The sequence below is a fragment of the Stegodyphus dumicola genome, chromosome 8 (assembly GCF_044657685.1).
Source record: "Stegodyphus dumicola isolate Sdum_Otavi_A_Nest chromosome 8, ASM4465768v1".
Lineage (NCBI taxonomy): Eukaryota > Metazoa > Arthropoda > Arachnida > Araneae > Eresidae > Stegodyphus > Stegodyphus dumicola.
The window spans coordinates 1344349-1488527 of NC_140775.1; the positions used below are offsets into that span (position 1 = coordinate 1344349).

Genomic DNA, 144179 nt, shown 5'->3' on the forward strand with positions numbered 1-144179 from the left:
ATCTATCGCTTTGCTTCATCATTTTATCAAGGACTACATTTAGGCTTGCAGTGCTCACTTAGAGTTATTCGTTAGAGTAGGTTCCTCTAATGTCAAACATGAAAAGTTCTTAGCAATAACTCGTACTCGGTAGCTGAAGAACCTATAAATAACTTTCTAGCTTTCAGTGGTAGTTAGAACTTGGAAATTATGCTTTTATGAAATGATTATTAGAGACGAGTAATTAAAAGACAATAGTTATTTAATAATCAGAAAAGATTGCTTATCTGATCATTTTACCTTATTTTACCAATTACAGGCACTTCAAATAAAAGACCAAAATAACATAAAAATTATTTTATGCCTTAACTAAAATTATATGATAGTCAAGTTTTTTTGACTATTTATAATAACACTTATATATTTAAATTTTTAGTTTTCAATTCGAAGCCTGGTGCATACATTTATCTGCCATATCTTTAAAAAATAACCTGAGAATCACAGTATCAGATACAAAGCGGTTGCAGAGTTATTGTGTAATAGTACTGGGGAAGAACTTATTTAATAGTTGCACTCGGGGTTAATAATATGAGGGAAATATTCGAGGGTACTCGATAAATACAGAATGAAGAGTTTAGATTACTTTATAAGCTCTATACCACATTTTTTTCTGAATTATTCATAAATTTTATTTTCTCATTTTCTTTGTCAGTTTCTATGAAAAGAAAAAATACAAAGCAAAGCTTAATGCAAGCACTAGTATTTTTTTATGCTAAAAATTTACTACATGCAAAATATTCATCTCAAAATGCACTCGTTTTATTTACTGTAAGGCGTTCAGAAGGTGATTTATAGTCTTTGTTTTCAGAAGACAAAAATCGAAAACAATTAAATGATTAAGTGACAACAATGATTGCAATTTAACTGCCAACAAGAATTATCTATTTTATAGAATAATTACATAAAATATTACAATGAATAAATAAAAATAGACTGTGCTGCGGCGGCCGAATCTGCTACAAAGAAGTCCTGCTGTAATGAAAGGGTTCAATGAATTTCCAACTCGAATTATGCACAATAACATGAACTATAATTAAAAAAAAAAAACTTTAAACAGGTGCCATTAATAACGATGTGGGGTTTAGATTCAGTAATTCCATTCTTTCAGAAGATTGTTACACAGGAATGTGCTCCATCAACAGGACATATGAGAAGTCATATTTCCGGCGGGCAAAAATGCCCATAGCCCCAGCAGGAAGGTCCTAATAACCGATGCTCTCCTGAAACATCCCCTTCCTCTCTCGCGGCAAAAACTTTACTATGCTACTGTATCATTATCTCTGCTTAATCCGGGGGGGGGGAGAGAATTCCTCCACTGGTAAATAACAAAGGGCGCCCACATTTCCCCTCTGTAAGGCTTCTTTATCCATAAATCCACTGGAGTTACCTAGCGAGGGAATCGGAATAGTTAAAAATGGGAACTCGTTGAACAAGATTTCTCCTCTGGTGTGCAAGAGGGGCAGTTAGATCAGTTTTATTGGCTGGGCCAGTTAAATATTAACCGAGCTAGATCTCACACACGTTAATATTAGTTGGAATTATGGCAGAAAATCACAAGAAGCAAATTACATGGAAAAGATGGAAAGCTAACAATTTACCTTGTTCTAATTAACTAACAGAATATTTGAAGTACTTTATTATTAAGATAAATATTTCTTGTGTGTAACGTAAAACCTCAGGGTGATACCCTCAACAAAAAGTTGGAAAAATATGCGTCTTCTCATTAGAATAACGAACATTACGTCTGTATTAATGTCGAATTTCCTTATATCACATCGTAAAGTGTTAAATATCATAGCAATAATGTGATATTCATTTACAGAAATAGTTCCCTATTGTTTTATTATTGAATAATTTAAACTGTTGTTTAATTCAATACTACTTTCTACTGTGATATTTTAATTGCGCTTGATTATTATATATTATCACTGTACACAGGTCAAATGCTTTTATTACGATTTTGTCGCAAGGCACGTATTGATATGTGTTTTAGTTACAATGCCAGAGTCATTAAGTCTTCACCTCCTAGCAATAAACTTTAAAGATGGTTAAACCCAAATTACATCACAAAGACAGACCATAAGAAAGGAGAAAACATTTTAACTACTGTCTGAACCCTAGATAACATTAGAAAGCCAAGTGATGTAATGACGTATGCACATCAAAATTTATATGCAGGTACAGACTTTACATGTACAGACAGGGAACCTGTAAAGTCTATAGACTGCTACAGGGAGTACAGACTTTCGACGAGAAGTTTTTTAATGGAAATAGTGCTAGTCGCTTGAAACCAAACCTTATGACTTCAGTTTCTAATTAGTAATGTATCAGTTTTTAGTTGTGTAAAATTAAAATTAAACAAAATCAAATGCATACGCCCCTTTTTTCTGTTGTTGTTGAAGTAAGTACTATTCTTATTATTTGCAGTCTGAATGATCTTCAAAAATGACCTTTCGTTTCAAAAGAAACAAGCAAACGTATACGCAGAGCTATTCTTTGAAAAAAGTGTAAGTCTAAAAATCTCATATCTCAGCCCTTAAGAACAATAAAGCAATTGTTTAAGACAATAGTTCTCGATAAAATTTATCTCATATCTCCTTTTTATTATTAAACAAGAATATTTATTGAAATTATCTTCACCAGTGTCGTAAATCATTTTAGGTTTCTTCAGAATAAAAATACCACTTAACTCTTTGATTTCAAGATAAATTTTAGGAGTATTTACCTCAGAAGTGCGGTATAAGAATAAAGAAATACCCCGGTTCGCGTTACAGCAAAAATCCGGTTTCGAGGAAGGAGACATTCAGAAAATGCTGCCTCTTTATTTTTGTATTTTTGTTGCCTTATGTTTTCAATCAGGTGAGTGTCTTATTTCATTTATAACTTAAAAATACCTTGTTTTAATTTTCAATTCCAAATGTTTGCTCATTTTCATGTTCATTAGAATTACATTTAGCTATACCCTGAAATATTCAAAAAACAAATATATCAGTTTAGTGCTTTGTGATTACAACACGGGAGAATAGACCTGCAGTAAAAATTAAAACTCAACGAGTAAGCCGTATTATTATATAGGCAATGAACTATGTTTATTTGGAGATGTAGTATTTCTGTGCTGCGCAGTGTGATTTAATGCCATCTCAATAACGACATCTCGTAGTTTAGGTAACCATGGCCAGAAATCCAAACACAGATGAATATTCATCGAATATCAATTTGAAGTCTACAGGCTAGGTTACTTGAATATGATAAAACAAACGATGGCTATCTGTCTAAAGAGAGGATTACCTTTGTGAGGACTTAATAAAGATTGAGTTCATCCATCTGCTGGCATTGAACCCGGGGTGGAGCTCCCAATATTCAGCAAGCTTAGCAAATACAGATTTTTGCGGAAGCACATTACTCTGTCAGAAAATCTTAATTCATCGGAATAAAGACAGGGTATAACTCATCATAAATGATATGTGCATAAAATAACCTATCAATAAGGTATATCAAGAAGGGGGTCCGTGACACTTAGCCGAAAACCACTTAGCCGACGGGACACTTAACCGACACCAGTTAGCCGACAGGGCATTTAGCCGACAAGGACACTTAACCGACAGGTCATTTACCCGACACCGACAGTTAGCCGACAGGACATTTAGCCAACACGGACAGTTAGCCGACAGGACATTTAGCCGACATGGACATTTAGCCAACAAGGACACTTAGCCAACAGGACATTTAGCCGAAAAGGACACTTAGCCGACAGGTCATTTAGCCGACGCACAGAATTCGCCGTCAGGGCATTTAGCTACGGGACAGTTAACTGTCAAGACATTTTGTCAACAGGACAATAAGCCGACAGTAATGTTTAGCTGACGCGTACCCAATAATTATTTAAATTTACGACTTCTCCATAAGTTCAATATCTAAGTTATTTTTTCACCTATCAGTAATATTCAATTTTCGATTCTTGAAGATCTCATACGTGCTTTTAATTTTTATTGTGTTAATTTAGCAGTGTGTGATATGTATCGTGCTGCTTGGTGTGTATTGGCCAAAGTGAAAAAGCGCTGAAATTTCTCGTCAAGGAATATGAATTAAATTTCGAAAGGAAAAAGAATTTTTTTTAGATAAGTACAGCGGTCGCTTAATTACATTTTAATATGGAATCTTCAAAAATTATCCGTAAAGCTTCTGTTATTTAATCAACTTTCACTCATTAATTTCATTTTCTTGTTTACTTAATGATATTAGTTTTCCAATCTCGCTCTTTCAAATTTCTAATATCTTTACGTTGCATTACTATTTTACTCATCACATCGTGTTACATTCCTTCCCTTAAAAAATCGTTTGGCTCCTCCCACTAATGAAATTTCTATTCCCTGTCATGAAATGTCTGAATAATGCAATAAAATTACTGTCATTCTTGAATTATACTTTTTTATGGAAACATATGGCAGTGAGAGTTAGTTTAGCAAATATATTTCATTTTGTTATTAAAAACAATTAAAAAAAAGTAAATTTTAAGACCAGCAAAGGTATAAATTATTTGCGACCTCTATAATTAGCAGTTCATGCCACCATCCTCAAAACTGAGATTTATTTTTTAAAATTTAGCATATTTATCAAGCATAATTAGCTTTCCAAATAATTATAGAGCTATTGCATGCTTTCAGGGCTGGATAATTTTTTGCTTTTCCTATGCTGTAAGGAAATTTGTAACTACTTCTTTTAGAAAATAATATTTTTAATCTGAACTACTAGAAAATTTCAAACAGGCAATTTTTATGCTTTTTATTTGTGTAAATAAGTAAAAAATACTAAAATATTTAAACACGAATTTTTGAAAATTTTGTTTAAAATTCCAAATTGTGTTGCTTTTTTATAGATGAGTATTATAGCACAATTTCTATAAATGAATTTTATTTCAATTATATTTCATAATACATCATAGTGATAAACACTTTTGACTCCTTAATTTTTATACATTTAATTCTAATATTAAAATTGTATTTAACCGTAATAATTAATTTTGATTGTATTTTACAGTGATTAATTTTTTAATTTATTTTTAGTTCTACGTTAGATTTTTTTATTTACGGTTAAGTTAATTTGTTAGCTCGAAGCGGCATTTTGCGCTATTTCACTATAACTGTCCATGTCTCCTTGGAAATTGTTGTTACCAAATATTATCGCCCTGTATTATATTTAAAGAAATTAAATAATGAAGAATCTGCATGCATACAGTATGTATATGTATGTTTCTCGCACTGTGACAAAAACGACGGTATCTAGAGCCATCAAATTTTGAATAATGTAATCCTCCACCTGAACATGGGCATCTGGATGGCCGAATTTCGAATTCGTTTTATTATCTGTTTCATATTTTATAAAACTTGAACGGATTTTTTTATTAACAAATTCAACGATTTTAAAGCGAGCAATGGCAACACTGTACGGAAAATAACAGTTTTATCTCCATTGCGGAAATTCTAAGGATATGCTGTTTTCAAATGTTACGGGTGATGTTTCAAATGTGGTTTACGGGCGAAGAACATGATATTCAATAAATATAGGTAACACACAAAACGTTAAAAAAATGTTCCTTCTGGGCGTAATATAAAATCTGTGTGCTTCTAGATTTTATTTTGTCTTTTTTTTTTCCTTCTTTACACTCAGAAAATTTTATGGTCCGAATTTTATAAATTACTAAAATAAGTAATCCACTTTAATGTTAATAATTTAATGATGATATAAACAAGTAAATAATCAAGTAAATAAATCAAGTAAATAATAAACAAGTAAATAATCGTTTTGTAATGTTATTATACTGTTGAAAACCACTGCCTGAAAATGTTCATTAAATTTTGAAAAAATCATCAGATCTTGTTTAATTTTACCTTATTTATTTCAAAGCATCACGTACTATCAGTCTTATTTAATTTTACTTTAATTTTACACAAAATTAAGTTCATAGATTTTGTGCTTAGAGTTCTTACCGCTTAACCAAAGTAAAGATGTTTGTACAAGAATTACGCGTGAAAAAAATGAACGAAATGCAGTAAAACGTGCTTTAATGAGATATATTAAATCCTATTTGAAAAAAACTGTGACTTTCATAATCTCATTACTATACAGCGTATCACATTTAACAATTAAAAAGAGTTATCTGATACAAACGCCATAGGTTTCCGTGTTAAAGTAAACCAGGTAGTCCCTAATCTTCCTTGCGGACATATCGGTGACGCGCGCCCGCCCACTGGATTAGTCTATCTCTTATAAGGTCCATGTTCGTAACGCGAAATGAATGATCCCACCTCACTGCGGATTCTCACACGATATTCCTACAAGCAAGTTATGCCTATACAATATCCGTAAAATCACTATAATTGCTCCTTACGAATATAATTGCTCATCACCTCCTACTTCGATAAAATGGTATCTGAATGCTTCGCATTCAAATCTCCTGAACGTTGTGCTAGCACAGGAAAAGGTTATGCTCAGTAATTTCACTTGCTATGTACAGGGTAAGGCAATGTCTGGATACCTACATGTGCGACTGAATCGCTTCATAGGACAGGGAAAGGAAATTTCATTAGTGGGAGGAGCTAAACGATTTTGTAAGGGAAAGAATGTAACATGATGTGATGAATAAAATATTAATGAAATGTAAAGATATTAGAAATTTGAAAGCATTTGGAAGAGCAAGATTGGAAACTTATTATCATTAAGTAAACAAGGGAAATTATTAATCATGTGAAAGTGTTGAAAAGAACCCATTTGATTAAATGAAGAAGCATTACGGATAATTTTTGAAGATCCCATGTTAAAATGTAATTAAGTGACTGTCGTACTTAGCTAAAAAAATTCTTTTTCCTTTCGAAATTTAATTCATATTCCCTGACGAGAAATTTCAGCGCTTTTTCAATTTGAACAATATAAACCAAACAGCACGATACATATCAAACAATACTAAATTAACGGAATAAATTAAAAGCACGTATGAGATCTTCAAGAATCGAAAACTGAGTTTTACTGATAAGGGAAAAAAATAACTTAGATATTGAACTTACGGAGAAGTCGAGAAATTTTGTAATTGATGTAAATTTAAATAATTATTGGATACGCGTCAGCTAAACATCACTGTCGGCTTATTGTCCTGTTGACAAAATGTCTTGACAGTTAACTGTCCCGTAGCTAAATGCCCTGACGGCGAATTCTGTGTGTCGGCTAAATGTCCTGTCGGCTAAATGTCCTGTCGGCTAACTGTCAGTGTCGGCTAAATGTCCTGTCGGCTAACTGTCAGTGTCGGCTAAGGGTCCGTGTCGGCTAAATGACCTGTCAGCTAAATGTCCTCTCGGCTAAGTGTCCGTGTCGGCTAAATGTCCTGTCGGCTAATGGTCCGTGTCGGCTAAATGACCTGTCGGCTAAATGTCCTGTCGGCTAAGGGTCCGTGTCGGCTAAATGACCTGTCGGCTAAGTGTCCGTGTCGGCTAAATGACCTGTCGGCTAAGTGTCCTTGTCGGCTAAGTGTCCTGTCGGCTAAGTGTCCGTGTCGGCTAAGTGTCCGTTTCGGCTAAATGTCCTGTCGGCTAACTGGTGTCGGTTAAGTGTCCCGTCGGCTAAGTGTCCGCGACCGATCAAAAAGCCCGCAGTGATCAGGATAACATCGTTTACATTTCAGCAAACCTTAAATAGAAACCGAAGAAACCTCGAGAACGAGTAATAACACTTTATTTTGATCAAAAGTTAAAGGTATAGATGTTTCAGAAATTCCCAAATCAGGCAACGATATCAAAATCATAGAAATTCGCAGATTCTTAATACTAGCAGAAATTTTGTTAACATCGCAGCAGACAAAACGCCGTGTTAAAGTACAAAACCAGACAAAGGGCCTAAGGTAAGTAGGTGACGGAGAACAAGAACGCCTCATGTATAACATAGGTAAGCAGGCATGTGTCTCGCGTCCTTGCGGTTATTCTACGCTCCGAGAGTCGACAGCAAGTTGTGGGCCGCCAGATGTACTAAGTAGACAACGGCTTTGTATATGTTTTCGCCGCTGATTTTTTTCGTATTTAAACGAAGAATACGGTCGTAGATCTCTAAATCGGTTGCGAATTTATAGAAAATATGTTGATGCTTTTGCTCTGCCAGAAGATGTTATCATTCCGTATTTCAAATTGCCAAAATTTACAGTTATTTTAATTTGCGATGAACTGATAGAGTATTTGAAGCCACATTCAGAAAACAAAAACGCAGTTTCTACTGAAAGAAAGATTATTTATACTATTTCTGAAATTAAATTGTAATTATATGCTTTAAAAATGTAGAAGATAATAAGTTTATTAAGCACATATAGATATCCGATAAGCTTCTACTCGATTTATGTACAGCAAGAATTACGTTTATTTTACAATCTAACAGTTGAATACCTTACGAACAATACTGTACACAAAAAGGAATGTCTTTCATTATTACGCGAAATTCACACTACTGTAAAATAGAAATTTAAAAAACAATTATAAAACTATAAAATAGCTTTATAATATTTTTTCAGTAGCAGTACTACTACTAGTGTGATACTTTTAAAAATAAGTTTTAGCTCAGAAGGGCTATTAACTTCGTTTTGCCATTTTGTAGCGTTTCACTTTTCAAATCGTTGCCACTAAATATCATCGCACTGTATTATATTTAAAGAAATTAAATAATGAGAAATCTGCATAAATGTATGAAATTTTGTAAAGCATTTATGAGTGTTTGATTAAGAAACTGAATGATTTCAAAGCGAGCAATGGCAACATTGTACGGAAAAAAAAAAACATTTTCATCTCTAGCGCGCGAAACTATGTATCGGAAATTCTAAAGATATGCTCTTTTTAAATTATATGATTTTGATGTTGAATTGAATTTTATGGTTTAAATGCGAAGAACATGATATTTAATAAAGGTAACACGCAAAAAATTAAAAATACCGGCCTTTTGGAAGTAATATAAAATCTGAAAGCTTGCAGATTTTTTTTTTTTTTTTGTGTGTGTGTGTGTGTAATTTTATTACGCTTTAAAATTGGTTTCTAAGGGAAGACTTTCTGAGGGAAACTGGCTTGTATACACATTACACATGGGGAAAGCCACGAAAACGCCGATGCGGGCAGCTCGTTCGTGGGATTCGAACCTCGGATCAAACTACCTGCGTTCAGCGACTCTACCGCTCGGCCACTGGTGTGCTTATTAGCAGAATTATACTGTATTATATTGTATTATGCTATAAAGTAACAATGCTAAAAGACTGAGACGTACCTTTAGAATTTCCGATACATAGTTTCGCGCGCTAGAGACGAAAATGTTTTTTTTTTTCCTCTTTTTTGTTCATGGAATAGTACTTTTGTAATCCATTAGTATTTAAAATTGTTTCTTTGCAAACTTAAAAAAAAAAAAAAGATACTGTTCATAGTAGAGTTCTCATTTTATATTGTAAAAGAGATATTGATTATTATTAGTTTTCTATTTAATGTGTCGAAACGCTGGTTTGACAAGGACTTCAACTGCAGAAAAATATTTAAAGAAACAGTGTGAATCTGGAAAAAAATCCCCTTCAGTATATTTAAAAAACACTGATAAATTTATAAAATAATCTGAATTAATATAAAAGATTTTCTTATATGAAATTATCTAAGTGCATTTAGTTACAATATTATTAACGCGAATATCGTTTTGTGTAAAGGTAAAGAAAATATTTTTTCCCGCTAAATGAATTAATGGATTATTTATTATGAGGAAAAAAAAAAAAAAAAAGCACGAAAATCCGAGTTTAAATTATCGCGAAAAGTCAAAGAAACGTTTTGTCAACGATTCATCTTAACCCGTGTTCTTCAATTTCCTATATACGTCGTACATTGATTATTTTTACTTTGGTACTTGCATTGTGAAAATAATATTACTATCTTTTAATTATTTTCACAGAATAAAATCTTTTGAGAAGGAAGAATATTTTAAATAAGCAGTTTTTATATATATAAGAAATTAAAATAACAGCAATGTAATGTTAAAAAAAAATATTAGTAATTGTGTGACAAAAATTACAATACGAATTAATCACACATACAGGATACATTAGTATAATTTTGGTATATATTTTATATTGAAAAAATATTTTCTTTCATGTTAATTATAGAATAAATTATTTAAAATAAAACATTTTTATGCGTGTGTGATAGCTGAATGCAGCAGCAATCGGCCGTATTGTAATAGCGAATGAATTTTAGTCCTCTTCCTGAAAGAAATAATTTTCATAGAAAAAGAAAATAAAAAAAGAGAAAGAAATAATTATCATAGAAAAAGAAAATAAAAAAAGAGAAAGAAATAATTATCATAGAAAAAGAAAATAAAAAAAGAGGAAGAAATATTTTCTTTCTAATTTCTTACTTAAAGAAATATTTTTCTAATATTAACTGTAAAATAAAATGCGTGAAAACAGCTTAATGTAAGCATATTAAAAAAAAAAAAAAAAAAAAAAAAAAAAAAAGAACTTAGTTTGCAATTAGATTGTAATGCAAGTTAATCATATTATAAATTTAAATGAATAAAATTGTTTATTTCTAAAAAGATTTGAAGTAAGCTTAATTCATTTACTCTTATCTATTTACCGTTGCTTTCATGGTATCCCATATCACTCTATATTTCTTAGGCCTAAATTCCTGCGTTAACTTTCCCCTCAAAAACCGGGATCCTTAGAAAACGGATAACATAACAGCATATTCTGCTGCGTGTTGGTCATAATACTGTTTTGTGCCATTTTTTTCAAATTACAAATGCAGCGTGCGAGTTAGTGAAATAATAGGAGAATATTCCTAGAACTTTGATACAGAAGTAATTATACAGGGGGTCTATGCATTCGCAGTACTTCCCTGTAAACCTGATGTAATTCCAAAATGGGCATGGTGATGAAAAATGCCAGAATAAATCCATCCAAATCAATACCAGATTGTGGGCGTGGTCTTCTGTTACGTTACGCGATGGTCCATTTTGGTCCAATTTAACTATTGAGTATCTATCTGATAATTCTATGTTTTGGTAGTGATTGAATGCGTATGGCATGTCTTCGGAAGAGTGTGTCCTTTGCATGTACTGCGAAAAATGTTTTAAAAATAGAGTGCAACTACGGAGTATACTTTTGTTAATCCGCACCGTACATTTATTTGAGTACGCAGTAGAAGTATTACTTTATTTTTTTTCTCTCATTTTAAGGAAAATAAAATTACTGAAAAAGTGCTATTTTCTTCTTTGCTATATGCTTGAATTAATCGTTGTTAAACTTTTTCGGATCTTAACGATGTGAGAAGTGTTATAAATCTTTCTCTTTATCTTTTATTATCTGTAATACCAGAAGACTTAATCAACATTCCACTTGCAAATTACAAAATTATTGAAACATTAACGTACCAGTTAGTCTTTTTGCATCTCTTGCATATTTAGGCTTCTTTAAATTTATGTATTGAGTGATGAATTTATGGTATAAATTCATCACTTAATACATAAATTTTAATAACACTGTATATTTTTCAGTTTCATTGTCTTAGTTTTTAAAAATTGGATACTCCTCTATAATTGGAATCAGATTCAGAAATGCACATACGTACATTTCTGAATCTGATCCCAATTATAGAGGAGTACCCAATTTTTAAAAACTAAGACAATGAAACTGAAAAATATACTGCTAAATATACATACTTTATATACAATATATACAGTCATTAAAATTTATGTATTGAGTGATGAATTTATACCACACACATACATCTGTACATGCATGCATACATACATACATTTCTGAATCTGGTCCCAATAACCGAAGAGCACCAGAAACTGGTATCGATACATTAAATTCCCCTGCTAGACATGATGCAGGGAGATTTAATTGTATTAATTCTTTTTTTGCTTTCATTCACTAAAATGTACATACCATTTTACATTGCTTCACAATTTTCTTATCTCATATATGTTGCTTTCTTTTAGATTGTTTACTTATATTGAATACCTAAAGCTGATCATACTTGGATTTTTGTCATCTGCATTAACTTTTTTTTCAGTATATTTACCTTTCAGTTTACATAACATGTTTTGTGGATTTTAAAAAATCAAACTGAATAGATATGTTCATAAACCATTTATTGGAAATTGGAAAAATGGTCCTTTTATAATACATGCATTTTTCCTTTTAGTATTACAAATGTGAAGTTAGTGGACTAAAGAACTTACTGTCTAACAAACTTTTCCCCCTTCATATTTGTAATTAAAAACTGAGTTTTAAGTAATCTTAATCTTTAGCATATTTCCAAAATAATCTTTAATGAAAGAAAAATGAATACTTAAGTTTTCTTTCAAAGCATTCTTCCCATTTCCTTGTTATTATATTAAACACACTGAGAACACAAATTTTCTTATATATATTATCTTAATTGTATCAATTTAATTTGTCCAATGTGAGAATTCCAATTACATGCAGCATGTTGTGGAATAATGGCAGCTTTGCAATAGTTTTCTTTAATGACTGGTTTGAAAATTCATTCAGTAATAAAGTCAGATATTACATAGAATAACAAAACCTGAACTGTAATGTTCTCCTCTCCTATCTTCACCAAACTCCCTTAATCCAAACAATGTATCAAGGAATTATAACAACATTCAATGTGTGTTACATCAGGCATGTTTACATCTTTGCAAATAAAGTACTAGACGAAAGAAAGCACACTAATGGCATTTTTGGAAGGAATTCAACAGAAGTCAACATGTGTGTGTGATTATGACAAAGCCTCGAGGGCTATATGCCTAAGGGGAGGGATGCCTTCATGGAGGGTTTTCTAAGGGAAACTCGCTCATATACACGTTACACAAGACCGATACACGTTACATTGACCGAAGTGAAGAAAGAAAAAAAAAAAAAAAAAAAAAAAAAAAACACTTTGAGATGAATTCAAAAACTGCACTCCTTACCACAATATGTTTAATAAGTTGCATCAAGTATTGTCCCAAACAAAAATCAGCAGCTATTTAAAAAAATAGTTGTATCATGCACCTACTTATTAAGCAGTGATATAAATTATTTCAATTACCATTTGTTTCATCTTTGCCTTTTAATTACAATAATATTAAGGTTTGTATTAAGTATTCATGCTTTCTTAATCTGAAATATACCTAACAGTTTTTTTTCCATTAAAAGTTGGTCTTTGCGGAATGTAATTTTGCTGTATGTGCAGTGTGTTAATGACATAACCCCTGTCTTTGGCAAAGCTTTAAAGTATACATATACAATGAACTCTCTGGAAAATTACCACCCATGGCCCCAGATAATTTTCTTCTGTGTAGGTAGTTAGTTGTCTGAAAGAAACAATGTTCAATATAGATATTGACCTCAGAAATATTCAAAAATCATTTTTCAGGATTAATTTGGATTGATCAGATAATGATAAAGCACATTAGGACTGTCTGATAAAGGACAGAGATATAATCATGAGGCCTCTTAAGGGAAGCTGGTTGTATTCATATTACACATTTAGAAAATTACATGAACAACTGTGCAGTTAGCAATTTTGCAGGGATTTGAACTGGATCAAACTACCAGTGGCTGCTTGGATTTATAAATAGAGAAAAGTTCTTACTGTTGAGTGATAACTACCACCGACGTGCCTCTTGAAATGTATAACAAAAAATCAGGATAATTGTTTTGCATGCTCTAGTTCATCTGCCTTACATCTTATAGACACAATAACATTGCTTTAAAATATTTCAGTATTTCTAACATTTCTTAACTGTGAAATATTTTGAAATATGTTAAACAGTATATTGAACAATATTTGGCTTCTAAGTCACCTATAAGCTGATTTCCAGATGAGAAAATGTGAGAATGATGGTGATAGTTGTTGGTGCTTTCTGTATGAAGTAATTTTAAATTCAGCCACTAAATGACAGAATTTTTTTAAATGACCCACTATGTTAAAAACAACTATAGACTTTCTATTCTTTTTTAACATATACAGGTTAAAACTAGTTTTCATAATACTATATATATTTAACAAGATGCTGATTCAAAATTGCAATATATGTTTATTACATATTATGAAATTAACATATTGTTATTAGATAATGGATTATTAATTCCTTTTAATTTTTTACAGAGCTTTTTATGAATGGTTACATGATGAGGAAAGAAATACCAGAACATCCTTTGCATTAAATAGCTCATGGGGGGAAAAATTCAAAATCCCTTCTTCTCTAACTATGACAGGTAGCCAAAGTGGATTTTATAAATCTGAAGGGAAAAGAATATGGCAACTAAAAGCTCAAGGTTTGTGTAGACAAAGCTCAAAGTGTAAACAGACATGTACAGCTAGCATAAATATTAAAATTTATGAAAATAAAATTTCAATACAGTACTACAACACATACTACAAGCACAATTTTAATTTAGGTCAAAAAGAAAAAAAAAAAAAGAAAAAAAAAAAAAATGGTACGGAGGTAATGATTTAATCTTTTTTAAAGATTAATTAATGGTAATGATTTTAATCTTTTTTATTCTATATAATGTAATAGTTATTCATTTTTTGTAGTTATCATAGTTTATTTCAAAAATCCCTCCTTAAAATATATTAAAGTTTTTTCCGTGATAATACGCATCTGTTTCCCTTTCTCACTTTCTATGCTGCTGGTATTCAAAATGCAGTACTATGAATGAAGGATCTAATAATCTTAAAATCTTCCTGTTAGATGACTTAGAATAGACTTTGATGGAATATGCAGATAATTAATATTGCAGTGTATACGCATGTCACGTACTCCAGTAATGCTATGTAGAAAGACTAAAGAAAGAACTATAGGTTGTTTCAATTTCTGGAATTGTATGTTTTGCCAATGCTCCTTTATGTGGGAAGTTTCAGCATTACACAACATTCTTTTCAGACAAATCTCATTTTTGCCTTACCATTACGATGGTCTTATCTTAGTCTGGTGACATTTTAATACCAGATATCATGACCCTTGCATTATGACTTATCCTATCAGTCTATCACTAATGGTTATAGTTTAGGGTACCATTAGCACTGTTACTTATGTCTAATATACTACATTACAGGCACTCTCAGCAGCAATCACACATTACAGGCACCTTCAGCAGCAATCACTACATCTTAAAATTTTGCGCCCTGTTGTCTTCCCTCCCTTTCAAGATAGCCTGCTGCTGAGTTTCAATATGATCGCAATATTCAACAGTTTTTCATTGCCTATTAGGTCATTATGCTACCTTGGCAAAAAAAAAAAAAAAAAAAAAAGGCAAAATTACAACAAAAATCTCAAATACTTATAAGGCCACACAAAGATGCAAAATGTTTACAGTCTGAGAAGATTGATGACAGAATATTTAAATTTAAAAGTAGCTCATCAAGAAGAATTTATTAGGTCAAAAAAAATTCAGAGCATGATTGTAACAAACCACTGTTTGAAAATGTATACACAGTGTAGTATTAGCATGCAAGCATATACTTGTGAATGTATTGACCTTAGTATTCAAAATAATTTGTGCAAACACATTCTTTCAGCAGTAATGTACAACAGACATGAAACAAGTTATTCTGGAGCAATCATTAACTTCTGAAAAGAAGGAGTACAAAATTTAGAAAAACCACACATAAACTTCACTTCTTGGAAATCAACTATCATAATTTTTTTTAATCACTAGTAAATGAAAATAAAAATTTGCAGACTACATTAACAGACAAAATATTTCAGCAAATCATGCAACATTTAAATGCCGTTCAAAAATTATTACAGTTGTCAGAAAATTACAACACAATAAATCAAAAAATATATATGCACTAAATTTGAATCTACAAGTAAAAAGATTATTCTACAAAAAATATTTTTCTCAACAAAAATTTGTCAAAAAATGAAAACTGAACAAACCTACAGCAAATGAAACTGAAAGGTTCACAGATATTTTATTAGGACAGCCTGTCATTAGCAGAGGAAATGATTATAACAATTCAATACAGAAACATCACTAATAAGTGAACTTTATTTTGTTTGATAAAGAAATTTAATCATACAAGCTGATCATTACTTTTACTGTTAACTGCTCCTGTAAGTTTCTTTCTTTCTATATTATTAATTTAGGACAAACTATGAGAGATTAAATGATTATTTCAAGTGGCTTTAGAACTTTTAAGATGTTTCATCCAGGAAATCTATTTGCTAAATGAAAGTGTGCTATGATTAAAGAAAACATTTGTAAATAATCAAACTTTTGAAAATAACATCTGACTAATGTAATATGTTTTGTCAATTACATCATAACTATGATTTTACTTTTTTTAAAAAAAATTTTTGCTGTAAATATTATTTGTTGAATATTTTAAAGATAATAAAAATTTTGTGCATGCGCTTAATGTTGTAGGTAATTTCGAATGCTTCATCCCAAAACTTTAATTCTTTATTCAGATTTGTGAGAAAAGAAAAGAAAAAGAAACTTAACATTTATTAATAATAATGTGTATCCAACTTTTTATTAATTTCATAGAAGAATTTTATCTAGAATGTTGAATACTTGAAAATGCATTCACAGTCATCTACTTCCTTTTCTTATTAACGAAAAAGCTCATTAAGCTGTTCATTCATAGAATGCTCCAAAAACGTCATCCTTATTACAAACAATGCATATTTTCCTATAGCTTTAAAATTAGTTAAATTATTTCCTTATACAAAATAGTTCCTTATGTTATCTCAAGAACGAAAACAGCAACTTCATACGGCACTGAACTGTAGTTCAGAATTAATCACTTATAAAATTTCATTATGCAATAAATCTTTGTTTTTTATTGTATTTTGATAGTCATTCTGTATAAATTGCATTCATAAACTGATAGAGCTATTGCTGAAGAAATAATAACTAATTGTACAGATATTTTTTTATATAGCACAGATGCTTAAACAGTGTGATGTTCTATAAATTATTTCATGTATGTTAATATAAAAATTGACATGTAAAAATATTATTTTTGAGACAACTGGCAAAAAGCCTGCGAATTCACGCAGGCTAGGCCCAGCATAATAACGGTAAATGGAATGAAATATTATTTTTGAAACTCGAATTAAATAATCAATGATTCAGCAACCGCCAAAATACAAAAACAAGCAGCATCAGGAGTTACTTTCAGAAGGCATAATAATCTAATGTAGTATGGAAAACTTGAGATTATAAAAGAAAATAAGATTAGACTATAAAACTATATGACCACATTCATGTTTACAACGTCAGCCATTCACGATTACTCCGCCTATAAATGACGTCATTTTCAAGTCAGACATAATTGGCCAACATCAGAAGGGTACGGCGCGGAGTCTAGCTTCTCGTGCAGTGAACGGGAGGAAAAAGAAGAAAATAAACAGCAGTCAGGTGTGTCGCCCTCTGGTGGCGGTGATGGGGGCTAAAAGAAATTCAAAGTCCGGAGGTGGAAAGCCGGGATCAGGAGCTGGCGAATCAGGAGGCAGCGCTGGTCTAGTCTAGTCTGTGCAACTATAGCCGAAATGTCGCGCGGCTGCGCAACTTGTCCGGCACTTGAAAATAAGCCCTAAGGGCACATGACGTTGCCGTTTCTTGACAATTTTAGAGAGGTCAAAGGTAAAAACAGGGGGCGACCATGCGTCGCAAGTCCGTAAAGGCGCGCACAATGAGAAAATCACAAAGGAGCCGTGAGGTTCTGTGTGAAATGTTTGTGTTGTACAACAAGGAAACACAGACAAAATCCAACAGTTTCAATCATGACGTTTGAAAATGACATATCATAAAAGTAAACATATCATACTTTAATACATATATACTACAGAAACGTATAAAGGAAATACATAAAATACAATTGAAAAATAATATGAAGATAAGAATAATTACATTATATACAATATGTACAAGAGCGTTGCGTACCCATCATGAAAAATTCTTACGTTGGGAAATTTAAGTCCCTGGCGAGGTGGGCCGCAAGTGGTCTTAACGAAGCGTCTTCATCCAGAATCATGTAATCCAATACATTGAGATCAGTCATGTGCACAATCCTGAGCCTTATTAAAGAAATTGTTGTTAGCATTATGCAAATACATCTCAACGGAGTCAATTTTCAAGTCACGGTGTAGAGTGTGATTTGACACGTAATAGTGTGCATTAGCTATCATTCGAAGAGCTTTATTTTGTAAAATTTGTAGCTTCTCTATCTCCTTCTTCTGAACAGTTGCCCAGGCGGGAGAGGCATATGAGAAGATAGGACGTATGATAGAAATATAAATGTGTCTTTTCCTTTTTAAGTCTAATCTGGAAGTCGCAGATAGAAGCGGCGTGAGACTTCGTAAGACTCCGATAGTTTTTCCTCTAATGCTGTTAATATGTTCTTTCCAGAGGAAATTTGAACAATATTTTAGTCCAAGGTAAGTAGCACTTTTGACAATAGGCACTACAGTGTCAAATAGTATCAGTTGCGTTGTCAAGGGATGATTCATCTTATTTTTCTTAAAGATTAGCAGTTTGGATTTATCAGCATTGATTGCTATTTTCCATTTGGCGCACCAATGTTCCAGCTTAGGCATAAATCTTTGCAGTTTCTTTAGTGCAAAATTCGGTGTCCCAGACTTTACAGCGAACGCTGTATCATCTGCGTAGCACCCCATGAAAACGTTCTGATCAATGTGTTCAGCAGGTAGGTCTGCTACGTAAAAAAGATAGAGTACGGGCCCTAAAATTGATCCCTGTGGGACCCCGGCCTTTACTTCTTTTAAAATCGATTTACTTTCTCCAATTTGAATGTGGAAAGTTCTATTTGTCAGGAAAGAATAAATGATTTTAATCAGCGCATCACTGAACTTTAAGCTGATTAATTTATAAATAAGCCCCTCATGCCAGACGCGGTCGAATGCCTTCGCCACGTCCAGCATGAGTAAGGCAACATATCTCTTGTTGTGCAGTGCACTGCCTATGAATTCGTTGAGCCGAACTAGTTGTTTTGTCGTGGAAAGTGCTTTTCTAAAACCAAATTGTTCTAGAGGTAGCTTATCCATGTGAGGCTGAATACGGCTAAGGATGATTCTTTCTAGAATTTTACCCATGCTGGGTAACAGGCTAATGGGTCTATACCCTTCTGATTTAGTCAGATTTTTTCCCGGTTTAGGGAGTACAATCATCTTAGCAGCTTTCCAGATTTGTGGAAAATAACTGTTATAAAGGCAAGCGTTTAGAATGCCTGTGAACCTGTTGACCATGTTAATCGGCAGCCACTTAAGCGCCACATTATTTATATTGTCCTGCCCAGGGGCCTTCCTATTCCTGAGTTTTTTGATGATGTTAAGTATTTCTTGAGGTGAAGTGAGCTCAAGATGACTCTGTAAATTAAGGTTATCCATCCAGTTAGAAACTGTGGAGTTTACTAAGGTAGAAAAGTCCTGATTAGATGGTGATGGGTTCTGGGTAAACTGCTTTTCAAAATGTTCAGCAAGCGTGTTACATTTTTCGCTATTAGTAAGTGCAATTCCATGCTCATGATAAATTGGCCTGTTTACCGTATTCTTATTTTTTAGTCGTCTTACAAAAGACCAAAAGGAATTACTTGGCTCATTTTCTTTTCAAGCTTTCAATCTTTTCATCCCATAGTTCCTTACGGTAAATACTTATCTGCTTTTTGATTTCTCTACTGAGCCTATTCATGTCTTTCTTAGTGTTCGGGTCATATGTAAGGTGAAACCTCTTTCTGAATTTGTTCCTGTCTCTGATGAGATTTTTAATTATAGTTGGTAGTTTATTAGTGATATGCTTTCTTGGAATCTTTCTGGTGGCAGCGTCATAAGCGTTTTGTATATCTGTCGTTAGCTGCCTCGCAGCATGCTCTATGTCATCTGGAGTGCGTAATATAAGATTTGTGCGACTTTCAGAGAGAATTTCATTATATTCCCTCCAGTTCGTCGTATTGATAAGCTCTTCCATGACCTCCTTTGTCGTGCCAAGAGTCGCAATGACTGGGCAGTGATCCGAATCCAGATCCTGTAAGACCTCTAGGCTAAAAGATAGTGAGATGGTAGAAAGGAAGATATCAAGAATAGCACCCGAATTACCGTTGTTGGGCAAATAAGTGTGCTCACTCGGCACATGTAAATAAACCGGTAATTATTAATGAACTCCGACAATTTAATACCGTTATTATTAGTCCTCCTGCAGTTCCATTCTTGGTTCTTTGCATTAAGGTCACCCGCCAAAATAACCTGTTTGTTAATATCCAATATCTTAGCTAAGTAATTGACGTCGAGAATATTCCTCGGAGGATTATACAAGGAGTTAAAATACACATTTCCATAGTGCGGGAGATGGACAGATACCGTGACCAGCTCGTGTCCATTAAATCGCTCGTCATTGATAAGACAGGACTGTAGGGAGCTGCGGACAAAGATTGCGACCCCCCCACCTCGGTGACTTAGTCGATCGCACCTATAACAAACATAATTCGGGATTTTCATCTGGGTACTGTTACGTAGGAAAAAAAAAATAATATTTTTCATTTAACTTTTATCTCTTTACAACTGACTGCTTGGTGCCGCGACAAAAAAAAAAAAAAAAAAAAAAAAAAAAAAAAAAAAAAAAAAAAAAAATCAAAAAAAACCTAATTACTACTAAAAACTAAACTTTGTACTTAGTAATCAAAACTTTTAAATCTAAAAGACATCAAAGAAAGATATCCTCCCTGGTGTTTTGGTAGAATCACGATTAATTATGTACATCCACAACAAAATCTTTAACAGGCTATCTCTCACTAAATGAAAACTAATTTATATCTCCAACCTGAAAACACATAAATTTGAATCTTAAATCTAGAGATAAGCTTAAACCTTGAACATTTCAAATATCACACAGAACTCTTCAAAACACCGGGGAAAGATACAATCTCACAATTAAGAAGTTTACTCAACATAATCAAAATAAATTCTGTAAACCGATCGTATAGTCACCAACTAAAATTAATTTTTTCTACTACCGCAATATAATTACCCAGGTTCGGTTGAAAAAACCATGTTTCCGTTAGGATCACATGGGTGACCTTCAGTAGACCACAATTAATACACACACACACAAAAAAAAAACATACAATATTAAAGATAATAAACACATTTATTGAAAATTCCCACACATTATAACTTAAGATAGCTGGCCAGACTACCCCTACAAAATCTTTTAAAGTTCCTCATAGTTTTTTTTTCTTTTCATAACAATCTCAATTTAAACATTATTTCATTAACTCAAAAATCATAGGGAAACACGTCACAGTTCTTAATCATTTTAAGCAGTAACTCAAGAATATTAAACTCATTTTAAAAAACTAATTTAGAATAAAACATATTGAACATAGCACTTAAACATTAAAACAAAGATTCACTTCCTCCAATTAGTTCAATTGACTTCTGACTATTAAACATTAAATAAAAAATTACTTTCTCAGCTAGAAATTGTTAAAAATATTCAATTTTTATCTACTTAACATGTCAACTCTTGCTTTAGTATTAAACATTTCCAAATTTAAAAAGATTATGTATCAAAATAAAAAGTCACTCACGAAATCGGCGTACCACCTTTGAGAGAATCAGGGAGCTGCCCAAATCCATTGATCCAATTTCAAAACACCGAAACAATAACTACTAAATCTTCATCGTTGTTTTCCGGAACCGGAGCCTTTTCATAGTTCATAGTTTTCAATTTGACTCAGGGAGCTGCCCCGATCTAAATTACAAATCCCGAAACAATAACATCCAAATCTTCATCGTTGTTTTCCGGAACCGGAGCCTTTTCATAGTTCATAGTTTTCAATTTGACTCAGGGAGCTGCCCCGATCTAAATTACAAATCCCGAAACAATAACATCCAAATCTTCATCGTTGTTTTCCGGAACCGGAGCCTTTTCATAGTTCCAGTTTAAAGTTTTCAAATTCCTCCGTTAAGCAGCACTTTCACTCAATCATCTTCCCGTTTTCGAAGTTCCACTGAAGATAAGAGAAAGAGGTCGAAACTGGAGACAAAAGACCAAAGCAGACCTCAGGCGATGACGACTTTCCATATTTCCACCTTTTCTAAAGCAAAATAGATACTCCAGCACGAACGAGCAGTTCAGACTGTTCCACAAATGGGAAAAAGAGATCTCAGCGACGAAATTGAAAATAATAGGCCGCAAGAATTGCCGCCGTCACCCTCCGTACCCAGAAATCTCGGAGATAAAAACTTAACTGTATACCGCGGTCGACCGACCGCGGCAGGCCCCGTAGGTGCCGCCGTCAAAGTCGCAAACCCCTAAGGCTCAAAAAAACCTCTTCAAAGTCTTCTCTACAAATCGCTATTTTTTCAAGTCCAAAAAAAAGATTCCCTGCCTTCCGTGCAACGGCTTAAGAAACCTCGGTTTACCCACACCAAGAAACGCCTCAAAATTACTATTGGTTCAAACAACACTAAAATTAAAATTTTAGCCAATCTTAAGGAAACTTAGAATTCCTTTCGCCAACTAGAAGAAAGGTCATAAATCGCCACTGAAATTCTCAGAAATTCAGAACTTTCTACAAGAAGACAGACCCTTTCTTTCCCACGCAACAGAAGAATGTTTCCAACCTATAACTCTGTCAAAAAATCGCCGCCCCTTAGAACTAATCGCCTCTGAACGAGAAAAACACGTGTTTTCAACCCCCGCGAAAAAAGGGGAAAATGCAGCTGGACAGTGACCTCTAACCTCCAAAGACGCCTACGCGTGAGAAACGGAAATACAACCGCGCCCTTTTAACTGTAACACATATTCAGCCAAACTTAAGGGAGTTTTGTCGTAAAGTTTAACAATATTAAATATTAAACATTAATTTAAAATAAGCTCAATACAAATTCACTAAACACAAAAAATAATATAATAACTAAGAATACATTATGCACAGTAAAATAATACGAACTAATTATATACAACAAAAATACATAAGAATTTTCCATAACAGTACTTGGCGTAGCAAAAGTCTCTGTTATCATCGCCACGTCAATATCATGATCCCTGAAAAAGGTATAAAGTTCCGTAGTTTTATATGCAATGCCTCTAGCATTCCATGTCATGATCCTAATAGGAGCAAGCATAGGTCTAACTTGACCCATTAACGATTGTAGTGGAAGTTTTTATCTCCTGATTGTTTTCATGAATTCCTCTGACCTGCTGTGAAATTTGAAAACCAGCAGTTTTTATAACGGAAACGAGTTCCGCCAGGTCAGTGAAGACTTGCTTGGCTTCACTTAAAATATCCGAGTAAAGTCCAGAGGACAACGCCTGTGAATAAGTTTTGTTTTCAATAACCGTACTTGTGAAATTGATTGTTTTATCAGTTTTTCTTTTCGGGAATTTCTCACACCCCCTAAAACTGGAGGTGTGGGAACCCCCGCAATTTACGCAGACCGGAGGCTTTTCTCTATTATTTCTATCAGGACAGTCTTTCACATAGTGTTCTTTGCCGCATCTGACACATTTGAGTGCATAATTGCAAACCGCCTGTGTATGATTGAACCCCTGACAACGAAAACATTGCAGGGGGGCAGCGCTGGTGGATAGAAGCAAGGCAGTTTGAGATGTTCAGGCTGGTCACATGGGTGGTCACCCTCTCGGAAAATGACCCTAGTCGATGCTGCTTAAGTTAGGTATGCAAATTCAACATATTAATTCTGTGGGCAGTGAAGGGCCTATTGTAATAATCATCCTCTATGATTTCATAATTCAAAATATTAGAAAAGTCCGCTATGCTATTTTGATTTGCTTTTCTGTAGAAATTTTCGTTGAACTTGTTGATGTAAGTTTCCACGTATTCAATTTTTAAGTCTCGGTGCAGGTTTTTATTTCTGATATAATACGGAGCTTCTGTGATAATCCTGAGAAACTTGTTTTGGATAACTTGCAGCTTTTTAAAATCGTTCGGTTTGACATTTGCCCAGACTGGAGATGCGTAAGTTATAATGGGTCGTATAATCGCCGTGTAAATTCTTTTCTTCCTATTTAGGCTAAGACCTGAAGATTCAGCTAGGAGGTGAACAAGCTTGCACATGATTCCGAAGATTTTTCCCCTTGTAATATTTATGTGCGTTGACTAGGTGAAAGTTCGATTAAAGGTGATTCCAAGATATTTAGCTTGGGTTACAAGCGGGATTGGTTTTCCAAATAGAGTTACAGTAGCGGAGATATTATCCAGTTTCTTGTAGCGCCGGATGAGTAGAATTTGGGATTTGTCCGCATTAATGTTCACTCTCCATTTCTTGCACCATTCCTCCACCTGATTCATTTTATTTTGGAGTTGGACGAGAGCGTTGTTAGGCTTTCTGGACTTTTGTATAAGTGCGGTGTCATCCGCGTAACAGGCTAGTTGAAAGTTGTAATCTTCTGGGAAGGTAGGAAAATCATAAACATAAATAATGTAGATAATGGGTCCTAAGATACTACCCTGGGCGACCCCTCTCAGGATAAGATATGGATTAGTAAGATAATCACCTTGTCTAACTGAGAAAGTACGATTTTCGAGGAATGACTTCAGGATGAGGACGAGTTCTCTCGGGATATGCAGCTGTATGAGCTTATAGATGAGGACTTCATGCCAGACGCGGTCAAAAGCTTTGGCCACGTCTAGCATGAGGAAAGCAATACTTTGTTTATTTCTGAGAGCCGATCCTATGAATTCTGAGATACGAACCAGTTGATGGGTGGTAGAAAGTCCTTTCCTGAACCCATGTTGTTCTTTTGGGATGAAGTCAAGGTGATTTTGCAGTCGGTTGTAAATAATTCGCACAAAAATCTTTCCCAGCGTAGACAGGAGACTTATAGGCCGGTAGCTAGTCAGTTTATCAGGTGTTTTTTTGGGTTTTGGAATTAGGAAGATCGAGGCGTGTTTCCAAACATTCGGAAAAGAAGAGTTCGTGAGGCAGGCGTTGTAGATGGATGTTAATTTGCAGATGACACCGTGCGGGAGCTGCTTTAGGAGTTTATTGAATTTGATCAATTTGAAATTTGAACTGATTTGAAATTTGATCAGGTCCAGAAGCTTTTCTATTACTTGAATTCTTGATAATATTTTTAACTTCACCTGGGGTAGTGAGTTTAATAGCGGTATGTTCCAATGGCGGGCAAAGCCAGTTTTTGACGTGGTCAGTAATGGCGGCAATGCTGGTTTAATCCGCAGGGAAGTCGTTGGGTGTGAATTGCTGAGTCAGGTGGTCAGCAAAAGCTACTACGTTTTCCTCATTGGTGTAGGCAATGTCAGATTGAGTTCTGATAGGAGGAGTGTTGATCGCTGGGTTTTTTCGTTTACGGATGTACTTCCAGAATGAGCCGTCTTCAATATTTAAGTTTTCTATTTTTAAATTCCAAGATTCATTTCGATGCTGCTGGATACTAGATTTAATTTTTCTGGTTAGTCTATTAATTAGTGGTTTTAAGGTAGGATCCCAATTATGATTGTAAAGTTTGCGGGTTCTGTTCCGTTGCTTGAATAATTCACGGATATGCATGGGTAGGGCGCCGTAATGATAGGAATGCATCTTTTCTGTAGTTGCTAGTGCAAGGAAATCCTGAAGAGAGTTCGTAAAGATTTTTGCAGCCTTCTCGATATCAGTAGTGGTTTTTAGAGGACCGAGTCTTATGGGAGATGTAATTGCGAAGTTGTGAATTAATTTCCAGTCCACAATTTTCTTTTTCTTAGTATCCTCCGGCTTGTTGTATCCCAATCTTGCCATTACGGGTACATGATCTGAGGACAGCTCTTGAGTTACTTCTATTGCAAGGGGTATGTTAAAATTTGTGAGATAAAAATCGAGAATATCAGGTCTTTTGCGAGGAGTATTTGGGCGGTACGTAGACTCTTCGGGCGTGTATAGGAAGATGGGATAATTTTCTACATAGTCTCTGATGGTATGACCATTTGCGTTGCTATGATTGCAGCCCCAGTCCACATGTTTTGAATTAAAGTCTCCTCCAATGATTGTGGGAGCTGAGTCTTGTAAGTAAAAATGTAAATCATGCGCTGAGATTCTGTTATCCGGTGGGTTATAGAGTGCACAAATTTTAGTATGTCCGATTTTGGGTAGTACCACATTAACACAGACGATTTCAAATGCTTTTGTATTATCCGCAGATAATAAACCTGAGCAAAGAGTTCTTTTCACATAGATGGCGACACCTCCACCACGGTGTCTAATTCTGTCGCATCGATAGGTGTTGTAATTTGCAATATTGATGTTGTGCTTCGAGTTTGCATGCGTTTCAGTGACAAGGCAGATATCCACTTCATGTCGGATTGAAAAGTCCTGGAATTCAGGTATTTTTTGTGTGATGTTCTGCACATTCCACAGAGTAATCGTAAGAGGAGAAAAACTTTGATGAGAATTAGTCATGATTTTTCTGGGGAGGCATGACTGAGTTTTGCGCTGCAGCAGCGTTGAGCTGTCTAGTTGTCTCCTTCAGGATAGAGATAGCAACCGTAAGGATTGCTATCAATGATTTGGCCTCTTCTAGCTTTGCTGAGAGCTCAGCAATTTCAGGTGCTTGCCTGTTTTGGGGTGGCTGAGCACTATTCATGACGACTCTGTCCGAGTACAACATTTTCCCTTGTGAATATTGCCGGGGCTTGGGGAAGTAGCTACATCCACGAAATGATGCAGTGTGATTTAAACAACAGTTCGCGCAGGTGGCTGGCTCATCTGATGGTTTGGTGCAAGTTTTGGATTCGTGCCCCTGTCCGCACTTTACACACCGCGGAGGGAGGTGGCACTGCGCTTGAGCATGGTGAAAGTTTTGGCAGCGGTAACACTGAGTGGGGCCTCGTCTGGCCCTATAGGTCTCGACTGTGACACGAAGTCTCATCAGGTATTCTAGTTCATGAATGGTTCTGGTTTTGTCGCTTTTAGGAGGGATGACGAGATATAGAGGCATCTTTTCAATTTCTGCCACGCTTTCTCGTAAGTTGAACAACTTTATTAATTGTGTACCCTAGGTTCACAAGGGCTTCACCAACCTCTGTTGGAGGAGTATATGAAGGAATGCTACGGATAACAACCTTTAGCATTTTCTCATCCGGCAGCATATGTGTGTAATACTTAATTTCTTTTTTATCCAGTAAGGCGGTGATCTGCCTATGCATATCACTACTGAAAACTTTGATTTCAAAGTCATAGTCACTTTCATTTTTTCCTTTTTTTTTCAAGTCCATTTTTTCCTTTTCAAGGAGATCATTCAGCTTTTTCCAGGTGATGTTAGTGTCCTGAACCATAATCGGAGGAATTTTCGTGTTTCTCCTGGGATATTGGAAACCCTCCGTGTCTGCGGAACCGCTGAGCACTTCTTCCTGTGATTCCTCATTGGTCGGAAGTACGCTGTTGGTTGGGGTAGCAGTTTCATTGGCTGCTGCCTGGGGGTTTGGTGTGTGGATGGCTTCCTGTGGTTTAGACGTTCCAGAGATGGTTTCCTGAGATTTAGGTGGTTGCATGGCTCCGATGGAAAGAACTTTAGTAGCACTTTCAGATAATTTTGGTGTTTTAGGCTTGGATTTGTTGTTTTCATTTTACCCTGTTTCGCAGAGAGGTCGGTTGTCGTGGGGCAGTGGGAGTCTTCCACATCATCCTCTAATGCGGAGAATTTGTTATGATGCAGGTTTTCAGTAGGTTCCAGATTTTCATTGTTGGGACTGCGTGGTCTCTTAAATCTCGTTTGGGTGAAGTCAGTAGAATCCATCGCCTCAGTTTTTGATGTTTCCTCCGTAAGTGGAGGAAAATCTCTTCAGTTCAGTGTGGATGTTTCCGGGGAGATGAAATTCATGATTTTGGTTAGGATACGGTAGGCAAATTCATCGGCAGGGGTAAGAGTCTCGTTTCTTTTTACGAGATCAGATAATCTGCCGTACTCAGTGACCAGTTGATGGATGAAGGTAGCCATCTTACAAGTAGGTATCACAATGAGGATAATTTACCAAGATAAATAAATGCACAAATAATTTCAGCGTAAGGATCAGACGGCCTACGTAACTGCGTCTGAAAAAAAAAAAAAGAAACAGTAATATCGCACTAAGGCCTTTTTACCACTTTTTGGTCACTTAAGACCTGCGAGCAACCTTTTTTAAGTGCTAATGACTGATAGTGGCAGAAAAAATCAAATCGACTTGGTAAAACCGAGAGCCGTGCTAAGAGAACCTTCACGTGCGACTGCTCGAACCCGAAGATATTCCTAGAACTTCAGCCAGCGCGCGCTATAAATTTCGTCACTCGTCTGTACTGCGATTGGTCTAAAGCTCCTTGAAGCCTTGTCCCCTTTCAGTAAAGTCAAATGGACCCACCCGCCGACCAACTGAGGACCACAGAATGGCTTTCTCCGATCAGTTGTGATGGGTTGTCTATACCGGTTTTTTTGAGTCAATATTGTTCACTCAAGTTGTAGACAGATCCAGTGATCATAGAATAGGCGTCCTCAGGATCTCTATAAGCGCTGATAGAAGCGCGTTGTTGAGAACTTTATATTGAAGATTATATATATATATATATGTGTGTGTGTGTGTGTGTGTAAGAAAAGGAATATGTAAAAGATTAAATTAACAACCTAAATTAATTTCCCTTCTCTATTCTAAAAATAGTAAACCCTCTCTGCACTGTGTCATTTAAAGAAAAATCTATGTCATATGACTCTTACGTAATTAATGATGATGTAAACGGAACTAAAACTCTTAACAGACAATAATAATTTTACAGCAATATTAACCATCCAATCAGAATGCTTTGAGAACGAAAACTAACTCAGTCTGACTTAAGATTTCATCCTGAACATCACGCACTTGCTTTCTACTCTTTGGCCTAGCTACACTGCAGTCTGTCTGCTGCTACTTTCTTGCTACAAAGTTATCAAAAATGTAAGCCTTTTGGAACAGGTACATTTAATGTGCTGACTTGTGTGTAAACGCAACATGTTGCTGATAATAAAACTGAAGATTTAATCTACCTTCGCCTTCAATTTCCTAGTCATTATGGATCATCACTTCTACGCAATCCAAGTTCCTCCTCCTACTCTTGAATATATTACATTATATATATATATATATATGTGTGTGTGTGTGTGTGTAATAATAAAATTGCACAGTCAAGAATACACTTAAAATTAGTGTGTAAAAGACTAATGCTCATCCCCTGCCCCGGATAGACTTTTTATTAGACAAATTAAGTAATGCAAATGTTTTTTCTACAATAGATCTAAGATCAGGGCTTTGGCACATTCCTATTCACCCTGATGACACCGAAAAATTGGCTTTTATTACAAATTTTGGACTGTATGAATGGCTAAGACTCCCTTTTGGCTTCAAAAATTCACCGGCTATCCAGAGTTATTAAACGCATCCTCACTAAAAATAAAATCCAATTTGCTTGTAGTTATTTTGATGACATAATTGTTTACTCTTCTTCCAAAGAACAACATCTAAAGAATTTGAGTGAATTATTTGAAATATTTATTCAAGAAGGTATTAAATTAAGCCAGAGAAAATGTGTCTTTGCCAAAGATAAAATCAATTTTCTAGGTTATGAAATTAGAAAGAGTAAAGTTACCCCAGATAACCAAAATATTGAAAGTATTAAAAATTTGAAATATCCAAGTAATGTAAAAGAACTACAGAGAGTGTTAGGCAGTGTAAATGTTTATCATAGATTCATACCTAATTATGCTAAATTAAGATCTCCTCTAAGTAAATTATTGAAAAAAGATGTACCATGGCATTGGGATGATCAATATCAAACTGCTTTTGACGAACTGAAAAATATTCTTATTTCAAAACCAGTCTTACAATTGTATGATCCAAATAAACCTTGTCATGTTTTTGTTGATGCATCACAGATTGCTGTGGAAGCTGTTTTGAAGCAGCCAGATGAAAGTAATGTATTACACCCAGTTTCCTACCATTCTAGAGCTTTAAAAGATTACGAAAAAAATTATGCAATTACAGAACTTGAATGTTTAGCTATTGTTGATGCATTAGATAAATTTTATTACTATCTTCACGGTCAAAAATTTACAATGCATACCGATCATGCAGCCCTTGTTTGGCTTAAAAATGTTAAGAATTTAAGAGGCAGATTTTTCCGTTGGTCACTCCGACTCAGTTATGTATAATTACGAAGTTAAATATCAAAAAGGCTCTACAAACGTTGAAGGTGATATGCTTTCTAGACAACCTCTTTCTCACCAACTCCAACATTCTGCGTATTTACTTAGTCGTGATGAAATTATACAACAGCAAAAAAGTGACAATGTGTGTGATAAAAAATATGTAGAACTAAATGAGTTGATGGTATTTCAGAAGAAAAAAGGTTATAAAATTGTGGTACCAAAATCCTTAAGATTAAAATTATTAACTGAAACTCATGAAAAGTTCGGACACCCAGGTATTCATGCTATGTTAAATTTAATCACCCCACAATATTATTGGCCCTACATTAGTAAAGATATTGGAAATTTCGTGAAACATTGCCATGTTTATCAAATTAATAAAAAGGAAAAAAAAAATTGGACTTATGCGGTTTTAATTATTATATTTCTACAAAAAAAAATATTTACATCTTGTGATCGATCATGCCACAAGATATGTCTGGACTTTTCCATCTAAAAGTGCAACTACAGAAACTTATGCTAATATTTTGAAACAAATTTTCCAAATTCAAGTCCCCGAAAAAAAATCCTTAGTGACCGCAATACCGCATTCACCTGCAATAGATTCAAAAAATTTCTTAGAAATTATAATGTAAAACAACTTCTAACTACTGCTCATCACCCCCAGACAAATGGTAAAGTAGAGCGTGTGAACCAAACCCTAGTAACCCGTTTAAGATGTCAAGTAAATTCTACATCATCGAAAATTCCATGGACGAAAATTTTGGATCAAGGTATTAGTGAATATAATAATTCCCCTCATTCGGTAACTAAATTCCCCCCTGCATATCTTTTACTCGGAAAACTTCCTTTCGATTCTCCCCTAGATCAAAATACTTACCCTCCGGTTGACATAGCGAGAAATTTAGCTAAAGAGAGAACTATTGAATATCATAAAAGGAATAAAAGTCGTTATGACACAAAATTTACAGATGTAGATTTTCAACCTGGTGATCTAGTTTTATTTGATGAATTTGAATTTCCGAATACACGTAAATTGACACCTCCCTATTCTGGACCATACCAAATTGTCAAAAAATTATCTGAGTTTAATTATGAAATTGATAAAAAGAATTACCACACAAAGAAACCTACTGATATTGTCCATGTTTCCAGACTACGACACTACCAAGACCCAGAAAATTTTAAACTACATCAGCAATAGGTAGACACACCTTTCTTTTGGTAAACGTTCAACTGGGGTTTCCACTAAAGATAGAGACTAATTAGAGCACCTCTAATTATTTAATGTCTAATTTTATGTGTTGTGAATTTTTGGTATGTTGTTTTGTATCTTTGTATTTATTTTGTATTTATGTGTCAATTTTTTGGCAACGACATTAATGGTAATTATAAAATACTGTTGAAGTTGAAAGTTGTGTTGAACGACAATGCAGTATAGGACATAATTGTCATTGTCGATAGTAAAAGGTAAAATACGAGTAAAATTATTGTGTAAAATGATTATTATCAAAATAAGTGTTTTATATGAATAAGTAGTCAAAATAAAATACTGTAAACAAACGAAAAGTCAAAAGGAAATGTTAAGAAATTAGTCAAGTATTGCAAATGTCAATGATATGAAGAAAAAATAGAGGAAAACCTCCTCTCAAATAGAAATTTTTAATATTAAAGCCACGGCGAACTGGAAATGAAAGATTTCTAAAATAAGAACTGCTCTAATGTTTTGCAGCAATCTCTAAAGACCTGGATAAAGAACTGAAACTGTTCTCGAGAAATGTTTTCCTAATACTGCATGCATAATGTTATCATCTTTATTTTCTATAAATGACAATATATTAAGGTATATTATTTACAATTTTATACATTGATATTATTACTGACTGTGTTATAGTGAGAGTGTCTATTTAAGATTAATATTATTGTAACTCGAATTCTGGATGCGAGTTCTTCAAACAAATTAAGCAATTATTTAAAATATTTTTTCTAGCTGGAATGTCTTGTGGTCGAGGCGCCCGGCTTCAAGCCTTTTTCAGATGAGGGGAATATTTTGTAATAATAAAATTCCATAGTCAAGAATACACTTAAAATTCTAACTGTATTTTCTTTTCATTTTTAATGGCGACGGTCTCTTATTTGAAAGTGCGTGGAATTAAATTCACAGCCCCGTAGTCAAGTTTTTTTCCCGCCTTTTGTACACGTACAATTATAGAATGTTCTGGAAATATTTAAAGCGAACTGGATTGGCTGACGAGGCTGACGTCATTTCTTGGAAGCTCCGCCTTTCCAGAGGCTATAAAAAGACTCGCAAAGGATATCGGGGGGGCTTTTCTTTAATGTAACCATGCAGTAAACTTCATACAAAACGTTATTAGTAATTCTTTTTTATTTACTCCGGAAATCAGATTTTTGTAATTTCTATTTCTTCTGAATAATAATAAATCGAGTAATCGAGTAGTAATCTGACTACGTATTAACCTTAAAATGACTATGCAAGGTAATGTATCATTTAAATTTCTAACCAGTTATTTTATGTTCATTTAATTTTCTATAAAGCCTCGTTTTCATTTCCTTGCCAGAAGGTAAATTTCCAGCCCGAGTGATATTTAAATTAGGTAGAAAGAAGGAAGTATTTAAACGAAGGTTGTTTAGCCTGCTTGAAGGCCATGTTGCTAACTTTGATTCTCTTGCGATCAGTATTCTGCGCCGTTGAATTATTTTTGCCATTCGGCATGTTTACGCCGATTTCGGTCAAAGCCAGCTTTCCTGCTAGTCAAATGATTAATTTCAGTACATCCATTACATTTAATTTAAAGCCATAGCTTCTGTAAGCACGAGTTGATGCCTTCTGTTGAACTTTATTTGGATTAATAAAAGGTCCTTTATATTTTTTCCCTGTCGCTGCGATACTTACAAGACACAGACAAAACTCACAAGCTGCCTTTTATAGTTCTGTTCTAATTGCATACTACCTAAGAAGGTCAGATCTTACATTGGCGCTCGAACTAAAAGGTGGTGGACGATAATTCGCCATAACCATGATTTGGCTATTGGGTACCCTCATCCCCAGTCGTCCTTTAAAAGGGGGAATATATAAGATACTTTCTCCGTCCTTTCCGCATGCCTTCGTAATGTAGCTCTGGAAGCACACTCGACAAGTATTCGGGAAATCAGGAATTAGAATCCCGCGAAAGCACTGCACATTTTTTATGTCTTCAGCATAAACAAAAACGTAATGACTCTGCAAATGAGTTTTTTAAACGTACCCATAACCATTTGAAAAATAAAATGAAAATTTAAATTGAAAAAGTGAATCACTCAGATTAAAAATTACAAAAACTAGCTTAAAGCTGATGGAAGTTAGTAAGTTTAGATAAGTTAAATAAAATATATTTTTGTAAAATATAAGAGTGTACTACCGAAATTCTTTATTACAGCAATCAAGGCACAAAGCGTGAAATGTGAGAACAAGACTGAACTCTCAGGCTATGTGAAGGACTCGGCTTCATATAAAACGGAAAAATGTTGGAAGATTCAAGTTCCTGTCGGCAATTATGTGCGTCTTCAATTCAAAAACATTTATTTCCAAGTAAGTAAAATGTTAGCCAAACAAATAAACAGACAAAAAAACCCGTAGAAATGACGGAACAAGTTCTATATTAAAAAAAAAATTAAAGATCGAACTAGGATACGTTTTGGAAACTTCAAAGTTTCTAAAAAGAAGCTTTAAAAGCAAAGTATGAAAACATCCTTAAAAATTTAAAGAAAGGACTTTGCCAAAAATGAGGGCATATTCAGAGAAATGACAAAGCATAAAACATTAAAAGTGAGCAACCTCTTACAGAAATGATAAAAAATCACACTTTTTAACAAAAAATGACAAGGACAGATTATATAAAAATAAAAATATAAGTTCTTAAATTTTTATTATTTGTTTAAAAATAATAAAATTTAGATTTTTTGACTACTTTAAAATAGTATATAAATAATCGCAAGATAAAAAAAATGAAATTTTTCTAATAATGGAGGAATGATAAAATAGCCTTTATTAAAAGCAACAGTAAGTATCACAATCTTTTGCTAGAGAATAAATTTTTTTCTTTGCGAGGAAGAATGTTATCATTTCTTAAAAAAGTAGTAATAATGAAAATCTGAAAGCTTTCAGATTTTAACGTTTTAGCTTTTTTATTAAGCATCCTTTTCTTCGCACTTAATGCCACATACAGTTAAACAGCAAAAGATTAAAATTTCTGATGCAGCATTAAATGTTGGCACATTTTTCTGTGTTTTTTTAGTCTTTTTATCATTTCATTATGTCAATGCTCACTTTTTTTTACTAAGATGGCTTTACAAAACATTTTTTGTCTTTTATTATTGAATCTTTATGTGTTTGCTTTATTTATTAAGTATCACTTTCTTGGTCAAGAAAGTTTGTTCTGTACCGACTTTTATACTTGAAAGGAAATATATAAAGATAGGGAAATAGAAAGAAGGAAAATATAAGAATAAATAAGGAAGAAATTTGCTGCAAAGAACGTTCCCCGCAGAAGAAATTTGCTGCAAAGAACGTCCATTATTTACAGAAAGCAAGCTGATGTTGTAACACTGACATTGTATTAGAAGGAGAAATAAGTTGATGTTTAAAAATATATTTGAACAAAATATTTAAAAAGGATTATTATTATTACAAAGATTAAGAATTAATCTTATATTAAAAAAAAGTTTTAACAAAATTTAGAACTTTGAAGAAAAGATTTTTTTTCTGTCAATCCAGAAGTAGTTTTTATATACAGATATTAATACTTTAAAGAGTAGATAAAAATAAAGTGAAAATAATAAGTTGAAAAGAACATATTTTTAAAAGGCAAAATTAGTCGCAAACTATATAAAATGCATAAAAATGAATAAATTATAAAAAGAAATCAAAAGTAAGAATAAAAATTAGCTTTTTGAACAAATTTTACTCAAATATTTCAAAATTATTTTCTTAAAAGTAACTTTTACGAATTCTTCAGACAAGTCAACTTTCAATATGATATCACAATAATTTATTTTATCAATATACTAAATTACACAATAAATTGAACGTGTATTTAAAAACCTCATTCCAATCTGTAAGATCTTTCTATAGTTCTTTCTAACTATAGAAGTTCTATAGTACTTTCTGATAATATTACCTAGGAACTAATGTCATATTTAATTTTAGTTCTCTATAATGAAATTTTCCCCAATATACTTTAGAAGCATTTTCAATAATAAATCTTTCAGGTAAAGTCTGATATCTAGAAATGATATCCCTATAAATTAAGTGTTCATTCTTGAAAATAAATCTTTCTCATAGCCTTTGATATACACAAATATTATTCCAATCTATTTTGTGTTTATATTCTAAGATAAAAGGCTATGATAATATCTGACATTTGGAAATAATTGTGCAATCCACAGCATTTTCAATATTTCTGATCAAACATTGAGATAATTTATTTCTTCTCCAAATTTTGGGCCAATTGATATTTACTTAGATACTATAATTTTTAAGTGCTTTTCTCCAGTTCTTAATCATAATGTTTATCATTAATTTTTACTTTGAAATAAAAAAATATAATCTTTACAAGTTATCTTTTTCAGTAGCTTCTTGAGAGAGATTGACATGAAACATTTTAATATAAAAACGTCTTTTAATCACCTTCTCCTGAGTTAGCTTTCGTTAAATCTCTATATTTGATTAGACGTGTTACACTATCAGTTTATATTTTCCTAGATTATACTATAAGAGTTTCAGTGTAAGAGCCCAAGCTGTTGAAATTTCCCATTATTTGTTAATAATACAAATTATATGATTATTAACTAGGTCAAATAAATAAATAAATAAATAAATCGTTTATCGTTTGTAGGTGATACTGAGTTTTTTTTATTCACTTACACGGAATATAAATCCTGTTCTATACTTCTAATTAAACTCATGGTATACTATAATGCTTATTTTTATTTAAAAAACAGTCTTTATATTATTCAGAATATCGTCTTTCCTCTAAGTTTAAGAGACGTCGAGGCATTAATTTATTTGAAAAGTGATACGAACACAAAAATTGATTCGGTAAAAATGTCAGATTCATGGCTAAAAGGCCTTCTAGGCCAAAAAGCCCAGCACGGCAGCTGCCCAAAATACTAATACAGTGCAGCAAATTGTCACGGTTGAGACAACAGAACCCAATACAATGTGAATTTGTCAATGACTAATTCAATGACATAACAAAAATATTGGGGTATGAGAAACTTTAAAACATTTAGTGAATAAAAATCAACCATTATTTCAAAACTAAAAATTTTTCATTGCTTTCTCTGTCTAAATAACATGCTAAATCTGAGAAGAAGAATATTAAAAAATGCTAATAAATAAATGAGATATTTCAAATGGCTTGCCTTTAAATACGAAATAAACGTAAAATAAGTATTGGGCATTGCGATACTGTATAGAGACTGTTCTAGCAAACTTTCCCTATAAAACACCTGGAAAAGTTAAGATTTAGGACCTACTTTGTTAAAATGGGTTGAAAAATTTGAGATTTCTTTTGATGCCAGTAAAATTGCATTTAATTTTTCATTGGAATCATGGTTTGTTTTATGTGATTACGGAAAAGCTTCGAAGGCTTTCTGTATAAGGGAAGGGATACCTTCGTGGAACACTTTGTAAGCGTAACTGGCTCGTATATACGTTACATAATGGGAAAATACAAAAGCAAATCTCAATAAAAATCTCATGAAATCCGTGCCGAGAAGACTTCGAGAATTCATGAAAAGAAAAGGTGGCCCCCATACATTTGTTAGAGCAATTTTTATCAGGTTTTAGTTTTTAACTAGTTACTTACTAGTTTGCTTTTTATTAATCAACGTCTAATTTTCTCAAAAATCTCTAAGAAGAGGCATAACAATTTTGATAAATGAAGAACAATGTAACAATTATGGACATAAATGGGAACACATAACAATTTTGATAAAACATTCGAATTCATTTTTGAAATTTGAAAAGAAGTTGATTTTGTTCGCTTTTCATAAAATCACAATTCAAATGAATTTGGATATCATTTTTAGACTGCTAAAGTTAGACTTAAGCTTCGTTCAGACGGCGGCATAAAGAGCATAGAGACATAGTCATAAGGGCATAAAATACGGGAGTTCCGTTCACACCTGCGAAACGAGGGTCTAAGCTGTGGCCAATGAGAGAAGCTAAACTTGCGCATACGTTGATGTGTCTACATCTTTCACGCGCTGTTTTCCAGCTCGATTGATTTCCAGCGCTCGCTTTGCTTTTTTTCGTTATTTTGTGTCATGGCATTTTCAGCTCACCACAAAGTTTTACTGGTTCAACAGAATGCTCTTTTATCTGCCCTTCTTATAAGCCAAGAGGCAACGGAAGAAGGTAAAAAAAGGAAAAAGAACGAAAATGGTCTATATATATATATATATTTTTGGAAAGACCAATACTTGGTTGGCACATATTTCTGTACAAAGCAGTATGGAATATTTCTGCATTGTACTGCAGTACTCTCTATACTATAAACATGCACATGCATATTTATATATATAAAACCTTCTTCAAATTTTATATATAATTTCTCTTAGGAGAAATACGACATTCTAAATATGCCTAATTAAAAAAAAAATCTCAAGAATAAGTGGCAGATAGCCTGTATATAATATTTTTCCATTTTGCAGGTGTGAAAGCAGTTAAGCGGAAAACAGTACTTAATATACATTATTTTTTTAAAAATTTTCAATCAAAAGGAACATGTTTCTGTGCTTAGCACTCCTTATTATTCTGTGCTTAGCACTCCTTATTCACTGTCGCTGTCGATCACTACAGTAGTTGGCTGCACTACCAGTATCAATTATCACTAGTACTAGTATCCCACAACTGGTCACCATAACCAGCAACCACAATTAAACTTGTACAGTACTATGAAACGTTCACCCAATAATATATTTTATGCTCAATCATTGAATACATTTTGCTGTGTTGCCAGCTGTTTGTGTTCATCTATTTCTAATCATTTGCATGTATAAGTCGCACCCCTGAATTTCATATGCCTTGTCGGAAAAAAAGGGGGGTTACACTCGAGAGAATACAGTACAAAGTAAACGCTAACTTTCAGGAATTTTTGTGGATAATTCTGCAAACTGGTATGTTTACATCACACGAGTAATTCAAATTAAACTCTGCTCTGCTTTTAGATGTCATAGATGTAAGTTTCATCCACGTCTGTTGTCAGAAGTAAGTACTTTTAATGATTTTTCATTTGATGGCAGATTACGACAATTCTTCACTCACTGGCAGACATGCATATTAAAGCACCAAAAAGAGTTTAATTTCAACGTATGCTGTCATATCTTTTTACGACCAATATCTCAAAAGTAATTTCACATTTACAAATTTTAGGTACCCAAGTTTTCAAATACAACAAAATTATAAAAATTCATACCTAATTTAGGTATTTCTACCAGAGAAATAGCATGAAATTAATGATACAAATTTCATTGAAATTATATTAATAAAGAGTGGATAATAATAACAAATATTATTCATTAAATTATAATCCGTGTTATGAATTATGTGTGCAATTCAGTTTCATTAAAAGTAAATTCCTTTCATGGAGACCGTAATTATAAAACAGAATAGAACATCATCAGGAGAGGAAACTGTATAGACTGTTGACTGTTGTTTTAAGGATATTTCACTACATTTTTTCCTTCTTTGACCTCCTAAGAGCATTTTTTAAAGGATAATTTTTTTAAAGTAATATATTTACTGGAAAAAAACCATTCTTGATGTTTTAGTAAAATTAATTCATGAAGTAATTATTAGTATTACTAAAATTAATTCATGTGATTTGATGTTTTAGTAAAATTAATTCATGAAGTTTGTTTGGAAAGAAAATCAGCATTTGAAGCAAATAGCAATACAATATTTCGAGCTTTTTCAATAAATTTGTTCTTAAATACAAAAATAATTAAACAGGAAGAAAATGATAGTAATAATTTATAGAAAAATAATAAACAGAAAGAAAGTAATAATCATAATTTACGCAGAAAAAGTAAAATTTTTGCAAGCATGCATTTTCCTGAGCTTCACTTTCGCTTTACGAGCTCCCTCCCCTATTTTTCAATTTATTGTGCAAACTCGTTAAAAAACGCATGTCATCATTGTAGATTTCTTGCGAGATCAACTCATTACTTCGTTCGGATAGGATTACAACTCATTCGGATACGATGTGCTCCATATTAAAAAAAAAAAAAAAAAAAAAAATAGTCGCCTTCGATGTAACAGCGAAATCGTCTACAGAAAGCCGCTTCGTTTTAGCTTCGTTCTGATTGGTCAAGTTCTCTTATCCCAAACTCGGCATAAATTTGAAAACTTGGAACCTTATTAAGCCATGAGTCCTAAACCAGATTTTGTGACGTAGCACAGACTGGTTGCCATGGCAATGTAGCTCGGGCTTAACCACTTAAGACAACAATCTCAAATCCCAACCAAAGCCCTTTATGCCCCCGCCTGAACACAGCAATAGCTGATTAAAAGACCAGTTTAGCTCCTGTACTCAGTGGAACTCGAATATAATAAAATTGTCCCTTGATGGAGGAGAAGGTCGCTATTGAATAGACCTAACAACCAAATGTATTTTGACTTCGCCTCAAAACTACCATAAATTTTTTAACTCTAAGGTTACTAGCAGATAGCAGGCGAAATAAATATTTTAGGAGGCAGCAGTGTCTAACAATTAAATTTAATAAAACACTTTATGTAATGTATATTTGAAAATTTTCTCATTAAATGTTTTATGTTCTATAGACATCAATAAATAGTTTTCCTTTGGAAGAATCGATTCCACAAAATTTACGCCAACTGGCTAATGCAACAGATTCACAGAATACATAGGCAATTTATTGTTCCTACCATGATTTAGTTTCAAATACAATCATCCATCCATAAATAAAAGTTGATGGAAGAAGCAGACTCAACTGATCAACTGCGACCGTGATGGGAAGGGAACATGATTTGACTAATCTGTGCACTACAGGACTGTTTTAGAAAACGCACAATTTGTGAGTTGTCCCTCTACATTTGTAGTGAAATATAACGTAAATTAACTGTAAAATAGAATTTCGACGTATCGGAGCTCAAACTGTGGAACGTAACGACTCATTGACGGTAGACGTAAATGACACCCCCGAAGATATTCTGATGGCCATTTGCAGCTGTGGATTGATATTAATTAACATAATAGTACGAAAATTCGACTATCGAGGAATGGCTCGTCACCAAATGTATAGAAAGTTACATTCCGGCTCGAAACTTCTTAACGGCACTACCCGGAAGCATGAATTGACATGTTTTCCCATATTTTCTAGTGTTTTCTCTCTTTGATACCTCTAAACAGTAATCTAAACTAATGTGGATATCTCTCAAAATTTACTGATGCCGTATACTTCTACATGTTTGTTCGCACCTGCGCATCTGTAATGTAATCCACGCATGCGCATCTGTAATGTGATGATCAAACGAGTTTGAGAATCGCCATCGACGGTGTAAGAGGGCTGGTCACATCTATGAGTTAATTGTAATTAATTATGAGAATTAATAAAGAACCGAACCAGCGAATTTATTTAGAGTGCGTTATTTGGGATGAGACCCAAACATATCTGGTCCGTCGAGCCGGAGCGTTAGTTTTGTGCGTGAATAAATAGTGTTTCGTTTTTGAGAACACAGGAGTGTTTGTGTTTACCAGTATTCCCAGCTTGTTCTTTTCAACGAATATCGCTGATTTTGGATAAGAGTATTCATCAAAAGTGACTCACTGCAGAGGTAAGTAATTCCTCTCTTGTTAATTCTGTACATTCTGTGCTTGTTCTGTTATAAATAAAAATGTTATTTAAGGGTGCTTAAAAAGAAGATTTAAAGCTTATTGCCTTAGATATAAATCTAAATTTTGGCGAAAAAAGACTATAGCAGATTTGACTTATTGAGAATAGTGAAATTTTCAAAACTAAACAAGATTAAGTAAAAGAGATAGCAAACTCTATTATCGAAAATAGAAAACAGGAAGAGCAAAAACTTGTCGAGTTTGAAAAAACAAAACTTAAGAGATCAAAGAATGAGTTAGAGTTGGCTAAGCTTAAAGCAGAAACTAAACTTGATCGTGTAAGCGAAACCGAAACAAAATCAGAGTCACTAGATCAATTAATAAAAGGTATCAGAACCTTAACTGTAAAAATTCCTATACGGCCTGGGAGTTGAAGAATTTTCTTTTCGTCATTAGAACGAGCTTTTATTAAAAAAATGTTTCGGAGGACTATAAAGCAGAAATTCTGTTAAATCTGTTAGGAGACAAAGCTTCGAATATAATAACCTATTTAAATGATAAGGATATCGCGAATTATGAAAAAGTAAAAGAAGTAGTTCTGAAGGAGTTTCAGCCAACACCATATTCGTGTTTAGAAAACTTTAGAAAAACTGTTAAACAACCACATGAAACTCATGTGCAGTTCGGTTCACGCTTAGTAACTGTTTGGGATTATTATTTAAAATTAAGGAAGGTAACTGACTTCGAGACCCTCAAACAACTAATAGTTTCAGATAGGTTATACCAATCTTTAGATACGGGAACAGCTTCTCACATTGCAGTGAGGCAAGGGGATTCATGGTTTTCACCTAGTGAGTTAGGTAAAGAAATAGATTTATATTTCACGTCACGAGGAAAACCTCTTACTGAGAATTCTCATGTTAATCGTAAGTATAATAGCTCAAATAATCAAATAATAGCTCAAAAAGTGTAGCTAAAGTGTTTTTATCAGATGTTAAAACAGAGAACTGTATTTTATGCCACGAGAATCACGGATTGGCAAAATGGCCATCGTATTTAAAATTACCGGTACAAGAAAGAGTACAGGTTGTGAAATCTAATAAATTATGTTTTAACTGTCTACACATGCATTCAGTATCAAATTGCCCATCGAAATATTCTTGTTTTTGTCAAAAACGGCACCACAAAACTATTCACTTTCCGAAAGCAAATAATATCGTAAAGGAGAAAGAATGTTCTTCATCGGAACAAAATAAAAACAAAACAAATGTAGCTTACTGCAACGTTCCCAAACGAGATGACTCATCGACCTTGAATGTTAATGCGCAGGATTTCCTTCAAAAGGCATTTATTAGCAATTATTCGAATAAACAGAGTACAGTTCTGCTTTCAACGGTCGTATGTTTTCTAATTGATAACGAGGGAAAACACACAGAGTGAAGTGTCTGCTGGATGGGGGCAGTATGTCGAACTTTTTGACACGGAATCTTATTGAGCATTTGCAGTTAGAGAAAGAAAAAAAACAAACATTTCCGTTACGGGAATAAATGATGCTACTTTAACAATAAAGCATAAAATCAATGCTTCGATATGCAATAAAGAAGGAACTTTTATAAAGAATTTGGACTTTTTAGTAATTCCAAAAATAACTGCTGATTTAACACCTTCGCGCAAAATTAAAATTTCAGCGCAAGATCTTCCTAATTTAAAATTAGCAGATGAAGGATTTAATGTTCCAGAAAGGGTAGATATGTTGTTGGGAGCAGTTTTTTATGAACTTTTGAAACCGAGTCAAATTCGAATGAATAATCCTGATCTTATTTTTCAAGATACAGTTTTTGGTTTTATCGTGTCTGGAAGTATTCCAACAGAGACTGAAAACAGGGTTCATTGTGGGTTGATAAAGGAAGAAGACAACTTAGATAAAACTCTTAGAAAATTTTGGGAATTAGAAAATATTGATACTGATAAACCCAAAAACAAAGAATTTTTCATTTGTGAGAAACATTTCGTAGAAAATTATACACGAGATAAAACCAGTAGGTACGCTTTTAAAATGCCATTAAAGGAGGATTCGGACACTTTAGGAAATTCTAAACAAATTGCAACGAGTAAATTAAATTCCTTATGGAAATGCTTCGTTAAGAATCCCGAATATTTAAAATTATATTCAGATTTTTTAAAAGAATATCAACAGTTAGGACATATGGTTGAGGTGAGTGAAAGCGAGGAGGAACGAGGTTCATATTACATTCCTCATATTGGAGTATATAGGGGAGAAGAGAAAAGTAAGTCGACTTCCTTGAGGGTAGTATTTAACGCTTCTTCTTTGACAACCAAAGGAAACTCTCTAAATTCTATACAGTATAATGGAGGTGTGATAGAAGATGATTTATTCTCAATTATGCTGAGATTCAGGAAATATATTTTTGCTTTCACTGCTGATATACAAAAGATGTATCGAGCTATTTCTATCCATCCAGATCAGTGGAAGTTGCAAAGGATTTTATGGAAAGAAGGCATTGATAAGCCAGTTAAGAACTTTGAGCTAACCACCGTTACCTATGGAACTGTGAGTGCACCATTTTTAGCAATGAGAACACTTGTACAGCTGTCAAAGGACGAAGGAGATAAATTTCCTTTAGCAGCACCTGTACTGAGAGAAGATATGTACATGGACGATATTCTATCTGGAGCTGAGTCGCTAAGTTCTACGTTAGAACTTCAAAATCAGTTAATAGGCATTTTGAAGAGTGGAGGTATGTTACTCCATAAGTGGTGCAGTAATGCTACTGTGTCAAACAAACGACAAAACATATCCCTTTGTTAAATCAGAAGAATCTAAAGCATTGGGTATTTTATGGAAGTCAAAAAGAGATTGTTTGAGCTTCAACGTTAAAATCGAAGACAACGTAAAGGTTACGAAACGGCAAGTGTTATCTGTCATATCTCGCATCTTTGACCCATTGGGTATAGTTTCCCCAGTTATAATTGTAGCAAAAATATTTATGCAGAAATTATGGCTGTTAAAACTGAACTGGAATGATGTTTTGCCAGAAAAGGAAACTAAAGAATGGAAAGAATTCTCCACTACCTTGCAGGTAATTGAAGCTACATTGAAGTCCATAGATGTATTTTATTACCAGATAGAACCAAGATTGAATTACATGGTTTCTGTGATGCCTCAGAGGCCGCCTATGGAGCAGTTATCTACTGTAAAGCAACATCAGCAACAAACCATACATCAGTGAGGTTGGTGTGCAGTAAATCGCGTGTCTCCCCGCTAAAGAAGACTACAATCCCAAGACTTGAGCTTTGCGCAGCAGTGCTATTAGCTAATCTAATGCATCGAGTGAAATCATCGTTAAAATTGGAGGTTACTGCTATTCACCTTTGGACCGATTCTATGATTGTGCAGTCAGGGACCAACAAAGAGCCACATCTGCTCAAGATATTTGTTGCAAACCGGATTTCAAAGATACAGGATCTGACTGAAATAGCACAGTGGCATCATATCGTTTCTGAAGAAAACCCATCAGATCTCATATCTAGAGGTATGTCTGCCAAAAAACTGCAACTAAGTCAACTGTGGTGGAACGGGCCTGATTTCTTAATGAAGGATGAGTACCCTATAAGAGTTATACCTGAAGCAATTACTGAAAAGGACAGTAATGAACTTAAAAACTTTGCTGATTCTGAACTATCTACATGTTTAAATCTGAATGTGAATAATTTTGTTAATGATTTATTGAATTGCAGTAATAAGTATTTAAAATTAATTCGTATTATAAGTTTTTGTTTTAGGTTTTACAAGAATTGTAAGCAAGAACAAAAGAAGGTAGGTAATTTACAAGTGGGAGAATTGAGAGCAGCTGAAGAAACTTTAATGAAATTAGTACAGGGTGATTATTTTATAAATGAGATAAATGATCTTAAAAAATCAGGTATTGTTCCAAGAAATAGTTCTATTAAAAGTCTTAACCCTTTCATTGACAGTAACGGACTGTTGAGAGTTGGAGGTAGATTAAAAAATAGCAATTTAACTTATGAGAAAAAATTTCCTATTATTCTGCCTTCTAAACATAAATTAAAGGAGTTAATAGTTAATTACTATCATATAAAATATTTGCATGTGGGTCCTCAATCTTTGTTATATCATATAAGACAAAAATTCTGGATTGTAAGTGGTAGAAATGTTTGTAGAAAAATTGTAAAAAATTGTATAATATGTTTAAAAGCTAATCCCATTGTAGCTCAGCAAATCATGGGTGATTTACCCAAGGAAAGAATCACAGCTAATCTTACATTCAATTGTACTGAAGTTGACCTCTGTGGCCCATTCTTAATTAAGTACAAAATCCAGAGAAAAGGTATATATCAAAAAGTTTATATGTGTATATTCATTTGTATGGTTACTAAGGCCATTCATTTAGAGCTGATAACAGACCTAACATCTGAAGCATTAATAGCTACCTTGAAATGTTTCTTTGCACGAAGAGGTAAAAGTTTAACACTATTTAGTGATAACGCTACGAATTTTGTAGGTGCAAATGCAGAATTAAAGAGGTTAAACAAACTAGTGAACGAACAAGATGAGCTTTTAGCTGGTTATTTGAGTTCTGAGAATATCGAATGGAAATTTCTCCCTCCCAGAGCACCCAATTTTGGAGGCCTTTGGGAGGCTGGAGTTAAATCTTTTAAGTACCACTTCAAACGTGTCGTAGGTAATGCAAAATTGACATTTGAAAAATTTTTAACAATTATGATTCAGACTGAAGGAATTTTAAATTCCCGAACATTGACACCCTTGTCTTCGGACATTGATGATTTAGAGGTTCTAACACCTGGGCATTTTTTAATTGGTAGAGCAATTAATTCGATCCCTGAGCCAAATATCAGGGAAGTTAACATTAACAGGTTAAAATTGTGGCAAGAGATCACAAGATTAGTACAAATTATCTGGAAAAAATGGAACTCCAATTATTTAAGTCATTTACAAAATCGATCTAAATGGCAAAGTTCTAAAAACAATATACAAGTTGGAGACATGGTCTTAAGATAATTTGCCTTGTTGTAATTGGGCGGTTGGTCGTATAATATAAATATTTTATGGTAAAGATGGAAAGGTTCGCGTGTGTAATGTAAAAACTCAAACTGGAACTTTCAAACGACCAATTACCAAATTATGTGTTTTACCAATACAAAAATGAGTATTGTCTTTATAGTTATTGTACAGTATTGAATGTGCTTCACATAAAATGTCATTATGTAACTGAAATGTTGTTATATTGTATTGCTTTGAGTTGTACGCTAATGTATATGCTAAATGTCTAATTATAATAATGATTTTATGTAATAGTACTTATTCAAAATTGTTTATGATATACTTGTTTAATTTTTTCATGCTATATCTTAATTACAATTGTTGAATGCTAAGCATTGCAACGCGGGGCGGCATGTTCGCGCCTGCGCATATGTAATGTAATCCACGCATGCGCATCTGTAATGTGATGATAAAACGAGTTTGAGAATCGCCATCGACGGTGTAAGAGGGCTGGTCACAGCTATGAGTTAATTGTAATTAATTATGAGAATTAATAAAGAACCGAACCAGCGAATTTATTTAGAGTGTGTTATTTGGGATGAGACCCAAACAATATTGACAATCAGTCATAATATTGACGGAAACTTTCAGCATAATGATGCAATCTATATACAAAATTGCCTCAATCATCGGTAATCATTTAACTTCAAACGATTCTTGGACTTCAAATTTCTAGGTTGCAACCCCGTTGAGAATCCTTGGGATTATATCAAAGGCTATGCTTCACATATGGAACCTCCACCCCAAACCCTACACCAACTCTTAGATTCTTTGAAATTTGTATGATTTTGAATTCTTGTAACAACCTTCCAGAACTTCATTTCATTGCTCCCACGGCTTTGGCTGTCGTTCAGGATGCTAAAACTGATTTCTTCAGCTATTAAGTAGATGGTTCATGTAACATGACACGACCTTGTATAAAAGTGGAGAAGGACCATTCGTTTCAGCTCAGAATGAGTTTCAGAAACGTTCAGCGGGAATATGTTTTTAATCAAGTTAATCTCTCTCTCCATTTTTTTATAATCAGTTATTACGATTATTGATACACATCATTCATTACAGTGGTACCTCGATATACGAGTGCCCTAATATACGAGTGTTTTGAGATACGAGCCGCTGAGCGAGCAATATTTTGCTTTGAGATGAGGGCAAGATTTGAGATACGAGGAATCGCACGTTACCCCGCTGCACACGACCGCAACATGGGCGCGCATGTTGGTGTCGTGTGCAGCGTGTAACAGTTTCTCCCACCTCAGACTAGACCTCAGTCTGTGTTGCTTGTTTCCCTCGTTTTCGAAGCATTTTTGATAAGTTGGGCTCGCGTTTTTTGCTTTTTGTACATTTACGAAACATTATCATAGTTATTTTTATAACCATGGGTCCGAAGAAGAAGATGATGTCTATTGAATTAAAGCGATCTACATTCGCAGCAGCATACGGTGGTTCAACGAAAAATTAGTTTTGAAGAGGAGCCAGAGATGGAGGAGGTTATCCCTACAAGAGATAAAATCGTGGATAAAAATCATCCCGAAAAGGTTGACACTGGTCGTGCATCGGAGTTGTTCAACGAAATTTGCCTAACTCATTTCCGCAATATCCTGAAAGGGAAGAAGAAACAAACCTCCTTGGACAAATTTTTTTAAATGATCTGTAGGTGATAATGAGCAAAGCGTGACGAAAAAAGCGAAGACCAGTGACGAAAATTAAGCGCTTCTGTAAGCACTTCACTTATTCTTTTAATTATGTTTTTATAGAATATGTGTTTGTAATTTATAAATAAATGTTTCTTCTTGTAAATACATTTTTCTCATTCAAAAACACTTAACAAAGACAACTGAGGTGGTGTTTTGGGAGCTGGAATGGATTAATGGCATTTCAATTAATTTCAATGGGAAAAATTGCTTTGAGATACTAGCAATTTGACATACGAGCAAGGTTACGGAACGAATTAAACTCCTTCGTCGAGGTACCACTGTATTCTTTTTTCGTAACTGAATCTGTGATATATACTTCTCTTTCAAGGATAGTTTTGACGATGGGTGACATCAGTTTAGTTGATATAAATTTTGTTTTAATAAGACAGCGCAGTAATCTAGTAATTAATTTTTAAGTATTAGAAAAATAATAAATTTGATACAAATTTTAAAATATTATAAATTTGAAAATATAGCTCTTAAAAGGCTATTAAGATAATGTTTTAAATGAAGATATAAACCATGTGCTACCAATTATGTATTAATTTTTTTCTTTACGATTTAATTTTAGCTCTGCGCTTTAAATTTTGGATTCTTTTTTAATGGCTTTCTTTTGTACTTTTATTTTTACTGAAAATTGTTTAGCAGGTCTAAAGAGTGGAAACAGGTTATTAGTACCTCTAACTAGGCAACAAACATGATTTTCTAAATCTCAATCTGGAATCACATTTCCTGAATATCCGCTACATCATGTTTATAATATCATTTCACAGGTTTCTGCTCATGGGAAGTGAACCAACGATACGGTTTTATTTTGTATTGCTATAGTTATTCCTTTTATTAAAAAATATTTATTTTTGGTGTTTTTTTTTAAATTTCCAAATTACCTTTTGAGATATTATACAGTATGTGTTTTCTACCTTAATTTGAGTGACTAATTTATAAAAATATTAAAATCTAGTAAAATTATACTCCTCTCATCGTTTTTACTGTATTATTATTCTTGAAGCAAGAAACAGAAGTATCTTTTAAAACAATATTTTTTCCCCTTCTAAACTTTCTTTTCCAGAGTTGCAGCCATGGATACGTGAAAATAAACATTTTGGGAACCGATGAACAATACAAATTTTGCTCTTCCAACGATATTAAGAACCCAATAATCAGTTTGAGTCAAGTAACGATAATATATGAACACACTGACAGTTATTATCGCTATAGCTCCAGTTTTGAGCTGTTGTATAACATAGGTAATTTTTTCTTCATCATATTGTATTGAGCTTAAAATTTGTGTTATTCTATTAATTAATATTTTCCCTAGAAGTATTATATAAATCTTAGTTAAGTGTTTATTTCATAATTTCCTTTGACATTAAATTCTCAAAAGGGAAAAAAATAGTTTTGCTGCTTTTTAAAACAAGACAGGCCATGCTTTGCTGGATCGCACGGAATGAATAAATAACAACCTTTAACTATCAGTTTATATCAAATGTATATGTCATTATCCTCTTAACAAGATTAAAATATCAAACTCCGAAGTTCATCACCGAGTTTTTCAGAAAACTCTAAATTGCTTTCATAAATCAATAGCCTTATTTCCTATTTTAAAAGTAAGAGCACCATGAAGATTTTGATACCTTCCAAAAGATTATTACTTTATCATTCATATTCAACATTTAAATAATTTTCCTTTTCTTTCCTTTCAATTTTAGCCAGTTTACCGTTCCTTTAATTACTTTACTCTCTTTTTATTCTGCTTTCTACTAAAAATTTCTGTATTTTCCCTACAAACTATTAGCTGTAATTTCAGCACAAGATAATAAATAGATAGGAAAGCCTACAAATTTGAACACAGGTAAAATTCATTCTAGGACCAGCTTTAATTTGGGAGATACATTATATGAATGTCCAGGGAATTTAACACAAGTCGCGCTTCTTCAAAGAAAAAAATATTTTGAAAAATAGAAGAAATCTCCTTTAGAGCAATTTTGAATCTCATTCTTTAATCTCATTTTTTTTCCGTATAGAGAAAACGTAAGCATTCATAAAAATATACAATTAAAATAAGGTAACTAAATTTAATCATTTATTTGTAACATTTTACATTCTCTGATCCACCCTTAGTATTAGCATTCTCTTCTTTTGCCATTCTCTTGAATCAATACATTTAAACCTCCAATTATAAATCTACCTTTAAGTAATTAACATTATTTCCCGAACACTTTTAATTAAATTTGGATAAATTTCTATCCAATCAGTTAAGTATGCGTTAAATAAAATTAATGAATCGCTTATTTTCTTATTTTATTACATATCAATATACTATTTTTTCTTTTCTTCTGTACACGGACATATATTTTTATTTAAATGCTCATTTTCTATTCTAGAGAATATTATTTGTGCACAGCCTGACGCTTTCCGATGTTCAAATCACTTCTGTGTCCCAAAGTATAAGGTATGCGATGATGTTAAGGACTGCGAGAACGGAGCTGATGAAAAAGGATGTGGTAAAGATATATTATTTTCAGAGTTTTAATTCAAACTTTGTTATCACTCTTGTCTCATAGAAATACTGCAAATATTTTTTTATTATTTTTTTTTATGTAGAGGTAAAAGTGCAGTATCAATTTATACTTGTAAAATTTGCAAAATTATTTGAGCCAGTTTCTCTTACCAACTCGAAAGCGTTCTTTCCATTTAGGCATTTGTAGGTAACGGAATTCGCTGAAATCAACTAAATAAACATAAATATCAAAATATAATTGCGAATTTGCTTCAAACCACATTAATTAGTTAATCATCAAACACAATTTCTTCATTCTGTTGTAGACTGCGTAATATGAAGAACAGTCAGGCGTTCACCTACAACTCTTATCTAGAGTAGCTTAGATATGGCAATATCAATTACATAAATGGTATTAAGGAAATTATAAGAAAACCAATAGAACTATACGACGCAATAACAACAATTATGCATTATCACGGCTCTTGTTACAATAAATGCATAGGAATTTTATTTTACACTAATTGATATTGGGTTTCCCAACTTGTCATAAAGCACACTAAATGGTAAAATGTTTCGATGCTTATGGAATTTATTAATGTGCACTAATTTTTCTGGCTCTTCGGAGCTTGTGTTAACAACTTGCATAAATGTTCTAGTGCAAGTATTCCTGGCTTGTTTATTAATTTGTAGGGTTTATATTTATTTTAACTAACATTTATTTTAAGCTATCTTTCCTGTCAAGCCTTTACTTTTCCCTGGAATTGCCAAAGCCAGAGTATGTAAATTTTAGTAGAACGGGTAGAGTATTCAAATTTTTAGCAGAAGTATTTTGAGTTAAATAGAAGGGAAACGAGTTTGTAGGTGTGCTTTCTTGATACACGAGCGTGAAGGTTGCTAGGTAGAAATTTAAGAACCGCGCGTTTCGGCCTGTGTGCCTACTTCGGCAGTTAGTTGAATCTTTCAACTTCTTATTCAGAAAGTTTGCTGAAATCTCAGCTGTATCTCAGAACGCGGTTAAGTTAGTCACGTTTATAGAGCCTCGTAGGTAGTGACTTGTTATTTATTCACCCGGTTACTTATTTTTAGTTGTACTTTCTGATTTTTATTTAACCGCTGGGTCGGCGTAGTTTGTGAGCGTCAAGTGAACGCATCTGTAACTTCCAAAGTGGAATAAAAAGGGAGTTAAACCCTTCTTAAGAGTTTGTGTAATTTCCAGTTCATAGCAGTCACTACTACGGTTGCGGGCAAGTTAGGGCCACGCAACATCACAAATTAATAATTCTTTATTAAGAACTAAAATTAAAATATATTTTAGAACAACGCAATTTAGTTATGCTTCTGTAATACATTATTTAGCATCTAATTTAAAATATAAGGGAATCTCTGTTAACGAAACTCCATTATTTTCTTAAGCTTCATAAGAAAAATTTTTAAATGCCTTAAATGCATAACTGAACAACGAATACAGAAGTAAGAACTTTACTCATATTTATGTATCAACGTAATTTGTGTATGCTCATGATTAAGAATATTCATAATTTAGTTCTGAATAGAATCTTTCTATGTGTGTTATTTCATGTACTGAATACTGTTAACATAAACTCATATAATAGCAATTTAATGCCAGTTGAGAGAAAAGAGCTATTTACATAATATTTTATTTCGTATGATCTCAATGCATTTATATAATTTTAAAACATTAAATATTATTCAATGTAGCAAACAAACTTGAAGCAAGAACGTTTTGTCTGGCTTTTGTATAAATCTCAGAAAAGCTCAGAGGGAACTTTTAATAAATTCAAATCATTAAATAATAATCTCTGTTATTTAACACAGTACAAATTCCCAGATCCAAACTCGTCGAAACTTTGGCGATTCCGAATTTGAGACTTTTTTCGGATATTTGATCATCAGCTTAAATCAAGTAAGATGTCATGTAGAATTATGAAATTCAAAATATGAAATAGTGGTTTATGAAATAATGAAGCATGAGCTTGAGGGAATCAAAATAATAATAAAAAAAAGCTGAATATTTAATTTTTGGTTTTATTGAAAATTTTTTTCAATACAAGTTGTTCAAGTGGTTTCTTTTTTTATGTTGATACTTTCTCTTAGTAGAGAGACACGAGTTCTTGTTCAGTTACGAAGTTCCATTCTTTAAACCCTCTAATCGTCATATCGAGAATTCCCACTAAATTTTCAACCGAAATGTTTTCGCTCTCAACAACCTCTCTGTCACTTTCTTCACTATCCATAGCGATATTTTCCTGGATGTAGAATTATGCCGCAAATTTCGCTATCTGTTAGCTAAATGATGATTGGGGTATTGTCATCACAATGAAAGACTTATATTATAACATCCTCGTTTATTGCCACTTTTTCACATTTCTTCCCAGATTCTATTAATTGGAAAATTTCGATTATTTTTGGGATATCTGAAAACATTCGAATTCTCGGCTCTCATCACAAAGCTTAGCTAGCTTCCTCTATACATTATTCGCGACGTATAACGAGATTCGCGACTTCAGACATATTGTTCCGCTAAATTTGATCTTGCATGTATCGCATACTAACGAAATTGTTTAGATATTTATTATACTACTGCCAGATTCTTGCACAAGCTTAAGACTTATCTGAGAACAAATAGACTCCCACATACAGTGGCGTAGCTAGAACTCTTGGGCCCCTATGCAAAACATTTTCCTTCCCCCTCCCAATGAATTTACTGTGATTAAAAAGAGGGGAAGAAAGTCTAGATTTGCGGAGATTTTTAAATAAAATCTAGTAGGTTTTACATGCAAGTATATTTCGAGTTTCTATATAAAATCTGCGCCAATCCAAGTTTTTTCCCCTTAATTTAGCAAGCTAGTAAATAACTGGTTATGTTATAAACTGACAGACAAAATGATAGGTAAACGTACAAAAAAGAAATTGCACTCTGTGATCAACTGAGCTTACGAACATGACTTATGCAATAATATACAAGTCATAAATGAGAACTTTTATAATGTAAATGATACATATGTTAAATATAAAACATATTTATCATAAATTTCAAAGAAAACTATTTGAACATACAATTTTTGTAAGAAATATGTATGGTAAAGATTCCTTCTCTTTCTTTTAAGAAAACGTTTTGGTACACTAATCTACTCGAACACATGATTTTTATACGTGTTTTAAGTTTAAATATGTAAATGTAGTTCAGCAGGACATTCATGGGCCCCTTAAGCCTCCGGGCCCCTATGCGACTGCATTCCTTGCATATCCTTATTTACGCCACTGCCCACATATATTTAAGATATATCCAGGACCGGCGGTCACCCGTTACGGCCAAAACAGCTCTGGTGACGGTCCTCGGTTTATCTGAATAACAGGTCAGTTATTCTCTCAGTTCAAACAGTACTAAGTTTCATGTTTTGGTCTCTGAGCGTCATTTACAAAATCTATATTCTGCATGTGGAAAGAAATTTCTAACTGTAGAATTCTCCTTGTCAACACTGTATAATTCTCAAGCTACCGCGTGTCGATAGTCATGCGATAATGAAAACAAAAAATAATAAACAATGATTCACTGAGGTTGGCATTGGGGAAATAATTTCGTAAGTATAAAATCAACGATGTTTCAATGTAATGTTTCGGTTTGAGATGTATGCCAAGCAAAAGACCACTGTGAAGTCAAATTATTGCTCATATAGATTCGTGCTCATAAATACTTTTTCTTCAATATGGAGGTATTTTCTTCAGTGCGGAAGTAAAATTAAGAATCAGGACTCTTTACATCTTTTATTATGAAAAAAGTACCAAATGAGCGTGTGTATAAAGCATACCCAAAAATTCTAAAAGAGTTTGCTTCTGATCCGGAAATTCGGATTTTAGATCATTCCGGTTATTGGACGTCCGGATATCGTACTTTCTAGAGTAATAATACAGATTATATGTCTTAAATTGCGAAAATTACGTATACAAGTTTTATTGCAAGTTTTATTATTATTATATACAGAAAGTGTTTTTCGCAATTTCCTTGAATAAGTTTATTTGATAGTTTTTTAGTAAAACGTGAATTTAGGCCAGTTAAAAATACTTTAAACAAAATGAAATTTTAAAACTATTTTCAAACATTGTACCTAATACACGAGTAACGTAGGAATGTTTAAAACGAAAAACGTAATCCCCGTACGGTTACGTCAACAATAGAAATGGACTGATACGTTGTCGTTGCCCACGGCTCTGCTAATCTGCGCTACCACAGCTAGAATTTAAAGCTTATTTTATTGGTGTTGGTTGCCGCTTCTTGAATTAGATATGTAAATTTTGGGTAACATTTGGCAATTGTTCTTTAATTATTAAAATAGAGCTGTAAATATTGCCAAATTACTAACTTGAGTGCCTCATTTATAATTATATTAAGCTTGAAAGCTTTGGAAAAGTCATGTTTATTTATCTTCCTGCTTTCAGACTACTAAACGAGTCATTTCACATATCAATGAACATTGAAAACATTCAGAATATAACAGTATTCTTTAAAATGCCATTGTAAGAGATGTAAATCAAGTAATTTTTTTTTAATTAAGTAGAATCTGCGCCAGGAAGAATGTTTCTTCACGTGTACCCCTGAAATATACAAACTAATAAATAACGTAATACATTATCGAAAACCTACATATGTAACTTAAATAAATTAAATAAACATTCTAAGTATCTTTTACATTTAGCATATATCTAAAATGATCTTCATCATGCCTAGACTTTTCAAGAAATCTTAAATGTACGCGAATTCAAATGAGTTATTCTACGGCAGATTAACACGGATACCTGTCTTTATATTTTTGCGATGTCATCGTAATTGTAATCTTTTAAATTTTGACCCTTTTGAGCAAATATTAATGTTAGATCTCAAAAGTAACTTTAATTTCTTTTATTATAACTTTAAGCAATGGTAATCAGCTGTAAATATTATTCGTGAATATTTATATTAGAGTTATTATAACGGGCATTATAACCTTTGTTATGTTTTACAGAAAAAGGTGCTTTTGCTATTCGTGGGGTTTCACAGAGTCGCCGCAATGCTATTTTATGGTTAAAAAGTAAAAAGATTTGGAGCTGGAAGGAAAATACCCATAGAGCTATTGTTGCTCTTTATTTGGCAGATGGAGCTAATTTTAATGGCACAAACGAGGAAGAAGAATTAATGGCCAAGCAAGCCGAACTCAAAACTTCTGTTGCCATTTTAAGGTGAGCATTGAGACTTACATGTTTCCATTTTTACTAATAGCCTCTTGTGTCTTAGGAAATTCTATATATTTTTCTTACTTATACTTTTTTACTTCCTTGTACGAAGTAAAAAGGGAGTATTGTAATCGCGAAAAGATTCAAGCAGCATATTTCAACGAAAATATCCATTTTGACCGCTATCGAATGCAATTTAACGATGTTTTTGCGTGATATCTGTACGTAAGGACAGAATAAAAGACTCTTTTCCGTCAAAAAATTATAAAACTGCTTTAAAATGAATTCTGAAGAAAGTTTTTCGTGGTGTATGTACGTACGTACGTACGTATCTCGCATAACTCAAAAACGAGTTGCCAAGAGATTTTTTGAATACAAATTGAAGATCAACCATAACTTCAGATTACATAAGACATATCATTACTGTACCTGCACGCATTGGTGAAAACAACAAAGAATTCTAGTAACGAACCAAGTTCAAAAACATATGTTATTTCAAGAAATAAATTACTATTTCTGCAGAATCTCTCTTGTCACGTGAAGTAACATTCATTTCAGAAATCATCTAATCAGCATACACTGAGCATCAAATCTATAATATAAATATGGAAAAAAAAACCCTCAGAAGAATGTTTGAAATTTTACCGTTCATTCCCAGTGTCATATATATCCCATCAGAATAGTTCTTTTTTTTTCCCCCGCTGGAACGGCGAGAAAGTAATTTCATGTGCATGGACTATTATCTAAAAGTTTTGATTCGAAACCGTCTTCAGTTCTAAAATTTTGGTTTTTCTAAAATTTTTGTATTTCATTTTTACTTCCTTGTACGAAGTAAAAAGGAAGTATTGTAATTGCGAAAAATTTTTAGTATCATATTTCATCGAAAATATCCATTTTGACCGCTATCGAATGCAATTTAACGTTTTTTTTTTTTTTACTTGACATCTGCACGTAAGGACAGAATAAAGGACTCTTTTACCCCCAAAAAATTATAAAACTGATTTTAAATGAATTCTGAAGAGATTTTTTCGTGGCGTCTGTACGTAGGGACATATGTATGTATGTGTCTGACATAACTCAAAACCTCTGAAACCTCTGTAACCTCTGAAAGTTGAAATTTTGTATATAGGACTGCTATACCGTGTAGATGTGGCCCGCCTATTTTGGTTGCAATCGGCCGCGCCAAAAGTATATAAATATATGTATATATATATTTAAACAAATTTAATTTAAATTTTAACAAACACATATAAAGTAAAAAAGCAAATTTAAAGCGAAAATAAAGAAAAAAAAGCAAAAATAATTTTTTTTAAAAAATGTGCAAACATATAAAAGATTTAATTCTCGAACTAATCTAGAATATCATTTAAATTCAGAAGCATAAGCAAATAAAGTGCAAAACCAATCCATGAAAATAAATTCCCGAATTTAGCAAATTAAAATTAAACCAAACAATTTTTTTTTTTTTTTTCTTAAATGCATAAGTGAATGACTGTTGAGTAGGCAGGAGACAGACTTATCAAGGGGAAGTTGCCTCCAAACCTAACTCTTCAATCATTCAATTCGTGTTTCGTCATTCATGCAGGCAAGGGTAAAAGTCAAAATCAAAGGTAAAAAGAAATACCAATAAAGTGGTACCGTTAGAAACTAGCATTTAAGAATTAAAGTTCTAAAAGGAAAATACTAATGAAGTCTTTAGAGAAACAAGTAAAGTAAAGTATTAAATTAAACTTTTTTTAAAAAAATTAAATTTTTCAAAAAATTAATTTTTTATAAAAAATAAAAAAATAAAAAATAATTTAGAAACCAATGTATTTTAGAAACCCTTGTCTACAGAAACCTCCCCGACACGAATATGCATATCAATAAAAAGAAACTAAAAAAGAACTAGACATAATCCATATAAACCAATAAGAAACAAAAAGAACTAATTCACAATTTTTAAAAAACAAATTTCATATTTAGAAAATACTTAAATACTACATAAAAAATTTTTAAAAATACTTAAGTAAATAGTAAGTTTTAATTCTAACTTACCTACTATATGAGTGTTGGGGTCTCCATATATATATATATATATATATATATATATATATTCACTTTGTTACTCGGCACAGTGAGCTCGGTAACTTTATTCTTATATGTTTGTAAATTGGGCATTTTTTGTTTTAAAAAAGGATTGAATTATGTTTTTCTTATCTCCCGGTTAAGGTTTTTATGCCTTTGGTTAACTTGTATGTTATAATTGTAGAATTATCAACAATTTAAAAGTTGTTTAAGTGCGGCTAAGCCTAATAGGGTTCGAGGAACATTTCAGTGACTTTCAAATCATGTCTTGGCCTCCAAATTCAACTGGCATTAATCCAATAGAGCATTTGTGGTCCCACTTGGAAATCCAAGTTCGTGCTGCCACGCTACCCCCTTGCAATGTGCGGGAATTGCAGGACCAGTTGGTGAGCGCTTTAACATGCTAGTCATAATGTAATGACTCTTCGGTGTGTGTGTTGGACTTTGCACTTTACAAAGATAGTGACTTTGGTAGTGTCTTCCAACGCGAAAAAATTTAACTTTCAATGGCAATATAATCAGCTTTACATTCAATATGTAATCAGCTTGTTGAGAATTTAGCATTAGTTAAGAATTTTGCATTTTTAGTAAAATAATAATTAAAGTTGTTTTATTTCCCCGTGCAATGCAGGACGTGACATATTTTAAGAGAAAGCTAGAGCGGAAAAGTAAAACACATGAGCACAAGCATTTGACATTGAATAAAAGTTTGTCTCTGTAATTGACATTTAATTTGAATAAATGTAATTGACTACTATGTTAGCTGTAATCGTAGTTCTACTTTTCTACTTTTTTTGCTTTCCAGAAATTCGTAGAACTGTCTCTCTCGGCCGATTTAAAAAGCTATAAAAGCCGGAGAGAAACATCTCATCTCAGTTCTTAGTTAACTGTTGTTGTTGATTGTAGCGAATTCGCGGTGACATCGTCTTAGCTTTCTCTGAACTCTGGATTGCGTTCTATTTAAATTTTTAGTAGTTTAAAATATAACTACTGCGTAATATTGCGATATTGTACGAATATCTTTGTGGACACATTTCTAAATCTGCTAACCAACGTTCAACTGCATGATTTTCCTGATGTCCCGTATTACCATCACTTCGAATTATTATGCCAGTATTTGGGTGGGTGACCGCTCACGGGACAGGCTCTGTATAATCAGAAGCTACTTCCAATATTTACAAACAAACTCGAACGTCTTTCATGTTAAGTACTTTTAAGTACATGATTTTATTTCGCCTCTCGGCAAAGCGTTTTTACGTTTCCGAACTCTTGTCTCTGGACTAAAGCCAATGCCTTGAGTCAAAAATCCATGTTAACACATTGTACGCCGGCCCCGCGAAAACGCGGGTTTCGAAGTCTATCGCTTGAGCGCCGGCTCCGCGAAAGCTCCGGCGCGGCTCAAGGTCTTCGTTTCAGCGCCAGCCCTGCGATAATGAAACATTCTTTTATTTGGCGATTAGTTTGCTCTCGTCATGACTCGCCGATCTGCACTTTTTATTTCTTCGAAACAAAATGTATACGATGGTTCAGGAACAAGTACAATCAAGAGTCACTCTTGAGTGTCGTATTCCATAGCCAGTACATACTTCCTAGCCTTACGCTTCTTATTCTGTGCATTTTTACCCCTATAATATGAGTGAAGTTACTGACTATATTGCTGATCCTCTATCAGATTATTCAATACAATCAGAAGATTCTGATATAGAGGTCGAGGACAGTGATAGTGATGTTATGCCAAGAAGAAGATAAAGAGCTGTTAAATCACAGTATTCCAGTGATTCCGATGATCTAAGTGATAGCGAAATGTTCACAGAATTACATAGTTACTTTGAATCATGGTCAGATGTTGATAAAGCTCCCAATGTACCAGATTTTATTGTGCAATCTGGTCCAAAGATTCTTCCTGCTAATAAGCAAAGCATAAAAGAAATCGTAAGGGGGGGAGGAAAAGGGAACAAAAACCGATATGTACGACGTCCATGCAAAGTTTGCTCTGCTAGCAAAAAAAGAAGCAAGAGTAGCTTTATGTGTTCTCTATGCCTAGTACTTTTACATCTTTGAAAATGTTTTGAAAAACACCATGCATCACTAGACCGTCAATCTCGGAACGCCTGCTATTGTTAACTGGGCGAGTTCAATATACGCAAGTGAGAGGAATAGAAAGGAAACGTTCAGGAATGGTTTCCAACGGAAATAATTAGATCGTGTAATGGCTTTCAGTGGGTACTACGGAAAAAAGGGACATTTTCGCTGACTTATTCCCGAACCGTGGAAGGAGTTTCACTCTTATTTTTATGCTCTATGTGTTACTGAACATTTTGTTTAAGGACAGATTAATTTTTATCAATTTATGAAACAAAAAAAAAAAAAAAAAAAAATACTTCGTAGAAAAATACGTGTTTGCAATGTAAAATTGTATGCTTATTTAAAATTTGCTTAAAGGCATAACGTTTTGGCGAAATTACATAATTTTGTTTATTCCAACGAAATTTAATATTTATTCGAACTCTTATTACGAAAAAGTAACAGAGTATTACATGAAGTTACAATACGTAACTGTAAATTTTTTATTTACTTAACGTATTGTAGAAAATTGCAACTGTAAAAGAAAGCTACCCTCACAAAGCAGGAGCCCATTCATAGTAGGCGCTCAATCAGGGAAAGACTGAAATTCCCTATATTCAAAATCCCTTTCTCTTTCTCCTCTTAGCTCATCCCTACTTTCACGTACCATACCTACAAATCTTAGACTCTTCCAGCAAACAATAGAATTCGTTCCTGGATTGAGCGCCTACTCCATGCATCCCTTAAATAATAATATTTTTCTTTCTGTTTATATTATATATATGTAATAATCAGTCATCAAATAAAACAGGTGTATTTTTTTATAATTATCAATTAACTTTTTTTTATTTTGCTTCTATTTTTCGTTATCGTTAAATTGCATATAACGAATATGCAAACCAAATTTAGTGTTTTACGATAATGTATAAAATTTTAAATATTTTCTTCACCTATTCATGGGTCGTCAACAAGCGAATCATGCCGGTGCTCAGACTTTAGTTGTCTCAGATGCCACCGGGGTACAATGTGTTAAGTGGTAAAAGCGGAGACTCTGCATGCCACTCATTACTCACCAAGATACAAGATACAAGCGAACAAAACTATAAAGCAAAACTAGAAAACTAAACTACAAACGACTCTAACGTTAAAACTGCCGGTTGATTTTGATATTTTGATTGCTGTATATTCTTATTTGCGGATGATTACCATTACAAATACATTTGCCTTTATTTGTTTACTTCTTGCTCATTACGCAAGAGCTCTCTGTTTTAATGTTTAGTTTTTTACTGAAACTTTAACGTTCAAATTTATTCGAATTTCAATATTTTAATAAACTGTGTCACAACAGCATACATAATCCCTAAAATATTTCGACTTAACTATTAAATTTAAGAAACTTCTTTTATTTACAGAAATGAGACGGATCCAGTTTCACCCAATCAATTAAGTATGTTTGTAAATTCGTTATTAACAGTGTGTCTTAATCCACGCAAGTTTTACGGATTTGACCTGGTGGAGCTGCTTAAGAATCAGATTAAAGATTCGTCAATAATTCCAGTTATATATTTGGCCCTCTGCAATGCAAACGAAACCATGCCTGAAGATACGATATCTAAATTGAGAAGCGTTCTTTCGACCCATTCAGACTACCCGTTCCTAATAGGTACGTAATTCGAAAAATTGTATAAGTCAGTTTTAGATGCCATTCAATTTTCTATACATTAATATAAGAAATGACTTTTTTTCTACCATGTTCTATTTTAAGCTTCATGCCTTTTTTTCAAAATTTTGTTTCATTTGTGTAATTCATATAAATACTGGTAAGACTGTACGTAGTAATTAACGATGACAAACCAGTCAATGAAATTTTTGGTATTTCTTTATTATATTAGCACTGTGTTACACTTCTGCTAAGGTTTCTGAATTCACATTGCTTTCTTTTTTTTAGCATTCCTTAGTTTTTTGTAAATATGCGGTAAACAATCTTTAATTCACCAAATAAATAGATACCATATGATAATTTCAAGAAAGATATCTTTTACCTGAAACTAGAAAGCTGACCCAGAAAGTAAGTACCATTTGCGCATATCGCTTTCGCACCTGATAGTACGAATGTTGTGCATGCCTAGTTACATAGTTCAACTCGAGAACGAATTAGCCTAGCCATTTTATTTGTCTACGTTAACGTTTGAAATCATTGTTTATCGGTAATTATGTTTAAAACCGTCGGTTCCGCAGCAGCGAAATGAAAGTGTTATAGAGTTTTTGCATGTGAGATATGTTTAACCTTAATTAAGATACAATAACACTCCAAACAAGTACTAATTCATAAGTCAAACAACAGAAATCAGAGTTATACTTTCAAATTTTTACAGGACTAGTTTCGATGGTTTTACCGAACCATCAACCTCAGCTGCAAAAGTGTAAATGAACATGCAGCGTTATGAAATAAAAGGAAATAACTTTTTGAAAGAATTGTCACAGGGGATGAAACATGGATTTGTTACGAGACACCTAAAACAAAACGAAAGTCGTTGGAATGGCGGCATGTTGGTTTCCCGAAACCCAAGAAAGCAAAGCCATTCCTTTCTTCGAGAAAACTCGTGTATACCGTGTTTTAGGAATGTCAAGGAATTTTGTTAGTGAACTGGTTAAAACTAGGCTTAGTACAGAGATATTGAAGAAATTACGGAGTGCGATACAAAACAAAAGGAGTGGACGGCTGATGGATATTTTCGAGGCGTCTCCGGTCTTTAACTGCTGATAATTTTTTCAGGATCCGCACACCCACCTTCAGCAGAAATTACATGTCCGAGGTAAGTCACTTCCTGTCAGAATAATTTACATTTGGCGGAACTTAACTTCATATTGGCTTCTTTCAGTTTCTGAAGCACCTTTCTAAGATTTTCTAGATGTTCTTAAAAACTCTTCCCAACGATGAAGATATTATCCAGGTATAGCAGAATCCAGACATAGAAGGTATATTATCGAGGTATAGAGAAGATATTATCTAGGTTTGTAGGAAGGACCTTTCAACACAGTCTCCATGAGGCGTTCGAATATTATCGGTGCATTACATAGCTAAAATGGCATCACACTGAACTGCCAAAGTTCTTGTCCGATAGTAAAGGCCATCTTTTCTCGGCCATCTGTATGTATCTCTGTCTGCCAATATCGACTTTTTAAATCAAGTGTCGAAAACCACTTGCTTCCAGAAACAGTATTAAGAATGTCGTCAGCTCTATGAAGAGGTTAGCTGCCTTTCTTCTTAATCACGCTCAACCGGCGATATCCAACGCAAAACCTAGTTGAATCGATTTTCTTTCTGACCAGGACGATGGGAGATGCCCATGGACTTGCTGAAATTTCGATGACACCGCTCTCTTGCATGTCCTCCAGAAGTTTCCCTATCTCTTTCTGTTTAGCAATCTGTAGACGTCTTGGATATTGCTTAATTAGTGGACGAACTCCGGTATCGATTCTTTACTGTGTCAAACTGGTTCGACCCAGAGAAAACATCTTGAAATTCTTGAATGACACGTTCGGCAGCATTCCTTTCTTCATCGCTTAATTGTGAATTCTGTAATAACTCCGATGTAATGGTCTGAAAACACTGATTCTGGAGTGTTACTGTTTCGGTTAACGCTGGTCACTAGAGTACATGCTGCAACCACTTCACCCGTCTTAATAATTCTCGCCTTGTCAGTTACATTGGCAACTCTCTTTTATTTACACTGGGATAACGCTCCTCGATAGCTCAACGAGTGCTGAGGCTACTAGTACTCCTTTTGGGCTGTTACAGTTCTTGGGATTTTACATGAGGCCGTTGCTGAAATTTCTATTTTCGGCTAGGGATGCAGGAAATAAAAATTCTGTTTTTGTTGGTATTGTGACATCGTCTTGATCTATGATTTGGTGGACAAATCTAACTACATCATCCTTAATTCCCAATAGGGTAATGTCCTCAGAGGTAGAATGGAGTTCATTAAAGTGCAAGGAAAATTTATATTTCCGTAAAGAGTCCAATCCGAAACTGCAAGGCTCTATATGCCATATATGCCGTATGATGATAGGTAACTTTTCCAAACGTGATGTTAACGTTTAATTTTTTGTCGATGTCGATCTTCTCGCCGGACACAGTCTGGAGGGTAACGCAGGGCGGCGTCCAGGTCTTCCAGATGTTGAGCCAAATCTTTTCGGATGATGGTAACATTGGCTTCTGCATCGTTCTTCATATTGCATGGAACTCCACTGATATATACCATGATGAAGAGACAATTACTGCCTCCACTGATTGTAGAAATCTTAAGAGCTTTAAAATGGGGCTTCTCGTTATCTGGCAATCTCCGCCCCGCGAGATGGCCTCTACTTTCCTTGCTTCTTGCAGCGGTCTTATTTTCCGTGCCCAGGTGTGTTCCGCAATTCCTCTGTAGATGGTCCTTAATACTTTAAGGTCGGTTTCTTGTCACTAATATTCCGTCTCAAGGCACTGACTCGTCTGGTTAAATGATCTAGGTGAGCAGCCATTTGATCCACTGGCTCTCGGATTGCGCAGCTCTGATTGGGTGTCGGTCTCTACGAGATGCTTGCTAGGTTGCTTTGAATTTCGTGGCTTACACTAGAGCTCTATATGCTTGACATCCACCATTCGTAGAGCCTTCTGTATTTCCGAATCCCGGATGCCATTGATGAAGTACTGAAGGCATAGTATTTCAATTGTTTCTCTCGGGCACTTCTAAAAGGCGAGATGAGACAGCATCTCAACATCCGTAGCGAGCTCCTGAGTGTTTCTGTGAGCTTCTGTTGACGGTGTTTTAATTAAAGCCTGTAGTCTTTTAAACATTTCTCCCCAGATAGAGCTTCGAGGTCTAGCCAAAGAATATGTATTGTTAAGAAGGAAAGCTTCGCAGCAGCAGGAACGAAAAGGGACAACTGCGAACGAAAAGGGACACAACTGCGCATGTGTGAAATATCTGTCGCCAAAATGCGCCAAAGCTCGAATCTGATGTCGAAGTTCGAACAGGCTCGACGGTTAAGTTTATCAAGAGTTTAAAGCTGTGTGACTCCATTTTTTTCCTACATTTTGAAAGATATAAAATCAGACATCAAACTGCGATATGGATAATACAAGTTCAAGTAGTAAAGCAAAAAAGCACGAAAATTCGAGTTTAAATTATCGCGAAAAGTGAAAGAATGATTCATCTTGACCTGTACTCCTCAATTTCCTGTACACGTGGCGGAAGTGGAAAATCTCGGCTAGGTAAATCACAAAGGGGGAAATTCTCGCCAACAGATTCCATCGCCAAATCCCTTGGCGAATTGTCCCTCTTCTTTCTAGCGGCGTAGAAGACAAACTGGTTTACATTACGTCTATGGAGCCTTTCCTTCTTTACATAGACTTTCTTTGGTCTAGCCTTTCATTTTCGGGAAACGTCTGATGGATATCCGCTGCATCTGCTCTCAGAGAATCGGCAAAATGACAGGCCTTGGTTGGAAATCAATAGCTTCGCTTCAACCACTACAGAAATCTGTGTGTTATATACTTGCCAGGAGGTCTTACCATCATATGTCGATAGCCTGAGAGGGAGACGAGGAAGCGGGGGGTAAAAATTTAAAACTATTCGAATTGCTTCCTGCTATCCCTATGAATTTCTTTAACGTGTCAGCGTCTTTGGTAACAGCAGAAACTCTGTAATCGGTTTCGTGTTCGAAGGCAGAAACTGTCTCTTCTGTTTGTTCTTTGACAGAAGAATCTCTGTAAGCGATTTTTTGTTACACGGCGGACACTCTCTCTTCTGTAAGTTCTACTTTAATTTCAACCGCGTCTGTTCTCTCTTCCATAGCCTAAAATTCGTTTTCTATTATGCAGGTAATTTCTCTTTTCATTTTTGCTTAAGCTGCTTCAATCTTTTCTTGGCCAGCTCTCCTCTTTCTTTAACGGATTCTTGGTCCGATTTCATCTCTTCTTTGAAGGAGTTGACGGCCCTTTCCATCTTTCCTTGACCCGCTTTGATCTCTTCTTTGACGTATTTAACTGCCTCCTCCGTTTTTTCTTGGAAGTCACCAGCTGCCTCAGTTGCTCATCCATTGCTCTTGTCACCAGCATTCAATCCTACTGCTGACACCAAAATGTGTTGCGTGAGACGAGTTCATAATAGATTGAAAACACAAATCCGATAATCCGTAGTTACACTTCAAACTACAAGGACGTTAAACACAATTCAATGCAAAGCGAATCTAAAGAGAAAGCTAACTCGGATTTATCTCTGTTCACGCGGAACTACAACTCGCAACAACAACTAAGCAACTCAGAGTAGATGCTCTCTCCTTCGGCCTTAAATAGTTTTCAACCGGCCTTCGAGATATTTCTAGTATTTTCTGCTTCTCGAAATTACTGAAAAGGAATAGGAGGGTGGAATTACGGTTAAAGCTAACATAGTGGTCAGTTACAATACTTAATACGGTAATACCGGGACCGGACCAAAATTTCGCCCAGTGATCGCCAAATTTCGCGACTTTCAGCAATTTATCGCCAAATTTGCTGTTAAAATCAGTGTCCAAAATTGTTGTCAGCTTGGTGATATCTTGTGAAATTACCGAGATACCCATTTACTCAATGTTAAATTCCACTTGACCCTGTATTGTTACTTTTCCGGTACAGCTTTCTTTTAAAATTTGTCTCGCGCTACATTTCACAGAAAAATAAAATTTTACCTATATTTCTACTAAAACTACCTATGTAAGAACAAAGTTCGTAACTATGTTAACTTCATGAATACATTTTATGTGCTTGTTTAACTTTTTTTGCAAACTTGAATTTCAGATTTCCAAGCTATGGCATCTATGGCTCTTTCTTGTATGAAATATCGAAAAATCGCCTTAAACAGCGAAGGGAATGTTTCCATCATTCATAATTACCATTCAACCCTCAAGCAATTTAAGTCAATGCAACATCAAGATGGTAGCTTCGGAAATGTATATCAGACAGCCTTAGTAACTCAGGTATATGTTTTTTTTTTTTTTTTTTTTTTTTTTTTTTTTAAAGTATATCTCACAAAATTTATAAAGTATTAGAAAAGTTCGCTTACCAAAATAAAAAAACGCGAAGCCTGAAAACGGACATGTGATCTTACATTTTGTTCAGTTTTAAAAATGTTTATGTTAAAAATTTTATCTTTTTCTATAGATGGCGCTACCCTCGCGCCAGATGTTTAATTCGTAATGTATTTTTTAATTTTGCCGTTTGTTTGTGGCAATAGATTAAATAAAACCAAACGACTAGTATTCCATGCTAAGAAAGAATGAACTCATTCTAACAACTGACAAAGTCAAAATCTTATTCAATTCTTTGAGTCTTTTTACTGTGTCAAATTCAATTATTTCCATGCAACTATAAGTCGATGAAACTTCAAGGTAAGCTATTTAATAATTATTAATTATTGAACTTACCAACAAACACATTTAATAACAGAATTAATAAAATGAACGATCAAAATATGATTTATTGAAGAACACTGTATTTGATATATATAGTTACTACGACTGCAGTTGAAAGATAGAATATTGGTTAAAAAATAACGGTTAAAATGAAACATTTTTGGGGAAAAAGGGGGTGTTGAAAATAAGAGGAAATCAAGAGAAATTCTGCACCAAAAACTGTACAAGGCTTGCAGAAAGCAATAATAGACAAATTATTTCAATATCTACAAGTGGGAAGTAACAGAATTTAAAATTATTAAGGAAAAAGTCAATGCTTTAGAACCAATCGCTTAAAGCACAGGGCAAAATGAAATTAACATTAATGTAAAAAACATTAAATCAGTATTGTGCCTATGAAATAAAATTATTATTTAAAGGCACATATATACTGGAAAAGCAAAAAGAATTATCCCCAGCTGTAAGTATCAACATTCAAAAACAATAGAAATCATTTAAATTGTTTCATCTATAACGTTGCGCGCCTCCAACTCGCACGCAACCAAGAGGTGACTGTGAAAACTTGTATAAAAGATAGAAGCTTGTGAAGGGTTTAAGTCCCTTTTTATTCAACGTAATAAATTACAATTGCGTTCTCTTGACGCTTACAGACGGTGCCAACTTGGCAGTCAAATAAAAATAATAACCTGAAAAGAAAATAAAGACAAGATTCTAACTACGAGGCTCTCTAAAATAACTAACTCACCGCGTTTTACAATACAGCTGCTAATTCAGCAGACTTGAAGCTCACTGGAACGATGACCACTCCTTCTCGCCAAGCACATAGGCCGCAACGCGGGGTTCTTCAATTCTCGCTAACTTACCTTCTAAGTAAGAGAATCTCTCACACCGAACTTGTTTCCTTCTATTTAAATCAGAATACTTCCGCTGATAATTTGAATGCTTGCGCGTTCTACTCAAATTTACATATTCTGGCATTGGCAGTTCCAGGGGAAAGTAAGGCTTGACAGGAAAGATAGTTTAAACTTAAAATAAATGTTAGTTAAAATAAATATAAACCCTACATTTGCCGCTGCCAGAATTTGGAAAACTTGGAAGCAGGTCCTACAAACGACCTGTTGTAAGTTTATCTAATTCTGAACTAACTGGCGAAAGCCTCGTTTACACAAAAAAAATCTTATGTAACAATTATATATTAAAATTCTGTTACTCGTTACAAAGCTTTCTTCTTACAGCAACTTTTCCTGGACTTCATCAATCAATCTTGGTCTTTCCTTCCAGCATCTGGAAGGAATAAGTATCAGTATCTTTCTACATACATTATAATTTACACTTTCTTGACACAATAAATTTTTGTTTTTAACGTTTCGTTTTTCTTAGTTATCGCTTACTTCACATTCATTCAATTTTTCAAGCATTAATTTAACTTTATCCTGGCTCTCCACCGTATGTGGTGTCAAACGGGAATATTCGTGTTTTAGTCTTACAACACTTCCCCTAACCACCATGATTTGTTAGAATTCAACAACCAAATAGACACACCTTACTCGACATTCTACAACTCAATGAGCTACTTTAATAGTCTTAAAAATTCAAATGTAGGTGGAGAACCCTACAAAACACATTCATTCTAACTTCCCCCTCATTCATCTTTAAACATGCAGGCTTTCGCTCTAAAGCATGACTTTACAGTTTAATACTTAAATTTTGACTTCATTGCTTTTAAGCATTCACTTTTAGCATCTACAATTTTATGCTTCTAGACTAAATTCTACTTTTACATAACCTTCAAGTATTTACATACATTTACAAAATTTTATACATATGCTTTTTACAATTTACCATAAAATGAATAAGAGAAAATAAATTTTTACTTTACTCATTCTTCGCCAAGCTGGCGGCACTGAAACTAAAATTCTTATTAATACAAGAATACGAAGTTATATTTATCTTCGGCCAAATTTTGGCTTTAACATAACAGAATTAGTCTTTCGACCAACAGAAAATGCTTGTTTTTAGCTTTTACACTTAAAGAAAATAATACTTTTGCCTTAGCTAAATAAAGTAAAACAAAACTAAGTCTCAACCGAGATATATTGACTTTCGTCAAAACATAGAACTTCGTACTTATGCATAACATTTCGGAACAAAAGAGAAAAAAATTTATAGAAGGTTTTAACTTATCTTTGAGTTTTCGATGCTTGAAACTCCGTCATCCGTTTTTGGCAAAATTGATCCCAAGTTAGAGGTTTCATGGATGTCAATCTTCTCCTTATTGATCTCCGAGTGTCGTCCACGTTGCTCTTTCTTTTGCGTCCTCTACATGCTGGCCTCTTGACGGAGTAATTGTCTGGTTGTTGGCCTTTGCGTTTCTGCCTGGGACGGCTGGTCTTGACGTCCTCCGGTCTGGAGTCCTTCTTGAATTTCTTCTGTTCGTCGTATTTTTGTGCCTCCTGTTGGCGTTTCAGTTTCCGGAACGGCGGCCTTGCTGGCACCTGACTCTGTAGCCGTGTGCGCGTTCTCCTTGATGTGTAATTTCTCCTGCCATTCTTTGTAGGTGATGTTTTCGTCTTTACCACGGTTTCTTTACCCGGTTCATCTGTATTTTTGTTTTTCTTAAACGCCGGAGTTTGAAAATCATTTTTTCTTTTTGATACCGACGTCCGGTTTGTAGAAGTGCTAGGTCTCTCTTCAGTTCTCCGTTTCTTGGGTGGTGGAATAGTTGTTGCAGTCTCTGGCCCTTCTATTTCGTTTAGACTTGAGTCCTGGAAGAAACTTTTAAGGATTTCAAAATCATTTGGATTATAGTATTTTTTCACCTGGTCGGGACTTGCTTTACAGATTTCCCCTCTGTCGTTCTTAAGATATAATACTACCCCTTTGATTTCCTGAATTACATAGGGGCCTTCAAACTTTGGAGCTAGCTTTGCCATAAAATTGTCTGGGGCACTTGATAAAGAAAATTTCCGCTTCAATACTTTATCCCCAACTTTAAAATCTGCTTCACGGCGTTTTCTATCATAATAAATTTTCTGTCTATTTCTTGCCGTATCCGAGGTTTTAAGCGCCTGATCAATTAGCTTTTGACATCTTGTTGTTTAAACTCCTGCTCTCTTTGTTGCACAAAGAATAATTTATCTAAAGGCGTAATTAACTTTCTGCCTAAAAATAATTCTGCTGGAGTTTTCCCCGTAGTATCATGATGTGCTGTTCTTAAAGCATAAGCTAATTCATTTATGTAGCCATCCCAGCGCTTGTGATGTGTGCTAACGTAACTGCGAATTATTTTTACAATCTTTTTATTAACTCTTTCTGCTATGCTAGCCTGTGGTCTATACGGAACCATTTTGATATGGCGTATGCCAAGTCCATTGCATATGTTTTCAAATATTTGACTAATGAATTGTTTTCCGTTATCGCCAATGACTTTTATCGGTGCACCGTATTTTAAAATGTATCTGTGTAAGAATGCATCTGCGACTGTTTTGGCTGACGCGCGTTTAAGTGGAACAATTTCTATCCATTTTGAAATATGATCAATATTACTAAAAGAAAACGATTTTTATTTAACTCGCTCTGGGGGAAGCGACCAAGGAGATCTATGCCTAAAATTTCATTCGGAAATGTAGCGCGAATGCTATTTAAGTACCCGGCCGGGCTGTAATTAATATCATTTATTAACTGACATTGATTGCAGGACCTGACATACGCCGTTACTATTTTGTATAATTGCGGGAAATATACCGCCTCGCGTACCCTTTTTAAAGTCTTTCTGACCCGTAGGTGGCCCGCTGTTTTTTTTTTTCGTGCAACTCCCTCAAAATGCTTAATCGAAGCGAGGCTGGGATGACTGGCTTATACTCAAGATTTTCGTTTGTTTTTTTCGTATAGAATAATAAATTATCTATTATTTCATAGTTTTTTGCTCTATTTCTTATCGCATCGATATCTGTGTGCTCAAAGCTTTCGGGGTCTTTCAAATAAGCATAGATATTTCCAAATTCAGGATCAGCTTTCAGTTCAGTAATAACCGTATCTCTAGAATCTAAAATTTTTGAAGTCAACACAGCGCATTTAAGTTCATTTCCTTCGTCGTCCAGTTTTATACGAGAAAGTGCGTCAGCTACATTGTTTTCCTTACCCGGTTTATATTTTATTGTGATATTATCTTCTTGGAGTTTTAAAGCCCATCTTATTAACCTGGGCGTTAGGTTTTTTCCCGAGTAAAGTCTACCAACAGCCGCATGATCCGAAAAGACTGTTACTGGCGATTTGCCGAAATAAACTCGAAATTTATGTACAGCCATTAATACGGCTAATGTTTCTCTTTCTGTAGCTGTATAATTCCTTTGTGTCTGATTCAATGTTTTACTAAAAAATGCCAGCGGATGGTTATTTTGCATAAGAACCGCACCCACCGCATAGTCTGACGCATCTGCCGCAATTTCCAGGTTTTCGTCCCCCTCAGGGAATTTTAAAACAGAGGCATTAATAAGCGCTTCTTTTAATCTTTCAAAAGCTGTGTTAGCTTCCGCTGTCCACGTAAATTTACTCTTTTTTCTTTTGATTACTAAGAGTGGTTCAACAATATTAGCGAAATCTTTTATGAAAGATCGATAGTAAGAACATAATCCAAGGAAAGACGAAAGTTTCTTGGCGGTGTTGGGCGGTGGGAAATTCTTAATAGCTTTTATTTTTGAATCTTGCGTTTCTATACCCTTTTGCGAAATTTTATGACCGAGATATTTAAGTTCTTTAGTTGCGAACTTGCATTTTGAGGCGTTAATTGTAAGACCGGCCTCTTTTAATAATTTAAAAACTTGTTCGAGGTCACTAATGTGTTGTTCCAACGTACTACTCGTTATAATTATATCATCTAGATAAATTAAAGTTGATTTTCCTAGGACAGGCTTTAGAACAATGTCCATAGCTCGCGTACTCACTATTTATGGAATGTTGATGGGGCCCCACACAACACAAAGGGCATGCGTAAAAATGCATAAGTGCCCGATTTTGTTATAAACGCGGTTTTGTGTATATCTTCGGGTCTCATAGCTATTTGATAGTAGCCAGACGTTAAGTCCAAAGTAGACATATATCTTGTCGATTTGATCTGTCTAATGATCTCGTCTATATCCGGCAAAGGGTAAACTGGAAATTTAGTGATACTATTTAGTTTTCTATAATCGATAGCAAACCTCCAAGCCCTTTTATCTGAAGGAGGAAACTCGTTCTTTTTCCTACATAGTACGACTGGACTCGCGTACTCACTATTTATGGGCGTTATTATTTTATTCTTTAACATCTCCTGAATATGTTCTTCCATGATTAAGTCTTTTTGTTTATCATAACGATACGGTTTAGTCCTACAAGGTTTTTCGGCGTTTAATTGAATCTTGTGAGTCACGATTTGACAGTTTCCTGGTTTTTCTGAAAACAAATGAGAAAAATTACTCACCACTTGCTGTATTGCTTTACTTTCCTGGTCATTCAAATGGCTAAGGTCCAATTCAGGTGTCTCCACAGGTTCCACCACCCTCTGGTCCATCTCCAGCACCACGGAACTATCTTGAAAATTTAATTTGGCCCTCGCGGCCCTTAAAAAGTCCATACCTAAAATAAGAGAGTGTTGCAGGTGTTTCACCACAAAAATTAATACTTTGAGATTTCCCTCTTTTACCTGTACGTTTAATGATACTTTCCCGATGCAGTGACATGTTTTTCCTTGCGCCGCTATAATTTCCGTATTTCTGGTTTTAAATAGTCGTATCCTATAAAAATTCTTTTTGAAGAACTTTTGACTCATGAACTTTCCTTCTGCTCCTGTATCGATGAGGGCTTCTACTGGTACATCGCCAACCAGGACTTGTATAATTGGTAGCTGTGAGTTTTTTACGATGACTGTATTTAGATGTCTATTTGAGGGTTTTTCTAAAACTTCCGGGGTCTGGACCCTCCCTTTCACAGGCCCCTCTACTCGTTTAAAGCTTTCCTTTCAATCTGTGTCTTCTGGGTACGCGGATGTTTATTTTCAAATTTTCTTTTTGGGCTTTGACCTTCGAGTTTCGATGAGTTAGCTTGATAGTTCTTTCCCCCATAAGAGCGATTTCCATTTCTGGTTTCCTCATTTGAAGATTTCCTTCGGGTACTTTGAGAATATGTTTCCCCTCTCGCTTTTTCCGCTATTCTGCGATTTTGAAACTTCACCGCCAATTCGAAGAGTTCCTGAAATGTGCTTGGGTTTCTAATTTCAAAGTAGTCTTGAACAGCGGGTAACAATCTTGGCAAGATTATTTCAATAATCTCCGCATCGGGTTTCTTCCCATACAGCATATCCGTTAGCTTAATGTTTCGTAGAATAAAGTCCGTCAATTCTGCTATATCGCGTTGATAGAAACTATATAGTTCGGCTTCCAGCCGTGCGCGATCTTTCAGTATGGGGAAGGCCTTTACTAACGATTTTTTGAAATTTTCAAATGTATATGTCTGGCTTCCAAATTCCCCTAATAAAAATTTGCCTATATTTTACCACCATAGCGCGGCCTGTCCTCTTAGTGCTGATGTGGCGATGGCAACTTTTTGTCTTTCAGGAACAGGGTAGAGCTGAAAGTGGTTTTCTAGACCTTCTAGAAATACCGCCACCGAATTTTTTCCGTCGAAATGGACGTTTGGCTTGATTGACGCTCTCAAAGTCTGGACCAGGTATCCAAATCCTTCCAACTGAGTTGTCATTTCTTGGTGTTGTCCAGCGGCTTCCATCCAATTTTCGGCCATTTCAGTTCGATAAGTGTTCGGGCGCCAATATAACGTTGCGAGCCTCCAACTTGCACGCAACCAAGAGGTGACTGTGAAAACTTGTATAAAAGATAGAAGCTTGTGAAGGGTTTAAGTCCCTTTTTATTCAACGTAATAAATTACAATTGCGTTATCTTGACGCTTACAGACGGTGCCAACTTGGCAGTCAAATAAAAATAATAACCTGAAAAGAAAATAAAGACAAGATTCTAACTACGAGGCTCTCTAAAATAACTAACTCACCGCGTTTTACAATACCGCTGCTAATTCAGCAGACTCGAAGCTCACTGGAACAATTGCAACTACTTCCCGCCAAGCACATAGGCCGCAACGCGGGGTTCTTCAATTCTCGCTAACTACCTCCGCGCTCGCTAAGTAAGAGAATCTCTCACACCGAACTTGTTTCCTTCTATTTAAATCAGAATACTTCCGCTGATAATTTGAATGCTTGCGCGTTCTACTCAAATTTACATATTTTGGCATTGGCAGTTCCAGGGGAAAGTAAGGCTTGACAGGAAAGATAGTTTAAACTTAAAATAAATGTTAGTTAAAATAAATATAAACCCTACACATCAAAGAAATACACCTTTTCAATATACACGAAATATTATATTGCAGGACAAAGTGATAGTCTTCCACATGAAGTTCTGAACTGACGAAATCGTTGCATAATATATTAGGGGAAAGGAGTGCAGAAAATAATATATGTAATGCCCTTTTTACTTAATGTCTGAGTTGTTTAGTTATTGTTGTAACTCTTTTTAAAACGGATAAAGAATCATACTTGATAACCTGTAAAAATGCCAAGATTTTATAGCAGACACGTTTCTTTTTAAATTTTTTTAAAAATTGGATATGCAGTTGTCGAAAAAATGAAATGACTTTTGAGAAATTCCCCAAAATTCTGTAAATCATGTCATGTTAAGAGATTTAGAATAAATAGTTATTAATGCAATTTTAATGCACGATTAGTAGTTTGATCATAAAAACGAATATATGGGGAAATCCATAATTTTTTTTTCATTTTACATTTTTTAGAAATGTTTAATAACATTTGTGATCTTAAATTATATTTTTTTCAGTAAAATAAATTAACTAATTAAAAAAACCTAATTTTGAAAATATTTCGAATTGTACGCGTTCGTCTCGTATGGCGCAAGGTTATTCTTATAAGGTCCATGGCGAATACATATAATATCCGTCACTTTCTCGAGTGTCCGAAAGAGAAAGTGTGACCTTGAAAGAGATTAATCTTCTCTGTGTACTACGGTGATATGGATAATGTATATGCCAAATTTTGTGCGGCCGAAATTCGTCAAATAATTCTGTGTCTTCCAAACTCTGCTCTGTGCAGTTTTCTCTTTTATTCTGATAAAAAAAGAATTTCATATAATTTGCAAAGTATTAAAAGCCAACAGTTTTGAAAGTTTATAAGCTTCAAATACTACATGCTCCTCTACATAAACCGTAGCATATTTATTAATTAAAAATTGTTTCTTAGTAATAAATTTACTTTTCAATATTCGAGCTTGGAAAAGTGTACAATGTATGATTTCTCAAAATTTACATTGGATTGTGAATAAATTGTTTTTAAAACATAAATCATCCTCATAGTTTTATGTTTGATCTTCTTTTCCTGTTTTGCTTCATTTCTATTTACAAATATAGCTTGCAGTTGTAGTATATATATATATATATATATATATATATATAACTCACAATCAAAATAGATAATAATTTTCAAATTTCGGTTTTTTTTAACAAAAAAAAAATGCGATATCAAGTTTAAACTGGTAACCTACATATCCGTAAACTGATATTTTTCTAACTGCATTCTTTAATGAAAGGATATTTACAATGGATTAGTTACAGACTAGACAACTTTTTTAAAGTAATCCATATTCAGAAAATTCTGTACATTTAGCAACTACCATTTGCATTAAGAGCCACTTATAATTAATTTTATAATCAAATGATTAATGTATACTTACTTTTACAAACTTAATATAAATAGTCTTGCTACTGGATTCGATAAGGTCACTGGCTCTTTTATCATTATAGGCACTCTTAAGTGGTGGTCAAGAGAACAGCAAAGACTGGAATCTCAATGCGACGATTAGGTATTTGATGACCCAACTAAATTCTTCTTCTGTAGATTTTCTTACCACTTATCTTACCTTGCCTATTCTTAATGGGAAAACTCTAGTCGATATCAGTAAAATCAACTGCTCCGGCAATCCTAGGAAACACAGAGAAGGTAAAAATGTCTTCTTATGATGTATTGAAAAATTTAAGCTTTAAATATAAAAAAATTCTGGAAATATTTAGTTTCCGGCATTTTCTTCTAGTGAATATTTACAGCCAAAAAGGTTGTTAATAATATTCGTTGATGTTATATAGCAATATGTTAAAATTTACGAATCAATGCGACACGTCTATGAGACAGAATTTGACAAAGTGAAGCACTTGATTGAATTTCTTCTTTTTTTAGATGCACATTTGTATCACCCTATTGATTTATGCCAATTTTTCAGACAAATTTTCCGAGTAAAATTTTTTAAGTACAAAAACATAAAAATTGAAGTTATATAATAATATTGTTACGGGGTTTGTAGATTTGGAGTGAATAACGACGACACTTGATGAAGTATCGAAACACACTTTATTTACCAATATTAATCAGGATAGCTCCAAAACACGTTTACAGTCGTTGAAGATCTACTATACACTCGCTGGAACAATCAGCGACACAGCCTTCAGGCTATCAGGCTATCACGTTGCAAAAAGTTTCACTGCAAACCACCAGAGTACAGCTCCCAACTCTGTTCGGTCGTCTCGGAACCCCACGCAATCTCGAGACTCTCCACGCTACATCTCGCAATGCACTCGACGACACACAGAGCACAGCTCCCGACTCCTGACACCAGTTGTTACGTACGGGGTTCGTAGATTTGGAGTGAATAATGACAATACTACTTGATGAAATATCAAAAGACACTTTATTAGCCAGTACTAATCAGGACAGCTCCAAAATCTCGTTTACAGTCGTCAAACTATAGTCAGAGTGTTATCAACATGCTGACACGATCAACGACACAGCTTTTAGGTTATTAAGCTATCACGGTGGAGACAGCTTTACTGCAAAAGCACCAGAGTACAGCTGCCGACTCTGCTTGGTCGTTCTCAGAACTCCACGTACTGTCGAAACTCTCCATGCTACAACTCGTGTTGCACTCGACGACACACAGAGCACGGCTCCCGACTCTTCGGTTCAGTCTTTTCTGGAGCTCAACACGCTCTCGCTAGACGAGACACCAAGTCGATACTGACTATCTCGCCATCTCGACGAGGCACACTCTCACTGACTGCGGGCCAGCAGGGTTTATATAGCTTTCGGCTTGTGTTCGAGAACATTCTGGGCTAAACCGGTAAGAATTCGTTCCACAAGGTTCTCCATCCGTCCATGGCATATCGCCAGTTTTGTCGCCAAATAGGCGATTTTTCGCCAAATGTGGCAAACCTGCCCTTTTTTGTTATTTTATGGCAACCCTAAAACTGCTTTGCGTGGAAGCCATCTTACCGCGCCTGTACATTTCGTAACAATATGTTAATAACGGTGATGTTATATAATAATGTGTTTGAAATTTACGAATCAACTATTAAATGTCTAAGACAGCAATTGATAAAATAAAGCACTCGGTTGAAATTCTTCTTTTTACAGATAAACATCTGTATCACCCTATTGATTCGTGCCAATTTTTCAAAGACAAATTTTCCGAGTAAAATTTTAAACTAATCCATGTTCAAATTAAAGGCTAAAACATACGAATTAAGTTTCTCATACGTTTTATTTTAATACATCACACTGTTTAAAATATCGAGGAGGAATAATCCTTTATCGAGGAGAAATAAATAAACGTTATGAATAAAATTATATGAATTTGCATATAAATTGTATATAACGAGGGCTGTTTGCCTAAAAAAGTATGTCTTTTTGGAAGACGTTCTAAGGCATATTGGCTAATATTTACTTTCACGTGCAAAATACACCAGCTAGTATAAAAAATTGTCCATCCTGTGTATATTGTAAAATATCTGATACCTCTGTGATGTGACATCTACACTCGGTTCTCGTGTAAAATAACTCACTGTCTTCCATATTTTAAATTTGATTTCGCGAAAAATTCCCTCATTTAATGTGCTGATTATAATGAATAAAATTTTAATATTGTTGCTTGCGTACGGGTTCGAAAGTACGCTAAAATTATTTGAATGAAAGAAACCCTTCAAAGTTCCGGAACTTTCCACAAAAATACTGGTACAATTCTTCGCAGTATCACAGAGCACAATTACTTGTAGTATTCACACTTCAGAGTTCCCTTTTGGAGACTTTTTTTGCCAAATTTGGCGAAAAACATTTAGTGTCCAAAACTAATGGACGACGGATAATCTTTCTTCAGTTTCTCCAACTTTGTTTTCAACCGTGTCTGTTCTGTCTTCCATAGTTTGAATTTGCATTCTGTTATAGCAGTAACTTCTCTTTTCATTTCCTCTTGACCTCCTTCAGTCTTTTCTTGAACTGATTTGGCTGTCCCTGCCATCATTCTTGACTCGCTAACATCTCTTCTTTAACAGATTTTTTCTCGTCTTTAACGGATTTTTGTCATGCTTTCATCTCTACTTTGACGGATTTGACGAACCCTTTCATCCTTTTCTTGACCCGCTAACATCGCTTCTTTAACAGGTGGCAGGTGACGGAGGACGGAGACGCCTGAAGTTTAACAGAGCTAAACAGGCATGTGTCTCACGCCCTCCCCTACCTAGAGGCAACAACTACCTGGAACCGCAAGAGGCCCTCCCCGGGAGTTTATTGAGATATTAAAATGAGTTTGTTCACGTGGCCAAAAAGGGCGTGTGTGTGTACAATGGATACATAAGTGTACAATGGATACTTGGTAGATATACGATTTGGCATCTGAATGGTAAGTCATACATGCAGCTTAAGCACACACATTTGAAAGACATGACAAATAAATATACATAGAGTAAACACAGTTCAACGCAAAACATACAAAACATAACAGTACACGATACAAAGTACACACAATACGACATTCAGCAGCATACAACATATATAAACATGACGTTAAACACACACATTACATTAAACGCATAAAACTACTTATATAAGAAAAAGAAAAATACATGAGAGCACGGGGGAATCAAAACGCACTATGTTTAACATGAACGCACCTAGGCACATTACGTTTAACATGCGGAACAAATATTCGTCTCATTATACACTATGTTATTCATACGGAATGTTAGATACACTACATTATTCATACAATATGTTTACTCGTACAGAATGCTATATTGTGCAGTAATGTATTCATAACATTATGCAAAGGTACATAGTTATAGTGGTAGTACTAGGCACATTTTAGCACTTCGGTACATTGCGCAGAATTTACGCTATACCCACAAGTGAAACACTAGCGGTATACAGTAGGCAGCATGTGTTGTTGCACAGTTTGTTGAGGCAGATTGCAGTCACTTATACCATTATGAATAGCGCTGTTTTATAATGGGAGGCAAAGTCTTGGCCATAGGCCTTAATGGTGTTAACGATTTTGCACACTGTTGATTGCCGCTTTATTTTTAAGCATGAACTTGTGGAAGGCTGGTATATTCGTGGGTTCCGGGAAATGGTACTGTTCTGTGAGTGGGCACCCGAAGATATAATGATCGGCTGTCCCCTCTCCCCCGCATATACAGTGATCCGTGTTAGAAATAGTGCGCCTGTTGAAGTAGTCTGGGAAGGGACCGTGCGCAGTTACAAAGTTAGTAAGTAGAGCGATTGCTACAAATCTCTCCGTTGTCCCCATCGGTAGAAAGCCATACACTCTTCTTCCTGTGTTTTCCATGTTCCCATACTCTTTGCCACCAGTGGACTGCTGCGCCTTTCAGCAGTCTTTTAAGATGGGAGGGTGGCGCTGGAACAGCGATGGGACGTGTGTTGATGTTTGAGGCTGCCTCTTTGGCGAGCACGTCCGCTGCCTCATTACCTGCATTGCCCTCGTGAGCCTTCACCCACGTTATGTCCACTCCACGTGTATCTGTGGGTTATCTTTTAAGAGTTGTTGAAGGCGGATGATCAACATGATTGTGTTTGCCTAGGGCCAGCAAGACAGACATACTATCCCTATAGAGATAAGCTTTTGAGATTTTCCGGCTTATTAGATATTCAACAGCAGCTGTAATTGCTATCACTTCGGCCTGAAAACGCTATTGCTGTCACCTAGGTGGCCTTCCCAATGATGTAATTTTTGGTCTTGCCAACAGTAGAGGAAAGCCCTACCAACGCCTTCAGCATGTTCAGAACCATCAGTTTAAAGTGTATGGTTGCTGATGTGCTGTATTTCCTGGTTAGGCTGTTGCGTGATGTGGGTCAGATCTGTGGACCCCTAGTCCTTTATGCGCTGGATGTGTGTGCAGCGGTGTCTTGGGGTGCTCATAAAGTGCTGGACTGTAGAGAGTACCTGCGAAGGAGGCGTCTTTCCTCAGGTGAAGGACTCTTGTATATGTTGCCTCTAGCTCGGCCTGGATGTGTAGAGTGACTATACCTGCTAGAGTAAGGGAGGAGCTCGTGGCTGTTGTGCAGTATGCCCTGCAGATGCTTATGACAAAAGGGCGTTGGAGTGATGTTCCATTTGCTTGAGTTTCCTCGTTGTCATCGGTTGAGCCCAGATTGCAGCTGTGTACAAAGCAATCTTTTCCGCCAGCGTACTATAAAGCACTTTTTGAATGTGGGGATTTAGTCCCCAATTCCTTCCTTGAAATTTCCGCGTCATTCTGGCTATAGCAGAGGTTTTTTCTATCTGTTGATGCAAATATGGCACCCATGTTAGGTCAGAGTCCCAGACCACTCGTAGATACTTCTGTGTATCCGTGAATTTAATGTTGCGGCCAAGTAATCGGATACAGGGACGACGTAAAGGCCTCGTGCCCGGTCTCGGGATGAGGAGTGCAGGAGATTTGGTGATAGAAATCTTCAGCTTAAGGTCTTCGCATAGGCTTGCAAACTTGGCGCACGCCTTGCTGCCACTGGCTTCAATTTCGTCTTGGGTGCGACCTTTAACAAGGATAGCCGCGTCATCAGCATATGCAGTGATAGTGGTGTAGTCAGGCCACGTCGCTTCGAGGATTTTGTTGAAAGTCAAGTTCCAGAGCAAGGGCCCTGCACAGAATCCTTGTGGGCAACCTCTGACTTGGGTCTTAGTAACAATGCCATTATCGCTCGCTATAAGTAATTGCCTATCTGTGAGATAACTGTCAAAGACTTGGTAGATGTTCTCCGGGCATTGCGCCTCTCTGAGGGCCTGCTTGATGGCGGACCACCAGAGGGTGTCGAAAGCGCTCTGGAGGTCTACTTAGATGAATGCAGTCTGGAGATCCTGTGAGCGATTAAGCTGGACTTCGTCATATATTCGTTGAAGGGCATGTGTGGTTGAGCAACCTGAAAGGAAGCCATATTGCTTGGTCGCTTCTTTAAAAGCTTTCTTCTCGTCTTTAACGGATTTCTGTCATGCTTTCATCTGTACTTTGGACGGATTTGACGGATCCTTCCATCCTTTCTTGACGCGCTAACATCGCCTCTTTAACAGCTTTCTTCTCGTCGTTAACGGATTCCTGTCATGCTTTCATCTCTACTTTGACGGATTTGACGGACCCTTCCATTTTTTGGTAGGAATGCAGCAAAAGTGGCCACCAGCTGTCTTGGCTGCTCACCATCGCTCTCTCTTTCGACATTCAACCCCACTCCAAAAACCGACACCCGAACACACAAAAGTGTTACGTGCGTATGGGTTCCTATTAGATTGAAAGCACACAGCTCCGAAGATAGGTTGTCTGGAATTTTCCACAGAAATACTCGTACAAGTGTTAATAGTATCACAGAATACAATTAATAGTTACCGTTCCGACTACTAAGAACGTTAAACACAGCGCAATGCAAAGCACATCTAAAGAGAAAGCTACCCGGGGATTTCTCAGAACTCCGAACTCAAGCTGAACTATCTACTCGCAACAACACCAACAATATCTGAGAGCAGATGCTTTCTGCATTCTTATATAATTTTCACTCGGGCTTCGAGATATTTCTAGTACTATCTGCTTCTCAAAATTAGTGGCAATATGATGATCGAATTAATATAGTCTTTAATTACATTTATTCAATTACAATTCTTGTATTCGTGATACAGGGACCGGACCAAAATGCCGCAAAATGGTCTGTAAAATTGGTGAATTTGGCGATTTCTTGCCAAATTTGGAGACAAAATTTAGTATCCAAAATAGTTGACAGCTTGGCGAGATGTTGATTTACTCAATTTTGAATGGGCTTGGCCCTGTTACATTATGGAGAAATACACAACAATTTCACATACAGTTGCGCTAAAATCATCCATCTTTGTACAATATTCGTGTCAATAGCAATACAGTTGCCTGGTAAGACACATAAAGCTTACTGAATATAAATAAACTGGAACCTAAGTGGAATTAAGATTACCACTGAGGAGTTGGAAAAGCTAAATATTGACATTGAATAGAAGCAGCCAAACAGCCAGTTATTCCTGAACCTATGGACATTACTCAAGCGAACAAATTCCAAACGCTGGTAGAAGAAGATCCTGAGAACGGCGAGGGCGTGCAGTGGAGACGTCCCCCTCCCCTAGTTTTCCCAAGTGACGTTACTGATTGGATGGAAGTGGATGAAATCTTGCAGAAGCATTGTACGGAGGCATATGACTCTAGTGTGAAAAATAGAAGTTTACGATTTAGAACGAAACTGACGACAGAAATGCCACGAAAGCATTAAGAGGCAAGTTGATAGCTTTTCACACGTATCAACTTCAAAGTGAAAGGAATATACGTGCGGTCCTGAAGAACTTATCCTCATCCGTGAAAGAAGAGGCGATCCACAGCCATCTTGTGCGTAGAATGTTCCCTGTGGTTAAGGTCAAGCAATTCGTTAGATCCAGAAAAGGAGTAAAGGAAAGAATGTCTATATTTTTTTCTCGAATTGAAACGGAATGTCGAGGGCAACCAGATATTTCCCCTCAACAACATGTTTAGCTTTGAAGTTAGGGTCGAAAAATATAATCCTAGGAAGCGGCCAACGCAGTGCTTTCGCTGCCAGTCGTACGGACATTCACAGCATCTGTGTAATAATCCAGAACGGTGTGTTAAGTGCGGAGGCCCGCATCGCTGTAATATGTATCGCAAGAAACCAGAGGACAAACCCTGCTGTATTTTTTTGCGGTGGGGAACATGCTAGTAACTTCCATGGTTATGAGGTCTACAAAGCAAGATATCAGCAGAGGAAGCAACAGAAGCCACAGTGATTATCAGCCCCAGAAGCGTCACTTGAAAATTTCCTGGAACTCTCTGAAGCAAAACATCGGCCTGTGCAAAAACCAAGCGAGCGGAGATAAAGCCAAAGGAAAACTCCGATCTACCCCCAGTACTATACTGGAGATACTCTCGTGGATATTTGGTCCCAAAGTTCAAGAACTCTTAAAAACTGTTTTTGAAATTTTTAGGTTTTTGCAGAGTGCAAACTTCATGGATAAAGCGAAATCCAGTCTACAAGACATCCAGAACTTAATAGAATGTGCGGCAAGGGGCTAAATACGGTTATTTTTTGTGACTCGCCAATTCCAAGGCTCTCAAGCTAACAGCTTTTCCGTTCTTTTAGTTACCTTACTATTCAAAAATTTTTTCCTTAACTTTAATGCTTTTTTAATTTCTTTACAAATTGTTTAATTATTTAACTTAGTTATCTTTAATTTTAATATATCTAAGTTCGTGATTTTTTGTTTAACTCAGGCACCCTGGTGCTACACCGTTTTCTCTCAGTTTCAATTTCAAGAGGAGTCCGAAATCAGAGAAATGAGAATTAATTAGTTTAATTAAAATTTGTTATTTCAGCATATGAGACTTGAAGCAGAGGACAAGAGAAGTTGAATGGAAAAAGATGTGGTATTCTGGTTGATATAGGGAAACGTAATTAAAGAAATAAAAAGTAATTAAAACAAATGAATTTGCTGTTCAATGGCAGAAATTCTTTCTCCAATTTGCTGTTGGCAGCAGAAACTGTTCCTTTAACTTTTCCAAGTTTGTACTCAAACCGTATCTATTCTGCTTTCCATAGCTTCAAACTTGTTTTCTATTATGCCAGTAATTTTCTTTTTATTTCCTCCTGACCTGCTTCAGTACTGACTTGAACTGACTTCACTTCCCCTTCCACTGTATGGCAAACTTTAAATTGCCAAAAAAGAGCTTCCTTTTAGGAAAATATTTCCATCGGTCTTTTATTATTTAAAATATTAATTACTCTTCTATAAGTGTATCTTGAAGGAAGAGATCAAAAACATCACCTTCTATATAAACTATACCTTCTTTTAACTTTCTCAAGTCAACAAAACAGAATACCTACATCGAATATGCTGAGACATAATTGTTGAATGAAAAGTTTTCGGACCGTTTATGCATGTGTGAAGCTTGGGGATGAGCTATTTAAAATCCGCGTGTATAACAAAAGATACTTTCAGTTTATTCATGTTAGCAACATTTTTCTTCTTTTGAAGGCCATGAGTCTGACAGTTTTGTATAACACATGATAGAATATTTTGCATCGAAAATCGATGCAAACAATAGGGACAGTAAAATGCAATGCCATTGTGATTTTTTGTTACCAAACCGGGAAACAAAAGCATTTCAGATCACGTATGACTTTAATTTAATGCAACATAACTTTATCTTAATAAAAGAATTAACGTGACAATAATATGTCGTCTCAATTATCGTAACTTGAAATAAAAACGTTGCCAACAGCCGCTAGTTATTTAAAATGCTGACATTAACGAAAAATGTTCGATGTACAATGACGTCACACGCAATCACGTGAAGCAAAAGATTTATGTGCGATCTGTTCTCTTTCTTTGTAATATGTAATGTATAACGTTGCGCGCCTCTAACTAGCACGCAACCAAGAGGTGACTGTGAAAGCTTGTATAAACCACAGAGTCTTATAAAGGGTTTAAGTCCCTTTTTATTCAACGTACTAATTTACAATTGCGTTCTCTTGACGCTTACAAACGGTGCCAAGTCGGCAGTCAAAATAAAAATAAAAACCTGAAAAGAAATTAAAGACAATATTCTAACTACGAGGCTCTCTCAAATAACTAACTCACCGCGTTTTACAATACGGCTGCTAATTCAGCAGACTTGAAGCTCACTGGAACAATTGCAACTACTTCCCGCCAAGCACATAGGCCGCAACGCGGGGTTTTTCAAATCTCTATAACTACCTCCGCGCTCGCTAAGTAAGAATAACTCTCTCTCACCGAACTTGTTTCCTTCTATTTAAATCATACTACTTCCGCTGATAATTTGAATGCTTGCGCGTTCTACTCAAATTTACATATTCTGGCATTGGCAGTTCCAGGGGAAAGTAAGGATTGACAGGAAAGATAGTTTAAACTTAAAATAAATGTTAGTTAAAATAAATATAAACCCTACATTTGCCGCTGCTAGAATTTGGAAAACTTGGAAGCAGGTCCTACAAACGACCTGTTGTAAGTTTATCTAATTCTGAACTAACTGGCGAAAGCCTCGTTTACACAAAAATAATCTTATGTAACAATTAAAATTCTGTTACTCTTTACAAAGGTTTCTTCTTACAGCAACTTTTCCTGGACTTCATCAATCAATCTTGGTCTTTCCTTCCAGCATCTGGAAGGAATAAGTATCAGTATCTTTCTACATACATTATAATTTACACTTTCTTGACACAATAAATTTTTGTTTTTAACGTTTCGTTTTTCTTAGTTATTGCTTACTTCACATTCATTCAATTTTTCAAGCATTAATTTAACTTTATCCTGGCTCTCCACCGTATGTGGTGTCAAACGGGAATATTCGTGTTTTAGTCTTACAACACTTCCCCTAACCACCATGATTTGTTAGAATTCAACAACCAAATAGACACACCTTACTCGACATTCTACAACTCAATGAGCTACTTTAATATTCTTAAAAATTCAAATGTAGGTGGAGAACCCTACAAAACACATTCATTCTAACTTCCCCCTCATTCATCTTTTAAACATGCAGGCTTTCGCTCTAAAGCATGACTTTACAGTTTAATACTTAAATTTTGACTTCATTGCTTTTAAGCATTCACTTTTAGCATCTACAATTTTATGCTTCTAGACTAAATTCTACTTTTACATAACATGCAAGTATTTACATACATTTACAAAAGTTTAATACATCTGATTTTTAGAATTTACCATAAAATGAATAAGAGAAAATAAATTTTTACTTTACTCATCCTTCGCCAAGCTGGCGGCACTGAAACTAAAATTCTTATTAGTACATACAAGAATACGAAGTTATTTTTATCTCCGGCCAAATTTTGGCTTTAACATAACAGAATTAGTCTTTCGACCAACAGAAAATGCTTGTTTTTAGCTTTTACACTTAAAGAAAATAATACTTTTGCCTTAGCTAAATAAAGTAAAACAAAACTAAGTCTCAACCGAGACATATTGACTTTCGTCAAAACATAGAACTTCGTACTTATGCATAACATTTCGGAACAAAAGAGAAAAATATTTATAGAAGGTTTTAACTTATCTTTGAGTTTTCGATGCTTGAAACTCCGTCATCCGTTTTTGACAAAATTGATCCCAAGTTAGAGGTGTCATGGATGTCAATCTTCTCCTTGTTGATCTCCAATTGTCGTCCCCGTTGATCTTTCTTTTGCGTCCTCTACATGCTGGCCTCTTGACGGAGTAATCGTCTGGTTGTTGGCTTTTGCGTTTCTGCCTGGGACGGCTTGTGTTGACGTCCTCCGGTCTGGAGTCCTTGAATTTCTTCTGTTCCTCGTACTTCTGTGCTTCCTGTTGGCGTTTCAATTTCCGGAACGGCGGCCTTGCTGGCACCTGACTCTGTGGCCGTGTGCGCGTTCTTCTTGATGTGTAATTCCTCCTGCCATCCTTCGTAGGTGGTGTTTTTCTTTTTACCACGGTTTCTTTACCCGGTTCATCTGTACTTTTGTTTTTCTTAAACGCCGGAGTTTGATAATTACTTTTTCTTTTTGATACCGACGTCCGGGTTGTAGAAGTGCTAGGTCTCTCTTCAGTTCTCCGTTTCTTGGGTGGTGGAATAGTTGTTGCAGTCTCTGGCCCTTCTATTTCGTTTAGACTTGAGTCCTGCAAGAAACTTTTAAGGATTTCAAAATCATTGGGATTATAGTATTTTTTCACCTGGTCGGGACTTGCTTTACAGATTTCCCCTCTCTCGTTTTTAAAATATAAAACTACTCCTTTGATTTCCTGAATTACATAGGGGCCTCCAAACTTTGGAGCTAGCTTTGCCATAAAATTGTCTGGGGCACTTGATAAAGAAAATTTCCGTTTCAATACTTTATCACCAACTTTAAAATCTGCTTCACGGCGTTTTTTATCGTAATAAATTTTCTGCCTATTTCTTGCCGTATCCGAGGTTTTAAGCGCCTGATCAATTAGTTTTTGCACGTCCTTTTGTTTGAATTCTGCTCTCTTTGTTGCACAAAGAATAATTTATCTAAAGGCGTAATTAACTTTCTGCCTAAAAATAATTCTGCTGGAGTTTTTCCCGTAGTATCATGATGTGCCGTTCTTAAAGCATAAGCTAATTCATTTATGTAGCCATCCCAGCGCTTGTGATGTGTGCTAACGTAACTGCGAATTATTTTTACAATGTTTTTATTAACTCTTTCTGCTATGTTAGCCTGTGGTCTATACGGAACCATTTTGATATGGCGTATATCAAGTCCATTGCATATGTTTTCAAATATTTGACTAATGAATTGTTTTCCGTTATCGCTAATGACTTTTATCGGTGCACCGTATTTTAAAATGTATCTGTGTAAGAATGCATCTGCGACTGTTTTGGCTGACGCGCGTTTAAGTGGAACAATTTCAATCCATTTTGAAAAATGATCTACTATTACTAAAAGAAAACGATTTTTATTTAACTCGCTCTGGGGGAAGGGACCAAGGAGATCTATGCCTAAAATTTCATTCGGAAATGTAGCGCGAATGCTATTTAAGTACCCAAACGGGCTGTAATTAATATCATTTATTAACTGACATTGATTGCAGGACCTGACATACGCCGTTACTATTTTGTATAATTGCGGGAAATATACCGCCTCGCGTACCCTTTTTAAAGTCTTTCTGACCCCGAGGTGGCCCGCTGTTTTTTTTTCGTGCAACTCCCTCAAAATGCGTAATCGAAGCGAGGCTGGGATGACTGGCTTATACTCAAGATTTTCGTTCGTTGTTTTCGTATAGAATAATAAATTATCTATTATTTCATAGTTTTTTGCTCTATTTCTTATCGCATCGATATCTGTATGCTCAAAGCCTTCGGGGTCTTTCAAATAAGCATAGATATTTCCAAATTCAGGATCAGCTTTCAGTTCAGTAATAACCGTATCTCTAGAATCTAAAATTTTTGAAGTCAACACAGCGCATTTAAGTTCATTACCTTCCTCGTCCAGTTTTATACGAGAAAGTGCGTCAGCTACATTGTTTTCCTTACCCGGTTTATATTTTATTGTGATATTATATTCTTGGAGTTTTAAAGCCCATCTTATTAACCTGGGCGTTAGGTTTTTTCCCGAGTAAAGTCTACCAACAGCCGCATGATCCGAAAAGACAGTTACTGGCGATTTGCCGAAATAAACTCGAAATTTGTGTACAGCCATTAATACGGCTAATGTTTCTCTTTCTGTAGCTGTATAATTCCTTTGTGTTTGATTCAATGTTTTACTAAAAAATGCCAGCGGATGGTTATTTTGCATAAGAACCGCACCCACCGCATAGTCTGATGCATCTGCCGCAATTTCCAGGTTTTCGTCCCCCTCAGGGAATTTTAAAACAGGGGCATTAATAAGCCCTTCTTTTAATCTTTCAAAAGCCGTGTTAGCTTCCGCTGTCCACGTAAATTTACTCTTTTTTCTTTTGATTACTAAGAGTGGTTCAACAATATTAGCGAAATCTTTTATGAAAGATGGATAGTAAGAACATAAGTCCAAGGAAAGACGAAAGTTTCTTGGCGGTGTTGGGCGGTGGGAAATTCTTAATAGCTTTTATTTTTGAATCTTGCGTTTCTATACCCTTTTGCGAAATTTTATAACCGAGATATTTAAGTTCTTTAGTTGCGAACTTGCATTTTGAGGCGTTAATTGTAAGACCGGCCTCTTTTAATAATTTAAAAACTTGTTCGAGATCACTAATGTGTTGTTCCAACGTACTACTCGTTATAATTATATCATCTAGATAAATTAAAGTTGATTTTCCTAGGACAGGCTTTAGAACAATGTCCATAGCTCTCTGGAATGTTGACGGGGCCCCACACAACCCAAAAGGCATGCGTAAAAATGCATAAGTGCCCGATTTTGTTATAAACGCGGTTTTATGTATATCTTCGGGTCTCATAGCTATTTGATAGTAGCCAGACGTTAAGTCCAAAGTAGACATATATCTCGTCGATTTGATCTGTCTAATGATCTCGTCTATAACCGGCAAAGGGTAAACTGGGAATTTAGTTATGCTATTTAGTTTTCTATAATCGATAGCAAACCTCCAAGCCCTTTTATCCGAAGGAGGAAACTCATTCTTTTTCCTACATAGTACGACTGGACTCGCGTATTCACTATTTATGGGCGTTATTATTTTATTCTTTAACATCTCCTGAATATGTTCTTCGATGATTACGTCTTTTTGTTTGTCATAGCGGTAAGTTTTAGTCCTACAAGGTTTTTCGGCATTTAATTGAATCTTGTGAGTTACAATCTGACAGTTTCCCGGCTTTTCTGAAAACAAATGAGAAAAATTACTCACCACTTGCTGTATTGCTTTACTTTCCTGGTCATTCAAATGGCTAAGGTCCAATTCAGGTGTCTCCACCGGTTCCACCACCCTCTGGTCCATCTCCAGCACCACGGAACTATCTTGAAAATTTAATTTGGCCCTCGCGGCCCTTAAAACGTCCATACCTAAAATAAGAGAGTGTTGGAGGTGTTTCACCACAAAAATTAATACTTTGAGATTTTCCTCTTTTACCTGTACGTTTAATGCTACTTTCCCGATGCAGTGACATGTTTTTCCTTGCGCCGCTATAATTTCCGTATTTCTGGTTTTAAAGAGTCGTATTCTATAAAAATTCTTTTTGAAGAACTTTTCACTCATGAAATTGCCTTCTGCCCCTGTATCGATGAGGGCTTCTACTGGTACATCGCCAACCAGGACTTGTATAATTGGTAGCTGTGAGTTTTTTACGATGACTGTATTTAGATGTCTATTTGAGGGTTTTTCTAAAACTTCCGGGGTCTGGACCCTCCCTTTCACAGGCCCCTCTAGTCGTTTAAAGCTTTCCTTTCAATCTGTGTCTTCTGGGTACGCGGATGCTTATTTTCAAATTTTCTTTTTGGGCCTCGCCCTTCAAGTTTCGATGCGTTAGCTTGATAGTTCTTTCCCCCATATGAGCGATTTCCATTTCTTGTTTCCTCCTTCCTTCTGGTACTTTGAGAATATGTTTCCCCTCTCGCTCTTTCCGCGATTCTGCGATTTTGAAACTTCACCGCCAATTCGAAAAGTTCCTGCAATGTGGTTGGGTTTCTAATTTCAAAGTAGTCTTGGACAGCGGGTAACAATCTTGGTAATATTATTTCAATAATCTCCGCATCGGGTTTTTTCCCATACAACATATCCGTTAGCTTGATTTTTCGTAAAATAAAGTCCGTCAATTGTGCTGTATCCCGTTGATAGAAACTATATAGCTCGGCTTCCAGCCGTGCGCGTACTTTCACTATGGGGAAGGCCTTTACTAACGATTTTTTGAAATTTTCAAATGTATATGTCTGGCTTCCAAATTCCCCTAATAAAAATTTGCCTATATTTTACCACCATAGCGCGGCCTGTCCTCTTAGTGCTGATGTGGCGATGGCAACTTTTTGTCTTTCAGGAACAGGGTAGAGCTGAAAGTGGTTTTCTAGACCTTCTAGAAATACCGCCACCGAATTTTTTCCGTCGAAATGGACGTTTGGCTTGATTGACGCTCTCAAAGTCTGGACCAGGTATCCAAATCCTTCCAACTGAGTTGTCATTTCTTGGTGTTGTCCAGCGGCTTCCATCCAATTTTCGGCCATTTCAGTTCGATAAGTGTTCGGGCGCCAATATAACGTTGCGAGCCTCCAACTTGCACGCAACCAAGAGGTGACTGTGAAAACTTGTATAAAAGATAGAAGCTTGTGAAGGGTTTAAGTCCCTTTTTATTCAACGTACTAATTTACAATTGCGTTCTCTTGACGCTTACAAACGGTGCCAACTCGGCAGTCAAAATAAAAATAAAAACCTGAAAAGAAATTAAAGACAATATTCTAACTACGAGGCTCTCTCAAATAACTAACTCACCGCGTTTTACAATACGGCTGCTAATTCAGCAGACTTGAAGCTCACTGGAACAATTGCAACTACTTCCCGCCAAGCACATAGGCCGCAACGCGGGGTTTTTCAAATCTCTATAACTACCTCCGCGCTCGCTAAGTAAGAATAACTCTCTCTCACCGAACTTGTTTCCTTCTATTTAAATCATACTACTTCCGCTGATAATTTGAATGCTTGCGCGTTCTACTCAAATTTACATATTCTGGCATTGGCAGTTCCAGGGGAAAGTAAGGATTGACAGGAAAGATAGTTTAAACTTAAAATAAATGTTAGTTAAAATAAATATAAACCCTACAAATGAAAAACGTGTTTTTTAAAAATCGTCCTTTTCATTCAAATTGAAAAATTTGAAAGAATGAACAATATTTCTGTTAATGTTTTAAGTTTTAGTGATGATTATAATAATAATTAGTTTTAATTTAGTGATGATTACGATTACGATATTTAGTGATGATTTTTCAGCATAAACATGAAGAAAACAGCACTTAAGAGTTAGATCGACCTACAGATATCGGATGCGCGTATTAGATGTTAGTTAAACCCTTATTTATGACTTTCATTTTGATTTCACATAGAAAAAAAATGCAAAATTACTCTTTACTGACATATTTGTTATGCTATGAAATTAAAACAGATGATATATATGAAGAAGTGGTAAAAAATAAAGATTATTTTGATTTACCTAATTTCTTTAAGAACCGGTTTCCATATTCCTCTAAGAAAAAAATGACTGAGGAACATGAAAGATGAATTCTCAGAGACTCTTGCCTATGAGCAAAGACGTATAGTCTCATAACTGACAGAGAATAGAAGAAACTGCTAAATTTATATCTAGATGTATTGTGAAAAAGCTTGCTCCTGCGCAATGATTGTAAGCATTATCTGTTTAGTAATGAGCATTCTAAATTGACAATGAAGAAAATTCTCTCGAAACATCAATAAATTTATTCTGTTGAAATCAGATATGTCAGCTTGGGCGCATTTGACGATAGACGATATATATTCTCAAATTGTTTTGATACTTTAGCTCATAATCATTTTTAAAATCAAAGAAGTCTTTTTTTTTAAGTTTTATAATTTTAAAAATTTTTATGAGAAGTAACACTTTAATTGCAAGTAAGAATTTGTTCCTCCTTTCAGAAACATCCTTTATGTGTGTTTGTAAATTTATTAAATATATGCATGAATATATGTAGATATAATTAGACAAATCGGCAGGTGCATTATGCATATCATCGGAATCATACTGAAAACAAAAATCTCATCTTTTCCATCTAAATACATTTTCAGGTTTTTTAACTTGTGTTTTATGCATTGTATTATTATCTTAATGCTTATTTAAATTATTTTCTAAAATTTTATACTCTACTCGCAAAGAGAGACGCATGTAAAAAGTTTATTATTTTTAAATAAAACTTGATTTTTACCATAGAGCTAGATCGTTAGAGTGGTTTGGGTACTTTTCCGTTTCGCCGACGCAAATCTCGCCAAGCAGACTTTATTGGCGACAACATAGAGTATACACATAAAATATGTTAACAAATGTTAGTTCTGAGATTTTTTTCTTTTGAAGGTATAAACATTTTAATATCGTTTAAAATTTTGTAAAAAGCCAATAAATAAAGACAATAAATTTGTAAAAAGACATTAAATTAAGAATTTACAATGCTTTCATGGTTCAACTTCCTGATTCGCCGGTTCATATCACGTGATCCCACGTGATCTCATCTCACGTAAACTACGCTACAAAAATCTAATTCTCTCAATAATTATCTACATTAATTTCAAGCTAAATCTGAATTCGGAATACAAGTTTAAATGCAAGAATTATGTCAATTCGTACGAATAGCTTACTCAGAAATTATGTAAAACCGCAGTGCCTTACTTCGCTAGTGCATTCTCATTAGAACTGGTGAATTTAACCCTTGACTTTTCTATATTTCGCCTTCGGGTGAGCGGTGTGATTGCATCCTAATTGACTTAATGACGGCGGGCATAAAAATGAAACTATCTGGTAAACATTCTATGTAATTGTATGTCAGTATAGAAAGAAACAATCAATCTGATAAGAAATGGCTACGACTTGTTTTGAAAATGAGGCGTAAAAGGTTACCAGCGAGGATATACCGTTTGGCATCAGTTGTACAATTATTGGTGACTTTATGTCCTATGCCGGCAAAACGGAAAAGTACCGTGGTTTGTTTTCAGTGTAAAGATGTTTAAGTTTCATGAATTTGGCAAGGTGCCGAAAATATGCACTGATAATTAAAAAATATGCTGTCGTCAAAAACCAGGAACATTTGCATTGTCATGTCAGTAAATATATGTGCCCATATGATTGCAATATTTTTTAACATTCAACAGGCCAAGTGACTGACATTGAGAATAAACTGGGACCCAAAATGAGAGTGCAATATTCATTGTATGTTGGAGACGAAAAGGACATCATCTACACCTTGTCACTTAGAGTTCCTGCAAATATCACAGCATATGAGATAATGGAAATTGCGGAAGCTGCTGACGATAAATATAAGTGAGAATTTATTTTAACAATATTCTCCAACACTGCTAATATTAAGCCGTCAAATAAAAATGTTTAATGTTATTTTAAGAAATGGCTTCTGAATGTTTTATACGGCAAAACAGTCAGTACCATATTATAAGTAGACGATAATTTTAATAACTGAATTAAACAAATTAACTTAACTGCTTATTTATATACTTATTTATATGCTTATTTATTTTATAAATTTAAATCGTCCGATGTTTACAACGCTGTGGATCTTGATGTTTACTGATCCATTCCTACCTTTTCACCACAAGTCAAAAATGTCAATTCTTTAAGAGGACTCATACACCTTAAACCCCTCATGATCTTCGAATATGTGACTGTTGCAAGAATTGAGATATTTTATTTATTTTAAAAGCAATTACTTCCAACTTTTTACAGCTGACTACATAATATAGCTGTTTTGGAAACTAGTAACCAGAAAGTTTGTGTTGCCACAAATATTTTTGTAATTTAATCCTCTTTGTGACAAAATATTTCGCCGTGTTTCCACCTTGCGCGCATGATATTTTAAAAATGGCTGATGGTACATATTTGAAATTTGATAGAATTATTTATATGGGCACTATTTTCTAACTGAACCAACAATCTGATGAATATTTTATTATTAAAACATTTTATGGACGAAAGCATTACAGATTTTTTTAATAAAATACATTTTATAAACTCAACTAAAAATAAAATAAAAATTTAACATGAAATTCTTAAAATTTTTGGTTCACGGTAGTTTCCAAATGTTATAAAAGCTATATATTAAATATGGAATTAAGTTATGCAACAGAATGTTTTAAAGTGCGCGTGCAAGGTGGAAACATGACGGAACCTTTTGTTAAAAAGCGGATTAAATTATAAGAATATTTGTGGCAACACAAACTTTCTGATTACTATTTCAGAAAGTAGTTATATTATGTAGTCATCTGTAAAACGTTGGTAGTAATTGCTTTTAAAATAAATAAGTTATCCCAATTCTCGCAACAGTCACCTATTGGGACATCTTATGGGTTTTAAAGTGTAGGAGTCCGCTTAAGTATGTTTTATTTAAATAGGCTATTTCAAATAATGTATAAAACTACCGCAAAGGCACAGAATAAAGATATTTATACAGTAATTGACTATTAGTTTATTAATTGTTTACTACGTTAATTATGCATTATTACCATATTTAATAAACATCAAAAGAGAAATATGTGTATTGAATTTTGATCACTCTTATCAGGCCTAAATTTAATTTTTCCCTTGGAGGTATTCCCAATGCGAAACTCTATATCATCAGATATGCTAATAAGACAGATATTCCCCAAGTAAAACTTAGCCTAAACAGAGAACTGAGTCAGATAAAATCATTGATTGTTTTTAATGTACTAATAAAGAGTTTCATTTTATGACAGGCAGTTATTGCTAGATATCGATCTTGTGAAGCAGCTGTTATTCTTTTACGACCTTTGCAGGCCTATGTGCAACAATTTCAGAATTCTGACATTGTTTCTATAGCATAGAGATTGCCTGTCTTAAAACAATGGCTGGATTATCTGTCCCACTTCCAAACAACCGATGGTGCTACTTTGGTAGACGGTTGCACGGATTTTGGCGATTTTTTGGCGATTTTCCTTTCGCGAGTAATACAACTTATGGTAAACCCATTGCTGGATAAGTTATTTATGGTAACCGATACTTTGTTGTCATTTTATTGAAAAAATAGTGCGTTTTATTGTGCATAAATTCCGCGTTTAAAATATTATTTATGTCTTTTAAATATTAAAAATCAATTTAATTTTGCATTTTTATTTGAAATAAAAATTTTATTGTTTATCATATTTTATGAAATTTTATGTTGTGGATGATGTAATCAATGACGTCACCTTACTTTAAAAGTAATTCGTTTTAATATGTATAAATTTAATCTAATGTTTTAAACATTATTTATGGCTCTTAAATATTAAAATACAATTTAATTTTGCATTTTTTTAAAAATGATTTTATTATGTATGATTTTTAAATAATTTTAATTCTAGCCGTGATGTAATAAGCTCTCTGTTTGGTTATAGAATATTTGTGCATTAACGAGCTGTAATCAGCTCCCTCATTGGTTACTGACAATTTGTGCATTTCCGCGCCGTTTTAAAATTTAATTTATATCTTCGAATTCCTTCAAAGATGTTATCTAAATTATGATTCTGATTTTTTATTGTGGGACTTATCAATAAACAACAGGCTAAACACTCAAAAAAATGTAAGTACATATTTTTCTTTTATTTTATAATTGTATACTTCAATTTTTGTTAAAAAATTTAATACACTATTTTCAGAAATTGCTGAGATAATTATTGTCCATATGTTTTAATGTTAATTATATTCTATATAACGTATTTTAAAGTATTTGAATTTAATAATATTCTAATTCTTTTAAATGTTGGTATGATGGTTTTTAATTCGATATTCAATTTCAGTAACATTTTAATCTAATTAAACGTTGGCCCAATGTTTTTATAGAGGTGTTTTTATTCTCTTCTTTGCTATATGAAAGTAATAATAACCTTACTTTAGTATTTTATACTCATAGTAAATGTATTTATTTACACTTGCCTGCCATCTTAAAAAATGACATTTTCAACAAAAAATTAATCCATTACTTTTAACGATATTTATTTATTTATTTTTTAAGTTTCGAATACTTTACTATGCGTAAAAGCAGCGTTTTTCAAGATGGCTGACGTTTGTAAAAATCGCGCCAAGAATTCGGCCAACGTAAATCGCCAAAAATCCGTGCAACCGTCTACCAAAGTAGCACCCAACCGGTGACTAGCCACTTTACAGATTCTTTCAAATAATACACTCATGTCCATAAATTAAGGATAATGCAAAATCAGGCAAAGGAAGAGTTAGAAACAAAACAAATTTGACTTGTTTGTAAAGCTTATTTATTAAACAAAAGGTAAAGATAAAAAAAAGATTCTATATGTTTGATATTATTAAAAAAATTAGCGATTTTTTCTCCCAGGAGCAAATTACAAAAAAAAAAAAAAAAAAAAAAAAAAAAAAAAAAAAACCTATTTACAAAAAACCAATATTACATGGTTGGTATGATTGTTAATACATTGTATGTCTCCCAGACGATGCAATACAGTCCGTATAACGCCTAGGCATGCTGAGTATCAAATTATCGATCTGATCTTGGGGGATATTGCAGCACTCAAAAAGCAATGCTCTCCGAAGTTCCGGTAGACTGTAGGAGAAGGTTGACGGGCTGCAACTCGTCGGCCAGGCATGTTCCACACGTGCTGTACTGGATTCAAGTCCGGTGAGAATGCTGGCCAGTCCATACGGGTGATATCCTGCGATTGAAGGCATTCGCTTACGATGTTTGCACGGTGAGGACGGGCGTTGTCATCCATAAACACAAATTGTGCGCCCATGGCGCCCCGAAACAAACGTACATGTTGTTCAAGAATGACGTCCCCATAGATTTGGCTTGTCATGGTTCCAATTTGAACATGGAGGTCAGTTCTGAAACCCAGAATAATTCCACACGAAACGAGCACTCCTGCACCACCGTAACGGTGTCGTTCAATGATTTTTTCTTGGTGGTAACAGGTACCTGGAGCCTCGTCGGAAAACATCACACAAGCCCACTGTTGCAGTGTCCACAATGCATGCTCTCTACTCCACGCTAACCGCAGGTGACAGTGAGTTGCAGTAAGTGGAACGCATCTGACAGGTCTACGAGCATATAGACCAATCTGCCCTAAGCGTCTGTACACAGTCTGCCTTGAAATTGTCGTACCAGTGGCTGAAGAGAGCTGACGAGACAGATCTGAGGCCGTGCTCCGCCTGTTTCTTTTGGCAGTAACTGCCAAATACCGGTCCTCATTCGGCGTTGTAACTCTGGGGCGACCTGTGCTTTAACGTCTACTCACATTACCATCATCTTGGAATCGTTGCCAAAGCCTGGAGATGATACTCTGGGCAATTCTAAGTTCGTCTGATACTTCCAGTTGGGTACGCCCACATTCCAGACGGCCGATAATTTTACCACGTAAAAAATCATCCAAATCAAAATATTTTATGTAAAGAGAATAGTAAAATGAGATGATAAAATACTAGATGATTAAAACAAAGAAATAATTATTGAGTAAATAAATATACACACTTATCAGATCAGAAGTGAGTTTTAAACCTAAACAGAATAGCAAATTATGCGTATTCAACATCGTAAACTAATTAAAATATTCAAGTTACTATCGTCGTAGAATTCAACATACTAAACAACTTTCGTTCAAAGCTTATCGTTCAAAGCTTCAATATTCCACATATTTCGATTGCCACATGCAAGAAACAAAACTAAAAAAAAAAAAAAAAAATTAACTAAATAAAATTAAATGAAAACCTTCATAAATTATAAACTTCACGTCATAAAAAATCCAACATTCTCCCACTAACAACAGCTTAACCTTCTGCAAATATTTATATAAATATAATATTAAACAGTAAAACTTTTAAAAACAAACCCAGTATTTCAAAATTAAAGTTTTAAAAAAATCATCTGGCTACACTAAATTTGCGCTGTTACAATTACCGAAATAAAGCTCTAGGTTTGCCATAAGAAAACATACAGTCGGAAACCACAACCAAATCAAAATGGCATCAAATAAAAAACTCTCGCCAAGCTTAGCGATTACCCCGATTATGGAATTTTAACCCCTTACACAATGAAGTGAAACTATGTATTGCAAAATTTAACTCAAATATTCATTTTGCACAAAGTGATTATTTCATCGTTTGATGATGTAATGTATTGATTTGCATGTCAGAAACTCGTTGGTAACTTTTATTTGGATAATACCATGAAGTTCGGAGAAAAATGCTTTTCATCAATTGGATATTTCACGGAATATCATTATATAGGGATACGTAGAAGTAAATTTGGATATGAGTGTAATTTTATGCTATTTTTTGCATCTTTAATTCGAAAGAAAAATTATGATGTTCAGTATTTTAGATTAAAGCTCTGTTAAAATCTACGTATTTAAACACTGTTGCTAAAACACTTAATTCATAGAGTCTCGTTTTTCATTGGTATCCAGGAAATTTAAATCTTTTTTAGAAGAAATGGATAGCGAATATGTGGATCGCCTTTAATACAGCCATATTCATTGGTTTAGTTGAGGTAATGTCTTGAATAAGTTTGTATCATGCATGGAACACATTGAAGTTTTTCTTAAGGAGAAGAATGAACATTTTCCCGAATTGAACAAAAAAGAATGGTAATGCAAATTAATGTTTTTAACTGATATAGCTAAATATCAATGAACTAAGGATTGCAACGAAAGGGCCCAAACAGTGACTTGAACCTTTTGAATGTTGGAAAGGCTTTGCTACAAAATTAAATATATTTTCGCGTGATAAAAGTTAAAATTCCATAATCGGTTTGAGCGCCAAGCTTGACAAGAGTTTTTTACTTGGCGCGATTTTAATTTGGTTGTGGTTTTCTGCTATAGTATGTTTTCTTGTGGCAAACCTAGAGCTTTATTTCGGTAACTATAAGAGCACGAATTTAGTGTAGCCAGATTTTTTTTTTTTTTTTTAATTTTAATTTTGAAATACTGTGTTTGTTTTTAAAAGTTTTACTGTTTAATATTATTGTTATATATAAGTTAAATATTATATTTATATAAATATTTGCAGAAGGTTAGGCTGTTGTTGGTGGGAGAATGTTGGATTTCATATGACGTGAAGTTTATAATTTATGAATGTTTTCATTTAATTTTATTTAATTATTTTTTTTTTTTAGTTTTGTTTCTTGCATGTGGCAATCGAAAGATGTGGAATATTTAAAGCTTTGAACGAAAGTTGCTTAGTGTGTTGTATTCCACGACGATAGTAACTTGAATATCTGTTACTTCTGTTTACGTTTAAAACTGACTTCGGAGTGCTCTGATCTGATAAGTGTATATGTTACGGTGAAACACCGAAATCTGGAGAATGTCGACTTTCACCGTAAATGGCAACATTCACATAGTCGCTTGGTTATGTCCGAAATATTTTCCAAATACTCTTATTTCTGACTTACACCGGTGAATGTCGACATTCACCATGTACTAATGGGGAATGTTGAACATATAAGAATATTATATTTCCTTCTCCGTAATTCATTCGCGAAAAAACGCACTTGAGACTCAGAATAAAAACTTAAGAATATAAGAACTTAAAACGCACAGTACATTCAAAATGAGAAAGGAAAATAATAGAAGTTATAAACTTACCAAATTATGCGATTCAAATCTTATTTATTGCAACAACTTAAACTATTATCACACTTTGAATTGAATAAGAGGCCCTTGCTTTTACAACTGCATTTATTTGTGGAACACTTCCTTTTGGAATGGCAGCGTGTACATATACTCCTCTATTTTCGACCTACACCAGAGCATATCTGTGATTATCGACATACACCGGTGAGGGTCCGAATGTACAGGAATGTAAAGAAATATTCAATCTTTTACCGAAGTATTTGGTGAATGTTGACATTCTCCGGTGAAAGTCGACATTCTCCAATTTCGGTCTTTCACGGTAACATAATACATTTATTTACTTAATAATTATTTACAAGAATTGTTCATTCTATTATTTTATGATGAATTACATATATATATAGGACTATGCTTTTACTTGCAAAGCTGTTGGACTTTGTGTTACTAATCTAGTATTTTATCATCTCATTTTATTATTCTATTTACATAAAATAACGGCTTTTCACTACTGCAAAACTTAAACGTTACTATTCTGTTGAAGTTTAAAAATCACATTTTAGTGCTTTCATTGCCACCTAAAAAAATCGCCAAATTTTGAAGGCCAATGTAGTTTGGCGCTAACTAACCCCACTTATGGAATTTTAGCCCTTATAAATTCTTCCCAAATGTAAAGCTCTCTCAAATACATCCATCTCAGACAAAGGTGAATTTCAAACCTACGTTGAAGCATGTAAGGGAGAATTTTCCAAAAGATGCAAAGATTTTGAAGCTTGTATGCGTATATTTTTCTTAATCAAGCCATATTTAATAGATCCATTAATAATTCCATCCGCTTTGTCAATTTTTGAGTGGATGGAAGTTGATAATTTTGAAATGGAACTTATTGAATTAACATCTTCACAATTATGGACAGCAAAATTTATGAAATACAAATAAATCTGGAAGATAACTCTAACGATAAAACAATCTATTTTAAATTGTTGGATGTTAGTGCCGGAGAGATTTAATTGTTTGAAGAAAATCGCATTTGCTGTGCTTTAGGCGTTTGGTTCTACATATCTATGTGAATAAAGCTTTTCTCCTATAAAAATATTTTGTGTCTACAAAGAAGTTGTTTAACAACTGAATATTCAGCATCATATGTCAAATTGAAAGTCAAAAGTTTTACCCCTGATATTGCAATATTAAGTAGAGCTGTACGGGGACATGGTTCGCATTAAAATTAAAATTTTTCTTTATTAAAGGAATACTTATATATTATACCATTTATTCCTTATCTTTATAAATATGTGTGAAAGATACATAATATTTAATGCTATATGTACTCTCTACGCAAAACAAAAAGGGACAGTTCTATATCTCCCGTTCTACTGGGCCGATTGACGAAATTCAAATTGAGTTTTTCATGTCTGAAAAATATTAAATATAAATTAGATAATATTTCATGTCTGGAATAATATTTCATGTCTGGCCTAAATATTAAATTTTGTGAAATTTCATGCGAAATTTATGGAGAAATTCAAAAATTTATCTTGATGCATATTTTTTTTTTTTTTTTTTTTTTTTTTCAGTTTGCGCCAAGAATAATTCCCTTGGCGAATTTCTTAATATATGGCAATCTATTTTCCTTTCTCTGTTTAATTTGTGCATGAGCAGTAAAAAAGTCACATCGTTCTTACTATCAAATAATTTTAACAAAGTGCCAAAATCACTTTTGATGTTATTATCGCTTTCAACAAATATGATAAATTTCAGAACGCGTCAATATATAAATTCACGTTTATCTTCGGAAATTTTTAATAAAAAATTGTAATTTTTTGCAGGTATTGTTAGAAATACATCTGCATTAAAATGATGGTAAAACTTTGTATGGTAAACAAAATTGTTTTTCGAAAAATTTATAAAAATTATTTAAAAGTACAAAATTTAAAAATAAATCATAAGAAATGCGCGAAATGTTTTTGGAAAGAGCCTAAATTTCGCAATGTGAAAGGAAGAATCAAATAAGTTAAATATAAAAAAAAGAGATCAAATAAATATATAAATTCAATCAACATTGAGCAGCTAAAATCTTGAAAACTAATTTTTTAAAATCTTGCGAATTTACAAAACTTGGCAGTTTGGCATAATTTGAGTTGTAGAATCGAAATATATATAAAAAAAATGGTATGTTATTTCAGAAAAATTCCGATTTCGATCAAAATATCTATATTAGAACAATGCTATATATAAATCTAATACATATCCTAAGTCGCGCTTTCGAGACATAAAAAACGCAATTTGAATTTCGTCAATTGGCCCCAGTAGAACGGAAGATACAGAACTGTCCCATGTCTACATTTTAATTTTTTAATTTATATTGAAGGAATAGTTATATTTTATGCTTTTTATTTTTATGTTAACAAATATCTTTAAATGACACATAATTAATATATAATCAAACTCTAAATCTGTATTTTTGTCCTACATTTCCTATCTCTGCATGCGGTGCCGTGGGAATCGAATTGTTTCAAATGTTTCCTACTATGCGGCACCTTGAATCATATTGGCACACTATAGCAACAAGGTTACCGATACTATAGCAACAAGGTGTACTATAGCAACAAGGTGTACTATAGCAACAAGGTGTACTATAGCAACAAGGTGTACACTTTAAAACTAATCAATTGCTAAGATTTTCAACTTTGTATAAATAGAGTTTAATTAACGATTCTGAACATAATTTAACGTATCCATTTTTAATATATCAACATATCAAGAATATCGAGAGCGAGGAATGATTTGTTAATGGTTTCATACTGCTATTACAAACTGGAAATTTCCGTCAAAACTTTTAAGAGCTAACATAACATAAAATGGAAAAGCAGTTAGCTACGAATTGAGAGGTGAAAAATACTTTAGCATTCTCAAACCTATGAAGTGACCTACCTACACTAAATAACATGCAAAATTTTTAAAAGAATAATAGCGTACTAAAAGAAGGGAGGATGAAATAAATATCCAGTCTATATGAAATAAAAGTAATCTTTTGGGATTAGGAATAAGAACTATGTTTTTGACTATGAGTAGTGCTGGAAAAGTTGACATAAAATTTTAATCTTCCTGAATTCTAGTTTCCATCATTCTTTTTGATGACATCACAATTTTGCAGCACATGCATCGAAAAAATAAAAAGCAGTATGTGGTTAAAACCAAAATTTAAATTATGTTCATTTTTCATGGTGATTTTTGAGCTACACGTTATAAATGCCTTCGTGATATAGATTTTAGAAAAATAACATTTTTAAATTATCATCCTATTTGTTTCTTTCGAACGCTACAGTTCAATCTGAAATAAGTCCTTAGCGAGAAAATTCCAAGCATTTAGGAAGAATAAACAGCTTAATCTTTAAAAAAATAGTTTTAACTCAAATTTATTTTTAATGCTATTTGTGAATGTAATTATAGATGAAGTGAATATGCTTTATCTTTTTCAGGTTCAAAAGTAAACGAGTGGCCGGGAAAATGTACGTTTATGAAATAGCGAAAATTACCAACGATCCCGAAGACGGGAAATTCTGGATATTGTATAAAGGTCCAATAAGCAATTCAACGGCAGCAATTCATTACTCTGAGAGTAAGTATTTCTATTTCACGATTTTGGTTTTAATGTGTTTAAATTTTTGATTATACAGAGGCTGTTCGCACATTTTTTAGACGATTTTGATAAGCGGTAATAAAAAATCGTTTGCTGCAAAAGAAGTAATTGCAATTCTACTATGTTTGTAAAAGTCAAAATTATCGTCTGTGGTTTGAAAGTTTTGTTTTTATTCAAAATGGCGAATTTAACAAAGCAGTGGTTCGAAGGCTACATTTACGCTCTTTCCGAAGAGAAATATGCATACTCCGTTATCCAAAAACGATGTGAGAGTCATGGTTTTGTGATATCTAAAGCGTCGATAGGTAATATCATCAACAAGAAAGGAAAGAAACGTCAAATTGGAGCCTCAAGTAGGACAAAAATTCCAAACAAGTATCCAAGGAAAAAACGGACATCTTCGACTATTGCAAAGGTACGATGTTTAATGTTAAAAAAAATCCCCCTAGCCAAAGGACAGTTGCAAAATCATTAAAATGCTCGGTGCTCACTGTAAACAAAATGATAAACGTTGATTTAAATCATAAGAAAGCGAAAAAACGCAATGTGCATCGTCTTCTTCCAAAGCATATCGCTCAACGCAGGACACGCTGCAGAATTCTATATGAGAAACACTTATCCAAAGAAAAATGGAAAAACATTGTCACAATAGATGAAGCATGGGTGTATTTAAATGATTATAACAAAAAAAGAGCCACTTATTATCATAAAAGGGGGAAAAATTTAAGTACATGGTTCAAAGAATCGAAAGAAAGTTTTTCTGAGGGATTCATGATTATTGCTGGTTTTTCTTATAATGGCAAGTTAAAAATAAAGAGAGTGGAAAAAAATGTCAAGACTAACTCCAAATACTATCAGGAACATATTTTATCGCCAATTTTTCTGAATGAAATACCATCGCTTTACCCACAGTGCCATCCATCCGTGAGACTCCATCAGGACAAAGCTAGCAGTCACACATCAAAATCCACTGTAAATTTCCTAAAAGAAATGGAACAAAAAACTGGTATCAAGGCCATGCCCTTCACTGATATCCCCACTAAATCTCTCGATGTCTCACCTATGGATTTTTGTGCTTTCGGACTTTTAAAAACTGCATTATCCAAATGTTGTTCCAAAACCCTAACAAGACTCTGGAAAGCTGTTCGGGAGGAATGGGATAGAATATCTCTTCTGCCACTTCAAAAGGCATTATTATCCTGGAAATTGCGGTGTCGAAAGATAGTTCAGAATAAGGGATGTCAAATAGAACATTTAAAACACAAGAATTTTATGTAATTTAGTTTTGTGAATACAATATACATCGTCTAAAAAATGTGCGAACAGCCTCTATACCTATGTTTCTGTCTCGGTACCATAAACTCAAGTGCATTTGAAACAGCAATTAAAATCTTAGAAGCACATTATTCATGTAATTTCAGTTATGAAATCTTTGAACTCATGGTTGAATTTCTATTTTTTATTTATTCAGGTCCTGATAGATTACTTTTGCAAGATCAAGAGTATTTAGTAATGTGGTACAAAACTATGCATATCTAATCTACCTGATATTTGCAGAAGAAATTGCAGAGATGTTTATCGTGAAAAGAAACTATTCGTTGATTTGGACCACATATAAATACGAATTCCAATAAAAATCCAATCGAATAAGCTTCCATTATAAATATAAAAGTAGAGCGGAATCTTTATTTATATATATGCAAATTTATTTATATATATGCAAATTTATATTTTATATATTTATCAATTAAAAAAACTAAATGTAAAAAGCCATAATTTCAGAAGAAGAAAACTTCTTCAAGGAATAAAATATTTTATTTGAAAAATAATAGATTTTTAACACTTGTTTTTCGTTTTAGTTATCAAATTTTACAAACATGACTTTATTACAATTTAGATTTCCAAGTTAAATCACAAAACGGATAATAATTAATTTTCAGATTTAGTTCAAGTATATTTAACTCATTTTCATGCTTTTCACCAATTTTATGCCATAATAGAGTAAGCCGGCAGTTTGATAAATTTGACATTTTGTTATGTTATGTTAAAGTTATGTTAATTTACAGTGCTAAGAATGTTTCACAGTGACGATGATATGCTGCACCGTATCTACAAAACTCTTTACCTGAAACATTTTTGCAACCATTGGCCGTAGACATGTATATTCAAATTACTAAAATGTTTTAAACGATGAAAATATTCTTATTAAGCATTTTAATTTTTAAATAATGTTTAAAATTGCACAAAACTGAAATTTTTATACATTACAAAAACTTAAGAACAATAAAGAATATGTAAAAGATTAAATTAGCAGCATAAAATTAATTTTCCTTCTCTATTCTAAAAACAGTAATCTTTCTGCACTGCATCATTTCGAGATTAATTCATGTCATATGACTCTTACATAATTGGATGTTGTAAAAGGAACTAAAACAGCCGACAGTAATTTTACAGCAGTATTAATTATCAAATAAAAATACATCGAGAACCAAAATTAGCTCAGTCTGAACTAAGATTTCACCCTTAACATAACTCATTTGCTTTCTACACTTTGGCCTAGCTGAACTGCAGTCAGTCTGCTCCTTGTTTCTTACTACAAATATATCAAAAACGTAAATTTTTGGAATAGGCATAAATAATGTGCCAACTTGTTTGTGGCTGCAACATATTTGCTGAAAGAAAAGTTGAATTAAATCTACCTTGACTGCCAAATTTCTTATTTATTGTGGATTGGAGTTTCAACATCTCTAAGCCATCAAAATTCTTGCTGTTCATTACGGATTCAGCTGCTTATATTCGACTAACAAAATCTATTACACATATATATACATATCATTTGATGGCTGCGAATCATGACTTTGACTGTATATATATTATTGATTTGATTATAAATATATACATATAGTACTGTATCTCACTGCATATATTTGTATTTAAATTCTTTAATCGGGAAATTAAACAATGGTATTTAATCACATCATCTTGTTTAACAATTTGATACCTAATGAGAAATATATTACCAAGGGATGGTACTTTCTAGCATCTGCTTAAATTTTAAGTTACGTACATTGCACTAAACCAAATTTAAAAACAAAACTAGAAGAAACCCTAATTTTCAGGAAGAGAAACACTATTAAAAAGAAAGCAAAAAGAATAAGGGACTTGCAAATTAGAAACTTAATATAGAGTTCAAATTTAGCATACTTGCTATCCCCTTAAAGCTTGCTTACCACTGATAGCAACACCCTGCAGCTTATTATGACACGCATATACACATAGATGTTTTGCATAGAAGAATGAATCCTAGAATATAATGTAGTGAAGAAATAATAATATACAAACACTGTGTCGACCCCCTTATTTGAATGTTACCTGTATCTCTCAGAAGATAAATGAGACATGAAGATAAAATATAATAAACTTAATAATACTCAAAATACAATAAATTATATTGTAACAAAACGAACTTTAAATTTACAAGTCTCAACAAATACCAATTCTCAACGCATAGTTCGGGAATTAAGGAAATATGTCATAGCGTAGGGTATTTATACTATATGTAGTTCTTGATGTAAAAAAGATTAACTTTCGTACTGTAAAAATTCCATCTCTCTGAATAAATATGAATATACTCATATACACATATTTATAAGTATCTATTTATTAAATAATTAGTGAAACTAAATTCCTATAGAAAAAATACCATTTACCTATATATATTAATAATTTATTATTACAAAAGGTTTTTCATATATCATCTCAAAGAAACATAAATTTACTTATTATTGGAATAAATTTGAGTCAGTGTTTTAGGTTAGGTTAGGTTAGGTTATTTAATTACGGCAAAGCCTCGAGGGCTATCTGCCTAAGGGGAGGATGTCTTCGTGGAGGATTTTCTAAGGTAAACTTACTTGTATACACGTTACACATAGGGAAATCCACGAAAACACCCATGCAGCCAGCCCCTTCGCGGGATTTGAACCTCGGACCGAACTACCAGTGTTTAGCGACTTTACCGCTCGGGCGCTGGTGGGCCAGTGTTTTAGGTATAAGTTATTTAGATTTTTATTACAGAAATAATACTTTAGAAAGTGTATAGAAATATTATTTTGAACCATAAAAATTCTAAATAGTAAAATTTAAACTACTGAAAAAGGTAGCTATTGTTTTTGACAGTAAATTATATAATATAAAAATACCTCATGCTGAGCATTTCCTGTATTTACAAAGCCAAATGAAATTTATATAGTGCAGTATTTAGCAATATAAATAAATCTTCTGTACAGTCTTATACGTACAAACGCAGTTAAAATTACTTTCATTGCAATTAAGCGGATATAGCACATATAGTTACATTTGTTCACAAACAGTTTTTTTATTTGCGTTAATATCTATACAAACAAATAAATTTAGTGCAGAAAATTGTAACTACCATTTCCGCAGTATAACTAATGAAAAATAATGTTTAAATATTACTCTAACTATATTTGAAAGCAATGCTAAAACAGTGCCCTTACAATAGTCATGATTCGAAAAGCTTTGGTTTTAATTGCCTTGTAAAAACTTTCAATTACTTCTGCAAAATTCATACCCACGTAAAAATTACTGCACCTAAATCAACTGATTACACAGGGAAAACTTTCCTAAAACAATCAACTCCACAATTCCAGATAATGCCAGTTTCCTGTAGCCTGACAAAACTATGAGTGATTTTAAGTACTGTTATTTAATTATACTCCTGACAAATGTGTCACTATCAAAGGTGGTCATTTAAGAAAATAACCACTATATGAGGTTTTATTTAATGTAATTTTTTTCAAATAAATAATTCACTTTTTATACTCCCAAAGACTAGTACATTTAATATTGCATAAACTCTATTAATTATTCACAAATCTATTTCTATTTCAAAAGCAATTTATGAGAAAAACCATTTGAAGTTTTCTTCATCAAACTAACAATAATGAAAATTAAAGTATGCATAAAAATGATTATATGCATAAAAATGATATATATATTGAAATGCATTTCCTTTCATATTTCATATGTAATATGCATTTCCTTTCATATTTTATATGAAAAAAAGGCAAATACTTCTTTCCAGCTATGTTTATGAAAATTTAAACTGCACATTGTTCACTGTAGAAATTTATTAATATTATCACATGCTTTTAAATTCCTCTTAGAAACATCCGGCAGGGCCGGATGAAGGGCACAATCGGGTCCTGCACTTTATCCATGTACACATCGACCTATTTTCACTTAAGCAGTCAAAGAAAATTGACAAAAGTAGAATTCATCTTACTCTTTTGAAAAGTGCCAAACAAATAAGTGGGCGATTCTGCACTTTAGCAACGAAATTGTTTTTAAATGCTTATTAGCTAAAATCCCCATTGGAATTTTCCGGAAAATGTCACATTACATGTCTCATGATCTCTCATTTCTCTGAGACAAAATAATCTGTGATTCGAACTGTGTACTTCTCAGATTATTGCTAAAGTCCTAGCTAGTAACCTTTATCGCCTTACCAAAATTTCGCCAAACTACCTGTTGCCATATTCTAAAGATTAGCCCACTTTTCATTCTTTCGAAGTTCTGTTTTCAACTGATCCATTCCGTTATTATTCTCAGCTTAGTGTGAAAGTTATTTTATAATTCATGCAATTCTAATATGTGTTAGGCTTTGCTCAAATCTTACTTAAGTCCATACAGTTTAGCCTAATTTTACCCACTCCTATCCTACTTGAACAAACAGTACCTAATTTTATCCAGCTTCAACATTTTCCAGTTTATTTTTCATGTAATCTCTCCATCTTCTTAATGGAGAACTGGAATTTATTTAGAACTGGAATAAGTATACCCCTTTTATTTAATGACTTATTAAGCATAACATTTGGTCATTATCATTCGGAGGGAGAAGCACGTCGTCGTCTTGAGTCTACCTGCCATAAATCCAATGCATGAGTGAAAGATGCTTAAGAAAAAGGCCAACGACAGAAATCTTAAAGTTGTTAGTAAAGGTCCACTTTGCAACACTGAGATAGACGAAATTAAAGAAAATTTAGATGACATCAAGCAAATGACTCGTAGAAGAAATGGAGGAGTTTCTAAACTCCCATTATTTTACTTACAATTCCAAAAACAGAGGAGTCTAAGAATATTATATTAATCACGAAAAATATTTATGCGGTTTAAAAAACACTATAGTTGAATACGCAGGGCGTCAAGGCTTTCTACAATGTTATAAATGTCAGAGTTTTAATCATACTCAACATTTATTACATCAACCCCGCTGTGTATGTTGATCATACCAACCCGGGATTTAATCATACCAACTCCGCTGTGTACGTTGCGCACAAAATCATGAATATCGAGATTGTCCAGGCAAGAATAATAAAGAGGAGCCTCTTGTTTGTGTAAACTGTGATGAAAATCACACATCAAGTTTTAAAGGGTGTATTAAAATTATTATAAAAATCTGATGTGTACACCGCATAACTTCCTTGTACGGAATATTAAATTATACGCATTTTTTCTTCCATTTCATTTAAACTTATTGGATTGAATTAAATCTACTTCGCCTACAGCGCATAAACCACAATAGAATAAATGCATTCTTTAAAATTCACTCTATTCGTTTACCATAGCGACACTCTGGCGCCAGGTTTACATAACAGTATTATATTTCGTTCATATTATAACTCAGAATGCACAAAATTTATATCATTTAAAGAATTATCTAATAGTTGCCGTATGTTCTATTCAAATACTATAATAAAGCTAGAACAATATATAAAAGAAATTAAGCAAACAAAACAAAAAAAGAAACAGTTCATCACAGATGATTGAGTACTTTTCATTCAATTAATTCCGTTCTCACTTCGCGACAAGGCAAAAATACATAAAAACTCAAAATATCTGCATTAAAATTTACGAAGTAAATCTTAAACACTTATTTCCTCGAAAAAATTCCAGAAAGGATTAAGCATGATTTAATTCGCAATATTAAATGAAGGCATTATCTTTGTTGTTGCGAAGATAAGTTTCTCTAGATTGGCAACAAATCCACTATTCTGCTGTTTCAAATGTAAACAAGCAATGGCCGCCATCAAAAACATTATTAGGCTTAGCGGCACTTAAACAACTTTAAAATTGTTGATAATTCTAAATGTATTGCATACAGATTTACTAAAGGCATAAAAACCTTAACCGGAAGGTAAAAACAGCATAATTCAATCATTTTTAAAGCAAAAAATGTACAATTTACAAACATATAAGAGTAAAGAAACTGAGATCACTGAGCAGGGTAACAGAGTGGATATATATATATATAAATATATACGTTTGGTGCGGCGGATTGCAACCAAAATACGCACATCTACATGTATTAGCAATCGTATATACAAAATTTCAACGTTCTGAGGCTACTCGTTTTTGAGTTATGCGAGATACGTACGTACATTCGTTCGTGCAGACGCCACTAAAAATTCTCTTCAGAATTAATTTTAAAGCAGTTTTATAATTTTTTTGGAGGAAAAGAGTCTTTTATTCTGTCCTTACGTACAGATATCACGCAAAAACATCGTTAAATTTCAGTCGATAGCGGTCAAAATGGATATTTTCGTTGAAATATGCTGCCGGAAACGTTTCGCGATTACAATACTTCCTAAACAAAAAACTTACTCAAGCAGAGTAATTGAAGGCAAATCATACACTCAGACACTTGCCGTAGGTACTTATAATGAAACTACCAGCGAAACTAAAAAGATCTTTTTTGATCTTGCAGAACTTGTTTCAGTTATTAAAAATACTGGCTTCGTCCGAATCACTCAACAAATCAAACAGTTAAAAGATAACAGTCAGGAAAATTCTACTACAAAAGTGTCAAATTTGATCAAAAAAATGCAGGAACTTCATAATTTTCTAATCACTAATGACATTCGCATAGCACTGATTGCTGAGAAGCATGCAAATCCCTGTAACCACACGAATATTGCCAATTACAGATGCTATTGGTGCGATAGACTGAGTTGATCCTGCCATATCCAAAGAGGACAGAAGAAACGGTCACTAGATTATCACTGTTTCGGTCTTACTTCCTCACTATAGAATTACTTACTTTAGTTAAATGCATAATTCCATTATATTTCCAGACAAAAATGGACTTAAGGACCATAAGACTTCGAAATATCCCTGTCTGCAATAAACCTATTTAGTGTGGGTCCACTACTGCTTTAACAGATAAAGAGAAAGCCATGATTATGGCAGATCGTTTAGAAAACCAATTTGTGCCTAACAGCTCACCATGTAAATATATGTTCACTTACTGTGTTCGTTACAGTATTCAAGACTGACTGCACGTTTCCTAATGAAGTTATTAATATCATTAAGCGATTAAAAAACTCCAGGATACGATATCACAAATCTTACTACTACAGTCAAAAGTCTTTAATCCGGACGTCCATAATCCGGAATGATCTATAATCCGGACCTCAAAGCTACAAACTTTTTGCGCATGAGCATAATATGTTTACGCATGCGAGTTTAATGTACAATGGACGGTATAAGGTAAGCTAAAATTATCTAATTATCTATTTCAGTTAATGTTGCAGATTGCGTTGTTCCTTAATCTTCTAATTGGATCCGGCTTATTATATTTTGAAGACTGTTAGAAGAACTTAAGCTTGAACTTTCGATTATGTCAAAAAGAGTTTCTAATTCTAGAGCTGCCAAAGGATCTACAAAGCGAAAGCATGTTTCGAAGTTCATCAAACAAAAAGTGGAATTGCTGCAAAAAATGCATAAAGGCATATCCTTTGATACTTTAATCATTCGAAATATGTTTATCAATTTCACGCTGCTCTGCGGGGGGGGGAGGACTTTGCGGCGCGCAATGAACTGGAAATTGATCTGTCAGCACTATCCTTATCTTCAGAGCAGATGTTTTTATTTTATTCGGCTTATAATTCCTTACTAAATGTAGTATTTCATCTCGATGTACTCCCTCGTTGGTATGATTTAAATCAAATTCCTCGTCATTATAAATATCACGAATACACATCAAATAGTTTTCTGGTAGCAATTTTCTAATTTCGACTATGCGTAATGTATGCTTTACGCATGCGCGCGTTGAAAGAAATGTTTAATAAAGTAAACAACTAAATATAAATTTTTTTTGTAAATTTTGATACCCTTTAGATCATAATTGCTCTTTATTTCATAAATTACAGTTTCATATTTTTAATTTTATAATTTCTGCATGCCATCTTACCAGATTTAAAATGATGATCTATAATCCGGAAAAACCGATAATCCGGAATCGCCGAAGTCCCGACGAGTCCGGATTAAATACTTTTGACTGTATTAAGAATCTCCCACTTAATATTATCACGAAGTATACAAGCATTCTCAATGCATGTCTTCACAAATTTGACTTTCCAACGAAATGGAAAACTGCCAAAATTATACTTTGTCATAAACCAGGCAAAGCCCAGACTTAGTAAGACGCAGAATGGAACGATATATGGGCAGACTACCAAAGGAGCAATTCGGATTTAAAAAAAGAACCTTATCAACTATGAAACAACTTGCCCAACTTACAGAATTCATTGGTTCTGCTTTACACAACAAGCAGAAAGTTGCCTTACTCATGCTAGATGTATAAGCTTTCGATTACGTCTGGCATGAGGGGCTTATCTTCAAGCTTATCAGTCAATATTTTTCTAGAGAAATGACCCAGCTCATTTACTTATTTATTAAAAATAGAAAATTTTTCATTTTTTGTAGGCAAAGAAATTTTAGATGAAAGAAGACTCAGGGCCAGTGTAGCTCAAGTATCTATTTTAGGACCCATCCTGTATCTTTTCTATGTCTCAGATTTTCATAACGTGCAAAATGGTGTAAATAATTTTTACTTCCTTGTACGAAGTAAAAAGGAAGTATTGTAATCGAGAAAAGTTTCAGGCAGGATATTTCAACGAAAATATCCATTTTGACCGCTATCAAATGAAATTTAACGATGTTTTTGCGTGATATCTGTACGTAAGGACAGAATAAAAGACTCTTTTCCTCCAAAAGAATTATAAAACTACTTTAAAATTAATTCTGAAGAGAATTTTTCGTTGGCTTTAAATTTGCTTTTTTACTTTTATACGTGTTTGTTAAAATTTAAATTTAAATTTGTTTAAACTTAAATTTCATTCCTTGCAGCAATGGCGCAAAGAATTATTTAATTGAAATTGTATTTCTATTAAATTTAATTAAATTCAATTTTTTCTTATTAAATATATTTATATATATATCCACTCTGTTTCCCGGATCAGTTATCTCAGTTTCTTTACTCTTATATGTTTGTAAATTGTACATTTTTTGCTTTAAAAATGATTGAATTATGTTGTTCTTATATTCCGGTTAAGGTTTCTTTGCCTTTAAAAAATCTGAATGCAATATTTTTAGAATTATCAACAATTTTAAAGTTGTTTAAGTGCCGCTAAGCCTAATAAGGTTTTTGATGGCGGCCATTGCTTGTTTACATTTGAAACAGCAGAATAGTGGATTTGTTGCCAATCTAAAGAAACTTAGTTTCGCAACAACAAAGATAATGCCTTCATTTATTATTGCGAATTAAATCATGCTTAATCCTTTCTGGAATTTTTTCGAGGAAATAAGTGTTTAAGATTTACTTCGTAAATTTTAATGCAGATATTTTGAGTTTTTATGTATTTTTGCCTTGTCGCGAAGTGAGAACGGAATTAATTGAATGAAAAGTACTCAATCATCTGTGATGAACTGTTTCTTTTTTTGTTTTGTTTGCTTAATTTCTTTTATACATCGTTCTAGCTTTATTATAGTATTTGAATAGAACATGTGGCAACGATTAGCTAATTCTTTAAATGATATAAATTTTGTGCATTCTGAGTTATAATATGAACGAAATATAATACTGTTAAGTGAACCTAGCGCCAGAGTGTGGCTATGGTAAACAAATAGAGTGAATTTTAAAGAATGCATTTATTCTATTGTGGTTTATGCGCTGTAGGCGAAGTAGATTTAATTCAGTCCAATCAGTTTAAATGAAATGCAAGACAAAATGCGTATAATTTAATATTCCGTACAAAGAAGTCATGTGGTGTACACAACAGATTTTTTAGAATGCTATACTAATGACACGGCTTTTGCTGTTAAATCTCTCAGCCCCATGATAGCTATTCAAAAACTCCAGGAAATCCTTGGTGTGTTTATTGGCGAACACCAGTTATTTAAACACTGATGTGTTTAATGACGCATCGCTATCAATGCTGCGAAGTCCAGCTTCTTATAATTTGTAGAAAACGTTTCAGATCTCCAATGGAAGATAACTGAAATTATTCGACACTGAAATTCCAATGGTCAATTAAGCGGACTATTTAGGAGTTATCTTTAACACTTAACTTACCTGGACTGACCATTTAAATAACGTCAGGAACAAAGCAATGGGAAGTATGAAAAGTTTCATATTGCTTCTAGGAAAATTCTCAATGTTAAATTTAAAGAGAAACTGTCACATCGACATAGCCGTTATTCCTCCTTTACTCTGCTATGCATCTCATGCCTGGGCTGCTGCTAAGAAAAAAGACCTAAATAAAATTTAAATCGAGAAGAATAAGTATTTACTACTAATTTCGAATGCACATTATTATGTCTCAAAAGCAACTCTGCAATAGAATCTGAAAATTGATTATATCAATCTGAAAATTGATGATTTCAATTGCTGCTCCTTTTATAAATAATTACCACATATTTAATTATATCATTTCATGTAAATTGTATTATGTATCCTATTTTTATTAATTTGTCTGTATTCATTTCTATTTTCATTTTATTATCTTGTACTTGTATTTTTGTATGTATGTATTTTCTAATATTGGGATTACACCTCACCTAACAGGATTAACAACTTATGATTTTCACACTAAGTCTTGCCTCACATGGTCTTTCTTTTACCTGATTATCCGTCCTTGCCACCTTCTTTTACCCCTTTATCTCAGAGCCTCCTTTAACACCTATTTTAGACACTCAACTGCCAGGTGCCATCATGGCAAACATAGCATGAGCAGATAAAGTCGCATCTACTAGCGACAATTCTGCAATAAATATATGGATTGGATTGGAACATTTGGTATCTGAAAGTTATAAATCGGTACTAATCAGAAAATTTTATAACATAATCTTGCTATTTTCTGTAGAGCATAAAAATGATTAAAGACATCTCAACATTAACATTATTGTTAATAATGTTAACATAATCAATTAACAAAGTCTTTAATCCGGAAACGTCTGAACTTCGGCGATTCCGGATTATCGGTTTTTCCGGATTATAGATCATCAGTTTAAATCTGGTACGATGGCATGCAGAAATTATAAAATTAAAAATATGAAACCGTAATTTGCGAAATAAAGAGCAATTATGATCTAAAGGGTATCAAAATTTACAAAAAAAAAAAAAAAAAAAAAAAAAAAAGGCTTAATATTTATTTTTTTACTTTGTTAAAGATTTCTTTCAACGCGTGCATGCAAAAGCATACATTACGCATAGTTGATACAGTCTACGTGTACGACTGGATATTTCGTTTCATTTTTAAATAATAATAAAAAGTTATCACACGTATCAGTGAAATAATTTTTAAAATGCATGGTATAAAGTTTCATTTCATTAAATTAAAATCTTGTTAACGTCCGTTAAAAATAAAAATTGGAAGCTTCTTGTTTGTTTACTGTCCTTTTACAAGTAGTTTAAGTAATATTTCAATAATAGAGATTTCATCCTAGCTGAAAACAAATTTCATTACTGTTTATATACATTATAAAAGAAGGGCTTTACAAATCTATGTACAGTATGAAGGGCTATACAAATCTTCGAGTAGACCGCATTCACTTTCGTTCGAATTGAAAATGTCAAAACGAACTAAAATTTAGTTGATTAAAAAAATAAATTCTACGAAAATAGTACACAAAATAAATTTTAATGCACAACAGTTTGATTTTTCTTTCATTATATAATCAGGACTCTTTTTGTAAAGATTTTAAAGTTATGCGATACAATGCATATTTCACTTTTTTCTGGGGTTCCCCGTTGTTTATTTGTAAACCTATGGTAAAGCCTCGCTCTTGAACTCCATCAGCTATCTATGGCCTACCGTTGAATAACTATCATTATTATCATTATTAAAGGCCAAACAGCTATAAAAATTTACTGGAATGATTGAAACCTTGTCAGAGCATGTAATAGGAATATATTTTAAAGCTGAACGGTAAACGATTCAGTTAGTTGTTACAGGTGGTGTATTTAATTACGGCAAAGCACACTAGGGCTATTTGCCTAAGGGGAGGGATGCCTTCGTGGAGGACTTTCTAAGGGAAACTGGCTCGTATACACGTTACACATGGGGAAAATCACGAAAACACCCATGCAGCCAGCCCGTTCGCGGGATTCGAACCTCAGACCGAACTACCAGTGTTCAGCGACTTTACCGCTCGGCCGCTGGTGGGCCGTTAGTTGTTACAGAGAAATGATCTAAATTTAAAAGGACAAACAATCTGCAGACATTGAAATTTCTAAACAATGAAATTGCGATGTATAGGATTTTTTTAAAATTATTCATAATAAAGAAATAATTTGAATTTCTAAAATACGTTTTATTTATGGAAAAACAGGAAGGGGAAAAAAGAATTTTTTGAACCTATTATCCTATTCTGTGTGTACTAATGTTTCAGTTAGTCCGATTTCAAATAGTATGGGTAAATGGTGGACCGATTAGCCAGGCTGTGAAAGATTTTTGTTTTCAGTTTAAGTTTAAATGATATTTCATTGTTAACCAATTTCACATATATGTGAATTTTATTTGACCATTATCGGGTAATTTCATGCTTTAAAGAGTAGAGCAAAACTTGCTTCTTATTTTCCTCTTTAATTTTAAATTATAAGCACAAAGCAGCGTTAATTCAGATGGGCTATTAATTTTGTTTTGGCATTTTGCGTCGATATTTCAGGTTTTGGATAACGTTATCCTCCGCCTGAACGTGGGTACCTGGACGCCCGATCTTCGAATTTGTTTTATTATCTATTTCATATTTTGTAAAACTTTAACGAATTTTTTCAAAGCGAGGAATGTACGGGAAAAAAACTGTACGGGGAAAACAATTAACCCCGCCGCACGAGACTGTTTATCGGAAATCCTAAAGATATGCTATTTTAAATATTTTGAGATATTACTGTTGGATTGAATTTTATGGTTTAAGTAAGAAGAACATGATATTTAATAAATAAAGGTAACAAACAAAACATTAATAAAACGCCCCTTTGGACGTAATATAAAATTTGAAAGCTTTCATTTTTTTTTTTTTTTTTTTAAATCCTCTCCTTTTTTTTTTTTTTTTTCCCCCACGACTAGAAGTGGACATCACCATATTTCCCTTGCTGCTGCCAACTCTTTATGAAAAACTAGATAAGAAATATTGAATGACAAGTAGTTCTTTCAAAATGATGATTCTTTCTTTACTGAGGCCATTCTTTCATGAAGAAGCTTTTCAGTATACTATTTCCCAACTTTTATTTTTACATTCAAGGCGTTAGTCTTTGATTTTTCTAATGGCAGTTTTAAGTTGAAACACGGGACAGGATTTCTTGTAGAACTCTTGTCTTCAACAGGTATGGGTAGTAGATTCGATTTATGTCTTTTAATTTCGATGGAAGCAAAAGAGAGAATGCGACGTGCGCAAGATGAAGTTTGTTTCAAAACGATTTAATTTCAACTAAGCAGCATCCTAATTAATTAAATTTAAGTTTTGTCTGACAAATTTGAAACGATTATTGGCTGAAACGTTGTGTAAGAGTCGTATCACAATGCTAAATGTTGAAATGATACAGTTTAGAAAGCTTTCTTATGAGAATTACAGTTTCATGGACATAAAGGTAAATTAACCAAATGATGGCCAGACAAAAGCCTGCTGGAAGAAAGCGCACGCTTCAAAAGCCCTCAAAAAAGACCCCACTGTGATAATTGCCCACGCGACAAATACCCACACCGATGAAAGTGCACATTGATAAAAGCACACATAGATATAAAGCCCACGCTGATAAAAACCCACACCGATATATATGCTATGTTAAAATTAATATTTTCCCTCTTTTTTCTTCATCTGTACAAAGCAGATTTATGAATAAAGATAAAATAAAAAATGAATGAAATTAAATTAATGACAAATAATTGAACAATAAATTTAAGTAGCGGAACACATTTCAGTTTCCGGGTGAATTGAAATCCTATATGTATATAGAAACAGAGTCGGTCAAAAAAATGTAATTAAAAACATATAACATGTGTAACTTTGTTATTATATTTACGCGTCAAAGGGAAGTGTCTTCGTATAAGTCCGACAAAGGGAGGTGGAAGGGAATACTGGGCACACTGCTTCTTTTAATTCTACAAAATTATAAGATGTATAAAATGTATGTAAATTTTTATCACATATAGAGAATAATTTAACAATTCAGAAAATTTTGCATATAATGAATTTAATATAAAGAATTAAAGCCGAACTCTTATTTCAACGAAAAAGGTAAAAGTACCGTATTTTATGATGATTAAGAAAGCATTTATCACAAATTTTGTTTTAATCGTGAATTAAAAGACAGTTTCAAATAGTTAAGTTTTGACACTTTCGATTTTACATCAATTTACATAAATTAATTTCATTCCCACTTAAAATTATATTTTTTTTCATTCGAAAAATTTTTCAGGAAGTCATAGCTATTTTGGATTTCCTGAAAATGTGTGCTGTTTTTTAGTGGGCATTCGTCTTGTGGGCTTTTGTCATGCAGTTTTCCAACTGGCTTCTATTCAGGAGGGAACCCATTGCTTTCCTTTTCTTTTGCCCTAGCTAAGTAAAAAGCAGTTAAAGAGGGGACGGCCTTGCTTAATTGCTTTATCCCTATCGAACCCGGGAAAAACCAAAGAACCATGGAGGTAGGAAGTAAGATGGAGTGGTCCTAACCGGTTTTCCCCATAATAACTGCTTTGAAGGCCTGGCGATCCCTTCGTGGTGACCAAAAACATTGGTTCATTTAAGTTCAATGGGTTTTCACACGATCGAATGTAAATATTTTGTAATTACGTCGTAAATATACATATAAATGCATATTTTCCCCTACACTATTTCAGAGTCCTAAGTATATGAAAAGAATACATTTTTAAACAGCATTTCATTCTGAACGGAATTAACTACTACACTTTTCACAAAACAGTTTGCTCAGAGCGGTTTAATTTAAATGAAATATTTTCACAAGTTTTCCTTAATTGCATTAGAAAAAAATTTTAGGGCAATTCGATTTTATTCGGTTAAGAATCACAAAAATTAAGATCAAAGTTTATTGTATTATTAACCCTTTAACTGCTTAAGACGTGTTTAAATGTTTTTGGAATTTCTTTAAAAATGCTTAAGACGTCATTACACGAATTTCAAATCGCACGAAAAATGCTTAAGACGTGTATACACGAAGCCCGAATTTCGCGAAGATTGCTTAAGACGTGTTTAGACGACGCGATCTGGTCTTCCTTCCCCTACCTTTCTGCAGGCGGCTGTCAGTTGACACAAAGGTCTTAATAGGGTGTGAAGTCTCTTTGAAAAGAGCACTTTAAGAAAAAGTCCTTAGAGTGAAGTATCTTTGTCAGACAGCAGGTATGTATTATCTGTGTGCCGACTAAAAGTTTGAGAAAGAAGATAAATCGTTTTACAACTGTTTGCCTTGTGGTACTTTATACAAATGAAAGTCAAACAGGATCCGACGCTGTTATAGTACATTGTCGAATTTTAGTAGAAACAAGAAAAAATAAGAATTGTAACGGAGGACGCCTTTATGCCTGTATGTTATAGAATCAAATATTTTATTTTTGTATTGAAAAATGATCACAATTTCTGATTCGTCAGGAAAAAATATAAAATGTTGCAACCAGCTTTCTTGTTTGCCTTCGTATTTCAAATGCGCGTTATTATAATGGTATATTCTTCTTTTTACATTCTTAAATGTTAAAACTGTGCTTTAAGCATGCCTGAGTTTTGTACTCGTATGTGTGGCTCTATGCTCCGTAGAAATGGCGAACTGACATATAAAAATTATATGAATGTTGAAAGGAAGATATTCTACTCGAAACTTCAACTAAATGGAATAAATGAATACGCCGAAGGAATTTCTAGAAATATTTGTTTTATAAATTTTATTATTAAGATTTTAAATCCAAAATGTTTTGAAATCTAAAGCAAAAAATATGTAATCCTTGAAACATTTTTGGAAAGAAATCTATCGATATAAAATCTCTTAAAATTAATGGAGTGTAAATTAATTAAAACAGTTAGTGTACGAAAGGGTTAGATATACTCCGCACAAAAAATTACAGTCAGAAGATCAATTATTTAAAGATATGAATTAATTACATTAAAAGAATTTAAAATAAATTAACATCTGTCCAAATGTCAATGCTAACAGCAATAGTACGAATGAAAGTTATTCTTTAAATTCCGAACTTAATTCATCCGTCTGTACGCAATGATTGTGTCGTTGCAATTACTTTTCTTATAGATACTACTAAAGGCCGCCAACGAAGTAGCGGTAAAATCGTTGAATACTAATAGTTTGAAGCGGGTTCAAATCCTGACGAATGGATTGCCTGCATACCGGTTTTAGCGAATTTTTGCTGCCCATGTTTAAGGTGAATATGAGCCAATTTTAGTTAGCTTTTCATGATGACGTGCCTTGACTACGAGTCCTCGCTCGGTTTGTGTTTGGTTTGGCTTGTTATATTATTAAGCACGTGAAGGCGATCTGTCTAAGGGAAGGTATGCTTTCGTGACAGATTTTCTAAGGGAAACAATCTCGCAATACAAAAAGTTAAAACCATAAAAACGCCCATGCAATCAGCTTGTTCACGGGGGTTTGAATGCAGGTCAAACTACCAGTATGTTAAGAGAAGCGATTTCAAGAATGTTTAATTATTTTATTTAGTTTGTCATAAGCTAAATAAAATAATTAAACATTCTTGAAATCTCTTCACATTACTGAAATGACAATAACTTCGAATTATACTATGCTACCACTTTTCCTCTAATATGAAATTTTTAACTTTTCCGTTATCGGACAGCCCACCAGCGACTGAGCGGAGTCTAACGGAACAACTGGTGGTTCTGTCCGGGGTTCGAATCCCGGCAAACGGGCTGGTTGCCAGGATGATATTCTTAGTTTTCCATATGTGTAACATGTATGCAAGCCAATTTCCGTTAGGCAGTCCTCGAACGAAGGCATCCTTCACCTTAGGCAAATAACCATCGAGTACTTTGCCATAATCAAATAAACCTTTATCCATAACATGCTTCAAATATTTTTATGTTGAAAAGTTTATGCGCCAAAGTTGGCCCCCGTTGAATGAAGTATGTTGTTTATTTTTTCTTTGTTTTTTATAACAACAATGTTCTTGTTTTCAGAATCTGAATTATCAATAAAATTCTTTTAATAATATGCGATTATATATATATATATATATATATATATATATATTTTTTTTTTGTTTGTTTAATGAAAAATTAATTTAAGCGACAAATCTCTTACATTTAGAAAAATTTTCGATTTTCGAAACGAGTTGCTGTCAAAAGCGCATCTTCTCGTTGCTGCATATATTTATTTAAAGCAAACTGCTTGGCGCGTGTGCTTTTATATTTGAAAAGATTCAGAGAATTTTCAACAGGGAAATAAAGTTATTAATTTTACTGAATTTTGTGGATTCTTTGTGTTTTGAGGTAAAAGTCAAACCATCAGATATGTGACAACCTTAAAATAAGGGTATATATAATCAGGATTTTGCGGCCAGACATTCCCAGCGAAATACATTACAAAAAATTATCTATGTAGTATTAATGTACAGGATTATCCAAATTAAACTTCCCCAACTCAGAGGCCTGTGCAGAGTTTTGTATGGGTCATAATGTGATGAAATTTTAAAAACAGACACTTCAGATCATGCGCTCGAGATTTATTACACAAAAAAATTAGTACAAGAAGTTGCCGATAGGTGGTGCTGTAACATTAGTAATGTGCATATTGCAGCAACGTGCTTTGCAGAAATAAAGCTTCTGCGGAACGTATCCAAAAGACGAGTCCTACAAAAGTGGAAGACAGGCCTTGCACACGCAGTTGTTTCCAGCTCGCTGATGCACAGTGGCGACTTTGAAAGACAAAGCTCTGTTAGTGAAACTTTTCTACCAGAATGACGAGAACTCCTATGCTGCGATAAGAGCATTCCGTCAGCTGAAGATCTTACGCCGAGGACCAATGACACCACGCGCTCTACGAGACATGACGAAGAAGTTCGAAAGAACGAGACAGCTGGGAATTTTACTAGGTGGAGGACGACAAGTTGTGGAATCTGCACGCGTTGAAGACGTTGCTTTGGCGGTCGTGGACTCCACTAGCCAATCGCCACATGGTGTAGTCAGTGTTCCAACTGTTTCTCGTGCTGTTGATATGCCCTATACGACCGTCTGGCGTGTGATGCGTCGAATCCTCGGTTATTTAGTCGTCATCAGCTGTCCGACGAGGATCCTGTAGTTCGGGAAACATTTGCCTTGCAGTTACTTGCCAGAATGGAAATCGATGAACATCCTTTGGACGGATGAGGCCCATTTTCACCTGAATGGTCAAGTGAATACGCACAACTGCCGCATTTGGGCAAGTGAAAACCCGCGCGCAATCCATCAAGTGCCCTTGAACCCTCCAAAGGTTACTGTATGGTGCGGTTTCACTGCAACATTCATCATTGGGCCTTATTTTTTTGAAGAGGTGACTCCAACAGGGTTCAAAACCTGCTCTGTCACAGGAAAACGGTATCAGGACATGTTGACAACGTTTGTGATTCCTGAATTGCAACAACGTGGCCGCCTCCAGGACACGATATTTATGCAGGATGGTGCACCTCCCCATATTCTTCGTGGCGTTCAACAGGTGTTCCGGGCAACTTTTACCGATGCACGTGTGATCAGCCGCTGTTTCCCTAGAGCTTGGCCTCCCCGCTCGCCTGATCTCACGCCATGCGACTTTTGGTTATGGGGATTCTTAAAGGATCGGGTCTACCGAGAACACCCAGAAACCTTGGCACATCTGTAAGACGCAATTATTCGACATGTTCGTGGAATTAATGTGGACTTACTGAATTCCGCTGTGGAACACACTGCTTTGCGAATGGAAAGAGTTGTGGAGAACCACGGCACACATATAGAACATCTGTAGAATGTCTTGTTGATCTGCAGCGCCACCTATCGGCAACTTCTTGTACTTTTTTTTTTTTTTTTTAATAAATCTCGAGCGCATGATCTAAAGTGTCTGTTTTTAAAATTTCATCACATTATGACCCAAACGACACTCTGCACAGGCCTCTGAGTTGGGGAAGTTTAATTTGGATAACCCTGTATATTCCGTTTAGTATTTTAATTTATCAGTGTTATTACACATCAGTTTATCAGTGTAAATTATATCTAGTTTTAGTTGTGTTCGATATAAGAATTTTATTTGGTTTATATAAATCCGATTCGTTTAATATTATATTTATTAAATACTATTTATTAGGTTTCCAAATCTGTCAAACCCAATCAATGGCCTCCTGGCTAAGATATCTGATTATCGCTATTTCGACTCATATTCGAACCCAAACTAACGAACTGGTTGAATTTTGTGATTTCCCCTATGTGTAACATGAACATGAATACGTTTTACTTAGAAAGTCGTCCATGGAGACATTCATTGCCTTCGGCTGATAGGTCTCGTTTCCTTTGCCATACTCAAAAAATCTAAAAATTTTTCAAAAAGACTAACAGATGCATATAACAAAATAAAATTAAGTAAATGCATATAAGAAAATAAAATTAAGTAAATGCATATAAGAAAATAAAATTAAGTAAATGCATATAAAAAAACTGAAGTAAATGTATATAACGAAAAAAAAAATGAGGTAAAAACAAATTTTCAATAATTTTTCAATACAGTAGTTTTTAAATTGCTTGTTTTCAAATTTTATTTCATTTTTATGTATGTACTAATATACAGTGTATGTGTGGGAAAGTGTGCTTGTTCGGCATATCCATATATATTAATTAAATAAATCTGATTTGAAAATGCATGCACTAACGCACTATTTTCGTAATTTGAAAAACACTATTGTCTGAGAAAAATATTTATAAAGAAAATTAAATTTCGTCTCCTTACTCGGTGCTGTGTAAAAAATTTAAATAAGCTTATTAATTTTTTTCTTCTTTATTAAAAACAAATTAGTTTCTTTTCACCTATATATGAAAAATAACAAAATCTTGCTGTCAGAATGGAAATTCTTAAAAATATAAAACTCGTTTTTTTCAAACAAAAGTTTCTGAGAAATTTCTCTAGGTCAGCAGGTAGTAATAGGACCACTGACTGCTTTGTTTGAAAAACCCGATGAAGTGGATGATTTTACCCCCAAAAGGTTTTCTTTAACAAAGCAGATGCGGTCCAAATGGCTTTTCTGAGAAGCGTTCATATTTGAATAGTTTGAAGCTTGAAAGCTTGAGTTGAAAAACGTTCCCGAAGTCAGACAGCAATAAAATTTTGATTCAGAAGTCAAACAACAAAAATCAGCGTTAATTCACAAAATTTTCACAGGACTAGTTTCGATGGTTTTACCGAACCATCATCTTCAGCTGCAAAACCGCAAATGAACAAGATAGGAAATAATGTTTAGATAAGATAAGAAAGCCTGGACAAGAATAAGCAAGTGGCGCCATCTGTTGGCGAAACCAGAACTAAAACATAATTTCTCTAAAAGCCGAAGGCAAATTTGGATTGGAATTAGGATCGTTAACTATCCGATAGTTTTGCAGCTGAAGATGATGGTTCGGTAAAACCATCGAAACTAGTCCTGTGAAAATTTTGTGAATTAACGCTGATTTTTGTTGTTTGACTTCTGAATCAGTATTTATTCGGCGTGTTATTGTGTCTTAGCAATAAAATTTGTTATAGATATTTCTCTCTCTCTCTGTGAGTTCTTGAAATCTTGGAATTGGTGAAAGTTTATTTTGTTTAACATATATAAGGAAACTGCATGTAAAGCAAAATAATTCAAGGCACATATTGTATGTTAATCATTGTACGTCCCCTCAGCTCTTCGGTTGGGTATTAAGAAAAGAAATTCCTATACTGCTTTTGTATTACTTGTATAGTGAAAGATTTGAAAAAAATAGCTTCATATGAAAAGTTTTTCTCCGATGAACGAATACAGCTGAAACATGTTTCTGTCTTCAAGTATATCCACAAAACATGAAATAGTATTGTACTCTTTTGTATTCTATTGCATTTTTATATTACTTCGTGGTAAATTTTTTTATTCTTTTCTTATAATACACAAGTACTCTTTCAAATATGGCTGACCTATGAACCTAAATTTTTATAATATAAAATTTTATATAAAAATTAGCCGTAATCATTAGACACAGCTTTGTGTATATTATATTCTTGAATACATGCCTGCAATTAATACTAAGAATACTATTGATAAAATTCGTGATATAATTAATAATGAAAATACTGTTTAAGCTAAAAACCGATTTGAATCTTTTTTTCATTATAGGGTAACATCAGCCAAACAATTTTCGTTAGAAATATACAATTATGCTAACTTGACACATCAGATAGAAAATATTTTATCGTCATCATCGGCTATGATAAAAGTTTTTTACGCTTAAGATTTTGGATTATGATAAAGCACACAGGACCTATTTGTCTAAGGGAAAGGAAGTCTTCAGGGTAGATTTTTTTGGCGGGAAACAAACTGTTAATTAACAATCAATTGTACTTATGAAAAACCCCTAAACCTCCCATGCAGCCGCTAGAATTTACCGGTGCTCAGCTATCTTACCGCTTGGAGACTAGTTGGCTTTCTGAACTTAACGCAATATCTATCTGAATTTGAATATTTGCATAAAAAACGAGCAAAATAAAATGACACATTGTAAATAGTACATTTTACTGAAATCAAACTTTCTTTGAAAAAGGAAAATTAATTGTAAGGAATAAGATGGATGCATGGCGGGCAATAACAGCGCTGATCATATGTTTCGTATAGGAAATCATTTTCTTCGTGTTATCGTATAACGGAAAATATCCACAGATTATATTTTACAGTTTTTAAGAAGTCATGGGTTATCTGCTTTAAGAGAACACCTTCGTGGGCAATTTTCTAAATAAAATTAGCTTGAATTCATGTTACGCATCGGGAAAATCATAAAGACCACAAGCAGCTAAACTGTTCGGTTGCCAACAACAAACTACCAACATCCAGCAATCTTATTCACTCAACTATAGTGAACTTAAACTAATGTTTGTAAATTATTAGTAGTATTAAAATAACGAAAATATTTATTCTAATAAAAATTTTTGTTTGAATATCCTCCCTGGTAAGGTATTTCCTTTGGTTGGAGATTTGTCAACAATAAATGCTATGTTCAAACAAGACATTTATTTAGAGCATAATGCTTCAAAAATGTATGCTGGGATCCCTAGAAAAAAAATATCGCCGGAAAATATGTCTCCGAAAAAATATTTAATTATTCATATTCTTATGATTAATTATTAAATGAAATGCTTATTTTTACTTTACCAAATGTACAGCAACACTCTTTCTTTACAAAAATACCGTATTGAATAAATTATATTGTAAGCTAATAAGTAACAACATTGCTTTGTTTAATTAAGATACAATAACAAGCCGAACAAACATTAAATTGGAAGTCAAACAACAAAAATCAGCGTTATATTTTCAAATTTTCACAATCTAATTTTCATTATATCTTATCTCGTTCATTTGCGCTTTTGCAGCTGAAGATGATGGTTCGGTAAAACCATCGAAACTAATCCTGTGAAAATTTGAAAATATAACGCTGATTTTTGTTCTTTGACTTCCAAATTAATTGCTTTGTTTGTTATTAATATGCCTCATCTTTCCTATTTCAGATAAAATTTACTAGTGTTTCTTGGACAGGAAAGCAAGAATTTTTATTTTGAATCAATAAATTTATGATACACTGAAAACGGTTTCAAGTTATAATTCCCTTTCTGAATATCTTGAATGTATATGAAAAAGTAAAATGCAAATTTAATATTAATATTATCACCCTTAAAAAACACCCAAATGTTTCGCTTATTACTCTCATAAAACTACGTAATAATTAAGGAAAAAAGAAATTATTTAAAATATTATTAGTTGCATGCAGTTGAAGAATATAGGAAAATGCTGAAGGTTTTAAAGATTTTTAATTAATGACAAAAATACAGAAAATCGGAAATAATACGAAATTTTTCAGCAATATCTCAGAAGGAATGAAAGTTGCACCAGATATTTGTCAGAATATAATTTTAGCGATAGCAGTTTAATCAGTCTGCATTGAAATTCCGGTGATAATCAGTGACATACAGATTTAGATTACTTAGGTTAAAAATGCGTTATAATTTAAAATATAACCGGGTAAATTTTAAAACCAATTTATTTGAAAACTAGCAGCTTCGCTGCGAGCCTTCGTCTGGCTTTTAAATGTACCGGAAAAATGGCTGAAGGGATCTCCAAACGTTAAATTTAAAAACTGCGTAGGATTTTACTCTGCAGAACAACTTCATAAAAAAGTTAATACGTATAACAAAATTACAATGAAATAAGCAATATTCCTTAATACAAATATTAATTATCCTAATAAATAAATTAACCAAATTCCCTTTGCAAAATCTTAAGAACTCAAATGGTATAAAGGAGATTAAGAACTTTGTTTCCTAAAAAAATCAGTCAAAACTTTTCAATATCTTAAAAACAGTGAAATGAGCAATAAATAAAATAAAGGAATGCAAAAAACAAAAAATTCTGAAAAGCAAAGTATAATTAATGATATTTTATCTTATGTTTTGAAGGGAAAAAATTACAATGAAATAAGCTATATCTCTTAATACAAATATTAATTATCCTAATTAAAAAATTAACCAACTTTCCGTAAAACAAAAATCATGCAAAACTTTTCAATATCTTATAAACAGGGAAATAAGCAAAAAATAACATGAAAGCAACTCAAAAAACATAAAATTCCGCGCAGAATTTTACTCCACAGAACAACTTTATCAAAAAAAAAAAAAAAAAAAAAAAAAAAAAGAAGAAAATCAATAAAAATATATTATATTTATATAAAAATGAAAATGAAATATACCAATCTCTTAAAAACAGTGACATAAGAAATACGATGAAAAATTGCTGCCAAACCCATATTTCTAAAAGAATGAAACTATTCAAAATGATGCGATTTCATCAAAAATCTATCAACAACAATAAGACAGGAAAATTGTTGCCAAAATCACATTTTTAAAGATGTGAGATGTGAGAAGTGTACTCGGAAGCTTCATTTAAAAAATCTTTTAAAAATACAAAATATTATCATTTTTCCAAAATTCTTTTTGTAAAAGCATTCGCAAGGATGAAAGTTTAACGTGTCCAAAAATCAAAGTAAAAAAAACTGTACATTTTTAAAAATAAACTTTTTTAGAAAAAATCCCATTGAAAAAGTGTTAAGCTCCCTTTGTTAAATAAATTCGTATTTAATCTATTTATTGAAACACGAAATTTATTTTAAGTTCGTAAAATAGCTAAGTGCCTACGTTTCATGACGATGTAAAAATGGAGTGTGTAGAGTAAAATCTCGCTTTCCTATAGCCCAATATGTTTCAAAATGACACGATTTCGTCACAAAACATGAAATGAAAAAATTCGAATTCGAATTTCGAAAAAATCGCTTCGAAGTGCACTGGCTCTGTGTAGATGTACCTATGTACCAAATTTCGTAGCCGTGGGTCTGTTAGCTTACGCGCAGCGCGAACGAAAAGCACACACACAGACAGACTCTTTCTTTTATTATATGTAGAGAAGATATGTAGAGATAAGATTGTTTAAGGGAAGGAAACTTTTTCGCAGCTGTACCCTGACCCTTAAGACGGTCATCACGGAGAGTCTAGCCTTTTGCAATTCTCTTGAGAGCTCACATCTACGGAAAAATATCTAGTGTAATCAATCTCACTTAGCGGAATCATTGAAGTAAAATTCCGGGAGGGATGGGAAATAACAAAAGAACTGCTTGACAATTTTCAGAGGTTTAGGGTTATTTTCGCGACATTTTACGGGAAGTTCGGTCCAAAACTAGCGACAGAAAATCATTCGACAGACTAAGGGTTAATATTAAAATTATGCATTATTTATTATTTCTTTTCTATTTATAGAGCTTCTTCCTAAAATACTCTTTTTCTTTCCTAAAATTCTTTCGACTACCCTAGTTTCAAATTGTTAATAAGCTATATTGATGATGTGGCACGTTCACATGGCCACATCATCTTGACCGCACATGGTACTTCCGCCAAATTCGCAAATGTATCCGTCTTCTGTTCCACACATTTGTATAAAACTGTACATAATTTTACAGAAATATGTGGTTTCAAATCAAGGAAAAGTTAACTTATTGGCATATCTGTGTGTATGTTTATTAATTTTGACGAGGATTGCAGCATTTGTTGGTAATTTTATTTTTTAATCAACACAAATTAGTAAAACGTGTAAGCCCAAAGTGATTATTTTTAAGTTATATAAAGATAAAATGATAAGTTTAAAATGAGCAACTATAAAGCCTCTCCTCTAAAAATTTTTAAAAGGTACATGTCACAATAATATGTGGATGACAAAAATATGTATATATATTTTATTTAAATTATTTTGGCGTTTGGAACATAAAATAAAAGTAGCGAATACTCCATCAAGGATATTGAAAGACGAATATAGTTTTAAAGTATATTTTGTAGTCCAACAGCTCAGAATTTTATAAAACAAATTCATAATCAAAATCGCTGTTAGCTATCTAAAAATATCCAAGATGTGATTTTTGCATAAATGACACTAAAGTATATAAATTACTATTATCCATCACACAATGAATATTTCTTTTATGCGAAAATGTCCCGTTTATCGATTTGTATCGAACTATCGTCTGTCGAAATGTTAGCATAAATTTAGGTATTTTGCATAATGAAACTCGAAAGGCATACGAAACGAACGTGCGCCAAGGTATATATTGGCGAGAGAAAGTAAAGCTCGTGTGCAATGCAGTATATTTGATTTTCACCCTAGCTACTTGTACCTGGCCAAAGGTCTAATCCAGTAGTACTTTCTTCTCTTTCAGGTACGATGGCAAAGTATATTCCTGTTTATTTTTCTTATTGTATAATATAGGTAAGAATGATGATATTTAGTACTGATGATGATTCTATGTAAGTTATTCTTTTCAATACTTGTGTCCTTGAACATTATTACTTTTTGTTATGCTTAAGTGAAGCAAAATTATCCTATTTTATTAAATAAATATTTCGTAGTTAATCTTTTGACTTATGATTCTTTAATTCTGTGCTTGAGGAAACGTACTCATTACGCCTTCAGTGCTAATGCACAACCAACAAAAGATTATGAGACTGAGAAATTGAAATTTTGTAATGTTGTAAGATTCCAGGGACATAAAGTGTTAAAACTCTTTGTTGAAAAAAAAAAAAACTAGTTACAAAGTTTATAAGAATAATTGTAACAAGTAATAATGTCTATTCTAAAAGAATCAATTTGTATAGAAAAATTAACAGATGAAAATTATTCAGTGTGGAAATTTAAAATAAAAAAACTTCTAATAAAAGAAGGTTTAGATGATGTTGTAGTCGAAGAAAAACCGGAAACTGATACTGATATTTGGTTAAAGAATGATCGTAAAGCTAAAGTTTTAATATGTCTAAACATTTCGGATTCGCAAATTATCCATGTTTTACATAGTAAATCTGCAAAAGAAGTTTGGCAGAAGTTAAAATGTGTCCATGAACGTGTAAATTTAACAAATAAGTTATTTATTCTTAGAAAACTATATTCCATTAGATATAATGAAAGTTCTAAAATGCAGGAACATATCAAAGGAGTACTAGAGTTGGCTGAAAAGCTGCTTAGTATAGGTGAAGAAATTAAAGAAAATAACTTAATAGAAATACTACTATGTTCTTTACCAAATTCATACAACTCCTTAATAACTGCAATAGAAAGTAAATCGGAAGCTGAATTGTCGCTAGAATATGTTAAAAACAAACTAATAGATGAGTATTGTAGACGTGTGGAAACTAAGAAAGTTCAAAAGTACGATTCAGTTGCTTTAAAAAGTAAAAGCGAAAATAAACCAAAGTATGTTACACAATTTTGTACTTATTGTAAGAGAAATAACCATACGATAAATGACTGTTTTCATTTAAAACGCAACGCTAGAACTTCCCCGAAAACAGATGTAAATAATAGTAAAGTAAGAAATTATTCTCAAAATTATAAAAGTAATGCATGCCAAATAGCAAATACGCAAAGTGTAGAAAACATAACAAAACATAAAGAAAATAAGTATTTTAAAAGTATTGAAACTGAAAATACACAGATTCAGTTTAATCAAGTTCTAAAAGTGGAAAATAAACATGAAAACACGCAAACGCAAGAATGGGTTATCGACTCGGGAGCCTCAACTCATATGACGAGTGAAAAGAATTTTTTCTCTCAGTTAAATTACTCTAATAAACAAATAGTAACTGTAGCCAATGGTGCTAAATTAAATTCTTATGGTATTGGTGAAGGCTATTTCAAAGTTCAAAACTTAAAGGGTCAGGTTACACAAATAAAATTGGAAAATGTATTGTATGTATCAGGTTTAGATAGTAATTTACTTTCTGTTCAATCTGTTACCAATAAAGGTTGCATTGTTACATTTGATAGTAATAAGTGTTACATAAAGCGTAACAATATACTCGTAGCCGACGGCAACACTCAGCAAGGTTTATATAAATTGATCGTAAACCAAATTGATGAGAAAGCATACTTAGCTAATAATGTTTCATGTTCAAATACGAACTGTATACTAAAATGGCATCAAAGATTAGGCCACAGAAATATAGATGTCATAAAAACACTTGAGAAAAATGATTTGGCAGACGGCATTAAACTTGGCAAATGCACTCATAGTGTAGAATGTTCTACTTGTGTAAAAGCGAAACTAACTGAAACACCTTATCTCAAAACTAGTTTTAGATCTAAAATTCCACTGGATTTAGTGCACACAGATGTGTGTGGGCCAATTGAAGTCAACAGCTTAGGAGGGAAAAGATATTTCGTAACTTCCATTGATGACTATTCGCGTTATACTCAAATTTATTTTATTGCCGTAATTTCCGGAAGAAACGCCGCGGCGTTTACGTGTTTAAAACTTAAATTTTCAGCGGCTGCGGCGTTTCTACCCATGCGGCGTTTAGGTGCACTAAAAATAAAATATTTCCTATGATGGTCATTGTACATAGTTTAGATGGCCTTGTCATTGTGCATAGACTGGTACTGTTCCCACACAAAAGACCACTCAGTTGCTTTTTGCGAACGTTATTTTGTTTACATTATTTCCCTTGAGCGGACCTACATGCCTTATTCACCCTAAACGAGATCTCAGAACAATAACATTCTTCCCCCTTTCAAATCAACATTCTCATCAGTTTGAATAGTCTCACTCGTCTGCCATTCGATGAATCTTCCATCCTCTCCCCACCCCTGCCTTTTCTGCAATTTTTTTCAAAGGCAGACACGACTCCACCTGCCTCGCAATAACGAACTCTGACGTATTTCTCTTTCAGCATGAATGGATTTTTCTTGGCATTCTGCCAGATACAGATCCCATCAGTTTGGGTACAAGTACTTGTTGAATAGTTTTTAAGTAAGAAAGGAGCGGAAAATTTTTGAAAATGTCCCTAAACGGCACAGAAGCTGTACTGCTGGTTTTAAGCTTAATGTAATTTCACGTGCTGAACAAATTGGAAATCGAGCAGCAGCTTGAGAGTTTGAAGTGGACGACAGATGTATTCGACATTGGAGAACTGAAAAAGAACTTCTTAAAAATATGCAACAACAGAAACGAGCCAAAAGAAGTGGTACTGTAAGGTGGCCAAATCTAGAGGAGGACTGAAAACTGGATAAAGGAGCAACGAGGAAAGGGAATGGCAATTTCGACTGTAAAAATTCGCTTAGCAAAACGAATGAACATAAATGATTTCAAAGGAGGTGTAGCAGATTATTAAAAGAAAAAATATTTCTGTGCGTACTAGAACAACAGTCGGGTAACAATTACCAATGGACCGGCAGGATAAAAAGTCATCTTTTCTAAAATATGTGACAGCTATTATTGACCAAAAAAAAAAAATTCTTCGGTCACAGATAATAAATATGGATGAAACGCCGTTAGCTTTCGACTCTCCTGCAAACAGAACTGTTGATGAAACTGGTGCAAAAACTGTATCTGTGTTTATGACGGGGCATGAAAGAACGTCATTTACATGTGTGTTAGTTTGTGCCGCAAACGGTGACAAGCTAAAGCCGATGATCATTTTTAAACGAAAGACTATTCCGAAGGAAGATTTTCCTAATGACGTAATTATTTGTGCAAACGAGAACGGCTAGATGTGCGAAACAATCATGCATGAGTGGCTACAAAACGTTTGACAGTGTCGTATGGGATCTTTTTTCCAACCAAAGGGGTTATTGATAATGGATTCCATGCGTGCTCATTTTTTTGAGTCAGTGAAAATCAGATGTCAAAAATTGTCTACGACCGAAGCAATAATTCCTGGTGGTTTGACAAAAATCTTACAACCGTTAGATTTGTCAGGTAATAAATTCTTCAAAGATGAAGTCCGAAAGCGGTGGGAGTGCTGGATGAGTGAAGGATTGCATACGTAAACCAAAACCGGTAAAATGCGTAGAACATCTTATGAAGAAATTGCAAAGTGGGCAGGAAGTGCGTGGAAATCGGTAGAAACATCGTCAATAATAGCAGGGTTCAAAGAAGCTGAAATTATATCCTTAGATAAAGAGACTGTAAACCAAGAGGATGAATGTGAGGATCTAGAAGATTTGGATCAGGATTTACTAAATCTTTTTAATTCAGGCAGTGAAGAATCAGATTTTGATGGCTTCATATGATGTATAGTTTGCTGTAATTCGTAAGTAAAATTTAAAATTTCCTTTTGTCATCCAAATTTAATATTTCGTTGTTGTAACATTTTTTATAATATAGTCTAAGTATTACAAATATGGACTTCTTTAGTGGGTAAATATAAGTACATATGTGAAGGTAAATATATTTTCCACATTTCTTACCTTCAATTTATATTTGAGTTATGGTTTCATTTCATGCATTTTTCTTAACTGGTATGTCATATATCAGGACTTAGGTTGAGTTTTTGCATCTATACGGCTCACGACGATGTCACGCGCAATTTAATCTATTGCGGCGTTTCTGTGTAATTTTAATTTTTTTCCCGCCATTTTTCTCGAGTGCGGCGTTTACGCTGATGCGGCCTTTCTTCCGGAAATTACGGTACTTCAAAAGATGAAGTATTCGACAAATTTAAACAGTATGTTGCATCGACAACAAATAAATTTAGAAAGAAAATAAAGGTTCTCAGATCCGACAACGGTACAGAATACTGTAACGAAAGTACTGAAAATTATTTAAAGAAACTCGGCATTTTTCACCAAACTTCGGTTCCTTATTGTCCAGCACAGAACGGTGTCGCAGAAAGGAAAAATCGCTCTTTAATAGAAATGACAAAAGCTATGCTAATAAACTCTAAATTACCGAAAGGATTCTGGGCTGAAGCAGCAGCTACTGCTGCATATCTTCAAAATAGGTTACCAACTAAAGCCACAGATAGAACACCATATGAATTGTGGAATGGTAGAAAACCAAACTTAAGTCACTTACGAGTATTTGGCTGTAAAGCATTTTACTATGTGAACAAACAAAAACGGCGTAAATTCGACAACAGAGCTGAAGAAGGAATATTCGTAGGATACGATTTACGAAGTAAGGGATACAGGATTTATGTAGGTGGAAGGAATATAATAGTAAGTAGAACTGTTAAATTTTCAGAAAACGCGTCTTTACCTGACAAACTTGCAGAAAATAATGCTGAAGATTTAGAATTAATTCACTTCAATAACTCGCAAGATGATGAAGAAAATAATGAAGAAACATCTCTTGGCGATGATTTTACAGAAGATTCAAAAAGTTCCGAAGAGTTAATTAAATGTGAAGAAAATGTAGAAAGAAGGGTTTCTAGCAGATCAACCAAAGGGGGTCCCACCGGAAAGATTCTCTTATAAAGCAGAAGACGAAGAATCAATCTTACTTAAAATTAAAGATCCAGAAAGCTTTGAAGAAATTCTAAACTTACCAAAACGTGAACAAGAAGCTTGGATCAAGGCTATGCAAGAAGAAATACATTCTCTAAAAGAAATGAAACCTATAAACTTACAGAATTACCACCAGGAAAACATGCAGTAGGCAGCAAATGAGTGTTTAAGACAAAATATGATGAAACTGGTAAAAATATAAAATACAAAGCACGCTTAGTAGCCAAAGGATTTACTCAAAAATACGGCAGTGATTATGATGAAACTTTTTCACCAGTAGTGAAACACACTACGATAAGAGATTTCTTAGCATGGGCAGCGTATAATAATGCCAAGGTACATCAACTAGATGTTAAAATAGCTTTTTTGTATGGTAACTTAAATGAAGAAATATATATGGAACAACCAGAAGGATTCGTGGTTCCGGAAGAAAGACATAAAGTTTGTAAATTACAGAAGTCGATTTATGGTCTCAAACAAGCAGCTAGGTGCTGGAATGCAGAAATTAAAAATACACTGAAGAATCTGGGGTTCAGTCAAAGCAAAGCAGATCCGTGTCTTTTCACAAAAGTGGTTCGTGATAAAAGAATTAATTTAATAGTGTATGTTGATGACATCCTAATAAGTTCTACAGAAGAAGGACTAATTCTTCAAACAATTAATGATTTAAAGAAACGTTACCAAATAACGCATCTTGGTGAAGCTAAATATTTCTTAGGCATGGAAATAAATTGCAAGGAAGATGGAAGTTATCTCTTATCACAGAAAAATAAAATAAATCAACTTGTCAAGCAATTTCAACTTGAAGAAGCGAAACACGCTAGCACACCAATGGAAACGAACTATTATAACCTAAACAAGGAAGAAAATCTCCTAACTTCAAATGATAAATTTCGCCAAGCTATTGGAAGTCTTTTTTATATATCGTCTATCACAAGACCAGATATCACAGCTTCAACTCACATACTCAGCAGAAGGTGTAATAATCCACTTCAAAAGGACTGGAATACTGTTAAAAGAATCATTAGATACTTAAATACGACAAAGAATCTATCCTTACAAATTTCGTCGAGTGAAGAACCTAATATTACAGTTTATTCAGATGCTGATTGGGGACAAGATATTGAAGATAGAAAATCTACATCAGAAAGTGTTATTTTATTAGGAAGGAGCTGTATTTCATGGTTTTCAAGAAAACAAACTTGTGTTTCTTTATCCTCAGCAGAAGCTGAATATGTTGCACTATCGCAAGCTACGCAAGAACTATTATGGCTTTTAAAATTAACAGAAGATTTCAATCTACCCCAAACTCTACCGATAAAGGTATTTGAAGATAATTAGTCTACTATAAGACTTGTAGAATCTGAAAAATTCAGTTCACGCACAAAACATATTGATACAAAAGTTCATCATATACGCGACTTGAATAACAAAGGAATAGTAAAACTTGCTTATCTTTCAACAGAGGAAATGGTTGCTGATATTATGACTAAACCAATTCCTAAAGCTAAATTTCAGTTTTGCAGGAATGAATTACAATTGGTATGAGTTTCATTAGCAAAACAGGGAGAATGTTAGCATAAATTTAGGTATTTTGCATAATGAAACTCGAAAGGCATACGAAACGAACGTGCGCCAAGGTATATATTGGCGAGAGAAAGTAAAGCTCGTGTGCAATGCAGTATATTTGATTTTCACCCTAGCTACTTGTACCTGGCCAAAGGTCTAATCCAGTAGTACTTTCTTCTCTTTCAGGTACGATGGCAAAGTATATTCCTGTTTAATTTTCTTATTGCATAATATAGGTAAGAATGATGATATTTAGTACTGATGATGATTCTATGTAAGTTATTCTTTTCAATACTTGTGTCCTTGAACATTATTACTTTTTGTTATGCTTAAGTGAAGCAAAATTATCCTATTTTATTAAATAAATATTTCGTAGTTAATCTTTTGACTTATGATTCTTTAATTCTGTGCTTGAGGAAACGTACTCATTACGCCTTCAGTGCTAATGCACAACCAACAAAAGATTATGAGACTGAGAAATTGAAATTTTGTAATGTTGTAAGATTCCAGGGACATAAAGTGTTAAAACTCTTTGTTGAAAAAAAAAAACTAGTTACAAAGTTTATAAGAATAATTGTAACAAGTAATAATGTCTATTCTAAAAGAATCAATTTGTATAGAAAAATTAACAGATGAAAATTATTCAGTGTGGAAATTTAAAATAAAAAAACTTCTAATAAAAGAAGGTTTAGATGATGTTGTAGTCGAAGAAAAACCGGAAACTGATACTGATATTTGGTTAAAGAATGATCGTAAAGCTAAAGTTTTAATATGTCTAAACATTTCGGATTCGCAAATTATCCATGTTTTACATAGTAAATCTGCAAAAGAAGTTTGGCAGAAGTTAAAATGTGTCCATGAACGTGTAAATTTAACAAATAAGTTATTTATTCTTAGAAAACTATATTCCATTAGATATAATGAAAGTTCTAAAATGCAGGAACATATCAAAGGAGTACTAGAGTTGGCTGAAAAGCTGCTTAGTATAGGTGAAGAAATTAAAGAAAATAACTTAATAGAAATACTACTATGTTCTTTACCAAATTCATACAACTCCTTAATAACTGCAATAGAAAGTAAATCGGAAGCTGAATTGTCGCTAGAATATGTTAAAAACAAACTAATAGATGAGTATTGTAGACGTGTGGAAACTAAGAAAGTTCAAAAGTACGATTCAGTTGCTTTAAAAAGTAAAAGCGAAAATAAACCAAAGTATGTTACACAATTTTGTACTTATTGTAAGAGAAATAACCATACGATAAATGACTGTTTTCATTTAAAACGCAACGCTAGAACTTCCCCGAAAACAGATGTAAATAATAGTAAAGTAAGAAATTATTCTCAAAATTATAAAAGTAATGCATGCCAAATAGCAAATACGCAAAGTGTAGAAAACATAACAAAACATAAAGAAAATAAGTATTTTAAAAGTATTGAAACTGAAAATACACAGATTCAGTTTAATCAAGTTCTAAAAGTGGAAAATAAACATGAAAACACGCAAACGCAAGAATGGGTTATCGACTCGGGAGCCTCAACTCATATGACGAGTGAAAAGAATTTTTTCTCTCAGTTAAATTACTCTAATAAACAAATAGTAACTGTAGCCAATGGTGCTAAATTAAATTCTTATGGTATTGGTGAAGGCTATTTCAAAGTTCAAAACTTAAAGGGTCAGGTTACACAAATAAAATTGGAAAATGTATTGTATGTATCAGGTTTAGATAGTAATTTACTTTCTGTTCAATCTGTTACCAATAAAGGTTGCATTGTTACATTTGATAGTAATAAGTGTTACATAAAGCGTAACAATATACTCGTAGCCGACGGCAACACTCAGCAAGGTTTATATAAATTGATCGTAAACCAAATTGATGAGAAAGCATACTTAGCTAATAATGTTTCATGTTCAAATACGAACTGTATACTAAAATGGCATCAAAGATTAGGCCACAGAAATATAGATGTCATAAAAACACTTGAGAAAAATGATTTGGCAGACGGCATTAAACTTGGCAAATGCACTCATAGTGTAGAATGTTCTACTTGTGTAAAAGCGAAACTAACTGAAACACCTTATCTCAAAACTAGTTTTAGATCTAAAATTCCACTGGATTTAGTGCACACAGATGTGTGTGGGCCAATTGAAGTCAACAGCTTAGGAGGGAAAAGATATTTCGTAACTTCCATTGATGACTATTCGCGTTATACTCAAATTTATTTTATTGCCGTAATTTCCGGAAGAAACGCCGCGGCGTTTACGTGTTTAAAACTTAAATTTTCAGCGGCTGCGGCGTTTCTACCCATGCGGCGTTTAGGTGCACTAAAAATAAAATATTTCCTATGATGGTCATTGTACATAGTTTAGATGGCCTTGTCATTGTGCATAGACTGGTACTGTTCCCACACAAAAGACCACTCAGTTGCTTTTTGCGAACGTTATTTTGTTTACATTATTTCCCTTGAGCGGACCTACATGCCTTATTCACCCTAAACGAGATCTCAGAACAATAACATTCTTCCCCCTTTCAAATCAACATTCTCATCAGTTTGAATAGTCTCACTCGTCTGCCATTCGATGAATCTTCCATCCTCTCCCCACCCCTGCCTTTTCTGCAATTTTTTTCAAAGGCAGACACGACTCCACCTGCCTCGCAATAACGAACTCTGACGTATTTCTCTTTCAGCATGAATGGATTTTTCTTGGCATTCTGCCAGATACAGATCCCATCAGTTTGGGTACAAGTACTTGTTGAATAGTTTTTAAGTAAGAAAGGAGCGGAAAATTTTTGAAAATGTCCCTAAACGGCACAGAAGCTGTACTGCTGGTTTTAAGCTTAATGTAATTTCACGTGCTGAACAAATTGGAAATCGAGCAGCAGCTTGAGAGTTTGAAGTGGACGACAGATGTATTCGACATTGGAGAACTGAAAAAGAACTTCTTAAAAATATGCAACAACAGAAACGAGCCAAAAGAAGTGGTACTGTAAGGTGGCCAAATCTAGAGGAGGACTGAAAACTGGATAAAGGAGCAACGAGGAAAGGGAATGGCAATTTCGACTGTAAAAATTCGCTTAGCAAAACGAATGAACATAAATGATTTCAAAGGAGGTGTAGCAGATTATTAAAAGAAAAAAATATTTCTGTGCGTACTAGAACAACAGTCGGGTAACAATTACCAATGGACCGGCAGGATAAAAAGTCATCTTTTCTAAAATATGTGACAGCTATTATTGACCAAAAAAAAAAATTCTTCGGTCACAGATAATAAATATGGATGAAACGCCGTTAGCTTTCGACTCTCCTGCAAACAGAACTGTTGATGAAACTGGTGCAAAAACTGTATCTGTGTTTATGACGGGGCATGAAAGAACGTCATTTACATGTGTGTTAGTTTGTGCCGCAAACGGTGACAAGCTAAAGCCGATGATCATTTTTAAACGAAAGACTATTCCGAAGGAAGATTTTCCTAATGACGTAATTATTTGTGCAAACGAGAACGGCTAGATGTGCGAAACAATCATGCATGAGTGGCTACAAAACGTTTGACAGTGTCGTATGGGATCTTTTTTCCAACCAAAGGGGTTATTGATAATGGATTCCATGCGTGCTCATTTTTTTGAGTCAGTGAAAATCAGATGTCAAAAATTGTCTACGACCGAAGCAATAATTCCTGGTGGTTTGACAAAAATCTTACAACCGTTAGATTTGTCAGGTAATAAATTCTTCAAAGATGAAGTCCGAAAGCGGTGGGAGTGCTGGATGAGTGAAGGATTGCATACGTAAACCAAAACCGGTAAAATGCGTAGAACATCTTATGAAGAAATTGCAAAGTGGGCAGGAAGTGCGTGGAAATCGGTAGAAACATCGTCAATAATAGCAGGGTTCAAAGAAGCTGAAATTATATCCTTAGATAAAGAGACTGTAAACCAAGAGGATGAATGTGAGGATCTAGAAGATTTGGATCAGGATTTACTAAATCTTTTTAATTCAGGCAGTGAAGAATCAGATTTTGATGGCTTCATATGATGTATAGTTTGCTGTAATTCGTAAGTAAAATTTAAAATTTCCTTTTGTCATCCAAATTTAATATTTCGTTGTTGTAACATTTTTTATAATATAGTCTAAGTATTACAAATATGGACTTCTTTAGTGGGTAAATATAAGTACATATGTGAAGGTAAATATATTTTCCACATTTCTTACCTTCAATTTATATTTGAGTTATGGTTTCATTTCATGCATTTTTCTTAACTGGTATGTCATATATCAGGACTTAGGTTGAGTTTTTGCATCTATACGGCTCACGACGATGTCACGCGCAATTTAATCTATTGCGGCGTTTCTGTGTAATTTTAATTTTTTTCCCGCCATTTTTCTCGAGTGCGGCGTTTACGCTGATGCGGCCTTTCTTCCGGAAATTACGGTACTTCAAAAGATGAAGTATTCGACAAATTTAAACAGTATGTTGCATCGACAACAAATAAATTTAGAAAGAAAATAAAGGTTCTCAGATCCGACAACGGTACAGAATACTGTAACGAAAGTACTGAAAATTATTTAAAGAAACTCGGCATTTTTCACCAAACTTCGGTTCCTTATTGTCCAGCACAGAACGGTGTCGCAGAAAGGAAAAATCGCTCTTTAATAGAAATGACAAAAGCTATGCTAATAAACTCTAAATTACCGAAAGGATTCTGGGCTGAAGCAGCAGCTACTGCTGCATATCTTCAAAATAGGTTACCAACTAAAGCCACAGATAGAACACCATATGAATTGTGGAATGGTAGAAAACCAAACTTAAGTCACTTACGAGTATTTGGCTGTAAAGCATTTTACTATGTGAACAAACAAAAACGGCGTAAATTCGACAACAGAGCTGAAGAAGGAATATTCGTAGGATACGATTTACGAAGTAAGGGATACAGGATTTATGTAGGTGGAAGGAATATAATAGTAAGTAGAACTGTTAAATTTTCAGAAAACGCGTCTTTACCTGACAAACTTGCAGAAAATAATGCTGAAGATTTAGAATTAATTCACTTCAATAACTCGCAAGATGATGAAGAAAATAATGAAGAAACATCTCTTGGCGATGATTTTACAGAAGATTCAAAAAGTTCCGAAGAGTTAATTAAATGTGAAGAAAATGTAGAAAGAAGGGTTTCTAGCAGATCAACCAAAGGGGGTCCCACCGGAAAGATTCTCTTATAAAGCAGAAGACGAAGAATCAATCTTACTTAAAATTAAAGATCCAGAAAGCTTTGAAGAAATTCTAAACTTACCAAAACGTGAACAAGAAGCTTGGATCAAGGCTATGCAAGAAGAAATACATTCTCTAAAAGAAATGAAACCTATAAACTTACAGAATTACCACCAGGAAAACATGCAGTAGGCAGCAAATGAGTGTTTAAGACAAAATATGATGAAACTGGTAAAAATATAAAATACAAAGCACGCTTAGTAGCCAAAGGATTTACTCAAAAATACGGCAGTGATTATGATGAAACTTTTTCACCAGTAGTGAAACACACTACGATAAGAGATTTCTTAGCATGGGCAGCGTATAATAATGCCAAGGTACATCAACTAGATGTTAAAATAGCTTTTTTGTATGGTAACTTAAATGAAGAAATATATATGGAACAACCAGAAGGATTCGTGGTTCCGGAAGAAAGACATAAAGTTTGTAAATTACAGAAGTCGATTTATGGTCTCAAACAAGCAGCTAGGTGCTGGAATGCAGAAATTAAAAATACACTGAAGAATCTGGGGTTCAGTCAAAGCAAAGCAGATCCGTGTCTTTTCACAAAAGTGGTTCGTGATAAAAGAATTAATTTAATAGTGTATGTTGATGACATCCTAATAAGTTCTACAGAAGAAGGACTAATTCTTCAAACAATTAATGATTTAAAGAAACGTTACCAAATAACGCATCTTGGTGAAGCTAAATATTTCTTAGGCATGGAAATAAATTGCAAGGAAGATGGAAGTTATCTCTTATCACAGAAAAATAAAATAAATCAACTTGTCAAGCAATTTCAACTTGAAGAAGCGAAACACGCTAGCACACCAATGGAAACGAACTATTATAACCTAAACAAGGAAGAAAATCTCCTAACTTCAAATGATAAATTTCGCCAAGCTATTGGAAGTCTTTTTTATATATCGTCTATCACAAGACCAGATATCACAGCTTCAACTCACATACTCAGCAGAAGGTGTAATAATCCACTTCAAAAGGACTG

At 33.9% G+C, this 144179-nt stretch overlaps 1 protein-coding gene across 1 annotated transcript; it reads left to right on the forward strand.

Annotated features, from left to right (window-relative positions):
* Positions 1-2738: 2738 nt before the first annotated feature.
* Positions 2739-105828, forward strand: LOC146995617 (uncharacterized protein CG3556-like). The gene is made up of 11 exons (XM_085821501.1): positions 2739-2898; positions 33667-33818; positions 48956-49133; positions 50271-50390; positions 55411-55624; positions 61162-61412; positions 66573-66751; positions 76043-76238; positions 93910-94078; positions 103839-103978; positions 105471-105828. The coding sequence occupies exons 1-11, from the start codon at positions 2850-2852 to the stop codon at positions 105536-105538; spliced, it is 1716 nt and encodes a 571-aa protein (XP_085677627.1). The 5' UTR covers positions 2739-2849; the 3' UTR covers positions 105539-105828.
* The last annotated feature ends 38351 nt before the right edge of the window (positions 105829-144179 follow it).

Excerpts from the sequence above, each read along its gene's own strand:
- LOC146995617 (XM_085821501.1), top strand. The coding sequence starts at position 2,850 with ATGCTGCCTCTTTATTTTTGTATTTTTGTTGCCTTATGTTTTCAATCA. Across the intron at positions 2,899-33,666 it reads TGCCTTATGTTTTCAATCAG|CAATCAAGGCACAAAGCGTG; the intron begins GTGAGTGTCTTA and ends TCTTTATTACAG. Across the intron at positions 103,979-105,470 it reads AGCAATTCATTACTCTGAGA|GTCCTGATAGATTACTTTTG; the intron begins GTAAGTATTTCT and ends TTATTTATTCAG.